At 39.7% G+C, this 111,423-nt stretch overlaps 1 protein-coding gene across 3 annotated transcripts; it reads right to left on the reverse strand.

The window, feature by feature from the left end:
* Positions 1 to 4,444: 4,444 nt before the first annotated feature.
* Positions 4,445 to 68,103, reverse strand: LOC148392304 (nuclear factor of activated T-cells, cytoplasmic 1-like). Of its 3 annotated transcripts, XM_088387893.1 has the most exons (13): positions 67,773 to 68,103; positions 67,581 to 67,687; positions 52,407 to 52,559; positions 48,711 to 49,815; positions 46,844 to 47,003; positions 38,520 to 38,722; positions 37,542 to 37,714; positions 36,921 to 37,061; positions 29,484 to 29,539; positions 27,664 to 27,796; positions 22,107 to 22,763; positions 17,437 to 17,526; positions 17,239 to 17,323 (listed from the first exon to the last, which is right to left on the reverse strand). In XM_088387893.1, the coding sequence occupies exons 3-12, from the start codon at positions 52,423 to 52,425 to the stop codon at positions 17,483 to 17,485; spliced, it is 2,691 nt and encodes an 896-aa protein (XP_088244019.1). In that variant the 5' UTR covers positions 52,426 to 52,559; positions 67,581 to 67,687; positions 67,773 to 68,103; the 3' UTR covers positions 17,239 to 17,323; positions 17,437 to 17,482. The 3 variants fall into 3 exon arrangements, with proteins under 3 accessions (XP_088244017.1, XP_088244018.1, XP_088244019.1); XM_088387891.1 differs by lacking the exons at positions 17,239 to 17,323; positions 17,437 to 17,526 and adding an exon at positions 4,445 to 5,496 and having other exon boundaries at positions 67,773 to 68,101; XM_088387892.1 differs by lacking the exons at positions 17,239 to 17,323; positions 17,437 to 17,526; positions 67,581 to 67,687; positions 67,773 to 68,103 and adding exons at positions 4,445 to 5,496; positions 52,659 to 52,918.
* Between the last annotated feature and the right edge of the window lie 43,320 nt (positions 68,104 to 111,423).

Here is a 111,423-nt window from a genome sequence, read left to right on the forward strand (position 1 = left end):
GGGCCAGACAAAGTATGGCTCACACAAGCCCCTTATGACGAATAACACATGGATTTCGTTTTCCTTCGCCCGGACGCGGGTCACCGGGGCCCTCCTCTGGAGCCAGGCCTGGAGGCCCGGCCGGGCACAGCCCGAAAAGGAAACGTGGGTCCCCCTTCCCATGGGCTCACCACCTGTGGGAGGGGCCAAAGGGGTCGGGTGCAGTGTAAGCTGGGTGGCGGCCAAAGGCAGGGACCTTGGCAGTCTGATCCCCGGCTGCAGAAGCTGGCTCTTGGGACATGGAATGTCACCTCTCTGGCTGGAAAGGAGCCCGAGCTGGTGTGCGAGGCAGAAAAGTTCCGACTAGACATAGTCCGACTTGCCTTCACGCACAGTTTGGGTTCCGGTATAAGCCCTCTTGGGAGGGGCTGGACTCTCTTCCACTCTGGAGTTGCCCACGGTGAGAGGCGTCTAGCAGGTGTGGGTATACTTATCGCCCCCCGGCTGGGCGCCTGCACATTGGGGTTCACCCCGGTGAACGAGAGGGTAGCCTCCCTCCGCCTTCGGGTGGGGGGACGGGTCCTGACTGTTGTTTGTTTCTATGCACCAAACGGCAGCTCAGAGTACCCACCCTTCTTGGAGTCCCTGGAGGAAGTGCTGGAGAGCGCTCCTTCTGGGGACTCCATCGTTCTACTGGGTGACTTCAATGCTCACATGGGCAATGACATTGAGACCTGGAAGCGCGTGATTGGGAGGAACAGCCCCCTCGATCTGAACCTGAGCGGTGTTCTATTATTGGACTTCTGTGCTCGACACGGATTTTCTATAATGAACACCATGTTCAAACATAAGGGTGTCCATGTGTGCACTTGGCACCAGGACACCCTAGGCCGCAGTTCGATGATCGACTTTGTAGTCGTGTCATCGGATTTGCGGCCACATGTTTTGGACACTCGGGCGAAGAGAGGGGCGGAGCTGTCAACTGATCACCACCTGGTGGTGGGTTGGCTCCGATGGTGGGGGAAGATGCCGGTCCGACCTGGCAGACCCAAACGCTCTGTGAGGGTCTGCTGGGAACGTCTGGCAGAATCCCCTGTCAGGAAGAGCTTCAACTCCCACCTCCGGCAGAGCTTTTCCCACGTCCCGGGGGAGGCAGGGGACATTGAGTCCGAGTGGACCATGTTCCACCCCTCCATTGTTGAGGCGGCCGACCGGAGCTGTGGCCATAAGGTCGTTGGTGCCTGTCGTGGCGGCAATCCCCGAACCCGCTGGTGGACACCAGCAGTAAGGGATGCCGTCAAGCTGAAGAAGGAGTCCTATCGGGCCGTTTTGGCCTGCGGGACTCCGGAGGCAGCTAACAGGTACCGGATGGCCATGGAGAATGACTGCCGGATGGCTTCGAAGAAATTCTGGTCCACCATCCGGCGTCTCAGGAGGGGGAAGCAGTGCAACGTCAACACTGTTTACAGTGGGGATGGCGTGCTGCTGACCTCGACTCGGGACGTCGTGAGTCGGTGGGGAGAATACTTCGAAGACCTCCTCAATTCCACCTACACGCCTTCCATTGTGGAAGCAGGGCCTGGGGAGACTGAGGCGGACTCTCCAATCTCTGGGGTAGAAGTCACTGAGGTAGTTAAAAACACTCCTCGGTGGCAAGGCCCCGGGGGTGGATGAGATCCGCCCGGAGTTCTTAAGGGCTCTGGATGTTGTGGGGCTGTCATGGCTGACACGCCTCTACAACATTGCATGGACATCGGGGACAGTACCTCTGGATTGGTAGACTGGGGTGGAGGTTCCCCTTTTTAAGAAGGGGGACCGGAGGGTGTGTTCCAATTACAGGGGAACCACACTCCTCAGCCTCCCTGGTAAGGTCTATTCAGGGGTGCTGGAGAGGAGGAGCAGTGTGGCTTTCGTCCTGGCCGTGGAACAGTGGACCAGCTCTACAGACTCAGCAGGATCCTCGAGGGTGCATGGGAGTTTGCCCAACCAATCCACATGTGTTTTGTGGACTTTGAGAAGCCGTTCGACCATGTCCCTCGGGGGGTTCTGTGGAGGGTGCTTTGGGAGTATGAGGTGCCGAGCCAACTGATAAGGGCAGTTCGGCCCCTGTATCACCGATGCCAGAGTTTGGTCCGCGTTTCCGGCAGTAAGTCGGAGTCGTTGCCAGTGAGGGTTGGACTCCGCCAAGGCTGCCCTTTGTCACCGATTCTGTTCATAATTTTTATGGACAGAATTTCTAGGGGCAGCCAAGGCGTTGAGGGGGTTCGGTTTGGGGACCTCAGCATCGCATCTCTGCTTTTTGCAGACGACGTGGTGCTGTTGGCTTCTTCAGGCCGTGATCTCCAGCTCTCACTGGAGCGGTTCGCAGCAGAGTGTGAAGCGGTCGGGATGAGGGTCAGCACCTCCAAATCCGAGTCCATGGTCCTCGATCGGAAAAGGGTGGAATGCCCTCTCCGGATCGGGGATGAGATCCTGCTCCAAGTGGAGGAGTTTAAGTATCTTGGGGTCTTGTTCACGAGTGAGGGGAGGATGGAGCGCGAGATCGACAGGCGGATTGTTGCAGCGTCGGCAGTAATGCGGACTCTGTACCGGTCCGTCGTGGTAAAGAGAGAGCTGAGCCAAAAGGCAAAGCTCTCAATTTACCGGTCGATTTACGCTCCTACCCTCACCTATGGTCACGAGCTATGGGTCGTGACCAAAAGAACGAGATCCCGAATACAAGCGGCTGAAATGAGTTTTCTCCGCAGGATGTCCGGGCTCTCCCTTAGAGAAAGGGTGAGAAGCTTGGTCATCCGGGAGAGACTCCGAGTAGAGTCGCTACTCCTCCACGTTGAGAGGCGCCAGATGATGTGGCTCGGGCATCTCATCAGGATGCCTCCTGGACGCCTCCCTGGGGAGGTGTTACCGGCATGTCCCACCGGTAGGAGACCCCGGGGACGACCCAGGACGTGCTGGAGAGACTATGTCTCTCAGCTAGCCTGGGAACGCCTTGGGATCCCCCAGGATGAGCTGGATGAAGTGGCTGGGGAGAGGGAAGTCTGGGAGTCCCTCCTGAAGCCCCCGTGACCCGACCCCGGATAAGCGGAATAAGATGGATGGATAATTCTTTTTCTTTCTGTCTTTCTGAAAGTGTTTCAGTTGAGAGGATGCTCCTGTCTCATGCAAGTCAGCCACTTCTTACATACCAATGGCAAGTATGGATTTTGTAGTCACGATAACCAACACACAGCTAGGCGACTCAACTACTATGGGTGAGCAGAGCTGGAACGCTCGTAGAAACAATTTTCTCTTGTGGAGGCAGCGGTTCATACATTACAAAATGTGAATGTGGCAGAAGCATATAGCATCACCAAATACAATTATGTCCCCACCACAAAGGTTTAAAAAGTCATTCGATACTAAATGGTTCCAATATTTTATTTAAACAAAACATGAAACAACCAAGAATATTTTAATATAACCACAATAATAAAAAACGGGAAATAAAACATTGAATTATTCCACCTTTAGAGTAAACACCAACACAGAACATGTTACTTTATTGACAGCTCAAAAAATAATTGGGGTCTTAAGTTATGCATGGTTACTACAGCATTTATGAATTCACACTTAAATGCACTTAAAACACATTTCATTTTTCATAAATATATCATATTAATGAGACGTATGGCTCACCTTATGCCTACACAAAAAGCAATAGTCTATGATCTTGAATCCCAGAAGGATATTAAGGCACATAATAGAAACCTTGCTCATATAGTTTAGTCATGCTTTTATACTATAGTTCCCCAAATGTATGCAAGAGCTACATTAAAATCCATTATCAGCTAAATAAGACATATTAGGCCAATGTGCATGCGCCATAAGACAGCTAACATAAAAAAGAAAGGTTAATATGAGAGGAAGAAAGAGCACAACATTTGGTCAGGGAGCACTATCACCTGCCTCTATTTCTATGGTAAAGTGCATGATATTTTTGTATTGGGCGGAATCACTGGAAGTCTGAAAAAAGAAACCTGGACAATAATATCACCAAAGATAAAATCCTTTGGTTTACTCAAATCAATTATTGCCAGTTAGAAGTAAGAGTCCTGCCAGGTCTTCATGTAAATGACCAAAATGAATAAAACTGAGGCGGTAGCATATTTAAATTATCCTTCTGCTCATTAAATCTACAGTGCAAGAAGGTAAAGCGTTAATTGCTTAGGAGTACTTTATTTTAGTTTAAATTCAGCAGGTAAGCATACCGTTGTTTAACTCAAAATGTGAAATTGTATCTGCACCATACAATGACACTAAAGTCTTCTATCCTATCCTGCCCTATCCTGCCCTGCCCTGCCCTACCCTACCCTACCCTACCCTACCCTACCCTACCCTACCCTACCCTACCCTACCCTACCCTACCCTACCCTACCCTACCCTACCCTACCCTACCCTACCCTACCCTATCCTACCCTACCCTACCCTATCCTACCCTACCCTACCCTACCCTACCCTACCCTACCCTACCCTATCCTATCCTATCCTAAATATGTTCATGCCACGAAGAAGCCTTGGTCCTGGGTTGTGTGATGTTGAATGATTGTCTGTGCATTACTCTGTCATGGCGTGAGCATGACAAAACAGGCACTAGGGTGACAACTGTAATGAAGCGTAGTATAAATAGCAGAAATAAAAATTACAAAAAAGAACATTATACTGGAATGGGAAAGACAATTTGAAAGTCTAACAAAATGTAAGGCATATTGTCAAATTTGTGATTATACAAAAGAATATAATGCATAACATTCAGTATAAATGAACAATGAGAATAAAGAACAAGAAAAAAGTCTATTTGTTCACATACCCCCTACGTCATTTCCAAACTGTCAGTTTTCCCCATAAACAAATCATCAAAATGATACAAAAGTGTCATAGAAAAAAAACGCTGCACTTTGGGTTATATTCGTCCATTTTTGCATTTCTGTGTCTGCTGCTGTCTGTCATCTTCACTACAAGTAAGGCACCAATTCAATGTATTTCCGTGGTCTGACAACACAAACAAGTCATGACGCATGACAGTTACTTTTGTCGCATTAATTTGTCCATGCATGAATATAACATCAATATCACACTCCAAATGAAGATTGTCATTGTCAATTAAGGCAAGTGTTGCCCTTGATGTCACTTTCCATTTGTACAAATATTACATATATACTGCACTTACATAATCATAATAGATATTCAAACTTTTCCAGGCAGTCAATGTGAATCTGCAGCAAGTCTTTAAGGAAGAAGGAACTGATAGCAACACTGGACGGATGGGGGATCCTGGTCATGGTGGCTCTTCTTCATCTTCATCTTCTCTCATTTCGATTGTTTTTTAGTTGATAATTGTGCGTGAGTTTGTTTGTGTGTGTGTATGTGTGTGTGTGTGTGTGTGTGTGTGTTTTCTGCTGCTACACAATCCTTGATCAATGGTCTATGCATGAGTGTGAACGGAAATGCTGGAAAGGTCATTCCTGATGATCTCGTTAACTGTGGAAACAAAAGAGTACCAGGTCATTTATCTAAAATCACACCTGAGTGAATACAATTCAGTCTAATGTGTTATGGCAGGAGGTTGAGAAGTCGCATAACTGTTGTACATAACAAAATATAAAATAAATGATTCTTTTACTAATGACATTCTTCTACTAATGACATTATACTTCATCTATCGGTGTACTTCAATTCAGCTAAAGAAGAAATTTGGGATAAATTCTTACCTTTTTTTTTTAAAGCCAAACACTTTTTTGCACTGGATTATCAGACTCAGAAGGGAAATCAGGCGATATCAAAGACAATAATGTCATTTAATGTAACAATGAAATTACCGCTTGGACTCGGGACCCTTTCCAAATTTAAACGACTGCTGACAGTTTGATAGCTGCAAACTATATATTAAAAAAATATATATAATAATGTCAAGTTTTAAGGATTTCTAATATTTCATAGGGAAAAATATAATTTTAATGGGAATTAATCATCACCAAGTACAAAAATAGGTCATGATTCAAGAATAAAGTTGCAGTAATCCATTAACGTGTAAATGCATGTAAATGAGATGATCGTGTCAAGTTACACAAACTGTGTGACACAAACAATTAGATTCTAATCATTAGAATCTATGACCACATTGTATAAGCAGCATTATGGCCCTACATATTGAACAGATATTATCCAACCAAAATAATCAAAGTACCTTTTCATTGAAATGATTCAAATAACAAGATGACATCCAATCAAAAGACCAAGTTAAAGAACACAACTCAACAGGCTTGTACATTCACGATGGGTGACATCACTTTGGGCAAAACGACACCAAATAGTGGCATTCGGAAATACCAGTAACCTGGAATCCAAACAATCTATTGTCCTTGAAAAGTCATATCGGCTGCATACACACATCTCTTTACACAAGTCATCCTCGTGTCTTTCCTGTGCCTGCTCCTTTCCCACAGTCGGGCAGGCGCAGATCAGCCTGCTGCTTTTATCTGCTTTGTATTCTTTGGCAAAACATGGGGAAGTGACCAAGAAGATGGCGAGGACCTGGAGTCCTGCAGCTCAACGCAAACAAGAAGCTCCCTACTTATAAAGCTGATTGCGATAAAGCTTACTGATGCAGACTGAGAGAGACGGGGTCGAACAGTGAGGAGTCAAGACAGGAAGTCCACCCACCTTAGGGCAGTGTGTTGTTACAAGATACTGTTTGGTGACACACTGATTTAGTCAAGGGCGTCATCTGAATAAGTAAATTGAGGTGATCCACTTACTGGACAATTCAAGAGGCACTTTTGTCAGATCAATAAATGGGGTGAAATTAAAAATAGAGTATCGACAGATTATAACTGGGTTGAATATATGTTAAGTTGTAGTTTGCCACACTGACAAGTGTTTCTAATATTACGTTTTTATCACAAATCAAATGACAATTGAAAGATTGCACCACTTGAAACAGGCCACACAAACACGCGAAAGCGCACACACACACGCACACACACACACACACACCCACGCACACACACGCACACACAGACACACACATATGTATGGGACTCACCTCCCGAAACAGGAGGAACTCCCATTGGAAAAACATAACCTGTGCCAACACTGCAGGCTGTTTTGAACTCTATTTGGCTCAACAGGCATTTACACGCTCAAGGTTATTTTTAGCTCTGCCACTGCAGGGTATGAAGGAAGTGCGCACACGTTTAACAATAAAACCAATGAAACTTTTATATTATGCCTCATCTCTGGAGCCAAGGTGAGTAACAGCATCAGGTAGTTCTCAAGAGTGCAGGGGAAAACCTAAAAGCTGAACAATAAAGAAAGCCACAAATATCTTTTATATTGCTGTTGAATTTAAGAAAATCACATCCGTTCTTCATTCTAATAATACTGAAACTGCAGTGATGTATATCTTCCTTTTACTGCTATTATCAACTCATACTTTCCATTGGCATAGTTGATCATGTTCCATTCTGAGAAACCTGGTGCTTAAGTGACACAAAATGTAAAAGTTTCGCATTTGTTTTTGTTTTGCATACACAGTGTCAGAGTGAGGACTACAGAAGCAGGATGTGGTCAGATGTCACCCCAAACGACGACACCAAAGACACTATGTGAAAGGTTGTCATAAAAATATGACAAGTTCTTGCAAAGGCTCTCACAAATTTTAACATCCCCTAACCAACATTTTCTTGGCATCGGGAAAACAAAACAAGAAGACACATTCCGGTATGTGTCATGGTAGACATATGAGAGCATTTCGTTTTTGGAATCAAACTCAACTTCTCTAAAATGACTAGATAACCTCAAATATGCAGCATTAAGAAACGTAGTCAGACGTGCTTCGGAACATTTTGTTCAATGTGAAGTCTGGCAGCAAAATATTATTCCATTTCTTAAAGAGCATGGACAGGTGAACTGCTTTAAAATTTGTACTATTTAACACATTTGCTTCTAACTAATTGATTGTGTCATCTCAGTGGACAGCTGGACAAACATTTGGTTTCGTTGTTTTTTCTGACTTGGTTCAGTAGCTCAGTCTAATCATGGAAAGCTGTAACTGAGAGGCTACACTCTCATGAATAAACAAAAACAGTGGAAAATGAATGGCATTATTCCCCTGGTGAAATAAGAAAAACATGTCACATTAGACTGGCTCAAACATTAGTGACATTGTTCATTAGTAGCAGAGCCTTTGCAGTCAGTGGACCATAAAGCCGACCTGCCATGACCTATATTGACTACCTTGGGCAAGAAGAGATCTATTTAATAATATGAAACACAAAACTAAAAACTTTACAGACATGTAATGTCTATGGAATGATTGTCTTGAATGCCTAAATGAACCTGACACATTTAAATAAATGTAAAACGCTTTGTAACTTCAGCTCAGTAATATTAGCAAATTTTAGATTGAGGCATGCTGAATAAAAATAGCCCTCTCAAAAAGAAAAAAAACAACAACACGAGGCTGCGTAGGCGGGACCTTGTTTGTTCAGGTTATAGATAATAAAGATAATAAGATAATAAAATCTCGGAGGGTCAATAAGTTAAAACATCTATCAGACACCACCACTTGACAAATGTTCATGCTCGTCATATGGCCACTTCAGTTTGTGTCTCTGCCCAGAGAAACACAACAAGAAAAGGTGAGCAGGTTATTTTTTTTGGCCTTGTGTTTAAGAGAAACTCAAAGCGCTCACTGGCTAAAGGCTTTATTTCTTTTAAGTTATCATTGAACCGCATCGTAGTTTATCTGACGTATTGATGCAAGGTGCCATCATTTTCATTGAACGCAGATGTATTAGTAGCTGTAATTTTAATAAATGCCGTATGCTCATTGTTTAAGTTGCCACTTCCATTCATCCATCCCTCCATCCAACCTAGATCAGCCAAGAACACAGAACCTCTCCATTGTGAAGATTAAGTATGAGCTGGGCTGCTGTTCTGTGATTCGGCCTACAATCAAATAAAGTAGAAATATTTCTTGGGCACTGATTCTGTCAGAATGATGACAACATGACTTTTATATTTTTGTTCTAAGCTAGCAGCAGATGGACCCAAGGCAGTGAGCCAAAACTGGAATCAGGCAAGTACATTTTAGATTCAAACTATCACCCATTAATATATTACACTATAACTAATCCAACTTTGAGCATGATGGATTCATCTTAAAGCTGGCTTGTTACAGCGTGTTTGTCAAGACTGTCAGTGAGGCGTATTGTGCACTTGGGTTCAATATCATCAGGGCTTCTTTAGAAATCAGTGGCTACCCTGTGGTCTAGAGGCCCCATAACCACTCGGAGTTTTCAGCAGGTGAAACCTGATCTTAAGCTAAATCAGTTGTGACTGGCAATGAGCTGACGGAGAGTGACGCCGCCTTCCATCAGCCTCTGAGCTGACTTTAGAAAGCAGGACCTCTAACCTTAAGGCTGTAACAGAGGTTTCCTGCCAGGGACTTCTGTTCTCACATTTAGTCCCAGGACACCAAAGGAGAGCAGGGAACCTTCCTGACCTTTAATCACTTTCACTACACGAATAAAGCTTCAGCTGTTGGGGTCACGGACCTTCATACTTTATAGTGAGGGGTGATGTTTCCTATGCTTTCTCAACACTCGTGTATTAGGACAACAGCCTTGGGAGAAAGAGGAGGCAGCTTCCTTCGATTGTGACATCCAGCTCGCGCTGCATGTGAGGAAGTGTGCCTGTGTCATAGAATCTGGGTAATACAGTATAAACACTACTCACAAGAGTCGAAAGGACTGTTAAGACCAAGTTAAACCTCATTTGAACTTCATGTGGAATTGATTTGGTGGGAAGCCAAACTAAAGGTCCAACTTGCTGGAGAGAGACAATTGAATTTCCTGCTACATATTACTTTTGTTTCCCCACTATATCAAATCTTCTCTTGGCCTCAGCAGAAACACTTAATGGACAATTTGCTGCCTCCCACACACACACGCACACACACGCACGACTCAAATGGCTGGGCGGAGAGACTCCCAAAACGTCACATATCCTATGCCGATAACGACATGAAAAATGAAAAGGGGTCATGTGTCAGAAGACAAAAATAAAGTAAAAAAAAAGACAAAAAAACAAGATATTAAAAAAGACCTCAGACAGACCAGAGAGATACCGTAAGTAAACACACACACCCATAAAAACCTAATTTGAAAGAGACAAAGTCTTTCTTTAATGTACTTCATCATGATAAAAAGCCTCATGAATCAACTAAGGTTTTGCAGGTAGACATCCTCTAATCTATCACTCTAATCCTTTTGGGCCTAGTGACGTGATGATGTACAGAGAAAGGGAGTTCCCTTTCAGAGCTTCTGAACACAGAGAAATGCAAAGTGTCCATAGCTGTGATTGTGAGTATGAATGGGTGTTTGTCTAAATGTGCACTGTGATTGATTTGTGACAAGATCAGGGTGGAGCCAAGCCTAATAAAATATGAACTTGGAAAATGTGTGTAGAGCTTCACTTGAAAATTGCAGAAATAACAAACAAAAAAAAAACATGCAATCCAAGTTTAGCAACATCCCAAATTAGATTATCCAAAGAGCTATTGAAATTTCCTCCCTGGTGTGTTTGTTTTGGCTGGAGTGGTGCGTAACCTTTGTCTTTGATCATGCACTCAACTGATATGCTGATGTGATCCTCCCTGTCACACCTTCCTCTGTGTCTCAGAGCATCACTTCCCTCTCCTCCTCCCCCTCATCTTCTCATTTCCTCCAAGACCCAGGAGGCTGCGGGTGTGCCCGTGAGAGAGTGGGCCCAAGGGAGGATAAGGATGAGGTGTTTACATGGTGGATGCTGCTTAGCATGCTCATCATATTTAGCATAGTTAGAGCAAGAGTACATGGTTGAATAATGTTTATTTAACTGCAATACTAAAAACTGTATAAATACTATAATAAATTCTAGTCGTGGAGTGAAGTTTACTTAACACGCTAAGATAGCTGGCATCTTTTACAAAAGATAATGGTGGATAGTAAAGTGAGATTCATCATTGATGTATTAATTTGCTACAATTTGGAATTTTCTTAGGACAATATCTTAAAATTCATCATCCAACTTCATGTCTACATGAGTTTAAATGAAAACAACCCCAAGGAATGTAAATGCAGTGGATTTCAAAAGTCTACACACCCCTGTTTAAATGAGAGGTTTGTTTAGCAATACAAACAAAATAGACCATGACAAATTATTGTAGTAGTTTTTTTTTTTTTTTTTTTGCCATAAATGTAACCTATAACCTGTACATCTCAATTGAGAAAAAGGGAAATGTTTTAGAGGGGAAGTAAAAATAAACAAGTCCCTTCGGACTTCGAACAGTCATCGATGCTAGTTAGAAACGAGTCAAATGTCAGCAAAAGCCTACGAGAACATTTTCACTTTATTAAGTGTTAGAGAAACTTTAAATAATGGCAGTTGTGGCATTTAAAATACATTTAATAGATTACAAGTTTGCAGTAATTTAATAAATAAATCATATAGTTAAATAAAAACAGCTTTTGTTATACTATATGTTAAAACTGTATGATGTGACAGCCGAACATCATTAAAATGATCTTTTGAAAAATATTCTCATTCTAGTCTCATCATCTGCATCCAACTAAATATGTAATTGTTATTCCTAAACCTGTCATGGCGGATCGAAGCTGGTCAACCTGAGGCTTTTGAGACAGAAGCCGTGACCAAATAGTGTGTCAGTCATATTTCCGTGCATGTCACGCACACGCGTTCTCACAACCATATCTCCGTCACGCTGATAGTTTTCTTGAGAGGATTTACTGAACTCGGGTTAACACAGAATGTGAATCTTCTATTTTTGATTGATTTTACGTTGTAAAAACATGAATGGGTAACATTTTATTTTTGGGCAACTTTGCAGCATGGATAAGCCATGCTACTAACTTACATAACAGCCTTGGATGATGTTGGCTAGTACACAGTGCACTTTGGAAATGTTGCGTGCATGTTAATGGCAGGCGTAGCTTTGTTAAGGAAGCAAGGGTGCGGTGGGGGGGGGGGGGGGGGGGTCATTTATCAGACTACATTTAAATCTTGCTAGCTTCTTGAACATTGCGAACTGCACTTTTAATTCTAAACAAAACCACATCCTCATTAGAGGGTGTTCACACATCATCAATAACATTATCTCAGTTGTTTATTTTTACCACCCCTGCAAAACATTACTTTTTTATTTAGACTTGTGGAAGTTATTGGTTACATTAATGGTGGAAAAAAGTTTTGAAATTGTTTATTCTGGTCTCATTTTGTTTTATATCACAAAAAACTGGCATTTGAAATTTGTTATATTCACTGTACAGAGGGAAAGACATGACTTTAGGTTTGAGGAATGAAAAGAGACAGATTAAAAGTTTTTGAGGCCTCATTATGAAAAGGTTTATGATGAAATCACTTAAGCGTCTTATAAACTCAGTATGGCAGATTCAGAATTAGAAACGTATGCTCTCGTGGAGGCTGACGCGGAATATGAGCATACTGAAACAATCTTCAGCCAGTTTCCCTAGTCTGAGTGAGAACTGGGCTGTGCGAGGGAAAAGATGATGATTTGTAGCTGCATTTGTACATTTGCTTGAGCTTCTTTAAATCACCTGTCGCATGTTAGTTGTAAGGTGGGATTCTAAAGTTGTTTTCTTTTACTTATACACAGAGAAACACTGTTCTCCTTGTCCAACAGGGTTAACCTCAGTGCATGCTTTATTGTTTACTATCAATCATAGACAGGAGGCTTGGACTGACTCCCTCCTGTAACTTATTTGAGGGTCTGTGTTTAACAAAAGTGTGGAATTTGGTGAGCATTTCTTAAAAATATAAAGCCCCTCTGTGACAAGTGTAATTTTTTTTCTCGTACTTGCCTTGGTTGTTTTTTGGTCAAGACTGCTCTGATTTGTGTCACCACCTTTCACGAGGATTCTGTATGATTTGGGCAAACTAGAATATTCTCCTCCACACCCAAGTAGTGAAAAGTCATGAAAAAGGCCCTCATTATTACTCTGACGGTAACTAAATCTTACAAAGCCCCTGTTGGGCGCCCAAACATGGCTTCAATTTTTAAACTGCTCTTGGGATGCGGCTAGATATGCTGAACTGTTGTTTGATTAATGCTCTGAGCATTGAACTCGAAAGCTGCCTTCCAAGCTTAAAGCCTAAATTGCAGAAGACACACACAGGGGAGATTCCTTGGGCACATTCTAACCTTTTTCAAGACTGAACTTTTTTTTGTATATTCTAGTCAAAACCCCATCCACAAGCCATTGCTCTACTTTGAATCTTGACAAAATCTAATCCATCTGGAGTTTATTCATTCAATCATTCATCATCCGAACCGCTTATTCTCACAAGAGTCCATTGTTAAAGTTTTGTATCTGGATGAAAGGTACTGTACATTATTTTGTTTTAAACCAACAGGGTAGCGTCTTCAAGAAAGATAATATAGATTTTATACATTTTGTTATCAATCATAGACAGGAAGCTTGGATTGACTCCCTCCTGTAATTTATTTGAGGGTCTACTTTTAACAAAAATGTGGAATTTGGTTAGCATTTCCTAAAAATATAAAGCCCCTCTGTGGCAAGTGCATTTCTCCTGCTTTCCCTGGGTTTGCAATGCTAACATAAATCACCCTACACGGATGATATGATGCAATGCCAGTTAATCATAATGCATAATTATTTATAATGTTAAAGAACACAATTGTGTGGTTTCTAATCTACCATGGATGGATGGATGGATGGATGGATGGATGGATGGATGGATGGATGGATGGATGGATGGATGGATGGATGGATGGATGGATGGATGGATGGATGGATGGATGGATGGATGGATGGATGGATGGATGGATGGATGGATGGATGGATGGACGGAAACTCATTCCTGTCCTTGTGTTAAATAGTTTGTGCATTTGAGAAGTGAATCTTTTCTTCAAAGTAAAAAAGGTTAGCGAGCATGTAATGATTTCCCTATTTGTTGGAAGGTTGCTGTGAAAGCAGCTGAGCTTGGTCAAATGCAATCAGGAGAGTCCAGGGACCTTTTGAGATTAATAGCTGCAGTGGGTCACATGCCAACAATTGCATTTCAGTGGTTATGATCATTCCCTCTTCAAAAATAAATATTTTCACCCACTGCTTTGTAGCTCCCTAAGCTGCAAAGAAATTAGTTGTGATCTTTAACTTTGCAATTGTTTATCGCGCTTAGATTTCTCCAGGTACAAAGGGGGCACTTTGAGTTTGTGTGAGCTTGCATGTCTACGTGTCAGGCAGTGGAAGAAGTTGCCAGGGAAATATCACCAAGATCTCAAACAACTTTCTTCCACTTCAATTTTTCCCTTTTTCCTCTCCGTCTACTTGTCTGTGTCTACAGTATGTCTAAGGTCTTCATATGGCTGACCTGCTTCTTTTCATGCTTTTGATTATTCCTGGATGTGAGGATGTGATGAAATTTGTCTGACCCCAAATTTTCCAGATTCCCATCTCTAATTTAGGCCCATCAGTACATAACTCATTTTTTGGCAAGTAAATATTTTCACGGTTGCACTTTCTGTTTACCTGTCAACATGAATGTCGTGGAGTCCTTAATGGACTGTTACAGTGAAGCTGCGCTCGTAAATTTGTTTCACACTACTGCAAAGTATTTCAGACAAATCAATCATATGACTTTTTATATTTGAAGTCATTAAGACTACCTCCCCATGTGTCTTTTTTTTTTTTTTGCTGGCTTTCTGACTACCTCTGCCAAATTTCCGCCTGCTTCTTTCAGAGTGTTAGTGACTAACTAAGCCAAGTGGTGCGAACCCAAGAGCATTCCCGATCTCCCACAGTTGGATCAAAACTTTCTCCTGACATCCGCATAGCAGGACACTTTTTCACTGAACGAACACATTTCAGACAGAGAGGAACCGTTATCAAGTGGTTTGAAAGGGAAACCTGTTTCTATTTACTGATGCTGTCACGTATTTCCATATTAAAAAACAATTCAAAACATCCAGCAATCCTTTTCCGTTTGTTTTTCCTGCGGCAAACTGTATGTGATAATTTCAGAAATTATACATGAAATAAATAGATTTAAAAGTGGTCAGTTTTCACTTCTAAACTTTGTGCTCCTTGTGTTGCTATAAGATAACTGACTTTCTTGTGGATCTGTGAATCCACCCAAATGTGCTGAGATATGCCATGATTTTTCCATTCCATATTTCTATTGCCAACTGGAGATATCCTCCATTAAAGGCTAATGTATGGTTCATGTTACTCTACAGCATTTGTGGCATTTTGAGCAAGCTCTCCAAAGAGGAACAGTGGTTAAACAGTAGTGGCAGAATGTGCTTTTAATAACAAATAAAACAGCTTAGTTTCTGTCAGTCAGTCGTTACTCAAAGAAGCATAGCAGTGAACCTACCATAAAAAAAAAATTCAGTCTATGCGTGTGAAATCCTAACTTAGGCACAGATAAGGATTATAAAGTTTTCTGGGAAAAGTAGACTCCCTCCGCTATCATCCTGTCATTGCAATCAACCACACTGACATTTGTCATATTCCGAGGTGGTAGCTGCATGATCACAGATACTGTGTACACGGATACATATCCCAGCCAAGCCGCAGACCCTGTCTGAGTCCTGACCCGTTACGATCTGTGTGTCTCTGTGGCTTTTCAACTTGTGTTCCCTTAACCTCAGAATGTGAGCCACGTAAACCGACCCTCTAAACAGCTGTGTCAGGAGAAAGTGTATGAGATACGTCATGCATGATTTAACTTAAGAAACAGAGCTTCAAATATTTTGTGCAGCTTGAATCAACAGCGTTCTTGAGTACAGTCCAATTGTACTTTTCAAGCAATATTTCATTCTGTATCCAGTGTGTTGTTTCTTTTCTAAACAGCTTGGGTGAATTATAGAAAATAAGTTACACCTTCCTCCAGTAGCAAATCCGACAAAGTGATGATGTTTTTACAGAATAAACTCTAGTAATTGAAAATCAGAACCTAAGAATCACATCTACAATTTATGAGTGTCATTTCCCAGACTAATGGGAAAATCAATTTATTTGGATAATTTAGGTGGAGTTTTTAGCAGACACATTCTTTGTTAGTGACTGTGGATAATATGACCGAGCCATTGAAACTGGACCAGATCCTCTGGTTCTTCTGCCAGGGCTGTGGTGCACACGCAGGCAAAAGCAAGCCAACACAACTGGGCAACAAACGGATTGATTTTACACATTAATCTTTAAGCATCTGATCGGGGCTAATTATGTTCCAGATAGTTTTAAAAATATGTAATACTTGCAATGTGACCCTTTCATATGTAACCACTTAGATCCAGTTATTTGTTCAACGCACACACAATCCTGACAATCGTGTCAAATATGTCTTACAAAAAAAAAAGCACACTGATCACTACCAGGAATCTAACGGCTCTTATGTTGGGCCAGCGGTGATAAATGATGTAAGGGGAGACAGAGGGTAATCCAAAGATCTTCCACTGAACTGAACTGACATGGTGCTCAACTCTTCAGCAAATTGGTTCACAATTTTACTTTTAAAAATGATAAAGCACACAACTATTCCACTGTAAACAGGACCTCTTGTTTCCGTTACCTAGGCATTAGGTTAGAGTTAACCTGGCGTTAGGTCACGAAAACTAACAAACTGATTAAAACAAATTAAAAGAAACATTTTAATAATGCTTTTTGAAAACAAAAACTAACTGAAGGTACATACAAAACTATAATTAGGTCCAAAATGTATTAATTTTTTATCTTTCAGACAAGTCGCTGATGGTGGTGGCCTGACTTGTGTGTATGCTGCATGGGATGAATTCCTGCTCAGTGGCGGTGTGCAAGTGGGTGTGAATAGTTGTTTGTCTCTGTGTGTGTCACCTGCGGAATGGCGACCAGTTCAGGGTGTAGTCTGCCTTTCGCATATTGTTGACATGAGCATTCTGTGTTCATTGAAATGTATTTATTTCAAAATTATAGTAATCTGTGAATTGTTTGAAAATTGTAGTTTAATTATATTATATATGTCTTATAATAATAATAATAATAATAATAATAATAATAATAATAAATAATGATAATAATAGTAATTATCATTATTATTATTGAAAATGCCTCCTGCTGCTGCAGTTACAAAAATAATGCATATGAGGAAATATAGTCTATAGTCTGCATCAGTTATGAGACATTAAACACCATTAAATCTGTTGAAAATAAATATTACGTTTATTTGTTTGGGGTTTAGAGCTTCTCCCAAGTCTTCTACTTATGGCTTGTCATGTCTAAGTCTGCCAGGAAAAGAGTATTCTCATGAGAAGGCATCAATAACAACAATAGTGAAATACTTACATCCTGTTTGTGGTCATTAATAATAAAAAAGCCATCATGATTTCTCTGGTACCTGTCAATATCACTTTGTCCAGAGGGCTGTTTTCTTGGCATTGCACTTAACCACAGCATTTTTTTCGACAGACATTTATCCAGTCTTGACCTTCATAAAAGGGGACATAGGTTAAAAAGGTTGGGGGGGTCACTTGCCAGACAAATACTTAGAAGTCTTGCTGACTCCACCACTAAAAGACAGGAAGTATACATTTAAAAAAAAAAACACTATTTAAGCAAATCTGCTTTAGTTAGTCCCATTAGACACTTCAAACCTTGAATTAAATATACACCCTTCCCCCTAACTCTGTCTCTTCAGACCTCCCCTCTGATCCCAAAGCCAGCCTTGCGGCACACTCCAATGTTATCGACTCAGCATGTTTTCAGCGTGGTGTGGACGCACTCTCAATCATCATTAAGGGTTTTGGAGAGTCCTGGGGTCTGGGAAATGTTCCAGAATGTGTAAAAGTTTCCATGAGGAAAGCCTCAGTTGCTTTCAGAATCATCTGTGTTAGACGGAGATCCTCTACAAGAATAGAATGCCCCTTTTTGTTCCCGAAGAGAAGGGGATTTGACAACATTTTGATTTTCAAGTTGAGAAAACAAGCCTCGTCAAGTTTCAAATACAGAAACCCTGTACTGAAGAGGAAACAATCACAAGTAAAACTACCCTGAAACGCAAAGCAATCAGAGCACATATGTTAACTGTCAGAAATTGACTGAGGCCCCTATGTTTTGTTTTGTTTTGTTTTGGAGAATAAAGGTCCTCTGTGTCCCAGAGAGGCAGCTGGTACAAATCTGACCTTCTTATTAGCACTACTGTGCTGCATTCAGCTGTATTTCATGATATCACCAATCACAACAGCAGCTAATAAGACAGGACACACTGCAGTAGCCTCACAGGACCAAATGCCTGGCCCAGTCACCATCCTTCTCTTGCTACGCAAACATGTGCAAACATACATACGCACATTAATGTACTGTATACGTGTAGCAAAATCATATAGAACAGAAATATTCCTTGAAATAAATCCAATTCATCATTAAATGTGAGGTCCCTTAAAACTGCTTGGCAAAAAAAATAAACCCTATGGTTTGAAATGTATTCTTTACTTGGCAGTTTAAATGGTCTAATATGATGCAAAACAAATGTGTGCATTTTGGTCTAATTAACAAACTGAAAGGACACTAAACAAGGACAGAGTTTTTTTGGGTGTATTTGAAACTTGTTCTAAGTTTACACTGTACATTATGCTTTGTAAAACGTGCATCATCCACAGTAGGGTGACCAGATTTGGGTTTCTGAAAAAGAGGACAACTTATTTTGGATGGGGATTTGGATGGATTTTTAAGGGGCGGGGTCTTTTTTTTTGGGGGGGGGGGGGGATTTGTGTCATATGTTGTGACACAAATGGCATGGTGTCTGTATAGCAATTGCATTTATTGGCCCAAATAACAGAAAACAACATATATACAATAACAAAAACATATTTACACTAACGCTAACTAGTTTTATAGTGGTACACTAAGTAAATAAAGACAAGACATACACGGCCATCAGTGCAGCGTTTGAAGAAGAAAAAAAGGGCTTCTCTTCAGTCCTCTTGCGGGCTGCGTTGGCACCTTTATTTGCCACAGACACATAAGTGCCTGCTTTGCATGTCAAGCACTCAGCTTCATAAGGATCACGACCCTGGTGAAAGCACGGGAATTTGAACGTGCATTTTCGTTTCGGCATTGCTTGTTAACACTCGGTGTACACTGGCCAGTCCATCCTACTTCATCGCAATGTGACTAGATTTGAGGATAAGTATTTGCAAATGATACAGAAAAACCTGGAATTGAGTAAAATGGAATGGAGTGGTAATTCTATTGACAATGTACCGTACATGTTTGAGGCAGTCAAACAAAATCCCGGACGATTTTTGAAATTCCCCCCGAACGTTTTTTTAGGGCTCAAAAGTAGGACATGACCGGAAAAAAGAGGATGTCTGGTCACCCTAATCTACGGTGCACTGTACAATACAGGTAATCTTCAAGCTATATTTGGGATCCTGTTGCGCTGAAGGCCATTCTTCGGTCGGACTAGTGATCCGGAAACTGGCATTGGGGCTATTGCATTCAGCCTTACTCACATCAAGTACAGCAGGTAAACAAAATCTACTTTGGAGATTGTGTATTGCGGTCCAGGGGTTTAAAACTCTGACTCGCGCCATACTAACAGTGCTCCTTGCGGTACAGTAGCTCACTGTTGATAAGTTGAGTGATTTCTCAAGGGCTATATAAAATCCAGCCCTGGCCAGAGAGACACATTTCCTTTGCCTGATGAGAGCTGGAGGCCTAAGCATTGGAGCGTGGGAGGCGCTGTACTCTTGGGGAAGATCAAGTGTGCGCCCATGGACTCCAAATCACCAGCCCCCAATTGCTGAGGAGCAACACAATGCTATATCCCTGGCGTTAAATCACTGCTGCTGAGGTGAGGTCATCCGCTTGTCTTCCTCTCTAATGGAGAGCTCAGCTCACTAACGCACAGCGGTAATGCATGGAGAAGGGAAGCAGGAGGTACTGTGAGCTACCTTCCAATCTTATTTATTTTAACTTAGGACTCATTTCAGGAGTTTGAGAGGGAACTGGGAGCGGCAGATGCCTTTGGAGTATGCTGTTACCACCACATACTTACCGGGCTCCAGAAGCTCACCGCAGAATGCATGAGCAGATGACAGGTGATGCAAAGTGGTAGGACACTGAGGTTTTCATGGGGGCGCTACGCTGTCCTGGGTCAATCAATATACATTCCTGTGCGTCCCTAATGCAACTGTAATCACTGATAGAATACATTTGGCCATTGGGTGAAGAAAGACTGAGCCCATTAAGTGACAATGGATAGAGTAGTGGGGCAGGGAAACTAGGTTACACAATTTTAACCTGGTATTTCAATGGACTTCAGGCACATCTTAATTACTAGACATCTGTGTAAAAGGACACCAATAAAAAAAAAAAAAAAAAAAAAAAAAATCAAAAATAAAGCTGCAGTTACACTTAATTTAATTATTCCAAATGACATGTGAGCTTCAGTCTGTGATGTTGGTAACAATGAGAGCACAATTCACATTACAAGGTTTTAGGTGTGTTGCATGAATGCAAATATGAACATAAAAACACCAACGCTGAAGCCTTCTTTGCCTACAATCAGTGTCCACTTTGCAACATTGGTTTGGCTGAATTTATATCTGCAACAATTAATCAATTAATTGACAACAAAACGATTATTAAATGAATCAATTATTTTGATAATTAATTGAAAATTAATTGCTTAGCTTACTACTGTACAAAGCCTCTGATTTAAGCATCTGAACAATGTTGATATTGTCTGATTTGAGTAGTCCTTCCTGAAAGCAGACTGATTATCTCTTGTGTTTGAATTGGCAAACATCTACTTTTACTTTGGAACACAATAATCATTTCATCCTATTTCATGCATGTTTTTGGAATACGGGAGGAAACTGGAGTACCTGGAGAAACTAATAGCTGATGCAGTATTCAAATTTTGTGGCACTACTGAACTGAAAGAAAACATCCACAACCAAGTGTGTAATAACTTAATATAGCTGATTACAACATCCTTCATTGTCTGCATTGCCTGTTTATGACGACAAATGGGACTCATCAAAACGGGCAGATATGCTGACAACACAATTACAGTTCAGCAGCATCAACTCCCCACTCCCCTGCTCCCCTCATGCACACCTCTTGCCTGGGTGAGTTGTTGACAGGTACACACCCACAAACACGCACGCACTAATGTTAACAGGAAGGGTGACAAGGTAAGCGTTCAATGAGGGTCATTGGTTCTCCTCCTGTATTACGATACAGGGGGTTGTTACAATTTCAAACTGAAAAAATCCACTGAACATCCTATGAATACATATCATAACAACTAACGGTGGTTCTGCTAACATAGATAACAGGTTGATGACCCAAGAGACATGCTGTGGGATGGACACAGGAGGCAATAAACTTGGCCATATTCTCCCTTGGGTGTGTCTGATCTCATTGCCAGAGTACACCCATGACCCTTTAGTCTCCCTTGATGACGACAGCTACATGGCCTGTACTCCAGAGGGAAAAGACGGGAAAAAGAACGACTCTGCCTCAGAGCTCCCAGTATCCCTCCCAAAAAGCCAGGCGGAGATTAGGAAACCCCTACCTATTGTTTTGCTTCCTTCATTAGTCGATATGTCAACAGTTTGGTTCGCCACGCGTGTGCCACTGTTTTGTTATGCTGGACCTCGGCTGACCCCAAATTCTCTGTGATGTTTTGACAGATTGTTTCAAAATCTCATCATCGCAATGTTGTGTTATGAACTTAAGCAACTACTTGGACAATACAAATAGGAAAAGCAAATAAAGTGTCTAAGACTAAAATCTAATTATTTAATGTTTTTTGTTTATTTGGATTTCTGCTTAAGTAAAACAAATGTGACTTAAATTTGTAGCTGCATTATGTGACAAAATTGTAGCGAGAGTTTGGTAAAATAGGTTGTTGGGGTGACGTTTTTGGATTTTAAAAGGAATCAATGTTCTTAGTCAATAATCTATATTGTTCATATCATATTAATGATAAACACTGTTTGAAATGGTATTTTTACTCTCATGTAAGGTTGTACGCAAGTCAGACAGTGAACTCACCATCATCTAGGTACATCTGGTCCAGTTCTTGAGGTTCCTGTTTGACGGTGATGGCAGGTGGACTTGATTCCTCATGAAACAGGCTGGGTGAGTTCCCTCCAGCCTGGGCTGGGGTGGCTGCTACCTGAGCCTGGCTGGGGCTGTAGACCTGGATAAATGGACTCTCTGCTGGCCCACTGGGAGTAGAAGCATGGGACGCTGGGGAAGATGAAGGGCTACTATTGGCATAGGCTGTGTGGAATCCATGGGTTCCTGGGCTGTTGAGTTGACTGGGACTTCCCTGTGTTTGAAGCATACCAAGGGGAGAGCCATGGTCGGGAGATGCTGGATGGGTGAGGATTGGCTTGCTGTTGTCCTGGAAGCTTGTCATCAACTGACCTGAAGGTGCTGCATGAGTGGGACTATTTGGGAGGCACTTGCTGAATGCCACAGGGGAGAGATCATGCAGGGTTGGGCTGGAATTGGGGGACGATGATGGTATGGCAGCATTAAGAGAAGGGCAGGGAGGGTATCCACCAGCCAGACAAGCATCATGATCAGCAACCGGCATGATGGGATTTAGTCTGGGATGATTGAAGTAGGGTTTTGAATGCAGTGGCAGCACTGAAGTCCCCAAAGAATCATATTCATCACTGGGTTCTGTCTTTATTATCGGCACTGAAGAATGGAAAGGAGAAAGAAAGATGAACATATTAAACAAAATTTGCAGAGGCATCAATGTGGCAAAATGCTTGCATGAAGAAGAATGAGTAAATCAATAGGCATGTACACTTGTGGCGACTATGCCACTGATAATCCAAACAAATAACCAGTAGCCATGGTTCAGTGTTTCACTGTGAAGCTCTCAGTAGTCTGTCATGAAAAAAAGCCAAAGAATAGGGGGAAAAGAAAAATGGATGAGTCATCAGAGTGGAAAACCACAGCTGGTTCTAATAAAGAGTAAGACCTATTTTCTTTGGACTCTCCTCCAGCTCTGATATCCAATAAAACTCTACTTTAAGGCAGAAGGTTGCTGCTGCTGTTGCTTCTACATGAGGAGGACCTCCAGGTCCCTTGGCTTTGCCTGCCCTCTAGAAGCATTTTTTTTCTCTTAGGACCAAATGATAGACATGACTGGATTCTCATTGGGATGGGTTTCTTAAGTGGCCAACGAGTTGTGTTTGAGGTTTCAAGAGCTTCAGGCTCGGGCTAATGCAAGAAGAGTGCAATGACCCCACTTGATCATGCTGATCCTGTCTCTGGAACTTCCATTCGAGCACAGGCAGTCTGCAATGTTTCCTGATGCTTTTTGAATGATAGGTATCTTATGCTTCTTCAAATCAAGACATGCGTTGGAGGGTGGATACACAGGATACATTTTGCTTTTATTTCTGTGGAGGGCCTCCTCAGACTTTACCAGTTATGAACATAGCTTCAATGTATAGATTTGGGTTGAGAGAACAAAAGAAAAAGAAAGAGAGAAGGAAAAAGACCTACCAACTAAGAATTCCCATCTACTCACTACTGTTTAAACTACAGTCATAATTATGACTGGTGGGTTTCCATCCACCTTTTATTTTCAAGTTGACATGAATTGTACAAATAAATGTGTATAGAAATGCTACAAATTCAAAAATAATGCCCAACATTCATTGAAAACTTTTTATGATTGAAGGGGATGGATTTTTCCACGTATCGATAAAAGTAAATTGCTAATTTTGAGAATAAATGATAAATGACAGTTTTCAAGAATAAATGATGATATGACTGGAAACCACACTGCACATTTTGACCGGCTATTATGTCATGCATACTGTAGCCACTGAATATTGGCACAATTGTGACAAGAGTTCTTCCGAAAACCAAACCATCACAGCAATTTGTCCATCATTACTTTTGTGATCAGCAGTGCCTTGAGAAGTTCTCATGCAACGTCATCTCAAGGTGCAGTCTCCTCTCCTCTCAATAGTCGCAAAATATTGATATTAACGAATGGAAACAGGGCCAAGTCGCGAGTTTGTTTTGTGCATTTTCACTTAAAAATGTCGAAATAGTTGGTTGAAAACCTATTAGTGATTAGTTGATGCCAATGATTAGGAATATTCTAATTAAATAAATTCAATAAAGCAATTTAAATTTAACTACAATTTAATATCATTGATTTTCTTATTTAAATATAAGAATTGAGTAACAGGAAAACATGCTGAAAAATATCAAGTTAAATGAGACAAATGTTTTTTCGATGTGTTGTTACTTTTGTGGGAGGGGAATTTAAAAGATAATAATCATGCCTGTCCGCCTCTGGGGTCCTGAGCTGTGGTGCAGTGATAACAAAGCAGGGAGACCATTTGCGTCAGTCCTGTCTGCTTTCGGAGCCCAGGGAACAGGTTGTCTGGAGAGCATCGTAAGGCAAGTCCCATGATTCAAGGGCCTTCTCTCTCGTGCAGGGGAACAACATAAACCTCACATGGTCCATTCTACTGTCACACCTTCGTTTTCCTTTTTCCCTCTGCCTCCCTTCTCTCTTATTTCAATGGACGACCAAGGTCCATCAAATCAATTGCTGTTGTTTTGTTGAAATGCAATGGTAAGGTAGTATTACTTCAGTGACACTATATTGTCCTCTCTAAGTTTGGATACTATTCTGTATGACAAGCTATGTGAAATAATAAGGCAAAGGTATGAATGAGAACGGCAACAATCAAATGAAAGGTTGGTTTCGACACTTGTGGAAGTCCCATCTGATATATAAGCCCGACAGATCCCTCTCAAGATTAGACCATGTCTAGGTCTCCTTTTCACTTCATATGAGAGTTCAGAAAACAGATTTCTCAGTAACGTCCAACTTCATCTGGCTTTTATTCCAACCCCCAACCTATGGGTTATGGCCCAAAGACATTCGATGCTTTGCACATGTTTTTCTCTTCTATTTCTAATAGTGTCTATAGGCCAAATTTACGAAGATCATAAATAGCGGGTGCTAAATTATGTGTTTGTTCTAACATAATGCACACGCTGGTGGGTGTGTTGAATGTGATTTACTAAGATTGTGATCTTTTTTAATATGCACATTTGTTAACCAGAGGGGTCAGTGAGCCAGTCTCAGGGGTTCAAGATACCGTGCATGTCTGTCCGTTCCATTCACTTTGTTTGTGTAGTTTGTGACACCACAAAAAGGTCATTGTATTTTTCCATCACAAAAATGTTCACATATGCATAAGCAAGAAAGAACGATGACAGCATGACCAAAATGGAAAATCAAGGTAGTGTCACCCGCATCAGTGGTGCAGAGGTGTTTGCCTCATCCTTCCGCTCTTTCAAACAAGTCTATTTCAAGGGTAGGTTTAGTCTTTTTATAGATGAGCAGAGACCACAGTGTGAAAGAAATGTTCTTCGTTAATAACTTCAGTAACCACAAATGTTCTTCAAGTGGGACAGCGGGCCGGAAGAGTATCTTTCACAAAGGAAAGCAAGAAAGTGTTGACAACGTATGTCTGCGCGAAAGTGTGGGTGTCCTCAGCCTCAACGTGGCCACAGCGTTAGTTGTTCCCTTAATAGCTGACACAAGAACTCTGTACATCAAAACGCTTAAACTTAGACGAAAATGATTTCCTCCTTCTTTGTTGTATTGAAAAAATATTGTATTTGAGCTTAATGCAGCCTTTATTGTGAATGCTTCTCCATTCAGACTTCTGCAACTATAACCTAAAAAAGACACAATTGTATATTTGATATTTTATAATAAGTTGTAATAATCACATCTCAAACTACCACCAAATTGCTTGTTATTCGCGGACTCCATGGCTTTAAGGCCAGAGAACTAATTATACTCTGTTGGCCCTGCCTGTGTGGTCTACACTGCACTTGTGGTTGACTTGGCAGCAAAAACAAGATCTTTTAATTAGACCTGTATTTATGCTCAGTAAAACTATTGGGAATGCATAATGGGGGCCGATAAGATTTACTTTCTTTGAGGCAGTACAGTATATAAAATGAATATACTAAATATGGCCACAGTTTGACGGCCTTGAACTGGCCAAATTACGCACTATGCACTTGTAAATCAAAGCAATCAGGGATCTTCAAATAGGGCTCTCCTCTGCATTTCTCTCAGAGCCTTTTCCAAAATGTGTTTTATCTCCCGTGGGCATAAATACATCTGCTGATAATTCGAGACAACACATCTTATTAACAGCTGTATACTTATAACACAGTTCATCATACCCTAGCAACAGTAGACCCATTAGATGCTGATCAATGAAAACATTGCTGTCCAAGACTGAGCTGCAAATATAATATTGCAAAAAAAATTGTACAACCTACTGGGAAAAACGTGCTCCAGAGCAAATTTACCTCAGATTTTTATGGCATTAATTTAAAAGGTAAAACTCCATCCATTTAGTTATCTATTATAGGTCATGGGGTGAGCTGAAGCCTATCCCAGCAATTTGTTTTAGTTTTGAGTTTGCATCCATGTGTTGCTACCCGGTTGTTTTAATTACAGTTTGCTTACAGCTTCTTCAGTAGCTCATGCTTATGTCTGCTTTAACTAAACTTGGAAAGCAACTGAAAACATAGTTGCTAACCAGTATACTTATCTCAGCACAAATTTGTCCTCACACACAATTCCATCACCAAGTGGCTACTATAAGATAGCAAGTTAGCCTGACTTAGTTTGCAGTTGGTTAAATGTTATTGTTGGGACATTACAGTCGAAGAATCACCACCAAACTTTTGTTGTCAACTTACCATCATGCCTTTGTGGTGGATGTGGCTCTTAGGTTTTTTGTTTATGCTCAGATATCTTGTGACCACATACTTTGCCTTCAACTAAAATCAAGTTGTTTTTTTTCTGCACTTCACTGTAGTGAAAATGTGTCCATATACCATGTTGTCTATTTTTCCTGGGTCCCGCTCAAAGCATAACCATTACTGCATCACTTTTACGCAGTGCCTTGCGTAATTTTGCTGTGAGTTGCAGGTGAACTCACCACCAAGCATTACTTATCAGTGAATTGCGTGAGAACTCACCACATAGCGTTATTTCTCTTGATAAAAGATCAGTAATGCTTTTGAACAATGCAATCACCTGTGTCTTAAGTCCATGTCTGTAATGTAGAAGCAGAACACCTTTTTACACTCCCACCAACCCATTCTTTAAATTCCAACGTGAGGGCCATCTATGAACACCAAGAGAAGCGTCCCTGAGTTTTCAGGTTGCTACACGAATGATATATATAATGCTGCATGTTTGAGTGCATATGTGGACACATATGTACACACCCCTGCACATTGGTGGGTGTGTTGGAGCACCAGGTAGGTATTGTGTGATGTGGGGGTGTGAGAATGAGGTCACAGGGGGATTGACTTGTCTACATCAACACTGCTCAAAGGCGCTGTCACTCAGCAAGTACACCTCATCACTGGGGAACGTGGTCTCACAACAGTATAAACACACTGCAAACACTCAGAGGCTACCAAGCACTGCCAGGTAAAAAAAATATCAAAATATGGACACGATTGTAAAATAATAAGAAAATTGTGTTGACATAAAGTATGTAATATGAAGGATGCTTACCGCTGGGAGGAAGATAGGTAAAGTTCTGGTACTGGCTCCTCTTCCTCTTGCCATTGCACACGTAGAAGTTTACCTGCAGCGGGTTAGATATTCTCTGGTTTCGGTAAGGTGGGATCTCAACAAAAAGTGCATTCTGAAACAAAAACAACATTTTACCCCTTTGAGACAGGTAGCCAGACAGACGGTTTAAATGAGGCCATCTGGAATGCTTAGAAGCAGTGGAGCCCCTGAGGTTGGTCCAGTGTCCAAGTTTGTGTTTGAGGAAACCCCAGAGCTTTAGCGTTATCCCTATACACCAAAAGTCGCTGACTTATTTGTTATTGGGGTTCTTTTTTTTTTTTTGCACAGCTCTCACTCCACCCCTAGTCTGCAAGTCTGGACACATGTCAGTATTTTTCTACTTTCATTGTGACATTGTGAGGGACAAGGAAAAATATGTTCAAGTATTTGCGTCTAATTGTGTCTAATTTCTTGGCTGCCTCTCTGGATGAGATCTAAACAAGACAGAAGAGTCCATTGTGACAAAGAGCAGGTTTACATTGGCTCTAGAAGTGAACAAAAACGGTGGGTGGGAACAGGAATCTGCTGTCCAGATGATTACAAGAAAAATATGCAGGTGGTTGAGTGTGTGTAAAAGAGTATGGCTTTCCCTCACCTTCCCTCACAGTGAAAGTTAGCACACTTCCAACGCCAATAAAAGTAAATGCGGGTCGGCAGCCTGGAGTGCGTTAAGGCAGTGACATAAGAGAAGAATTCCAGTGCCTTCTCGTCCTACTGTGGTATTTGCATTTCATCAGACCCATGTCTCCAAACGACTGCTCCTCATATTTTTTAGTATTTGGGACGTCAGCCATATACTGATATATTTGGTCAAGGGCAAGTCCAATTATCATGGTTTATATCCCATGATGCAACTAATTTAACTGGAAAAACAGCATTAATTTTCAGCGTCTGAGTACAGGCTGTATCTCGGACCCTGTGCAATTTCACAAAATTTCACACTGACGATGACAGGCACTAGAAGGTCAAAACAGTCGTGTATTTCACTCTCAGGACTTGTTAGAGTTCTGTGTTTTGATAATTGACTCAATTAGGCTTTCTTCCGCCCTCCCTGTGTGGCGTTTGCATGTTCTCCTGTGCCCGTGTGGGTTTTCTCCGGGCACTCCTGTTTCCTCCCACATCGCAGAAAACATGCATGGTAGGCCGATTGAGCGGAGTGCTCAGGATGGTTGTTTGTCTCTGTGTGCCCTGCAATGGGCTGGCAACCGATTCAGGGTGTCTCCTGTCTACTGCCTGATGACTGCTGAGATATGCTCCAGCACGCCCGCGACCCCCGTGGGGACAAGCGATATAGAAAATGGATGGATGGATGGATGAATAGGCTTTCTTCCACTTGATCTTCTCTTTTACACTATTATTTGATTAAACAAGAAGTAAATATGTGACCAAGTATCATGATAATACAAACGTTAACATGAAATGCTCCATAGCCACGGTTCAGATAAATTCGGGCTTGAATTCACCTCAATGGAACCTTTCACCGTGAACTAAAAGTCTGGGTATGTTGGGAGGATCATGGTGTGAGCCTGTTTATGTCATCAATGTTGGTGAATCACTGACGCGCAAGCAATATGGTTGCTTGTGTTTACCATGTGTTAGAGCAGGGATTGAAAATTCCATTCAGGATTGCATGGGCTCATCATCAGTGTCTATGTAGCAATATCATAGCAAAGATTACATCAGAAAAGAAGACAGATAAGGAGACAGGTGTCTGTGGAGGATATAGAGAGAATGAACAGTAAAATCATGAGGGCACTTACTGGTTTGACAGAGTCCTTGTCAACTTTGGCTTCTGTCTCCCACAGATGATGACCATCTATGTAACAAACACACACACAAAAAAAAGGTTATCATTAAAGTCATTGAGGACACTGCAAGCAATGTATAGACATGTTTTCAATTAGAAACATAAATCCACAATAAAACGTGTGGTATGAATTTGTGTTATTATGACTTCATATTCATTTTGTTCACTGGAGCTTTTGTAATGAAAGGTTAGGGGAAGAGACACATGAAATTTGACTTTTTAATGGGCAAACTACACATTACATTTTAATCTTGAATAAATCATTTTTCTATCCGCCCGTCCATCCGGCGGAGCCTATCCCTGCTTACTTTCTTAGTTTTTTTTTTTTTTATAGGTGTAGTGTTCATTGAACATTTTGTTCATTATTTTCTCTACCTCAAGCTTCCTCTATAAGTACTGATGAGGAATAAAAGACACAGGAGCTGCAAAATACAGGATGTTGGGAGTCTCCTGAAGCCCTGCACAAAGTCTGTAGACTTTCCACTGTAATTTCATGCCACACCTTAAACAACAATTGCTAAAGACATATATGCAAGTAGCACTGATCCCAGCGCCATTTGTTTTTCTTTTTTCTCTGCATAATGATGCAATGACTAAAGGAAGAGAGAGAGAAAGGACTGGAGGTCCCATCAGTTAGAAAGCAAAGACCACCAGGAACCAAAAGGGTATCTGACCAACCTCAGAGAGACAGAGTGAAATCTTATACGTCACGTTAACTCCAAATTCCTTTAAATACATCTTTTCCTCTGTACTTGCCTATAAATATGATCTTACATGTTTTATGAGTCATAATTATTCTTGCTAATAACTTAAAGACTGACCTTGCATGCAGCCCGAAATGACATTGCTTTGCAAATCAAGAGTGCTGTTCAACTGATAACCACAAACATTTCCATTCACCTCTTTTTCCCCGCGACATCTGCAAAATACTTTTGTTACTGACAAAGCTTCCCCTTGCATGCTGCCTTCACCCACGCAAGATGCAGCCACATCATCATCATCAGCTTGTACTGTTTAATTGCAAATACGTACGTGAGACAAGCGCACACACAAACCCTTGTCGTGTCACGTCTGCAAACCTTTTGGCTAGAATCCAGGCCTGCTTAAGATGAGAAATGGATGGACACATGCTTCAATGACAACTTGTAAACTTGCCCATGTCTCGTTTAAAGGTGTATACAAGCTTGCGAATAGTAACACAGACAGAAAGTCATCACATAATTAGACCACATGTAGGGATTGGCTTCTTCTCTCCAGGACGTCCTCAATATTTAGTATTATCTTCTTATTTCATATTCCTGACTATACAGGTGATGACATGTTAAATAGTGGAAACTGGCCAGAGCAAAATCTCAGCAGATGTTTAGTAGCATAAGTGGACCAGTTTGAAACGCCAGTGGTGCACAAACGTTTTCTGAAAATGTGCATTTTTTGGACTGCACTAGACAACTAATTCGCCGAGAAATATCGTCAAAGCTAACAAGAACTATATATTCACCCTTGGTGTTGTCCTAAGAAAAGTGGAAGTAATGAATTTGTCGTGAGTAAAAAGAAAATCACTGAAAATGAAAGAGAGGAGGACAAAGCAGTCTGTGGAATGATAGCAATAAGCCAAGATTTATAAAGGCAACATGATGAGAAATGCTGTTTATTAAACCCAGAGACAGACAGACTGATTAATTGATTGATTGATTGATTGTATACCTGTTGTACAATGACAATAAAGGCATTCTTCTTCTTACACCAATTCTCTCAAACCTGACAAGTTACACATTTCCATTGGTATTCAATGAAATGCATATTTACAGTACACAAACTAACTAATCACAGACACACATCTGCTATTTTCTCTGTAACACCTGCTGTATGCCACTTAGACAAATGGTGAAAAGAGAAACGATGCATCAATTTCAGATGGTGAGTTCTAAATTATGACTTGACAGATGAAATGTGACAAGGATTGAGTCATGAACAAATGCTTAAACTTCTTTTCATCTGTGTACTGGAGCAAGGGTGGTGGCTCAAATTGTTCTGACTCAAAACTGGTTGCCAACTGTATTCGAGGCAACATTGAAGACAAATAGCAGTCTAGACACTTCTAAAAGTACAATATGTGGAGCAATCTGTTTGATGTTTAGACTTGCCCCAGGTAGCCAGACTCAACAAAGTTGAGTTTGAATGAAATCTAACAGTGCCAATCACAGTCTGGATTCTATTAAAAGGTGTGGGAAACAGTGAATTGCAGTTTTGGACATGACAAATAGCATTTGACAGCTTTTGTTATAGACTTTAGTCACTTGTAGAAAATACTGCAATTCAGAATTCAGCCTCACCAGACGTGGATAGGACCAGACTTTTGTCTGCTGTGGTCCGGCCTGTGTGAAGCTGCTGAACTACGGGCAATGATCCAGTCCAACCAGATGTAAAAACTATCCAGCTCACAAGGGAATTCCCTTACACTGCTCCACCCCCCTCCGAGTCAGAGTGTAGGATTACCCCATCTCTCTATCTCGCCTGTTGTCTGTCAGTCTATCTGTTTTACCTGCTGCTAATAATCATTCTATCCAGGAAAAGCCAGAACACACAATGCATGAGGTGTGTCAGATATTCCTTCATACATCATTTAATGTAATCTCAGTGTTTAAATTGCATGTGCGCATATTTTTCAGGACTGGAAATGGATTACTTTGTATCATTTGAAAAATATTTTACATAAAATAAATGTGTGGTGATAAAAGAAAATCGAGGGCTGACATCCATCCCTGTTGATTTAATTCATTCATTCATTCATCTTATGAACCGCTTATTCTCACGAGGGTTGCGGGCGTGCTGGAGCCTTGGCCAGCAATCTTAGGGTGGTAGGCAGGGTACACTGTTTTTCTGAAGACACAACAAAGTCCTTAGCATAGTGACATCAAATATATGTACTATGCTATGTGGATATTGGATATGTCTTCTGGAGTGACAGAAAGAAATCAAAACACCTCATGAAATGGTGAATTGATTTCAAAAGGACAGTTAAATACCATTATGTACTGTAATGCACCTTAATGCAAAGTTGAGTTTGAATGCACCTGATGTTTATTATAATATAGTGAAGATGGTACTTACTGACACTGAAATGAATTGGTTTGAATCTTAATTGTAAGATAAGGACTAATTTATCTCAATAAGTAGTCATGAGTCTGAGTGAGCAAAGATCATGGGGTTGCACAAGGGTCCATTCTTGGACCACTTCTATTTAATATCTTTATGGTACCCTTTGCTCAGATTATGGTGCATCTCTTTTCATACATACTAGATGATCATGACACACAACATTAAAGTTCAGTGTTATCCCATGGCAATAGTGAATTACTTTCAAGTGTATTCATCAAATCTATGGCAATCCAGAAAATACAGAAGTGATTATTTCTAGCCGCAAATATGAAAAGTCCAAAGCAATAAAGTCAAGCCAGAAATTTTATTGACTCAGACCTGGATTTTAATATCCACTTAAACGCTATTACTAAAGCTGCATATTACCATCTGAAAAACATCGCTCAAACTAAGAGTTTTGTGTCTCAACAAGACACGGAAAATAACTTGCTCAGTCTTTTATTTTTAAGATTAGATTATTCTAATGGTGTCTTTACAGGTCTTGATAAAAAAATCAATCAGAAAGCCGCAGCTGCTGCCGGAGTCCTTTCAAACACCAGGAAATACGACCCACACCACACCGGTCCTCAAATCATTACACTGTCTTCCAGTAAGTCAAAGAATAGTTAACATTTTGCTGCTGGTCTATAAATCTCTAAATCATCTTGGACCAAAATACATGCAAGATTTATTAGTACCCTACAAAGCATCCAGACCCCTTAGGTCATCTGGCACTGGCCTATTATGTGTTCCCAGAACAAAACCAAACAAAGTGAAGCAACATTTATGCTCCTCACCTGTTAAACAAATTCCACGAATATCTGTGGTATCTCAAACTGTCGATTCGTTTAAATCAACAAAACATTGTTTACTGTTATTCATTCATTTGCAAAATATCTTATCTATACTGATTCTTGATTTTAATCATTTTACTTAAATTATTTTAGATTATTTTTTTATGATTTTTGCATTATTTAAGATTTTGTTCCTCTTTCTGCGATGCTCTTAATGCTTGATGTAATGTACTTTGAATGATTATGTCGTACATAAAATGTTTGAATAAACTTGCCTTGTCTTGTGTAACACCTCCGGCTTAACTTGGATAATATGTGGATATTGTTTACTTAAGTGGGGCCACTCAACTACGTGCTATTGTACTGAATTTGTGGAATTCCTCAGAAATTCAGTAGCTGTCTCGATCATAAATGGCAGCAAAAGCAATGACTTTCACCACAATAGTGAAGGTGTTGATTAGTGAGCAGTACAAAGAGCCTGACTGTACATGCACACCAATATTAAATTTCAGTGTGTTGAAGGACATCCTTTAGTAGTACTTAGTTAGGCCTTGTAAAGCAACAACCAGCACCATTTGAGTAACAGTATGTGACAATTATTGAAATAGTAGGACTCACTTAAGTTTGTGTGTGTGGCAGCCGTGGCTCAGATGGTAGAGGGGTAGTTCAGTAATTTGATGGTCAGGGTTTCAAATCACCTTCTGTACGAGTCATGTGTTGTTGTGTCCTTGGGCAAGACAATTCACACAACTTGCCTCCAGTGCCACTTCCACTGATGTATGCCTGGATGCAAATGTTTGGTGGTGGTTGGAGGGTCTGTAGGCGCACACTATCAGCCACACCTCCATCAGCCTGCTCCAAGGCAGCTGTGGCTACTTATGTAGTTTACTACCACCAGAGTGTGAATGTGTGAGCGCATGAATAATCTTTGAGTGTTTTTGAGTGTTAGAAAAGTCAAAGCCACAGTGGTGACCAAAATACCTTGAAATAATGAGACTGGAATTGGGTCAAATTCATATTGCCAAGCCAAAAATCGTGGAAAAAAAAATATTTGGACAGATGAGGTATAACTGGAGCTTTTGGCAAGTCACTTTAGCTCTGAACATATAGAAAAGGCACTGCTCCTATGCTTTAAAATCCGCAGTTCTGTCCCGGGCTTGCTTTTCTGTATTTGGCACAAGGTATTGTGAATCTCTCAGTACAATAAAGGCATTCTGAAGCAGAATCACAAAGTTTGGTCTAAGTCACAAGCCATTGTTCCTCCAAGAGAATAGCTACCGTATTTTCTGCACTATAAGGCGCACCTAAAAACCTCAAATTTTCTCAAAAGCCGACAGTGCACTTTATAATCCGGTGCGCCTTATATATGGACAAAGTTGTAAAATGGGCCATTCATTGAAGGTGCGCTTTATAATCCAGTGCGCCTTATAGTGCGGAAAATACGGTACCCAAAACACAAGGGTAAAATCAAAATAAACAGAATGGCGAAGAACACAATTTATAATTGTCTTTCTATGAGCACTTATCTGAATTGTATTTAACATCTGTGGAAGGGACCGAAGCAAGCACTGTGGAGACAATTGGAGTAGTTTGCCCACAAGGGATTGGCAAAGATATCAGAAGCGTTTGTGCATTAAAAAACAAATGGTGCCATCATTTTTGTTCTGGCCAAAGTTTGTGCTGAATCATCCAATGCAAAATTATTCTGTTGGATCACAAACAGTGCAATTCTAGATTTGCGTACATTTTCAGCAATTCCAGCAGTTTTTTTGTGTATATTATTACTTTTGACAGTTAAAATAATACTTTCTTTAAAGGAAGGATGCCAAAAATGTTGTCTGTGCGTTCATGTGAAAATGTGTTTGTAATGGACTTTTGACTTGGGGGACCCTGGAAGTGGTGGGTCATAAAAGTTGACATAAACGCAGACTAAGTACAAGTCAGGCACCCTCACTCACCCTCCTGCTGCACACCGCAATGACGGAAGGCAATTTAAGTGAAATCTTGATGGCAACCTAGAGTGCAAGGATCTCAGCACTGCAGAGCTCCAAACTTGTTAATGTCTTTACCCGATATTAAGGACAGGGGTAAGAAAAATATGAGGATAAAGTGCAGGGTTGTTTGTGAAAAAAAAGACAGAAAGGAAACAGTGCAGCAAGAGAGGAAGAGAATTTGTGGTTGAAGGAAGGAAAATACATCCTACACGAGGTCATACATCTCATATGGCATGAGAGGTTGGACAAAGGTGCTCTAGGGGAACCCCCTCCGTGACTAAGTTAAAGGCAGAAAAAGGAAGAGCCCCATTTGACTAAGTTCATCCACTTCCCCTTCCTGCACCTTTGTTTCACCTTTTCAGTTGCTTCACAATTTAAAAAAAAAGTATTTTTAAAGTGGATGCAGTTAACCAAGGAGGTGAGACTGCTAACGAAGTTATTGGTTCCTTTAATGAAACGATGAGTCTGCGAAACAAAATGTGTGTTTTTCAGCATGGCCCTAATTGTGTTTAAATTTTAAAGACACTTTGAAAGAGCACAGAAACATTTTAACTTGACAAGACCCTTCAGATGCAGTGGCTCAGGTGGTCCATGAAGCATAAAAACAAAACTGGAATATTCAAATTACATTCCTGCTCTCTAGAACATACTCCATAATGATATCAGAATGATGATTTTCTATTGCTATTTGACACTTTTCTAACTAAATGATAATTGCAATTTTGAGGGGTTTACAATACATACTCTTCATATTTATTTGTATAGCGCTTTCACAGCACTTATCTTTAATTATCAAGATTAAATATTTTGTTAGTTAATATATAAACTTCAGCCTTACAAATCATGAACTCCTTAAAAGATCTGGTGTATGATATGCAAGTAAAGCAAAACACACGCAATATGGAATCTGGGGTTTGATTATAATTGTATAATTAAACAAACAATAAAGACTTTCTTTTGCTTTTATGTCAACATTAAATCTCAGATGTTGCTAAAAAGGAGTGCCTAATCAAGAAAATGTATGGTCAATATTGATTTATATTTCTGCCTCACACACTATTTGGAAAAATTAATGAACTGCATTGTTGGCAGGAGTCACTGCCACACAGAGGTAAATGTATTAGGTGAAAAATGTGAACAGATTCAAATGTCACAAGATGTGGCATTAGACATAGTGAGACCAATGAACATGCCGTGGTTGTGATTCATTCATCGTGGCAAGCACCAGTGAACCGGCTATGGAAACTTCAGCAAATGTAAATATGCTTTGGTTAAAAATATAGTGGCATAATGCACAACACATGTGGCTTGATGGCAAGTCTAGCTGTATTTTGATGGAGGGAACTGAATGAAGAAGCATTATGAGGGGAGAGGGGAAGGAACACATTTAACAGAGATATGAAGAGCGTGAGAGTGTATACTTGCTGTAGATGTGGTAAACATGGACTGCTTACTGCGACTCACCCTGGGCCTTCTCCACGAACACCACCTTTGAGTCAGGGAGGAAATTGAGACCACTGAGGACCATCATTTTGCCTCCAGTTGCAGGGTAGCTGTCCATACTCTGCTTCTCCACCAAGGGAAGCTCCTGTGCTGAGCGTTGGGCTATTGGTGGGAAACACGCACATACAGTATTAAAATGTGGAAAACTCAGATCAAAGCAGAAAAAATAGTCCAATGTTTGGGGTTCTATTTTTGGGTCTAAAGAAAATCTGGGATGAGGCTACACCAAGTTTGGGGATGTTTTGGCTTGGGAGATCACAGCAATAATCCTAAATTTTGTTTCCATTCTCATTGTCTAAATTTAAATGTCCCCAGTATGTGTGTGTATGTTCTTAATCATTAAATACAAATTGAGATCAATAACACATGTCTGGCATCATGCACAATAGTATAATAGTATATCTTTTACCTTGGGAAATTGTTTTGATGATTGAAAACAAGTTATTGGGAGCAGATGCTTTCGAAAATGGACACTTATTTCATTGAAACCATTCAATGCCACTTTTCAAAATGAGTGCAAAGCCAAGAAGAGCAAGGCCTGTCATTGCGTGTCTGAGAGAGACTTATTAAAGTAATACTTACAACACTCAATGGGGTTGGAGGAAGCTTGTAAGGACACGGTCCTGCCATTGGGCTGGTTGATATGTACTCTGAACACCAACCTCACTCGGGTGTTTTTCCGTCCAATGTCCGTTTCCCCTTTGCGAAGTTCAATATCTGAGTTGCGCAGCTTTAGGATGCCAGCACAATCAATTCTAGGGCGAATAAAAAACACATGATGGTCAGCACCATTTAAAAGACCAAAAACTAGAGTTATTAGTTAAAATTAGAGTTATCATGCTTATTGCAACTAAAAAAACAATGTATATTTTTATACTAGAAAAATACAAAAAAGCTGAGATTTTATACCTATACACGATTTAAAAGTACTTTCCTTAAAAGTAACAGTTGGTCTAATTGAGTCACCATGAAGTCAATTAGAGAAAGAAACCTGTCACGTCTCACACTGAATGTATTTTTTCTTATATCCTTTACTTAAGTAGGACTTACACCTACTACTCAGTCACATCAATAACATGGAAAATTGTTACTTTATGCAATATACTGTAAATACAGTATATAGAGCTAATTGTTCCTTCAAAAGTGCTGGCTATTTCCTTCTGCAAAGATGACGTCTACTCATGTCACAATAATAGAAAACCATCGCCTTCTTAGTAACATATCCCAATTCATGTTGTATGGCTCACATGTCTACAAAAATACTTGCCCGCAGTTTTTTGTGTCAACATAAAAGTGTGTCAACAATGTGTGTACTTATTTCATACAATATAGTACCTCCCAGGATAAAAGTAAATACTATAGGTATATGAACATTCATCAACTTAGGCGCTGCATATGTACACTGTCTCTCATCAAGAATTCTGCTTTTGGAGCTAAAGCAAAATTTAAGAAGGTACAGAGAGAGAGAGAATTGTGACCTGTTTATCTCAAAGTAGAGCAGGTCAAAATGTGGAAAATGAAATATTAATCATGGACCAGTGAAGCTCGAAGGTAACTCACATAGCCCTCATGTTGTTTTCTGGAAGCAAAGGGATCTCCAGAATTTTTGTGTTAGATTGCAGGACTTCGTGACTGGCAGTGGAAACAGTTTTGCCAGTGATGCGATGGACCTGGTAGAAGGCATGTGGTCGCAGGAGGCGATCGTCTGCCGTCCCGATAAACAGCTGGAGGGTGAGCGGTTCGCTTTCCATGTAGCCATAGAGCTGGCGGGACAACAAACGAGTCAGGTAAGAGCCAACAGCGGGTTTTAAAATCTTGTGTATCACATACATATGAATACGAGAGAGAGAGAGAGAGAGAGAGAGAGAGAGAGAGAGAGAGAGAGAGAGAGAGAGAGAGAGAGAGAGAGATTTTGAGAGAGAGAGAGAGAGATTTTAAGAAAGATTTTGAGAGAGAGAGGGAGAGGGAGAGGAGGGTAAGGGGGAGAGGGAGAGATGGATGGATGGATGGATGGATGGATGGATGGATGGATGGATGGATGGATGGATGGATGGATGGATGGATGGATGGATAGATAGATAGATAGATAGATAGATAGATAGATAGATAGATAGATAGATAGATAGATAGATAGATAGATAGATAGATAGATAGATAGATAGATAGATAGATAGATAGATAGATAGATAGATAGATAGATAGATAGATAGATAGATAGATAGATAGATAGATAGATAGATAGATAGATAGATAGATAGATAGATAGATAGATAAATAGAAACACATTGTATTGACAGCGCTTATTAAGCACATCTTATTGAGCCATTTTAAAAGGACTGTTGACGTTTTGGTCAATGGCAGATGAATAACTGCTGCCAATTTAATTTCAACAGCAAGGATCATTTTCTGACTGTCTAAGGTAACCCAATCATATAATTTAGCCAAGTGGGTAATGGCACAGAAATCTGAACAGACATGCTGGGCTGCAAATTCTAGAAGACAACTGATACTTTATGAGGGATTTCTGACCAGACCAAATCTGGATTTGTGCTGGAATCCAGCTGTCTTCTGCAGACCTCCCAGGATAGGCTCAGACTTTACACTTCAGTGTTTATGCAGCGTTATAAGCAGATGTTGGGCGCTTGGGGGGGGGGAAATAAACAATATATGTTGACTTAAGAATCCAGAAAAGTCTGTTTGATCTATCAAAGAGGTGTTGGATGTATTTAGTTGGCTACTTGACTGTACGGCTTCTACTGTGAATGATCACATATTCAAAACCAAGGCTCAGTAAGCCATGGCCATCTGACAAAATCACAGTAATTGGTCAATTACCCCGGCAAACACCAGCACATCACCTCAGACCAATTTTCTTTGAGCTCAGTCCGAGTGAAAACAGCAGTACTGTCGAAAGGAATAAAAGACCCTGGCTGTTTGTCTAATGGACTGAGTCACCTAACAAAATAAATACCACATGTAACCTATGACAGGATCAGATTAATAGGGTTATAATTAGTTTTGAAAGGATATGGATAAGGAAAGCGGGCAGAGGACCAAAGAGGTACAGTATGTCACTTGACCTTTGTAGAAATTAGTGTTTCATTGGCACCCTACTGTATGTCTTTGACTGAGAACAGATTTTGAGCGCAGGTTTGAAGGTTTTTTTTCAGACTAGGAAATTTTGAACCGACATTAAGAAAAGAAGACAGGATAAACACCATGGCGTAACATTTGCATTCTGGCCTTTACTTGAGTAGCAATGACAAATGCTCACATTTTCAATTCTACCTATGAAAAATAAATATCAGTCACTCAGTTTGAGGTTGACTGGATTTGGTCAGTAATTTAGAATAATAGACTTAATTGGTACAAAATGTGACAAGGCAGCTTTCAAGGCATTTTTTTTTTAGTACACAATTATGATTTATCTACAGTATGTTAAAAACGAGTGGTTGAAAAATTATTCAACAGGTTGAAGAGTACTTTTAAATAAAACCAATTTTACTGTATTTTTCTCCCCTCACTGCACTGAGGACCTCAAGCAGCTGCCTCAACCTGTGAGCAAGTCACACATGAAAGTCATCAGTGAGTTAGGCCGAGGTCAGGAGCTTCTTGAAGTCTTGCCATCCCAAGGGACCACTTCATTTAGGAGGTGATCTCACCACCAGACCCCTTTTTCTTGTTATACTTTACTTACTGTGCCACCAGTAGTAATTATCCATAGCCGCACATGCTACTAGTTACTTCTATTGACTCTTTAGAGCACAATGGCTGATGGTAAAATCTGACAGATGACAGCATAGTCTTTAATATAAGCCAGACATTCATGGCACAAAGCTGTTTTTTCAATTTATTTTGGTGACCTCCAATCATTACCTCAACTGCCACGTCGAAAGGCAGTAGAGGGGGACGGGGTATTAGGTTGGAGGGTGGTTATCCCTTCACTCAGATTGTGGTGGCACAAAAAGATGGTGGCATCCCCACTTGAATCCTTGTGACATCATGGAGTGGAGGAAATGATTCGTGAGGTCAGGGAAGTCCTTCTTGTGACATTTTTTTTCACCAGCCCCCTCAATTGGATTTCTAACTATTTCTTTAACATATGTGCACCTATGACCTTCTCCCCGTGGCACCAAGCTGCCCCTTCTTGCTACATCTCAATGATGCTCATTCAAATTCTGGAGAAGAGCGCACAACTTCTCCATGTTTCAGAATTACCAAAGGGGGGAGTCCAAGATGGTGCTTCAAACTTTGATTGTGGTTTATCACTGTGGCTTCCTTCAAAATGTGGTTGGACCAGATGAGTGGTCCAGTTTTGTTTTGTTTATTTTACTGCTTATTATTCATATTTATTTTTTAACCAGAATAGAGACGTGATTTGCAGAATTCAAACCTCTGCCTCTGTGTCAGCTAGTACAACCCCCACTGCAAGCAAATGTGGCAAAGAAATCTGTCAACTAGAAACATTGGGGATATGGCAGTTGATGCATTAATTGTGTAATTGGATGCAGATGTATTGTCTGGGTCAGTTTTGATGACGTGGAGAAGTGTCGAGCTGAAAATGAAGAGGAAGGTGCACCTCGAGTAATTTCTCATCATTCATCGGCTTGTGAGCCACTACTGTGTCTTTAGACTTTTTGAAAATACTTCATAAAAGATCCATAAATCATCTCTTTCAGTTGTTCAATATTTGTGTAGCTTTAAAATGACTTTCTAGAGGATTGGACATTTCCCTCCTGATTGAGTGTCAATACACTGTGCAGGCCTGCAGAGGCGGACTTATTTTCCTGATTTCATCACCGCCTGGAGAACAGTCATGACTTGAAGACGTACACGTGGCGCAAAGATTTGGAAAAGAGAAAAGAAGATCAGTAGCAGCAGTGAAATACCCCTCCTTTGGCAGGGAAAGGGGAGGAGAAACGAGAAAGGATTTAGTCTTTTCGGCAACACATCTATCTGCCTTTCTGCCGTAAGCTGACAGTCATGCAACAAGCGTTAGCTGGATCCAATTTAATCCACGCTCATCACGGCTCTACATTCTTTCAAAAATGATTCCACCATCTACTAATTTTGTATTGAATAACAACGGAATTCACAATGCACATGCAGTCATTGTTCATGAAGCCATGCAGAAAATGTGTTGTGATATTGTAACAACAGTTACAGTATTTGCAAAAAATGTTCCTGTTAGATCAAATTTGCCTCAGGGCTAAAGGAAGACTCCAATACGATTAGAAATTTACAAGAATTGAGTTGATGATGTTAACAACTACACTACCAGTAAACCTTGTGTTCATTCCTTTTTCAACCGAACCTGCAAATTCATTGAGGCAATAAGGCTGGGTGGTTCATCAAGTTTTACTTAAAGAGACGGTCAGTTGAGCTTTTATTTCCAGTGACAGTTTACATCCTTATTTGCCAAGAGTATATTCTAGGTTTGTACCTTGCAACTGGCTGGAGACCAGTTCAGGGTGTTGTCTACCTTTCACCTGATGTCAGCTGAGATAGCATCCCCCGTGACACTGGATAGGATATGTGGTGTTGAAAAAGGATGGATGGATACATTCCAGGGTCACAGGTGAGCAAGAGCATTTGGGTGAAAATCCCAACAAGAGTATCGCTAGCAGTTTTTTGTTTCTTCTGTGACCCTTTATTTACAGACAAATTAAAATAAAATGTCATGTATTGGCATGTGATTCAACTCTTACTTTTTTTTCTGGGCAATGTCAGCCAGCCCAAACTGATAAATAATATTTCAATGAAGAACTTAAAAACAACCTGTATCAAAGTTCACAACAACCTGTTTTCCAAATAGAACCAACATTTGTCACTGGCATAAATATGTATATGAATTAAATGGTTGTGATGACTCTAACATCACTACCTTGCTGATATCACATAAGCGGTGGCATTACAGCTAATAAGAAATTAGAGATGGTACACTGTGTACAGTACTTCGTTGGGAAATTACAAAGTAAATACCGGATCCAAAGTATGATTACATGCACAAAGGACCTAACACATGATTCCCTGAGGTCTTTCATGTAGCAGTGGTGGAAAACATAATGCAAATGTGATGTGTATTACATATACGATCAGAAGAAGGGAGATGGGTATTAAGTCACGCACATGTTAACAGGGATGATGGCCACATCCTGTTGAAATTACACCGTGTCTGTTGCTGCTTTAGCCCTAATGAGAGAGAGAGTGAGGTTGTGTGTATGTGTGACTGAGGAAGGCAGAAAGCCCTATAGGCCTGTCATTATCCTGTATGAAGCAGGCATGTGCAGGATTGTCCTGTATGTTAGGGTTAATACTCCACAGGTGTTATTGTCTTTTGTTACTAAGGGCCTGTTGAACGTCTGTGCGTTTGCTGATGGAATCGGAGCCTGAAAGCTGTTGCATCATTTCCATCAGAAGCCACATTTTAGATCAGAGTCAGTCCACAATAATCACAATGAAAACAATTCATATTGCATTACTTCCCCTCATTGTTTCCCTCTGGACAAAAATACATTATTCAATGTCAGGCAGATATAGGTACACCAGGTTGTTGGTTTTCCAAAGCACAGCTTTGAAAATCATTTTGTGGACTTTTGACATATTTGTGGTAAATGAACAGATTGGTTGGAAAACTATGAGAGGAGCCAGTAGATTACTTAGACCCTCTCAATGCCTCAATGGTCGGCTCCTGTAAATAAAGTGAAAAAGCAGCCGTCCGTGTCACAAAGAGTCCCAATCATGAGGTTATGAGTTTGAAGTTGGAGTCAGAAGCAAATCCAGAATAAATTTCAACATTTTGGAATGTAATCAAATTGAGTTGCATTGAGACTCATAAAAAGCAGCGATTCTGCAGTGAGTTCAAACGATCAAACATGGCCACCTTAGATGAAAGTGTTAAACATGCTCTCAAAAGAGATTGTAGGAAATTACACATATTTTTAATATGAACTGGACGGTGCAAAACAAATAATTGCCTCCAGCTCCGTCTTTTTTTTTAAATGCCGTGTTTCCTCTCACATGCCTCCCTGAATGTTAGATATTAGAGCAAAGCAAAATATGGCTGCTTGTTTTAGGAGGTGTCAACAACAATAAATGAGCATTTCAGCATTTCCACTTGATCATATATCGCTGTCTGGGGGGGCTGTTTAAACCCCGTACCCCTCAACGTTTTTAATCTATCTCTTTTGTTACTTTCTAACACATGTCACCTGACACTCACTGTTTGTGCCCATGAGCATGACTAAGTTTCAGTGCAGGGTGTCCTGCTTGTGTAGGTTTGGGAAAAGGTTGAAGGATGAGCAGTGCAAAAGGAGGGACATTCTCAACTCCCTCTGAGAGGGGGGCACTGAAGCGTGGCAAGGGGAGGGGCAGTCCGAAGGGCGCAGTGATTGTGACTCTTTACCACAAACATCCCCCCCTGCCTCTACGACTACCACCAAGCTCAGCCAACCTCAGGGGCACCAAAGCCCTAATCAGCAGGATACAGAGCATCTCCAGAGGCTGCCCAACCAAGCCCCAGCTGCGCTGATTCCCTCTTCCCCTTCTCATTCTTTCTACTCTGTCTTTCGCACACACACTTCCTTGGCTGCTTCCTACACCCGTGTCCCTGTGTCATTATTGACTTATTCTCCTTGACTGCACCTCACCCATCCACCGCCTGCCACTCATTACTACTGGGCGCTGGGGAATATGACATGTCCTATTCTTCATGAGTACAACAACACAATTGAAGACATATTAAATAAAAAATGGAAGAATGAAGAAGAGGGACCTCATTTTTGTAATCAGGCTCTCGTGTGCTCGGAATGATAAACGAGCATATCTTCATTTTGTTGCCGGTGCAAGTCTAGTCTAGCGTGATTGGGGCCTCTTTGGACGTTAAGGTGCACAGACCTGATGTATGCTGAATAGGATTACGAAATTGACACTGAGGACATCAGGATGCACTGATATATCGAGGTCAACAAAGTCCTGGGTTACTATCAAAATCTTAGACTAAACAGATGAAGGGGTTAGACCAGCAACACTGAAATGCTCTAGTAATAAGAAAGAAACAAAACGATAATCCCCTGGATTAATGTTTTTTGGTCCTCTTTTTTCTTAATAAATATATTAAAGATGACTATTCTAAAGTTTTAAATCCCCAATTTAGTCAAAGTGGTCTTCTTTGAATAGTTGCTCTGCGAAATCATCACCTTGTGTAAACCAAAATGAGCTCTGCTGTTGGCTCCTCTATAAATCCTCTATAAGTGTTTGCCAAGCAATTGTGTTGGTCCTGATCATTGCTAATTGAGTCAGTAGGAGCCGCCTGATGCTAAGAATAAAATTTTCTGCAATAGAATCTAATTCAAATTGATATCTAAACACAATACAATACTGTAGATCAGAAATTGTCAACCGGTGGTTCGCCGCTTTCTAGTGGTCCGTGACGGTATTGTAGGTGGTCCTCGAAAGTAATAACGCAAAATAAAATGCAAAATAAAATTGATTTATTGTTTAGACTTGATTTATTTTCCAACTAATTTTGTGAACAATCAACCGACCTTTTCTGTGTCTTCCTGGGGGTGTTTTCACCAAGTGTAGCAAGTTTTAACAGGTTTCCCCCTCCCCAAGCAAAGTTACAGGGGGGTACTAATTCTAACAGAAACCCTATTAGAGTAAATTAACCCGTGATAATAAGAACCCACCCCCTCCCATTTTAAAACCGTGAACCCTAGACATCAACTGACTCGTGTGTCTGCTTGTGGGTGCTTTCTTCAAGTGTAGAAAATTTGAATAGGTTCCCCCCTCCCCAAGCAAAGTTACAGGGGGTACTAATTCTAACAGCAGCCCTATACACCAAGTCAACCCGGGAGAATAAGTACACCCTCCCATTTTCAGATTCCAAGCCATCAACCTTTTCTAGCCAACGGTGATTCCTGACTGCATAATGATTTTTTCACGTGGCTCAGTCGTAGTCTCCAAACTTGTAGGTGCTGGCTTAAATCCTCAAGCCCGGTGATCATGTCAAAGTGACCTTGAGCGAGGCATTTTATATTGTTATTTTGCTCCCAGTAGGGCCTGGCATTCATGGCAGCATCAATTTATTTTTTCAGTCTTCTTGGGTTTTCACCAAGTGTAGCATATTTGAACAGGCTCCCCCCTCCCCAAGCAAAGTTACAAGGGGTGTGGCTTGGCTATAGAGTGATAGACTTCTATCTTGAAGGTGGTTGGTTCAATCCTCAAGTCAATGGTGACTTGATTTATTTTCCAGCTAATTTTGTGAAACATCCACGTTATGTAAAATGTGTCTGAGATTCCCAAAATAGACATATAAATGCAAATAAATAGCCTGTATAGGTTTATCCTCCTTTGGTGCAAAATGCAATAATATTCCGCCAAAGCAGTGGTCCCCTTCTTGGTTATAATGGTGGTCCCTTGGACAAAACCAGTTGAAAACCCCTGCTGACATGTTTTTATCTGTTCTTGTCGGGGTTTTTTTCAACCCAGGAAAATTTTCACAAATGTTTTCCATATAGAGGGTTATGCCCTCCAAATATTTAAAACTACAGAAAATATTGATAAAAATCCACAAACAGTTGAATCTGTGGGTACCAAATCACAAGTATGCGAGGGTCTCCTGTAAATAGACGCTTCAAATATTTAAAAAAAAAACATTTGCCATACTCATTGGACACTCAATTGGTCAGTAGGTATCAAATTAGACTGATTCCAAGAACTACAGAAAATATTCTGCCTTGCATCGTCCTGAGCCTTGATGGTTTGTGGCCCTATGGTCAATTAATAAGTGGTCAGTTTTTCTCTGCTAATGCAGCCATTTTGCAGCATTACATTTAGAGTACAACTAGTTCAACGATTAGAATGCAGTGTAGTCAACATACCTGGACAACTGGGTGTCCTCCAGAAAGAGCCTTAACTGCCCCACGACTGCCTTCAGTCTCATAGTGGGCCCTGTGGTGGGACTTTGGCTGTAACTCGATCTGTAAACTGTATGGACCGGAGCAGGATGGAAGCTGCCAGTCAAGAGCTGGCAGGGATGGGCTGCAAAAACATTGCACATTATGGATTAATATTGACGTCATTTCTGAAACACTCATGATGAAAAATTATTCAAGAAAATCCAACATCGGAACAACGCTGATCTGTTTAACGTTTCCAGCCTAATTTGAACACATGTATGTGACACATGGCTGCAGGACTTTGACTTTTCATTACCCTCTATTAAAATTCAATGAAACTCAAGGTTGATTTTTATCTACAGTCCCAATTCTGTCAAAGAAGTCTAAATCAAAATTCTCTGACCTTGCTTTAAATTGGCCATCATTTTGGACACTTTGTGGAATTCAAACTGTCTTAATTCTTCTTCATTTCATCATAGTCTGTAATGCATTTATATGTGATCCCATGGGCCTGGGTAATGATGTGTGTCTCCTTTTTTTCATGAAAAAGAAAAAAGGGAGTCCAATCTGCTTTGGCTACAGGTTCAGTGTGTTAATACCAGATTGTCACAAGTGAGAACAAGCACCGTGAGCTTGCAAAGTGGGATGGACGGCATTTCTGGGCTACAAAAACAAATCTCACACTGTCAGTCAGTAGCATTGATAGAGTGTTGATTGATTTAAATTTGAAGACAAGAAAAAGAATGGGACCAACATCATACCCTGCATTGGACCATAATATGTTACTCTTGAAGCGACAACTGACCCCCGTGAACATAAGTCATTGTTCTCTTCTTGGAGAATAAAGCGCTTCTCATGTGATCACCACAGCGATATCTTAACCAAAACAAACATGTACAAGACAATGGCAAATGCGGAATCCCTGACCTGAAGGGTGGCTCAGATGAAACCAATCTCTGGCATATATGCAGAACTTGCACGCTGTTTGTTGACTCAAAACGAACTGATTTCCCACCACAAGACTTTATCTGTCCGGTTGAAGCATGACATCACCGTGGCTACAAAACGAGATGGTCTGATGGCGCGACAGACCACAGCCGAAAAACGGCTGATTAACCCACAGACTGTTTCCACTTCAGCCAGGCCTGTCACTGTTACTTCCTGTTGCTCACTATCTTAATCAAACACTTTATTTCCGGCAGGAAGGTGCGCTATTGACATGGAAAACGATGTCTTGAGGGACACAATTTGAATTTCTAAAACATGCATAATGCTGAATGCATGTAATGTACAGCAATTTGGGAATTGAATTGCATTTTTTGTTCATATTCGATCCGGTAAACATTAGGGGTGTTGTGATCCAATATTGATGCCAAAAAACTGTATTGGATTATAGTGGTCTATATCTAAAAATCTCCGATATTAGCACTCATATATAATCCACTCCACATGTTGACTATTGTTTGGATATAGACAGTATCACTTGATGAAGTTTCTTTAAAAATTCCACATTTAAAAAAAATAAAATAAAAGCATGGACAGATATAGATATCGGACAGTAATCTAGGCTGCAATATCGGTACCGTATCAAAAGTGAAAACCTTTTATCGAGACACCCCTAGTAAATATTGTATCTCAAAACAGATTTAAGTGGTGGATGTGCTCGTCTGTTTTTAAAATGTGTAACAAAAGAACGCAGATACACAATTTTGAGTGATTCTAGAATACTACACATATATCCTAGAATAGATTTTTTTAAAGCCAAATCCATTTGAATCATTTTATATTTCGGATTATTTGAGTTTGTCTGATTTTGATTTCTGATGATAAGAATCATAAGGTACCTTACCTGAGGTAATGCTTGGGTTTAGACCAAGAATAAGGATGTTGGGGCACTTCCAGGAACCCTCCGCAGTAGTTCTCCTTCTTTAAAACCATGCGAGAAGGATAGTCTTCGGGACTAATCTCTCCCTCATGAGTGAGCTCCTCTCCACTAGGCTCCACCTTGAGGCTCATGGAAGGTGAATGGTCAACCATCTTACGTGTCTTGACCGGGATCCCTTCTCCCATATCTACCAGGCCATCGGTAGTCAGAGCATTGATAGCAGCCACAATTGCAGAGTTGGTGTACTGGTTGGCATTGGCAAGCCAGTTTTCATCTGTGACGCTGATTCTTGGAGAGCCATGTGGAGAAGGGGTAGCAGATTGGTGGGGTGAACAGGATGTTTGCTGGTAGGTGGTGTTGTTGAAACTGTACTTTCTCTTCCCCACTCCAGTAATGCTGATATTGTTACATCCACCACCTCCACTGAGGGACGGAGAGTTGGGCCTGGAATCACGTGGCTGAGCTGGCCAGCCTTCTTCAGCCATTGCTCCAATCTGAGGGGATGTGGAGGGCGAATTATGAGGGGAGGCTGCAGGGCCGCTGGCATGCGGGCAGGACAAAAGTGAAGATGACCCTCTGGGAGAGACGCAGGGAGACTGCCAGGGAGAATTCTGTAGGGAGTTGTCATAGTTGTAAAAACCGGATTCGAAGGAGGATGCTTCAGAGTTACAGCTGCGTGAAGAAATGCTGCTCGCAGGACTGAGGCAGCTGGGATCACGGTAGCCATCTGCATTGGGCAGTGTTAGTGTCACAATGGAGTTGACACCCCTTTTGATGATGTGCTCATCACAATGTTTTTCTTCGACTTGATCCTCAGGACACTGGCTGTATGCAGTGATTTCAATTCGAGGGCTTTCCAGGGCTGGAGCCCCATTTGGTCTCATGCCATGGGGTAGGTAATAACCTGCTGCTACATGGTTGTCATTTTGGTAGTTATAGCCGGTCTGATGGCAAGACGTAACAGAGATAACTGGGCTGGACTGTAAGGTGTGGTATTGGGTGGCCAGACATGGGTTGCCCATCCCAAGTGGAAGGGAAAGGGTGACATTTGGTGTGTAGCTGAATGCATCTGAAAATAAACAAGCACATTTTCAACATAAAACTATATGTACCCAACAGATTAAGGTACCCAGTCATTCTCCTGTAGCAATAATTAACTGTGATTACATGTGCAAACAATACCCCTATACAAATCTTACCAGCGGCAGACTGACTCCGTTCTTTATTCTAAGAACATCTGGAGAAGCTTAGCAATCATTTCAAAGCAGTTACTGTATATGTGGTTCATCCGTAGTCCCAAGTTGCACTGCCAGCCTGTTTGCTGGATAAGTTCATTTAAGACTCTGTTTGGCACTCCTTGCTGTCGAATGTACACTACAGGAATCCATCCAGCAGCAGACTGATGGATGCTTTATTTGATTGATTGCATCACTCACTGAGTGAATTAGGCCGTCCCCTGTGGAAATCTGACAGCACTCTCGCTTCGCTCTGAGCTCGTGATTAAGTCAAAGAGAGCCTGAGCAGTATAACACGCTCGTACTCTGAGGTGCAAGCACGAGAGAGCATGCAAGATAAACAACAACACACCTCGTAGGTTTGCCTTCGCTCCAAACCATCTGCTGATGTATCAACAGTTATAAATCTACCTTCTACCTTCTGTCTACCTTTTATTAACATTGTCAATGCTCAAAGAGTAAACACTGTTCAGTCAGTGTGCCAATCAAGGGCATTCCCCTTTGTCATATTTGTTCACCGCAATGATGTGCTTTATATGAAATCTGTCGTACGCCACATCCTATACGGGTTGGTCTAAAAAAAGACGGAGCTCTGTGTTAGAGTTGATAATGTGCTGTGCATTGCACAAGGTCACTATGCCATGAGTGTAATGGGATGTGTAAGTGTGTGTATTGTTGATAATTTCAGTTTATTAGAAAATGTGCACTCTTTCTTTTTTTAAGCAGTGATAAAGATGACTTATAAAAGTGCAAATGCTGTATACTATGTTGCATGTTGACTTATTGTCATTTTACAGATAAAGTGCAAAAACTACTTTTTGTTACATTTCATGAAGAAAGAAATCTACTTTCCTTACTCATCTGTCAGTGCTAAAACATATAATTAAAATCAAATTCTTGCTCTTGTTGAAAACTCATCTCTACTTCCCTAAAAGTGTATCCCAACTAAATCTGCTCTGATGCTTTTCTACTGTTTTATGCTTTTCTCGAGCCCAGCAGATGACATACAGAGTCTGCCCTCTCCACCCAGTGTGACACACCTCCTTACTTCAAGCCTGACTTACTTTGTTGAGAATTGCAGATGTTTTTTTTTTTTTAATCTTATTTTTTTTGTCTTCTCTTTTTGTACACTGCATTTGTCACACCGTACTTCACCTAACGGGGGTTTTTGTTCTTCCTGTCTTATTTGATTATGCATCATTTTAAGGTATCATCTTCCAGACTGACAAAAATAATTCAGCATTTGTCCCACTATGTGTCTATGATACATTAAAGTTTCATTAAAAAAAAAAAAATCACACAAATCTAACCTTATTTATATCTATCGTCCCTTCACAAGTGTTACAAATTATGCCATTGGTTTTAAAGCACACTAAGCACATGCCTAAAGAATGAATATATTTATCCACAGGGATTGTGGTCTACAGTGGGGTAAGACTGACGGGACCTCAGGGACAGATAGGTGGTTGCCCGCAGAAGCCATCTGTATCTTCTGGGGTCAGAGTCCTGAGCCAACATGCATTACACAAGCTGGGTGCAGTCTATGGCAATACCCCAATAGGATGTGTGTTTTTAGCTCTGTGTGTCCAACTTGCAAAGTTGTGTGATGATAAAGCAGGCTTCGCTATACTGCAGAGCCTGTGAGTGGTTAAGAATGACTCCCTGCCAAGCAAGCTACTCGGCATCCCGAAACGGACACATCACAATTCTATGCCTCTCTTGCTCACACACACGCACACACACATCTGTTACCAATTATAAGACTCTAGGCCAAAATGAATAATAATAAAACCCGCACCCGTTCATCTGAAATATCAAAGACAAAATGAAATCCCAAATCCACAAAGCCAGTGACATCAGCACTGGAAATCACGCAAGACAGACTATCAACAACTTTTGGTCAACCCAATGAAATTTTGCAACATTAATCATGAATAAATGAGACAATTTTACTTGCATTTTAAAGCCAGGCTGAAACATCATACAAGTTTGTGGACACTTAATGAGCTCTGACCTCAGGCCGTGCAAATAATCAACAAACATTCTCCTCTGTATTTTTATTAGGATAATCTGAGGTCAAGTGAGGATAGGTACCATGTAAACTGTTTAATAATAATAATAAAAAAATGTACAGGAAGCTGTCAAACACCTGCTGGATTCGTATAATGAAACTGATGACACCCATGCTGCTTAATGCATTGAACTAAATTCAGTGTTACACTTGCATGAAGAATGTCATGGCAAATTCATATTTAACATTAACACAATGCATTGCATACTTATGACTTAATGGTGTATTTGGTCCCACTTTGAATTCATTTGATTGTCGCTCAGACATTTGTACAAATTATTTGGCCAGAATAATAAAGAAGAATAAAGTGCAACGCCTGTTATTATCAGCTGAGGTAGTGAAAAAAGTTGTTACCTTCTTCTGCAGATTTCATCGTGGCGAGAAAGGTGATTGAGTGGAGTCCCCACTTGGTTGCTGGCTCGAGCTTCAAGGCTGAACTTGGAAGAGACGCTCTAGGTGAGTATCCCGCATGCAACAAGCCGTGCGCAACTTTCTCCAGCTGGGAGTCTGCATGAGCAACGAAGAATAAATAAAAAAAATAGTGCACGGATAAAATACCGGAGTAAAGTTAATAAACGGATTATTAACGTGGTGAGTATTGCACACCGTATGAGTGCTGGCCGAGTGAATGAGGTGAGCGCTGCTCAAGAAACTAGTGTGGCTGAGGTGTTATTCTGCCGTGTGCCCATTGAGGTCTCCAAGAGTCTCCCCAGGTCGATGACGCAAAGGGGCAGTCTCCGGTTCTTTTAAAGCTGGAAAACACCCTCCGTTCTCCGTCAGCGCGCCGCCCATTCATGACGCCAGCGACCCAGCTCCTGCAAGCTCCTGGTCGGAGCGAGGATGTTTTCCACCGTGAAGATCCCAAGGTGTTTGCGTGTGTGTGCGCGCACGCGCATACGCGCCTCCACTGGAGCGCAAACACGCACACGGTATTTTTATTCGCGCACTAAATTAGTACAGCGTGTCATCGGGTATTTCGCTACTACCCTACTGAATTGCTTTACCTCCATTCCTTTCAATATATTGCACAGAGAATGCCTGCCCAGCATACAGTTGGTATAGTACATTTATTTTCCTCACGTGGTAACGTCACGATTCGGAAATACAAAACCAAGTTACAAAAACACAAAATTATTTGATAGTAAATGGAAAGACAATAGAATGTTTTTTTTTTTTTTTTGCAAAATCATATGTAATACCACTAAAGACAAATTGTGAAGAATGCAATGTTCTCGTCTTTTCCCACAAAATAATGTTCCTGGTGTTATGTTCTGTTAATGTAAATATGTTGTACTTTTTACCACACAATTGTCTGCAATTATATAAAAAAATAATGTGATCAGTGGATATTGGTTTGGTAATGTTTTCCCCGTGGCTCAAGATGTCCATCCATCCATTTTCTATACCGCTTGTCCCCACGGGGGTCGCAGGTGTGTTGGAGCCTATCCCAGCAGTCATCGGGCAGTAAGCGGGGGAAACCCTGAACCGGTTGCCAGCCAATCACAGAGACGAACAACTATCCGCACTCACACTCACACCTAGGGGCAATTTGGAGTGCTCAATTGGCCTACCAAACATGTTTTTGAAATGACAGAGGAAAGCTGAGTACCTGGAGAAAACCCACGCGGCCACGGGGAGAACATACAAACTCCACACAGAGAGGGTCGACGGTGGAATCGAACAGGCACCCTCCTAACTGTGAGGCCGACATGCTAACCAGTGCGCAGCCGAGCTGCTTGGCTCAAGATGGGATTATGTTAAATTATTAGATATACAGTGGATACAGAGGGTATTAATGACCTAGTCTTACTCACTTCTAATTTACCAGTCAACAGTTAAATAAGGCCAGTACAGGCATTTCTTTTTTTTTCACTTAAAGCACCGTCTTAATGCTTCACTGTTGGTATTGTATCTGACATACTACTTAGAATGAAGGCCAAAAGGTTTTACACGGTCTCACCGCAGACCAGTGAATTGTATTTCCGATAGTCTGAGTCCTCCATGTGTTTTTCTGCCTCACTCTATGGTATGTGGGCTTTCATGTGTCTTGTACTGAGGAGAAGCTTCCATCTGGCCACTCTGCCATAAAGCCGCAACTTGCACAGGATTGCACTGATGGTGGACTTTCTCAACATTTCTCTCATATCGCCACTGCATCTCTGGAGCTCAGCCACAATGATCTTTGGGGTTTTCTTCACGGCTCTCACAGAGACTCTTTCCCCCCGTTTGCTCAATTTGGCCTGACGGCCAGCTCTAGAAAGAGTCAAATGTCTTCCATTTAAGAATTATATAGGCCTCTGCGCTCTTCGGAACATTCAGTCCAGCAGAAATTCATTTGCAACCTTGGTCAAAGCCGAGCCTTGCCACACTTTTGTCTCTGAGGTCTTTGTTCAGCTCCTTCAACCTCATGATTTGTTCTGACATGCAAAGAGCTGTCACATTTTAAATAGGGAGGTGTATGCAATCAAATTCAATATCAATATAATTAAACACAACTGGACACCAGCACATAAAATAAATATCTGATGGTCAGAGGAAAGAATATTCATGGCCATGTCCCCCACGTGATATTTCTTTTTTTGTTTTTGTAATAAACCAGCAAAAAACATCACCAATTATGTTTTTTTAACCTCAATACGGGGTGCTGTGTCCTTATGTATGAGGGGTAATACACATACGTAATTTTAACAAATTGCTGAAATTTGAGAAATTAACACCAAGGGGGTATGAAGACTGAATATGAATACTGTATGCCCTGCAACCGACTTAGAACCAATCCATGGTGTACACTCCTCTCACTTAAAGTCTGGGATAGGCCTCATCTAACGTGAAATCCTAGTGAGGACATAAATGTCCAAAGTATTAGGAGTGTATATATGGTAACTTTATTGTTGAAACCCAATGAACAACTTGAAGTTGTCTTTATTGCATAATAAAAAGTTTGAGGTGTTTGATGGTATACATTGTTAGACATTGGAAATGCCTATATGCATGTTTTGATGTGTGTGTTTGGAGGCTGAAGGAAGGTATAGAAGGCCTGAAATATATATCTAATGATAATGGACACATTGCTGCTTAAGCAATAACATATAAAAACATTATAAAAAACATTATAAAAAAACACTGCAGAATGAATATATTCCCATCCACCTGTCTATTTTCTATTGGTCACTACTCTGTCAGAGAGACACAAACATTCCCTCTCACATTCATACTGTCGCTGAGTAGGGCCTGCACCCACCCTGCCTTAAGTGAATTTACCATTATACACAATTAAAATTCAGTTAACAGTTACAGTATGCCATGATGTTCACAATAACATATACACAAAAATCCAATGCTTGTGTGGGCTATACTGGAAATCGTTTCACAAAATAAAACTGAACAAATGATCACATGAGACAAACACATCATGCTGTATGTCAAGCTACATGAAGTTCACGTATATCGCATATTGCTAAAGTACAACCACGCAAACACATTAATAGATTCCATCAGGCAGCGCTGATATGTTTTGTAATTGGTAGGTATTACAGATAGTAAGTAAAACCACATGTAGTACTTGTTTACTGAAAATGTAATTCTATTAATTCCCGGAGGACATTGGTATATTGCAGGGATTATCAGAGTTGAGTATTCAGCAAAATAGCTGTCAGCTCACATGAATAATTCAAATGTGAAAATTTTAATGATGTGAAACATAATGATACTTGGAGCGTAGATTCTAATGACTGGCACTGTGAATGTATATGGCAGAATACAGTCACCATTATGTGGGTTACAAATATTATGGAAATATTTATAAAATTAAAGAAGAAGTCATAGATCAAAATGAGTTGGACTATCACTGGCCACAAGGCCAATTAAGCACGGCTTAGACAAGCTCCTATGTAATGCATTTTGGTTGGGGGCCAGAGTTCTACCTAAAAAAAAAACTGCTGCGGGTTTGAAAAGCTGATGGCAAACGCAAAGGATGATCACATAATCAGAAGCAGACTCAAGTTTGGAGGTAGGCACAAGCAGACAGCACAGGAAGAAAGTGAGTGTGTTCTGTTTTCTTTGCCTGCAGTAGCTCCATCTCTGGCGTCAGCTGTGGCTTGGCTGATGTGCACGTGTGAGCTCAAAGATGAAAAAGCAGCATCATATAGTCGACGTGAATTATGATACAAACCTGCGGTAGGAAAAAAAAATAAAGCTACGCAACTGATTGGCACCGTCAGCAGGATGGGCTTTCACTAGTTGGCAAGCGGTTTTAAAACCTTGTGGTGTGGCACGGTTCAGTAGCAGTCTCTTGTCTTATCTTGATGGATTCCCTGCTACTGAGCAAAGCATCATCAGCTTCAGTGTCTGTCAACAATAAAGCACTTCGGACCTTCTCTGAAGCAACAACTCATCAAGCTATTCAGCAGCCTATATTTCAGAAAAAAATGTGCATATTCTCAAAACCTGATGATGTAACCCTTGTCCTAATATATTCAGCCATGTGTTAAACGAACAGCCTTAAAAAAATATTAATTGATTCAGCAACTGCAAAAAAAAAAAAGGCTGATGCACAAGGCAGACATTTTTTCTTAACCATACTCAATTCTTCCTTGGCATGTGTCATCACTTCAGGGGATCTAAAAGATCCTTTTTGTTTTGTCTATTCATAGTTTTAAAGCCCAAAAGACATATTTCCATGTGAAATCAGTGGTGCTCCTTGATAATAAATGTAGTTTGTTTGATAAGCCTTTTTATATGTATTGTGTCAAAAGCTTGGCGATGCCGTTGTGGAATTTGGACTCTGTTTATGTTCGAATCCCTAATACTAAAATTTAATTCTACATAAGTCAACGTTTTTAAATGAAAGAATATCCATACCGAGACTGTTATTGTGCCAATACAAACTTGGACTATGTGCTCTTTGGAAGAACTCAAGTCTACTGATTATAAAATGTGCTTTTAACAGTTGTGACATGACACTTTTGATTGTCATGAACTCACTGCCAAAATTGAAATCTAATTTATACTATTTGAGTCACATTTCAAAGATATTATTTTCGAGTATTCTGAATGTATTTTGACTACAACTTTCCCTCAACATATTAGGCTGTAAAACCTTTCTCTTGAACAATATCACACTCGCCCACCTTCAAGGTACCAGGGGTTGAATTTATTGATCAAGGATACATGGTCATTATTGATTTTTTTTTTTCTTCATTTCGGGGGGTATATTCCTACAGTAGTTTTAAAGACCAAAGAATTCATGTAAGATTGGTGTTGTTCCCGTTTCAATGAATGTAATGTTTGTTTTGTCAAATCACAACAGAAATTGTCGCACAACACTTAAGACATGAAGGAGGTCAAAAGAATACACTCACATAGCTATTAAAAGACTTACGGAGCTGCAAATTTAGCAAACTTCACAAAAATAGAACATATAACTTTTGGCTTTTGAATTGAATTGGTTTTTTTCTGAATATTCAAACAATTCATTAAACTTTAAAACACAAATATAGGTTTGTATCAAAGCGAGGATAATTGACTGTTTGGATTTCCTCAGCCAACGAGTGGCTAAGGATTTAATTTCATGATGATTTTATTACTTAAAAAATGGTTAATGTCATTTGTCAAGCTAGTCTCCAGCCCTTTAAAAATGAGACCCTCTACATTAAATTGCAGTTATTCTGGAATGCTGTTATTATTACTTCTGTTTTTCTTAGAACTTTGTTGTGGTTATGTGTAAAGGCAAAATCGTAAATTCTCTGCTCAAATACTTATGGACCTAAGTATTTTTCATTTGTTTTTACTCCATTAGACTTAACAAGGCAAACATATCAGATGCAGGGTTTGGAAACTCATGACATATTCTCTGGAAATGAAAGATTTTAATTTACAGTGCTGCTGCATCTGGCCTTGTGACAACACACGTAGAGAGAAGCCACAACATGTCTGTGGAAGAGCATGAGTGACACACTAAGATTTATGAGCAGCCTGGTCCTTGCTCTTGTTTCACACACAATGATTGCTGATCACGCGACCTTTATCTTTCTATTGAGATGTGGGACTGACATTTTCTCTTCTTTCTTTTTGTTGCATGTAGAAATTGTCTATTGCCAAGCAGTTCAAAATTAAATATGTTCGGGCTGAGTTGATGGCCTTAAGTTGGTCTACATTGTTTCATTCTAGTACATAAGGGACTAGGAACCAGAACCAGCTCTCACAATATAATAAATAACAAAAGTGGATTTGGCTTTAGTAGTAGTATAGTTGTCAGCCTCTCTAATGTTTACTACCGTTGGTTTGGCCGAGGAAGCAGGATACAACTTGACCTCAACAGGGAATGTTTGCACCCATTAGCACGGACCAGTGATATTAATATTCAGAATTTAGGCTAATATGTTCATGTAAACATGGATGCAAAAATGTATAGCCAATGTGCGAGACATCCTACTAAAATTAATGTGGTAAATCCTACCACTCTTCTCCCCTGTTGAGTCTCTCCTTTTTGTTCAACAGATCCGGAAATATGTGCTCATTGGCAGTTCTCTACACTATTATTATCATCTTTTTTTTAAAAACCACAACCTGAATCAGGCTGATTTTAATGCTCTATTGTGTTCATCATGTTGATATAAGATTATTACTCATCCATTCCGGTTGTTTATCCTCAGCGTCAATGGCAACTGTGACCACAGACATTATTAGTCATCTTTTTATTTATTTTTTATTTCTAAGACATGAATGGCGATACGGTTAAAAAAGGATCTTAGGCAAGTGTTTTTTGTTAGTTTTATTCACTTCCTTTTTTTTCTTTCTTCAGAATTTACCGACAGGATCTATCTTAAGCGTGTCTGGACTCTGCTGTATGTTTAGCTCCTGGGTTTTTCAGAGATTCCTCTTATGAACAGGAAGTAACATACATGTCTAGCTTGTAAACCAAAGAAGCAGGGCCATCATCGTCACATGGCCACTGATCGGAGAATAGGGAGGAAATAGGATGTTACGATTCTTGACATGACATCCTTAAGAAATATTAACTACCATTAATACAAAGTGTATTGATGCGACACTTAATAGTTCAGCTTCAAGTTTTTAATTATGTTACAGTCTACTTATCATTCATTCTAAGCAAAAATACATAAAATAAAATAAATAAAAAATACACAATGTTCATAAAATGTTGTGATCGTCAAAAAGTGTCGACATTTCGGCAAGAGAAGTTGATTTGTAGACTGTCATAGTTGCATTTGCATTTTGAAACTATTTGGACGCTGTTCTCCACTTTGCTTGAAACTAATTAGTGAAGCTGGTAAAGTGTACCTTAATGTGTTATCTTTTCAGCATCACATTAAAGAAAACAAAATCATAAAGGTCTGTTGAGGCAACTCATTATTTGTTGATGTCTAGACAAAGAATTGTTCTGTGGGGTCGGAATGTTTGTACATTGTTAACTAATGACCTATAACTGCACTTGGTGTATCTTTTTTTTCTTCTACTACTGGTTTTGCTGACAATGTGAGTTGTGATAAGAGCTCCATCATGACTACTCTTATCTTACCCACATGTGCAGCTAACTCAAAGCCTGTGGCCAATAACACTTTCTATAGGTCAAAGATATGTGACCTGTGAGAGAGTTTTCCTACTTCGACACAGATAATTACTCAAACAAGATCTCTAAAAAGGTCTGCATTGCCACTCTGATAATATGCTAATACAATGCTAATGAAACATGTCAGTCTGATTTATTTTCCACTTAAGAGGTTAGATATTCTTTCCATGCATTCAGTATTCTACATTCACTCACCACTCATCACTCAAATGCGTTGTAAAAAAAAGTCAAAACCTCCAAAACTCCAAAAACAGGCAGTGAGTATTTCCTTCTCACAGACAACAGTTTTTTTTTAAAGTGCAAGTGAAATTGGAGTTACTAAAAATGTGTGTTTTCCAAAAAAACGGATTTATTTAACATCGTTTAAAGTGTTCTAACGGGTATGATGGCTTGACCAAGATACTGTTATAGATGGTGAGTGAGTCACCTACTACTCACCTCAACCGTCAGATCACAAATACATTTTTAATGTAAATGACAAAATGTGTTTCTTATAAACTGCAAACTCTTCCACTAAGGCAAATCTGTTTGGTTGTTTTATAAACACAACATTAAATGTCTTTGTTCATTGTTTGCTTAACTGGTGCTTATTGTATAGTGATTCGGGTTGAACTCACAGTAAAACATAATAACAAAAGAACTCTGTTTGGACTTCAATAGGGAGTGAAACACATTCTATCAATCAACTTCGCCCCTGAGGATTAATTGTTTACAAGCTGACTAGTGTCAGGACATTTTGGCTTGAGCTATTCTTTTTTGATCCAATTTGAATTCAATTCAAAATCGTACAATTTCAAAGATTTAACTTTACATGCATTTTACGGATAGACAGATGAACATCACCATTTCTGCAAAAAGGTGACATAAAGGACGTGAATTGCTTTCCAAGTGTGTTTACCCTTCTCAAAGTAGCCATTAAGGTTTCGTCACTCATTACCTTGTTGTATTGTAGTAGGACACTCAAACACCTCAATATTTTACAAGACGTGTTGAAACATGATTTATTGGGGTTTCCAGCTGCATTCTTTACTTTGCTCTCTGCAATTCAAAGTTGAACATGGCCACTGTAAGCATATCTGGGTGACAAGTGACTGACAGCAGGGGAAAACGAAACAATAGAAACAAGAATACGTATTTCCTCTGAAATTTTTCAAAGCCTTTCTCAGGTGAGTTTGAGGCCAGCCTATTGTCCTTTCTTTTGTGCTGGTATTCACACGGATGAAGAGATTAAATTATCCATTTTACGGAGTAACACAGGACCACCCTTGTATGATTGTTTTTCTAATGGGACAGTAAAGGAAAAACACCTTTATTGCAGGACATTTTTTTCTGGAGGTGGGGGTGGTGAGAGGGGTCAGCAGGGATCAACTCATGTCTGCTTCCTCTTTTTTTCACTAATTTCTCTATTCAGTACCTTCCTTTTTTATGCACACTGTGATGTGACCCCTCATGTGTTTCCTGCTGTTTGTGTGAGTTGCTTGGAAACCATGGCAGCTCTCCAGCTAGCAGTTTTTTTTTTTTTACTGGTGGGGGTCAGGGAGTTATGAGGTCTCTGTATGTTTGGAAGTGTATCCTTTATATGTGGGGATTTTGCTCAATGTGTCCCCACCCTAGATGAAAGGTAGTCATCCATCGGCATTTACTAGTTAGAAATCTGTAAATCCAGGCCGGCCGATGATGCATGAGGCAACTGCGTCGGTCAGGTATGGTTGAACATTGAGTCTCGAGAATAAATTGGAAATGGAACTAAAATTCCTATACTCTAGGAATCATTCGTATTTTTCTGGTGCCTCATCCACAGACGCGAACTTGCTGAGACCAACAAAGAAAGTCGCGTGGTTGCACCTTGTATCGATAAAGGTGTGGCTTCACTTTGTTAAACTAAATGACTTCGTTAATAAAAAGAGTCAAATCGGTCAAACACTAACAATAAGACTAGACTAGACTGTGCAAAGGAGGCTGCATGACATGTAGATGTTAACGGAGTGTCGAGTCTGACGACCTCGGTGCTCAGCCAACAGTGCGCTGAACTTTACTGTCATAATTGGTTGAGTCAGATAATGAAATATATCTTTTGTCAACAGCAATAGAACGACACAAACACAAATGATAGTGGTGGAAGATGGTCTCCAAGTGCCACCTTCACAGATCTGCGATCTGCTAGGTCAATGTTTCATCATCCACTCGTGGGGGGTCTGCCTGCACGCTTTGACCTCCTGAATGAACTGGAGCAAATCAGTTTCTGTTTTCCGAGCTGTCCAAGACTGCATCTCTCAGGTATTAATTTTGAAGGGAATGAGAGAACCCGTTCTGTGAATCAAGTTGGCTGTTCACGCTCACAACAACTAAAAACATCCATTTTAACTGCTCCAAAATCCAGCATAGCCCACCCCAGATTTACACAGCGCTTCGTGCTCGACTTGTACAGGGCACAAAAATAGAGTCCACGGAGTAAATTCATATTCTGTGCCCTTACACTTGTCAATACACTTTTGATGGTTGTTACAAAAGCTATGATTACAAAAGTTACCTAGAACGGCAATGGTGGTTTTGTCCCATTGAGCTGGAGAGTATCCCAATTTGATCAGTCCAGCTTTCACCCAGTCCGCTGGAATATCCAGGAAACCGGCCACCATGGACCAGCATTGAAGACCCCTGGTGTAAATACTTAACGCGTAGCATTTGCACAATAAGGCCACAGACCTGTTAAATTGTGAAAATTGCAGTTGCATTTTTTAGTTCCTAAACCGGTGTCAAAGGCAAAGTACAACTAAATTCCATGAGAAATATACATTATGTTAATTTATTATAATTGTATTACGCTACAATATACAACTCAATTAACCAAACTCAATTAACTAAATTCCATGAAAAATAGACATTATGTTCATTTGTTATTATTATATTACTCTACAATATACAACTTAATTACACTCACAGCAGTCGAACAAAGCGTTATTAAAAGCAATGTGATTCACACATTGTTGTTAGTCAGCCCCCTGTTTTGATTCACCGCTATCTGGCACAGATACAAGTGGTGTGAGAATGTATCACATGAGGAATAATCCTTATAGCGTGACGCTCAAGGTTTGGGTGACATCTGAGGCTGAGGCTTGACCTTCACATCCTCAAAACAACTTTTGGAGCAATAGCATAGATGTCGGGCTTGCATCAGATTGCGTTCTGCTAATTAAGGCCTTTAACAACCACTCATACTCTCAGGCATGTGCTTGACAGAGGCACAGGGTCCAGAATGAGTGTCCACATTAAAAAAAAACAAAAAAACATCTGGTCTGAATGAGTTGCTGGATTCAAATATTCCTTCACAATTTGAAATACCCATTAACACCAGATGAGATAAAGTTTTCTTTTCTCTCTTTTACTTTTTATGCCAGTGGATTTGTGCTGAAATGAAACCTGACACAATTAAGTGGTGCTCCGCAGAGAGAGATTGAGCTGCCATGCCATGTGGTTCAATCTGACGCCCTTTGCTTTTACCATGCATCCTTTAGCAAATCCCTAGTTTCTGGAAAGCCGATCCAGTGGTATATGTCGCATTTGAATCCTACAGTGGTGCTTCTGACAGTAATACTAATATGAAGGAATACCCTGATGCTGCAGTTTGGACCCTCTGCATTGAAACCAAATAGCATAATCATGTAATAAGGCATCCCTCATCATAAAACATAGGAAAACTGGCTTCTTCTCCTGCTGATCACTCGCATGGTTTATTATAAAAGCACATTTGGGTGCAAGAAAGTAAGTAAACAGTCTGAATTGTCAAATTACCATTTCTTTTCAACAACGGTTAAGATCTGGGATTTTCATCTTTTTTCATTGTTTCACAGTAGTTGCTGCCAATGTCACCGTCGTAATGGTTATGCAGAGTATAAATCTGTTTTTTTTAAAGAATATTTTCATTTTTTTTAACATTGTTTATTGAACATGTTTAAAGGAGACAAGTATTAAAAAAGAAACAAAAGAATAAATAACAGAAGTGAAATGTGAATGGTATGATTAAGAAATGGTAAATTGTTAGAAGATAAAATGTAGTTCATGTTCTAAAGGGGTAGGAAGAAGCGAGAAGCGTTTCAAGTCATCCCTTCATACTAACATAGTCTGAATGAGTCTGACACGCACACACACAATCAATGACTAATACAAGAAAGTATTATTAAACAGAGAGACAAACAGACAGAGAGACGGACAGACAGACAGATTGACAGACAGTTGCTCCTGTGATTGACTGAACATCAGTCCGGGGTGTACCCTGCCTAGCCACCCCTAATTCAGCTTTTGGCTGACTCCAACTTCCTCATGACACTTGATCGGAAAAGCGAAATAGAACATAGCTGGTGCTTGTGTCATCACTTCGTATGATATATTGTCTCGATGAACTCTCTCTATTGACCCTACATACAACATGAGTATGACACACTCCCACCATGAAAGATGCCTCCGTGGCTTGTTGGCTCGTCAGCTACAACAGCAGGAGGCAGCGTTACTCAGCAGCTCCCATGTGTCACAAATATAACTGTGATGGCTTCTGGGAAACTGTCTGGGCCCCCTAATCATTCTCCAGTAAAAGGAGATCAGTAGCAATGACACTGCCAAAAAAATAAAGAAAAATACACAAGCTCACCAAGAAATGCACATATGTTCCAATAAATGTATGAACATACAGAAAGCTATGCTTGCAACACACATCTGTGCACAGAGATTTGTTGCCAAATAGAAAGGTTCTCTATTCTCAAGTGATTAAGGTTATGCATGTAAATACATCTGGACAATATAATTTCACACATTGTCACCTCCTCACCCCCACCCTCCAACATTCCCCCTGCCCACTCACCCCCTCTTTTCTCCGTAAGAAAATAAAGCGTGGGTCTTGTCAAAGGGAATCCCTGCTTGCCCTTATGAGAATACACACTCCATACTGGCCCCTCCAAGATAATTCTTTTCCAACAGTCTAAAACCACCCTGACCCAAGAACCAGTGTGACTCAATACCTCGGCTTTCCTCACTTCCCAGAAAGCCTGGCCAGGCCAGGATTGAGGAGACCTCCAGATGAAGGAGATTTCCCATGTTGGCATTGGTCAGGGTCTGCCTCCAGTCGGAACACATTACTGTTGTGTCTCCCCGTGTCTCCTTTGTGGGTTTTTACAGAAATCCAGGATTGCTAAACTGGAAAATTGTCTTGAAACTATTCATACGTATGTCATTGCGTGCACGTGTCAGAGTGCCACATTAGCACGATTTGTCAGGCTGCCATGCCGCTTTGAATAAATATCCAGAGGCTTTGAAAAAAATATCCAGAGGCTTTGAAAGACTCAATTTTCAAATAGTATTTACCTACTATTACAACTATACAACTTGAGTCTACTGCTTAATTAGGCTAAATGACCATCTATCATCTACCAAAAGCACACTTTGTCAAAATTTTAACTTTGTTTACAAAATTTGTGGTAGCACTTCTAAATATAAGACAGTCCTCAACAATGGCAAATTAAACACAAATGAATCCCATGAATGAATCAGATGGGGGTCACTGCAGTGCTGCACCCGTGTCAGTATGCTGCCGACAAGGTGCAATGACTGGGTCAGATTTAGGAGAAGATGCATGGGCAGGACCAGGTTGAGGTTCTGGGCAAGGTCCACATTCTCTTCTTCTTCTCGCATGGTTTCTTGCCCCTCTAACATCCATAATAAATAGCTGATACTGTTTTGCAGCAGGTTTCATAATATGCAGTTCATTTGCAAGTTTTTCGAGCTGTGACGTGTGTCTTAATTGTAACAGCTATGTGGGAACAGTGTCTCAATTTTGCCTGTCTTCACTTTTTGATTGAAAAGTGAGTTAAAATAAACATGATGTCTTTTGCAAAATGAGTGCAAGCGATTTGGCAACTGTAAGAAATTCATGAATAGTGTTCATGGTTTTGACAGAAGAGTCTGTTTTTGAGAAATGAGTACAGTCCGTGGCTGTGTGCAGTGAATGCAATTTATTGTCTTATCAATTAAGAAAAACTGTAATTGCATGATGAATTGTAATTATCAGTCATATAGGTTATAAAATCTTTTGGGAGTTTTCCATGACCAAAATTATGAATCAGAATACTATCAAAGAAACAATTTTCCTTTGGGTTGCTTCAATAACTAAGGCCTTAATAAAACTAGATGACAGTGTAAAATAATGTTGTTTTCTTATGTTTTTATTGCAAATAAAACAGTATAGGGCTTAAGAGTTTAACCATGCAAAGAACTACTTTACTTTTTGTAATAATACACACGTTGACAGGTAGCTGCTGGTAAATGTAATAATGCTGCCATCTGCTGTATTACAGATAAATTGCATTAATTGTATATATTTTCTGCTCAACTTTTAGGGAACTCAAATCACCGAGGCAACATTATTTTGCCCAAATATAAATGAAATTGAATCATTTTTCTTATCTTTGTTTTCAATCAATATAATGCGATCTTATATTTCCAACAGTAGTTTGAGGGAAACGGGTCTCACCATTTTTATTTGCAATGAAAATGTACCACACGTTTTGCATCACAGTCGAGGGGGGGTGGGGGCGGGGGGTCAAAGTTAACGAGAATAGGCCTAATGTAGAGAAACTCTGCAGAAAGCGGATGAATGGAGGACGGATGACTTTTCTGTCTAACTTATTAAGTCTGGCACCATCTGGTGGAGAGTGGAGCCAACATTTAAACATACATCACAAGGTCAAGTATTCATAGGGCTCCAGTTTCTTCTGGCTCTAATTAAAGTTATTTTCCATGATTTGCTGTTTTTTTTTCTCTCAGTATAATATTGTCCAACTGGTTTAAATGACATCATCTCTGCACACATTAAGCCATTTTACAAAGAGCACCTGCTACCACAGTGTGTATTCGTTCAGTAAGTCCCTGCACCTTTCCAGACCAACGTGCAATGTCACATTCCGTGGTTGCAGCTGTTTTGAAATAAAAGGGCTGCAAGAATGAGTAAATTTAGCTATTTTCTTTCGTTTATGTCAATAAAGCAGAAACCATCATCAACAACATCGATCTACACAATTGAATGAAATGCAATTTTTCAAGATTTTGCTTTATAAAGAATAATGTTTACTTTGTCACCAGAAACGTATTATTTGACCAGTTAATTGACTTACTTATGAATGTAACTAAATTGCAATTATTATCATTTAGTTTGATGTTGCAGGCATACCTAATATTGTGGCTTGTAAGTTTAAGTTGCAAAACCTATAGATCTGAAAAACAAATGGTAATGTCACATTAAATCACCTTAAGGTCGAGAAAAACATGTTCAAGTTCAAACTAATTACATTTTCCACTTATTCACTTATTTGTGATTCCACCGCCGCCCCCTTTTTTTTCTTCTCTCAATCTTCTTTTTAATTAGATAAATTTGAATTATAGTTCCTGAAGTTCTAGTGGTGCTTTGCATGACAACCCTCAAAGGGCACAGATTAGTCTCTTCTGAAGCAACACTAACTGATAATGAGCATCTATGTCTATCAGCTGCTGCTTTTGATATCTAACTAATAAACATGAGGCAATCTGTGTTTGGGCTATTTAAGGACTCTTAAATGGAAGCGTAGGAGAAATGGGGGGTCTTTTTCTTGTCCAATCAGCCACGGCTGCAAGTGTCATTGGCATGGGTTTAATCTGGGCTGTCAAATGTGATAGCACCCATGTAGGGATGGCATTTGATGAGATTTTTACGATTTCTATTAAATTTTTAGTTCCGTATAATTAATAAATTCTTTATCGATTCTCTTATCGATGCTTATTGTGTGTGTGGGGGGGGGGGGGGGGCACAAAACTATTATGATCATTTAGTTTTATATATTGCAACTTTGTGTAAATATGACATTCCAAACATAAAAGAAGAATGCAAACATTCTCCTAAAATAGAAATAATAACCTACCCAAAATCAGGGGCTTCTACAGTGGCAAATGGGTGCAAGCCTTTAACTACAAACTTTGTCACTGCACGATGACATTCCTCAGTCCAGACAGTGTCTCTCGTCGTCATCTAAAGTAAAACACGAGACGTGATTTGCATGATATATTTTACGATTATAGAAATAGAGCTTGCACGAAAAGCAGTGTTAGTTTACCTGCAGTAAAACTGCACGTTGGGCTCGGGCTAATGCTGCTGCCAGTGTTGTAGGTTGTTGACTGTTCCTCTGCAGCAGACCAAATAGGCGACATTTCGTTAAACCAAAGCATACTGTGTGTACAAATGCTTTTGCATATTAGAGGTATTTCCTCCCTTTGTTGAAATTTCAACATGGCAAGTATTGCACGTCGCACTATTTTCGTCCTTCTTGGCGAAGTGTAACCAAAATTTGGAGCGCTTCTACCTGACAGGTACCATCGTTGTTTACGTCATTGTGCATTTGACGTCGCGTGCGTAACCTGCGTAGTGACGTAGTTCCTGCCGACTGGAATCGCTAAGGGAATTGTTAGTAAAATAGTAAACGATTGCAACGTTCTTACACCCCTACACATGTAGATATGTCATGAAACACATTAGGAGCAAATTCACACATGTGCAATACTTTGCTGCCACCACGTGGAAACATGTTGCATTTAAAGTAACCTTGAATTGGAAGGTGATGCAAAAGAGGGTTTGCTGGCCTTGCTCAAAATGGTCTGTTTTAGTGACATGGTGAAGTTCAAAAGTGGTGAAGCAATGACTCTAAAATGAAAAGATGAATACAAGCTAGAAGATAAACATGTATTTAAAGTTTTATCTGAATTGAAACACATGTACTCAAAGCTTTAAGTCACGATTCAATCAATTCCACACTGTTTACCAACGTGATTGCTCGAAAAACAAAATAATATATGAAATAAGGTTCATAAGTGCTGTTTTACTGATCTTTATCTCACTCTTTAATCAGAAAAACACATTTGTACTTAACATATTACGCAAGGGCGGCATGTTGTGGCACGGGTACGAGGCATGACATTTGCCTCACAGTTCAGAGGTGCAGGGTTCAATTCCAGCTCTAGAGTTTGCATGTTGTCCCTGTGCCTGTGTAGGTTTCCTTATGGTAATCCAATTTCCTTCCACATGCATGGTAGGCCATTGACCATTCCTAATTGTCTGTAGCTGTGAGTGTGAATGGTTGTGTATGCGTGCCCTGCAACTGACACCATTCAGGGTGTCCCCTGCCAACTGCCCTAAAACAGCTGGGATTGACTCCAGCATGCCCGTGACCCTCGTAATAATAAGCAATTCAGATAATGGATGTATGGATGTCATGAAAGCCCTAATTAAAAAATGACAAATGATAAAAAACGCATGTCTGATGTTCCTGACAAACCAATCTGTTTAGTGAGTCAATCAGTTCTACTACTACTAATAATAATAATAATGCATGCAGATATTCATCGGAGCACACTTCATGTCGGAACACACGCTCTCAGAGCAAAGAATTTCCGAAGAGTAAATTTCCGAATGCACCCAAAGTCTAAGGAAAGAGTGCTATGCTTCTTCTACATCTCTGCCTCCTGTCGGCAGCAAGTTTGGCACTTTCTTGGCCCCACGGTTGCTTTTCTGGCTCATCAGAAGGACAAAATATGTCACACACATTCATCAAATATATTAGACTGTTGAATGTCAGCATGTGCAGTACATGTGCAATAAAGCACATATTGACGACATAAAGACAAAGAGCAATGTCTCTTGTGTGAAGGCTTCTGCCAATAGCCACCTTTGTCAATTATTGTAAAATGGAAAAATGTAATGTACATTTTTACTTTTCTTTTTAACTCATCATAGGTGAGGGTACAGTGGGGCAAGGTCTCCAATGCCTGTGCTGACCGCAAGACCCTGTAGTATGAATGATGTTTCATCCAGTCAAACGTGATATAAACAAATTAACAAAAAAATGTTTGAGTTAGTAAAGGCCAAAATAAAGAAATTGCATGGAAATAACCATTTTTCACTGAAAAACAATTGGAAAGAAAATTGAGCCCTTTAGGGTGTCATTCATCCAATTTTGTTTTATTGTTTTTTTTAATTGAATAGAGCACATATTTATATGTAAATTATATTTGAATAAAATTCCTAAATTAATTATATTGCTTGTGCAAATAGTTTTAGGCTGTAATCCTTAATTTACAAAAAGGCAACTCTCACATACACAGGCACACTCACTCATTTATATCGTTTGCTTTAGTGTGGATACATGTTTGTGAACATAACAAAAAGAACATATCTCATTTGACATGTTTCTGAGTAAGCCTTCACAGGAAACGGGAATATTTAAGCTCCAGGGTATCATCAGGATTCCAATTTTTCCCGCGCGCATGTTCTTTGTATGGTGCATTTATTTGTTTTGGTTTATTTGCAGTTTGTCAAATCATCACTGCAGGCACAACACGAATCCACATCACGCGGCAATAATTTACCAGGGTGATTACCGGTGACAAACCACAAAGGGATATTACTTTGACCTGTTCATTATTTGCACCATTGTTATGATTATGAGATATAGTCTATACTTACTCCGGGGAAAGCATTCTAATCAGTCTCCTACTGTAATTAAATAAACCTGCCTCGAGCTCTTATTGACTCGCTAATATGGCCGATTCAATATGACTGTTATGACCTGACGCTCCCAGACATCCATCCATTCATGTTAGCGGGCAGCTAACGATTGACTCAGTTGAATTAGAGAACACTGTATGGAGCAGCCTGTCGATAATGAAGCAACAGATGAAATTCAGTTATTCACACATGTTGTCATCTAAATAGCAATCAAGTCAAAAGTTAAAATATCACTAATAAATGAAATTGTAGTATGTCCAAACGACTGTGATTGGCGAGCCACCAGTCAGGGTGTACCCCGCCTCTCAACCGAAGTCAGCACGATAGGCCTCACCGCACCTACGATTGTTGAAAGGAAGTAATTTCAATTGAGGATCAGGTGAAATTCTTGAAATAGAAATATGTATGAAATATAAGTGACGTATTTAAATATGAAATGTATTCTAAGAAAATTCTGAAAAGTAGAGGGCTTTGTTTGAAGCTCAGTTTGGACCTTTCTACGTCATGAACCCCACCTGCAAAGAGAAACGGCATGTAAAATCAATCTGATCAGGCAGAGCTGTGACCTCACATGTATAGACAACAAACCTTAATTGGAGCTAAGCACAACATGTTAGAAATGCTACATAAGAGGAACAGATGGATTAAGTTGATCTCAACAGAAAACAAAGTGGATGACGTGAGTAGCCTAGTTAGAAAGAACATCATATTCAGACAAAATTTTGATCAACTGTCACAGACACTTGTTCTTAAATAGGCAGAGTAAAAATATACATATACAATATATACATATATATACATTTGATGTTTGATGGGTCTGCAGGTACTCCAGACAACTATTTGTATAAAATTAAATAAGTATTTTTTCATAAAACATCTTGAATTATATTTGACCTGGATTATTATCATTAATACATATATAGCTAGTATTCACCATTGATTGTGCAAGTTTACCTTGCATACTACGTGGCTTGTACATGAGCACATTAGTAATAAAACGAGTTTGAAGCTAATCACAAAATGATGAACAATGGAACATTTAAAAAAATAACAAGTCAGCATTCAGAAACATTCTTAATCTTCCCTGTTCTCTTGAGCCTTTCACTGACGTAATTCTCTGGTACTTACTTTATAAAATTTGGAGCGCATTGTGACATTTATGGGGCTAAACCTCTGAGAGGCCATGCCAAGGGTCGAATGTCAAACTGCAATGGATGTCACAATGCCTGCATGGCTATTGCTGATGCATGATTCGTTAGATATGTACGTACATTTAGATAATGATCTTGTCCGCTAATCTATTAGAAGCAGCTCTGCGCTTCTCTCTCGACCCCTAATGCACTCCAATGTATTTATGGTCAATAATTAAAACGGAAAAGCATGCATTAAAACTGATCTCTACTTAACAGATCTTAACTAATGAGATTAGGATAATGAATAGGCCACTTTAGCAGGGTGGCCCGGTACAGTGGTCATTTTGCTGACAGCTGCTGAATATGACAAGGTTAGCATCATAAGCCTTTTCTTGCTGCGGGGTTTAGAGCATGGATTAATGTTTTAGGAACCGTAAAAGAGGCCAGCCTATTTGTATAAATACATTAATCCGAGGGGGAAATACGCTGGACCTTGATTCATTTGTTTTAGGATTTCATAATTCTAAGAAAAATGAGAGGCATTTTGTTTTGCAAACACTCATATGCGGCTCCTTGCCTCAGACACACAGGGGAAAATCTGGATTTGGCAACAAAACGTAAACTAAATTTACCAGGTGTTCCAAAGCTTCAAGTCATTCCTCATCCTGGACTACTTTTGGACAGAAAGAGGAAAGCAGCAGTCCCCAAGACTGCATCGTCACCATTACCCCCACCACAATAAAATGTCTCGCCACGCCTTTAATTGGAATATTGTTACATTTGAACTATAAATCGAATCTTCCCTTTTCTGCTCCTTCTCATTTTTTTGGTAGACCAAAGGGAGACTACTTTTGGCCAGAGAGGGGCAGCATGACACACAGCTTTGCTTGCACCGAAGGTTCCTTACCAGCAGTGGCAGTTCCATACTGAACTACTCCCTGGGCAAGACTACTTCAGAGCACCCCCCTTCCCTGTATAAAAAAAAAAAAAAAAACATTTTATTTCACACATATGTTTTTTATTAGAACAGTATATGCGGCAAAATATTTTAGAGGAGCCGCTGTAATTGCAATTGAGCTTGATATACCACGATATTATTCTTTTACAAAACATCCCTCCATGAATTATACATTTAAATAATCATGCCTTTACAAACTATCCATTCATCCATCCATTTTCTGAACCGCTTAGTCCCCACGGGGGTCGTGGGTGTGCTGGAGCCTATCCCAGCCGTCATCGGGCAGTAGGCGGGGGACACCCCGAACCGGTTGCCAGCCAATCGCAGGGCGCACAGAGACAAACAACCATTTGCACTCACACTCACACCTAGGGACAATTTGGAGTCGTCAATCGGTCTACCAAGCATGTTTTTGGGATGTGGGAGGAAACCGGAGTGCCTGGAAAAAACCCACGCGGGCCCGGGGAGAACATGCAAACTCCACACAGGTAGGGCCAGAGGTGGAATTGAACCCGCACCCTCCTAACTGTGAGGCAGACATGCTACCCAGTACTCCACCGAGCCGCCCCCTTTACAAACTAAATATCATTAATGTAAATATTATAATAATGTAAGAAATAATGTAATTAATAATAATAATAATAATGTCATAAATGACTATAATCTAACTTTCATAGACGGTTGAATGATTAGCTCCTTGGTAACATCCCCGAATTCTATGCCTGGCACACTTTCAGTTATGACACAAAATACAGTTGTCACGAAATATAGTCGCACTATCAAATGGCAAATGATCGTCTATGAATCTAGCTTCAGATATGAACATTCTATTAGCTAATTACAGGTCAATGTTGACCTAAGGGAAATACTAAGTATGCCTAATATCTGAACTTGTAACCGTCTTGTTGCAAAGCACAATCTTATAATCTTGAAATGATATTTTGTGTTTCTCGAGTTAAGACTAAACGTAACTAAACAGAATACTAACAAACGTAAAGAGTAGGCTATACCAGAAAGTGTTACTCGCCCTCAATTTACAGTGTTGGGAACTCACTACTTGTTCAAAAAAGTAACGGTGTTATTAACTGAATTACTCAATAAAAGTAACTCGTTACCAGGGAAAATAAACCAAGGAAACCACATGACATAAAAAAAAGCCGCCCCGGGCGGCTTCCCGTGTCACCCGTGCCAAAAAACCGCTACTGTTTACCAGTCTCCATGGAGCCATTAAAATCCTGTTAACTTTGATAATCCCTGGCAAGTACCTGACCTCTGTGGTCCACTGTGAAAGGGAAGCGCCACTATTGAGGTCCCACAACATTTTGTATGATCTGCATTCTGGGAATTGTGTATTAATATGCGAAATAAATGACCAGTTGCCCATGATTTATTATGCTCATTTGCGCAAGGACTATGAAATTGACTCGACTGTGCTGGATTGGAACTGTAACTCTGTTCCCAATTCCAACTAAGTCCTGATAGAATTTGTTTAATTTTTCTTTATTTCTCATTTATTTTCCATTTTATTTTCCATTTTCCATAGTCCATATACATAGGGTATTCACATGTTTTTTTTTATCTTTTATTGTTGTGTGTGCATTTAGCATTCGTAAACATTCAATTCTACGTTTGCATTTATTTTTGACACAAACATCACACTGTTTCAACGCCAATCAAATAAAATAATTCTTATTTTTAATTTATTCATTCATTAACATGTTGCCAAATGAGGTCAAATCAAATATGTAGCCAGATTAAACAGAAGTAGTTGCACTTGGCAGCGCAGTTTTTTTTTATAAAGGTTACGAAAGAGTCAAGTGGGCAAAGTACTGCGGCCATAACAGATGTGTTTATGGACGTTGAAGCTGGCCAGGTCACCACAAACACCTGGCTTGAAGCCTCGGAAACCACATGCATCTTTTAATGCTTTTATATGCAAATAATGCAGAGAAATACCAAAAACTGTCCTGTAGAGGAAAGTAAAATAAAACAAACTGTATCTATTTTTTTTGTTTCTTTCTTTTTTTGTTCTTGCCACATAAACTGAGTGAGGAACAACTTTATGGCCCGGTAATTTCTCCTCCTCATGAATAGAAAATGTAAATTCCTCACTGCTCAATAAGAAGCAGAAGTTAAAAGGAGCAAGAAACCACCACCATGTGCATGGAAATTCCTGAACCCTTCTGGTGGCAATTATCAAGCATGGCAAAGGAACAGCAAACATAATGAGAGCCAGGGTGGCACTGCCCTCTATGCTAAGATGGCCTGCGGTCAAAATGATCAACTCCCTTTTTCTCATTATCGACTGTAAAGCAACAGAGACAGTGTGAGTCGCAAAATAAAGATGGTCAACTGCGTGAACATTAGAGAAACTGAATGGAGGCCATCACTTAAATGGAATTTGAATGGGGGGGGGACTTGTTCAATGAGTTGATGCAAAAAGTAAATAAAAATAAAGCCTGACTTACTGTGCATATCCATTAAATGATTTGGGATTTTTAGACTAACATTTATGCAAAAAGATCACACAAACCGCCCTATTGGGTCAATGGAAAGGCTACACGTAGGGTCGAAATAATAACAGCTCGTAATGTGTATGACAATTTGCTTGTTTCAAATTCATTGACCAAAAGATTTGATTCATTGACGCTGACTAAGTAACTGTAACAAGGTTTTATTATCATTGTCCCTTTCTTTCCTCGGAACTACAAAGATGCGATAACTGTGTTCTCCTAATCCTTTATTTTGAGGGATTCAACCGCTGGGTTTTGCAAATGGAATTTGCTTGAGCACCATCAAAATGTCAAAAACTTCCAAATATCAGTAAAAAGAGAAAATGGCTCTATTGATTTGCTTTATTTTTATATTTATCTCTTGTATAGTGTGGACTTCCATGTTGCTTATGGCAAAAAAAAAAACCAGACCTTCCATCATTCAAAGTGAAAAACGCTCCATTGATTTGACTGCTTAGTCATTACAGAGCATATCCAAGTACCGGGCAATGATAATATGAGGTCAGAGGTCATCAGAGTGCCCTGTTTCTCAATACGACTTCTTGCAAGAGGTCACAGCAGGTGCCTTTAAGGTCTTTCATTGAATTACTGTAGAGGTTACTGCCTTTTGTATGTTCTTTGAGGGCAAACCCAACAAAAGCCAGTTCAGTAAGAAAGGTGAAACAGACTAACAATCTTGGCTAGAATTAGGAAAATTCTGACATGAGAAAGAACAGCGCAGAAGGTGACCTGAAGGTATGCAAAAGAAAATTTCCCGAATGTCACTGCAGTCCTGATTTCTCTCCACTTCTCCTCCCAGAAAATTAAATATTGATCAATCTCCCAGGCCAAATAACAACAAAGGAGATAAAGAAGAGTATTAAAGGAAATAAATAAATATAGTACACTTGTATCAGCTGTCCAAACTACAGATGTGCGGCAGGAGGAAGGGTGTGAGTGTGTATGTTTATGGGGTGATTTCGAGGCTTGGGAAATGCAGACCCATCCATCAGCCACACCCTGAGCATGGGGAAGGACTTGGTTGGCTTTTATAGAAAAAAAGGCAAGGGTCTTCTTTATCACATTTTTTCCCTGGAAGAACGAAAACCTCCCCTCATCTGTGATTGGCTTTATTGGTAAAGCTTCTATGCTTACGCAACCGTTTAAATAATTAATAAGACGTACATTCTTATAGGTTCCCTGATGAGATATCTCCACTAAGGAGACAACCTTTGTTACTCTGGCATGAACAACAGCTTTAATTTGAAGACACCTTTAGGCAGACAATGCAGGAAATCCAAGAGAACATTCTGTTGAAAACAATTAGGAATTGTGTTTACAACATTAGCCACTGAAAATGCCAAACAACTAATTTGGATGTCCCTGCTATATGTACAGTAGAGTACAAATCACATTTTTCATGCCTGTCTGAGGGGTTTCGGAGCTGACTATTTATTCAAATTTAGCTGAATTTGCATGAAGCAAACCCTTGTCCATACAAACTTGAGCAAAACATGGCATAGAAAATAGATGAAGACAAACATTTAGGGGAAATTAAATCAAAATGTTTTTATCGATAATGGCATATGTTCTATGCACCCCCACGAGTCTAAACACGACAATAATCACGACTCACGTTTTCTGAGTTTGATCATGTGACGTTATCAAGTTCAACCGTGATTTGTGATTACCTGATCCCTGAGCATCAATGATGTCTATCTATATATCCATTATCCGAGCTGCTTTTCCTCACGAGGGTCCCTGTTGTGTTGGAGCCTATCTCAGCTGTCTTAGGGTGGTATTATTATTATATTACTCTGAATTACATATATTATCTATTAAGCCTATCCCAAATGACTCCGTGAAATGGTTGCCAGCCAGGGCACATATAGACAAACAATCACATCGATGGGCAATTTGGAGTGTACAATCAGACTACCATACATGTTTTGGGAATGTGGGAGGAAACCGGAGTTCCCAGAGGAAACCCACGCAGGCATGGGGAGAACATGCAAACTCCATACAAGAAGTCTAGAGCTAGATTCAAACCCACAACCTTTGGCTTGTTAGGTCTATGTGTTTTTATCATGTATTTTATTATTATCTAGTTTTGTTTACAAATCAAAGGTAACAATGTTACCAACGTCCTTAGTAGCATCAATTTGATCAGTGTGCCTGTTAAAATGTAAAATTAAATCCAGGAAAGATTTTTGGAGAGACACATATTTAGCATACATTTCCAGTATACATCAGGTGACTGTATTAGATCCCAACTAATGTAGTAGGTGTTGTATAATCCTAAATTGGATTCTTAATATGCACTCTGGTTGATACAAAAATGAAGTTTTGCCTGTAGCATGTTTTATCCATCAGGATTTTTATATTGTTTTCATTTTAATGAAGTATTTTTGAGTCGCATATTTGGAAAAAAAGTCCCTCCCAAACACACATATTGTGAAGACATCTATTAGCTGCAGGTCCTTAAACAAATTATGACAGCAGATCTTTTGAAGCAGTTGACCTTTTTTGACCTCCTATAATTACTGATATTTACTACCATCCAGTGTTCCGATAACGCTGCAGCCGCATTGTGAGGGGATTGCGTTCTGGTGTGTGTTAGTAGTGAGTAAAGTAGAGTGGTAGCAGAGGGGCAACTGTTCATAAATGACACCGCTATAGTATTTCCACATAAAGAAAACAGCCTTTTTTATTCTTCCTACCTCCCCCGTTACTCTCGCTCATGCACCCCTCCTGACCCCTTGTCATTGTCCTTGTGATGCAGAGAGATGTTATCATTCCATTTAAGAAGGGAACAAACAAGATTATACTGTAAGTTATCTTCGATTATGGCCACAAATCTGGTGGCGGAGTAGGTAAAGAGGGAGTGCAGAGGGTGGGAGGGTGAAAGATGATAAAGCAAACAGAGTTGCTTTTCTTTTCCTCTCAGTCCATCTCCTTTTATCCGCCACACTGACAGATTTATGGGATAAAGAAGAAGAGGCTTTTGTGGACAGTATATCTTTCAAAAACAGTCAGTCCTTCTGGGAGGAGGAGGAGGAAAAAAATGTGACAATGACAGACAGTGCTAAACAAATTTATTAAGCCACCATCCAATCTAAGTTTGAAACCACAACCATCCTTATTAAATAGCAGTGGTTATTACTACTAATAATTTGTTTGTGTTTTTTGATTGGTTACTTTCAGCAATGTCTATAACGTCTTTCATCTGATGATAATAAGTTTACATAATTGCGAATACAGTATCTTTATATTATCCATCCATCCATCTTCTGATTTGCTTATCCAAACAAGGGTCGTTGGTGTGCTGGAGCCTAACCCAGCTGTATTAGAGTGGTATCATTCATTTATTATTCTGAATTACATATATTATCTATCAATTTTCTAATTTGTTCCACAAACAAAAACTCTTAAAAAAATATGTAAAATTGTCATTGCATTCCTGAAATGAAACACAAGTAATGGTTAGATATTGAAATTAATTGTAGTTATCTGGGTAATTTTGAGTTAAATTTTAAGCTCACTGAATTTGAAAGAATACCGTATTTTCCGGACCATATGCCGCTACTTTTTGCACAAGCGTTGAACCCTGCTGCTTATCGATGGATTTTTTCTTGATTTTTATAATATTGGAGAATTTGTGCAATCTCCAAGAACCAGGTCTGAAAACAAAACCGGTCTGTCAAATTGGCAAACGCACAGTTAGCCTTGCACTCATACTAAAATCAGGATTTGCCACATTTTTGTCACAGTGGCACATGCGCAGTCTACAAAAATAAGATCCAAGTATATCTCAAATGGCATCCAACATGTCATCTTTTTTGTGTCCTGTCTGTGTGTTTCTGAATCTGACATAACTGTTCAGCCGGGGTCAAAATATAAATGCACCCTGGATGCGTCTTTAAGACGCTGTTCTCGTGCCCATTTTCTGACTGCATCTCGTCATCACAGACCCTAATGTCATACTAAAGAGCCGTCGAGCTTTTCCGCATCTCCTCTGCAGCAACCATCAATTTAGCTCTGCGGTGGCCAGTCAGCCCCTCTCTGTCTCAGCTGTGTTTGACACTATTTATCTGCTCTAGTGAAGCACATCATTTTTGATTATTGGCCTCACAACACTCCTCGATCAACACAAAAGTGAAAAGAAAAGCGTCCAGAAAGAGTTAAAATAAGAAATAACGTTACAATATTCCCAGCCGATTGTAGCTGGTTCAATCAAATACCCAATCAATCAAATATTCTCCTTGAAACAACACACAATTTCTTCCTCAATACATTTTCTAGCCCCCCCACCCCAAAACCTCTGCCCTCAAGCCCCCGATCTTATAGCTTACTCTCCTCAGCTGTCTTGCTATCTTTGCATCTGTCGCTCAATATGATCTTTGTCTTCCTCTCCGTGGTTCCTCACTCACCACCCTATGTCTTCTCTTGCTTGGGTTTCTCCGCCCATGTGTGACACCCAGCCCATTAAATTACAGCCTTCTCTAATAAAAGGTTCAACTTTCTTTACCCACTCATGTGGATAGGAAATCTGCCAATTTCCTGCTGTTCCTAATTCTTGCCCCAGAATATTGAATACACACACACACACGCACGCACGCACGCACGCACACACACACAGTGACATAACTGTATACACACAAAAGATGTATTTTCAACTCCTTTGCGCTCAACTGTTTCAAACCTGTCCGCTTGACATCTTCATTATGCACAAACCGGCACCCATCCAATAAATTAAACCCATTTACTCTTCTGAATTATGTTATGTTTATTGATGCCTGTATAATGTAATTTTGCACAAATTCCATTAAAGATTATGCTCTCTGTCACAGAGCAGCACTTTCAGTAGAAAGGAATCTAATTAGGTTATAATGGATCAGAGACATGCATTACAGTGGGGGGACACACAGCGTGCACAATTGTCATCTTAATAATGCAGAGTCAAGCAAACAGATCAATGGTCACAGTGATGATGCCGTCAAACTGCACTAAGTGGCAGGAAGCTCTCAGGGCCAGCTATCAAAAGGAAGTCATCTCTGGGGGTGATGTAGCGTCCTCTGGGCCTGTAGGGGATTAAATATGTCGCCTCAGTTGTGCAGCTGTGACAGATGTAGCGCAGCACTTTCATTCATTCATTTTCCGAACCGCTTATGCTTGCTGCCGTACTGCAGCCTATCCCAGCAGTCTTAGTAGGCGGGGTACTAACTAACTAGCCTCTAACAATACAGGACTGTCTAAGTGGCCATGTGTCATGTCAGTGCATATTTTCAATCAGCAGTGACTGTTCTTAAATGTTGTTGGTTGATTGTAACGTACATTGCAAAATCTGTCTCTCTTTCTTCCCTTTTAAAGGGTTAACAATCATTACTATCAATCAGTTGTTCTATTTGGGGAACTTGTTTGTTTTCTGTCAATTTCAAAATTGTAGGAAGAACAACAGGAAAAATAGGAAACACTATATTTCTTAGTTTTGTCCTTACTGAATCAGCTTTGAGCTTTTCTGCATACATTAATAAGGAATTTGACATACTTGGGTTCCCTTGATTGGCACTATACTCTATAACACTCTACATTCTACTATAAATACAAGATATTTTTATTATTACAAATAGTAGCAATGGTATTTGTGCTGGATAAGAAAAAACAAAAAACAACAACCAACCACAATGCTTACATCTGTTATCCTAAGACCAGTCTCTCCCGACTTCTGACTCCAAGCCATAATCTTCCACAGTACTTAATGGTACACGTTACTTTGTCGTGAGAGTGAGTAGAACCTTAATCACATTGAGAAAAGTACCAAATAATGAATGGTGTTGTGTATATTGTTCAGAGGGATGAGAGGAAAATAATTGAAGCATGGATAATTTTACTGGCTTTGCTTCCTTCTTATATTCAAAGGCAAACATAAAGCACTTTTGAGGCAGTGCTTTGTACAAACCGATTTTCAACTCCATTTTTTCCCGCTTGTGTCTGTAAAGTGACAGCCTTATTAAGAATAAGTTACTCTCATACCTCCCACTGAGCCATTTGTGCGGCTTGAGGTGGAATTTATCAAGGGCCTACAGTAAAGGGCAGGTAGCCTAGGTCCACAGTGGTTTTGTCTTCATTTACCTGCTTGCACATAGGCTCTATTCAAGATTAATTTGCCGCTTTGATGAATTAAAAAGAGCCACAGGATTTCCATTGGTGGACAGCTTTTAAAGGGGGCTTTTTCTTCATTCAAGCACTTAGGTGTATTGCAGATCCCCGGACAGTCCTATTTGGGCTAAATATACATCCAAAATGCCCGAATAATTGCTTTATTACTTTCACAAGCAATTAATGAAAATTACACATGGTATCCCCAATTTGGAGTTTTAGATAACGGAGCAGCTAGTTTATGGGGCGACAAAATAATAACAAGACCCTTTTGCTTTCTGCAATTTTTTTTTTAATGGTTTCCAATCACAGGCTATATTACCAAGCTCAAATTCCATTCAAGTGTCTGTGTTCATTAAATCCATGTCGTCCCACCATGACACTCTTTGCAATTATTGCATGTCTTCAAATTTGTAATAACAAACGCTAGGATGACTAAACAAACATTAATCAAGCCAAACATTTACTTCGAAGAGGTTTACACTATTTCAAAACAAAATCACAAGTAGAAACATTCAGAAACTGAATTTGATGAAATACCAAACACATCTCTTAGTCATGAACTTCCTGTTGTTTTATTTGCCTCATTTTATATTTGTGCCCATTGCAAATCAAATGTGAGGTGCAGACTAAACCTGTGTAGTGGCAGGCTAGACAAAGTTTTATTGTTTGGCAAATGCATGCAGCTTAACACTGTTAAAAAACAGGCATTTGACAAATGTGAGAGTCAACGCAATCAACATGAATTGCGACCAACCAAAGCAGCTCCACCACTAAAATCTGCTTGTGAGAAGCACAGACCTTGACATTGTGGAAGAAGAAATTGATTTTCTGGAGACCATGCAAGAAGATGAAGCACGCAAAGTACATACATTAGCAGACCAGCCAATGAAAAGTAAAGTTGGGCAAGCTAAGGGGATCACTGATCTGTGGTGTGTACATGGAGACCACTCCGATAGTACGTATCTGCAGAGGTGTCAAACCATAGCCTGGCAAGCCACAGTCACTATGAAAGCACACTGTTCTCCGCGTCTGGGCCTCGGTTCAAAACGAGGCGACCAATCAAATTTGTATACTAGCTTTAGAGTATCGTCCGTGTGCAATGTCACTTTTCGTCCATCCTCATTCCAAAAGGCGCACAGGAGGGATAGTTTGTGAACAACATTCAGCATTGAGTCCCTGCTAAATAACTGGAAACAGTGTCACTAAAACCCCAAAATCTGATGGCACCGGGAGCAATTATTTCAAAAGGAGGCAAGAATTGTTTTTTAAATCACATCCATTCTTCGCTGATTGGTTCATTTCACTGTCTGTTTGTTCAGGTTTTCCCCGCCTCAGAACTGCGGCGTAAAAATGTGTTGTGTTTAAGTCACCAAATTGTCACATTGGCACATGTTCAAGGAAATGCCATTGGTATGCCAGAATACAATAGACAACATAAAAAAAAATAAAAAAAAAATCTTCATGTTTTAGTAAACTGTAACTGATATAATACTGTCTCACGTCTCCTTTAGATAGCCATTGATCAATTTGACATGAAACAGAAAAGGTGATTAGTCCTTGCAATATATCAATAATTGGTCCACTAGTAGTGGTCCTCCAGCATGAGCATGGTTATGTGTAATTTGCTTCATCTTCATCTGATCTTATGTGACTCATTTATTATCAGTCTGTAATGTTCAGTGCAGGGGTTACATCTTGAAAACTTATAATTTATTATAATGAATAGTATTCTCTTCACCCTGCTGTGTTAGCATGTCGCGTTCAGCTGTGCATGTCTTGTGTGGGTGCAAGCAGCGATTATGCTGATAAAGATGGTGGAGCAACAGTGAGATACTGTTACAATTTAGTCTGTTAAAATCTACAATCCTGATCTGTCCATCAATAATATACATTGTCACTGTATGTAGTATAACAAATAATCTGAAAGATATGCTTTATAGTCAGTGACAAGAAACCCGTTTTCAATTGTATTGAAAAGGATAGAATACAATGGCATAAGTCTGGCATCTCAACAACAAATGGAAACATTTTTCACATGCTATACAGTAAGTCTCATGTGTCTTATTTACCAGTAGATAAGTCACTATGGTAACTTATTTCACCTACGGACATATCTAAACCCGTGTTTCCTATCACCACTACCACTACATCTCATTCAAACCTAATTATACCATATTGCTTTTTGTGTCCAACAATGGTGGCGGGCCTGGCGGTTGCTGGGGGTGGTGAGAGGCAGAGGTTTAATGTAATTATTAAGACTCTTTCTTTGCCCGGCATAACAAGAGTGAGATGCACTGTGATGGACGCAGCTTGTCAAAATGCCTATTGATGAGGCGCAAACCCCCAATTTGCAGTCATAAGGCAGCTCTCTTCCAATTATGTTGGTCCTAGAGCATTCTTTAAGCCCAGCAACTCCAATCCTTCTCTCTTTTCTGAGTGGTTAGACCATTGCCCTTGGCAGACAGGTACCGAATGGGCCGCTCTCTGCATGCTACCATTAATGTTTTATTGATTTGCTTAGCATATGCTGCGATTCAAGTCACAAAGTCCAACGCTATTGCCCTTTGTGCTCAGAGGCTGACCTGCCTCACATGAAAATTACGTTATTGAAATATGTTAAATGTGTCACCCCACCTCTCTGCGAGAGAATATCTCACCTATTGATGGCTCTTTCAGACCCTTGCAGATTGGTAATATTAGATCCCCTAATTGGGTTGATGACTTCCATTACTATGATTCCATCGCCGGTCACAACAAATCAATCATTTGAACTGGGTGACACGCCAAAGTATCAAACAAAATCCAAAAGAGGGGATTAGAAGATATATTTTAAAATGTTCATGTTGAATACAAATAAAGCGTTCATCTTGAGAAACAAACAGAAGAGAAAGAGAAGTTGAGAAATTACTGAGTAGAGAGAATCCTGAACAAAGAACATGTAACCACAAAGTCTCCAATTTCCTTGTCTCACTTAATAAGAGAACTCACAATCATCATTCAGTTGACTATAGGGGTTCCAATTACCCCTATCTGATGATTGTATCAGTTGGCAATAGAAGCACACAAATATTTCTTTCTAAACCCCATTATAAGTAAGAACAATGATTACATCTAACTTTTCTTTTGACCAGAGAAAGCCACCTGTGAAAATACAAGTGTATCTCTCTCTCTCCTTGTGTGCATGTATGTGTGCGTTTGTGTGAGTGTGTGTGTGTGTTTTGTGCACGCTAACATGTTAATGATGAATACGTATGTTTCTGCCATGTCCTCGGACTCCCCAAGCAGATGGAGGGACCCACAGACTACACATCAGGGATGCACACAGCTTTTTCCCAGACAATGTCAATAGTGCAAGGGTAAAATCATTTATCACTGCTGTGAAATTCTTTCTAAATGTATACATTTATTTTTGTCGCACTTAAATTGATCACATGGCACCAAGAGAAATACCAAGTCTGTAATACCTGCCTATCTAATTTACAAATTACACTTTGCTAGCTTCAAGGACACACAAACTCCTCTGAGAGAATGAATTTTTTTTTTTTTCTTAACTTTTTAGAACCCAGTTACTCTTGCTGTGTGTGTTGAAAGGAAAGATAAACTTTGAAGTGACATATTTGTGTTCATTTATATTTGGAGATTATAGAAAGTCTAAAGATAATTAATGTGACAGTAGTGGATATAACTCACCGGACGGTTTCTAAAATAATTCTGCTGTTAACAAAATATAAATGTAGTTAAAACCATAACCCCATTTGACTATGGGAGGTGCAGTAACATACAACAAATGCATGTCCTAATTAAGTAGGGGGAGGGGAAAAAAGTCAATCAATTCAATCAAGTCGATCATAAAAACAAAAAAAGGTCAATGTAAAATTTTTGGGCCCCAGCATTGCTACATAGACTTTTCCGCATTAGTCCCTTGTACTCAATCTCCCTCTCTCATGACTCAAAACTTTAAGTATTTCAGTAGTATATTCTCGATCATTTTTTTTTGTGTATTTATTTCGTTACTATTGTTAGAGAGTTAGTTAGTTTTAACAAATGTCTTATAAATTATCCATCCATTTTCTATACCGCTTCTCCCCACGGGGGTCGTGGACGTGCTGGTGCCTATCCCAGCAGTCATCGGGCAGTAGGTGGGGGACACCCTGAACCAGTTGCCAGCCGATTGCAGGGCACACAGGGACAAACAACCGTCCACACTCGCACCTAGGGGCAATTTGGAGTGTTCATTTGGCCTACCAAGCATGTTTTTGAGATGTGCGAGGAGAAAACCCACGCGGGCACGGGGAGTCTTATAAACTAATAACAGAAAACAATATTATCAAAATATTTTCTGACTATTTGTGTGAAATTGCAGAAAACCACGAGTATTTGAATGTGAGTTGCGAGTTCACTGTTAACTGGATCATGAATGGAATATTCTGTAAACCCTGTTAATGCCATACTTAAATTATGGTCATTTGCTTGGAGTATTGCAATCTATGTTGTAAACCAAGCCAGCGTCATGCAATTATCAGCCACATTTGGCTGCACTAGTAATGTCCCTCTATAGTCTTTCACATGTGTATGCTGACATCTGTTCACGGCCCATGTAGTATCCCCTCCCTGTTGTAATCATTTTCAATTGATTTTTTATGAATCATTTCAAAGCTAATGGTTTGTGAGTTGTGCGTTGACAAGAGGACCATTGGGAGAAGACAGACTGACAGAAGGATCAGAGATAAGCTGCACAGGGAAACTAAGGGGGGCAGTGGGGTATTGAAGGCAGAACCAAATGATACTGAAATTTGAGCATTAAAGACTACAATCACACAGCTCCCATCCATGATTATATTCTGAAGTGCTAATTATGTTGTGTCACAAAACTACAGTGCGAGGCTGACACTCCGCAATAAAGCAAATAATTTCCAGTCGAAGGAGTAGAATAACGTTAATATGAGGGGTGGAAGATGGGGTGAGGAGGAGCTCAGTTCGAGGAAGTAGCTAATAAGGTTTAATGGTGCGTGTCAGGAAGCCACAGTATGCATGGGAAACACAGCTGGCTTCATTTTGTAAACTATTTGATATACACATTTATCCTGCTCACAATTATCAGCTGCTCACAAGCCACTAGGGACAGTTTAGAAACTCCTATCAGGAACATGTTCTCCTCAGTATTCAATTGTGGTTTGCACTGCTGCCTCACAGTACAAAGATCCCTGATTCAATTCCTGCCAGTCTCATCACCTGACTAGACTCCGTCTGACATTTGCATGTTCCCCCCACTAGAGGTGGACGACTTCAGATTTTATTTGTAGTTGACGCTAAAGTGAGGATAGTTGAGTCTAAGTTGATTCATTAATCATTTCATTTGTATTTTCTTCAGTTGTGAGCTCACTGTGTGTGTTGTCACGTCCAAACACAAGGTCGCTCATTCACTTTCTTCATCATCTACAGTTGCGCTGGCGCCATAATCATCACAATGTGCCAAGGTGAGTCTCAAAACAGCCTGCCATCAAAAGTCTGCTGGAATCGTTAACCCTATCAGCAAAAAGGACCACCACCAATGCACTATTAACAACAATGGGTGTTACAATCTAACAAATGCCAACGTTACAGCTGAATTGAGACTTAAAGCAAGTCAGGCCAGGTATTGAAAACCTCAAAAATGAAAAACATTTATTTAAAAACTCTCATGAATCTGCTATAAGTGTTCAACTTCCTCATAAGTGTCAAATAATTGTCTGTGTGACTTGCAGATTTAGAGAGCAAAGCGTTGAAGAATAAACCACCAGAGGGGACAGCGCTATATTCTGCGGCTTGTAAGATTTACACTGTACTGCAGCAAGGATAAGCCCATCCGTAAATCATTCTAATAACAGTCCTTCACTCCTGAAGGTTTTGCTCTTTTCCTTCTCATACCCACCACAGTGTGTGAAAAAAGAAGTCCAAAAATGGATAATGCCTTACAAGCCACTTGCATTTAATGGGCTTAATTTAAACTATTATGATCTTGTGGCTTCCTGGTTCTATTATAAATATTTAAAATCTAGTATTTATCAGGGAAATGCTGTATATCAGTGCAGATTTCCCGTGCAAGTAAAGGTCATCAAATTAGAACTATAAACATGCAAGTGGGGGAAACCCTCAGTGCTTTGACCTAATCTTCGTGACAGTGATGACAAACAAGAGATGTGGTTGACTCAACTTTTAAACTTTTTTTTTTTGGGTGGACATTTTACAAAAACGTCATAATCCTGCATTTATAGATATATTAGATTTAACATAATGCAGCTATACCCCCCCCCCCCCCCCACACCTGCTTTAAGGCAGTTTAAATACTGGTAATGCCAAGTGGTTATTGCACCACGCAATGTGCAGGTGACAGTTATTATCAGCAGATGACAGTGGCAGTCCCCAATGTGTACCAGATGGTGATATAAGGGTCATAAGGGGAAGAGTTTGGAGATGATAGGGAAAGAAAAACATAATTAAAGCATTGAAAGGAGAAACTTGAGAGAACTGTTGTTGTTGGCCACCACAACCATGGTAAAACAACAAAATGTGAACGAAGTGGATTAAAAAAAAAAAAAGAAACTACATAGTTACATAACACATTTGGAACACTGTGTGAAGTGCCGTAGATCCTTAACTAAGCTTGTTGAGGATGTATATCCTGCCCGCTCCATTAGTTTTCAAAGAGAGTGCACACCGGATATAAGATTTTGAAGTAAACACTTTTGTATACAAGCTCAAAATGAACATACTGCCCTGACTCTTACGGTCACTCAGCCAGATAAGTAACCCAGTCAATGAAGGAGTAAAACAATTGTAGCTTTACCAGTTGTTATGTGAAATCCTACTGTGTACTGTAACTTGTATGTGGTGTGTTTGAGTGAACTCTGAATCGTGTTCTTCCGCACAAGATCTATTTGTGCATGAAAAACAACTTGAATGTATTTTCTGTGTAAATTGTAGCATTAGATGTCACACCCCACATTTGGTAAAAGCAAACAGGACAGTATAAGATGGTGACACAGTGAGATAATGGTTCACAAGTCACAGCCTTGTGATCCACCGATAAATATTGGTTTTGTCGATGTTTGCATATTTTTACCTTGCTTGTATGCTTCCTTTCATGCCATCACACACGCCCAAATTATGTATGTTGGGACAATTGACAACCTTAAATTGTCCATCAGTGTCAATGTATAACTTTGTTGTTGTTTTTGTCGACATGTCCCCTGCAATTGTCTGGAACACAAATGAGGGTGTACCTGTCATTTGCCTCACCATGTCCCTATGAGCTTGACTCTGAATGGATGGATGGATGGATGGATGGATGGATGGATGGATGGATGGATGGATGGATGGATGGATGGATGGATGGATGGATGGATGGATGGATGGATGGATGGATGGTATTTAAATTATACAAATAGTCTTCAACTTCAGGACCTTCGCAAATATGAACAAAATGATGTACATAAATGTCAGAAAATGCCATATTGCATATGCAAGTTCATATTTTTAAGTGCTGCCACATTATAAATTATGATACTGTAGTTCTCCTTTCTGGCACAACCCAGCTGAGTGTCATCGCTCCATATGCACATCTCTTCTCGCACTGGCCCTCACACTCTCACACTACAGTAACTGGGTTCCCATTCATTTTCTCACGTAATGAATAGTGATGTTTCTACAATTTTGATAAAGTACATTTGTAGGTGTTTCGATTATGATTATCGTAACGTCCCATTTCATGAGATCTCATAATTCTCCCTAGGTCAGCCTGGAAAGGTTTGGGAAGACAATGGTGCGGAGAAGCCCAGAGACTTTCGGTCTTCGCCATCACCCTGCGCTCTACAGTGCTGGACTTCGCAGGTTCCCCTGTCCCCTGGGGCCGTAGGACTGTGCTCGCTGCACCCCACACTCAGAGCGTTGCTTGGGCTGGTGTCATTGGATCTGCCTTTGTTGAGATTGTCTGCACTCGGCAGGGTCACTTGGGAAACCCTCGTTCCCTCTGCTACCCCTGCTAGTCCTCCTTCAAATCAGCACTCATCGCTTTGGCTGCTGGAAACATTTAATTTAATCAAGATTAGACTACTGCAACTCCTTATTTACCTGTTTATATAAGATATCCTTGAATAAACTGAGAGAAGTCCAAAATTCAGAAGCTCCAATACTCACTAGAAGCGTAAAAGAGCTCACATTAGTCCAATTTTGGTATCGTTACTTAGCTGCTAGTTCAATTCTGAATTGATTTTAACATTTTAATTTACCTGTAAAGCACTCCACTGCATGGCACCTACCTGGATTTTATAAGTGTCCTTGTCACTTGTGTCTGAGTTGAGAAAAAGCATCGGCATGTAAAAATAATGAGTCGAAAATGAAAACACTTTTGGTGCAATATTAGTTTGTGACCATATAGGTCTCGGATGACTAAGTCTGGAAATGTAAACCAAATAAAACAAGTGATAGGCTACTGTGACTCTTGTCTTTCCATGGAATTAGGTGTCACATTAAATGCCACTGGTGAGCCCCATTAGTTCATTTCCCTCTTGGTTAATTAATGTAAGCTTGTGACCTTTCCGACAGATAGGTGCAACTTTATCTTAAAAGTCAAGGTTACAAAACTATGTATCAAAACAGATTGATTACTGATCAGTGACCTAGAGAGTTTTTAGTTAATTGACTGACTTTAGTCTCCAGGGTAAGCACAGAAGGGATTTACAAAAGTATTAATGATATGCAGGTAACATTCTAGGATCAGTTATGTATACTTTACATACGTTATACTATACATACGTACATCGTACTTTGGTATTGAGTGGTAGGAATTAAATTCAATTCAGATTTACTGTCATTACAAAAAGTGGAATGTTCTACATGTCCTGGTTTACGCCATTTACTTAGACCACAACAGCGTACCACAGATATATATTTATGAGTTCCTTTGAAACTCATTCTGTCAATGTGTGGAAGGGACAATATTAACACACGGGATATCCAAATCAGCCATGTTGTTTCAGAGTTTGCTGTGCCCACCCTTGCAGGTTAATTTGTTTATTTACAAAAGGAGCCCTGGCGGCCAGGCGGTGCTTGATTTAATTGTGAGCAGATGTAATATCACAGGTTCTTCACTAAAAGAGAAACAACTCAGCATACATATCCATATTCCACAGAGAATTGAAATAGGGAACGTGATGATGCCAAAGCCCACTTCCAATGAAGTTGGGACATTGTTTAAAACTAATAAAAACAAAATAGTCTAAATCATTTCCAAGTTCCATGGAATCAAATACAGTACAGAGGCAATGTGATATCACACATATAGTATTTTTTAAGAGAATGTTATTCTTAAATTGTTTGACGACAAAGCTCTGAAAGCAGATGTCACACATCCCACAATACACGGCGTCAAACCTTCACAAAGCGGCTTTGGCAGTATAAAAACATGGTGCTCCTTTGGAGGGGAAAAGGGGGGAAAGAAATGTACTACTAGCTAGACTGTTGGTGTGTCTAGGTTTTCACACTCAGATGACATTTAAATTATGTTTACAAAGTAGAAAAGCGTACGTTCAGGTTTTTTTTTAAAGTACAATAAAGGTATACATAATACATGTTTAATTTGCAAAATTCTCCACGAGCTAACAAGAGAATAATACTTGAGTAACCTTAAAAACCCTCATCCTTAATCCTTGGAATTCCAGCTGTTTACAGAACAAACCTGAAATAGAATGATGAAACATGAATAAATATTGTCCCAATGACCTGTGATTCAGTGACTGTGGCTGTTTAGGCACCAACACAAACACGCAGGCACCCCCCCCACACCCACCCACCCGATTCACACACACATACACACGCGCACACACACACTGCACTTTAAGGGGCCTTTTGTCATATCTCCTTGTTGATATTTGAATTCATCACAGTTCCACAATGTTTTCATAATCTGGGTTTATTGTAAGCATCACCGGCCAATGTTGAAAAATGAAGTAAAAAATGCAGTGCCTTCCGCTTAGCAGACCAGAACAAAATGGACCACACACAAAGTATTAGATGAGCTTTACACAAAGAAGATATTAAAATACATGCAAACTGCAAACAAGACTCTCACTGCACCCGACATTTTTAGTAGTTATCTGTAATAGTTTCTTGTAAATACTATGCGAAAAATGACATATCTCCTCACCATTTTTATCCTGTACACATGTAAAAAAAAATTGGATCAATGCATTTGGCCCATCATAACGCACACACACGCCCAAGAAGCAGTGCATGGTCAGAAGTTCATTTGCTTTAACTTCCTTAGAAATATTTTTTTGTTTGTTTGTTTCAGATGATGCGAACAAAAGAGTATTGTTTTAAAAATAAATGGCCTATTTGGATAAAGCATAATCTTATTGATCTTATTTCTTGCCGTACCAAAAAAGAATTTGATCAAGCAAACTCGCATGTCACTTTAAACAAAGCTTGAGCTAAGGTGGAAAATACCCTTTACAACAGCTCTGTGAAACTAACAAAACTTAGGGTGTATTCAGACCAGAAAAGGCCTTTAGTCCACTTGTTTGGTCTGTACCAAAAGCCGACTTAATTTTTTTTGTTTGGTGTGATTCTTATTTAGACTGTACGTTTTGCAAGCGAAGTATATTTTGTAAACACACCCACGCTTGTAACGATCTGTGCTCTCATTGGACAGCAATGGGCGGCACACAGAACACAGATGGAGGAAAACATGTGAGTCCTACACGCTCTGCATATTTGTGCTGTTGGTTTGGATCTACGCTGCTTGTATTCACACCTGAAGCGAACTGCACCAGAGTACGAACTTTAAAAAGTGGGTCTCGGTCCGTTTCTTTAGTCTGCACCAGGATTCGTTTGCGTGTATTTACACCGGACCAGCGTTACAATCGAACCCTGGTTTAAAGTGGACCAAACAGTCAGGTCTGAATACACTCTCTGTCTCGTCTGCCCCTATGCAGAGTTACACCACGCTTAACGCTAGACTTGCACTGGCAGGAAAAGAGAGCCCTTTCAGTTCAGGTCAAATCTTTCTACTACTCAAGTATGATTATTTACTGTGTATTTAAACACTAATGCCTTGCTTCTGGCACTGATCAAGGTCAGAAATAAAGAAGTTGTAGTTGTAGGAAAGTACTGCATGTGTTTATGTGTCCCAAAGCTGAGCTAGACAGTTAGAGGGATTCCTTAGCACCCTGCCGGCTCCAGTTCCCTGCACCGTGACCGTCGGGATGGAGGAGGCTAGCCACAGATCGATGGTCGCAGAGCTCGATCCCTGCGATAGGGGGGCGATTGAATGCAGCGCACTGGGACTGAATGACATAAGCCCAGACGTCTAAGTGTCCCATTAGCAAGACAGCCGCACATGTTCAATGCTGGCATCATATGGAAACAGCTCAGGTGTTCCCCACAACTGCATGAGGACAAATATAAGACAGAGGGCAGCAACTTCATTCATCCATTCTCATCCATCCAGCCATCCATCCATCTTTTTAACATCCTTTGTTTCATTAGGGTCACTGTTGAGCCGGAGCCTGTCAAAGCTAACTTTGGTCGAGAGGCGGCGAGCAGCAACGTCAACTTTCACTTTATGGCCTTCATAAATCATTAGAGGAAGGAAGATCTTTCTAGTGAGAGTGTGCTTATGTGTGTGTGTGTGTGCGTGTGTGTGTACGCTTGTGTGTATATGTGTGTATTTATGTAAATCTACATTTTTGTACATATACTTTTGTTTAATGTTAAACAGAGCTGGACGTACCCAGGCCATGTCTGCATTTTCCCCACATTCATACCTAATATGACAGACTGCGGTCAGATTGTTGTGAACAAGTCCTAAACACATTAGAAATGATGACAAAACAAGGAGGCCACACACAGAGAAACTCCTGGGTTTCAAATTGAGACAGAACTAAGTGTTAACTAAGTTGTGTTGAATGTTTTGTTGCATTATATGTACATATTAGAATGCATCCAATGTCTTTAAATTAGAAATATACTGAATTTCAGACAGAATTTACACTATTTAAAAAGTTTGTTTTTATCTTTAGCACTTACTAGAGACCCCCACCACCAAGTACACATTTGACGTGACACAATTATTGGAGGGCAGCATGAATCAGTTACAGGAAACACTCTTTAAACTCTCCTTGAGGCCATAAGAAATGGCTGTAAACAAAGCTCCTCTTTCTGACTTCTCATCGTCTGAATTGTCCCAACAAATCATTACAAAAAACAACACCATAAAAAAATGAAATAAAATAAAAATTACTCAAGCACCACAAAATATTCACACTGAGGGACCTCCACAGGCCTGGGACATTCAAAAGAACAAAGTAAAATAAATTATGTCAGCATCTAAATAATTGAAACGATAAATATGTCGCTGAGCATGAACTCTAAGCCCCAGAGCAACTGCAAATACCAACAGTCACAGGCAGTTCTGATCTTGGGAGCAGATGTTCCGGAAGTTAGTCTTCCATTCTTCTGCTCCTTGTTCACAGATCACTTTGAAGAGGAATATAACTTTAACAGCTGCCAAATATAATTTTGTGCTGACACTATTAAAAGCATTCATGTCGTGTTGTCTTTCACAATTACATCCAACATACTGTATTGTATATCCCACTTTTATACGTACAAATGTACAATTGCACTTTTGCTCATTAAGTTTTAGCGATATTCTAAGTAGCTGGATTGTGGATTTCAGACAGCATGGTAGGCCTAATCTAATAGTGCTGTCATACTATAAAGATGAATAAACCAACTAAAACAAATCTTCAAACCCAGTCTCTATACATATCACAAAATGCCCAAGGTTCATTGACATGCGTGGGTTTTAAAACGTTATTCTCTTGTCCTCATTTAAGTCATGAGTGGGCTGAATCTCATTCTAGTTGACTTTGGACGAGAGGCAGGGTACACACTGGAATGGTTGACAGCCAATCAAACGTCACATATGGACAAACTGCCATTCACGTGCACATTCTCATCATCTGCTGAAAATGACTGGATGAGGTTAAGTTATTAAGTCATGTTGTGTGCCTTCATTGTTGAGACAGCCAACTGGAACCATGGTTGTTGTAAAATGGTTAGTCTCTCTCTCTCTCTCTCTCTCTCTCTCTCTCTCTCTCTCTCTCTCTCTCCTCTCTCTCTCTCTCTCTCTCTCTCTACTGTAATGCAATGATGTCAGCATAACAGGTGAGAGCTGAATGTGAGACGTGAATAAGGTGCTGCCACAGTATCAAGACCCCAAGACGGATGTGAGACACTCTGTGGGGTGTCAATTTAATCATGCTTCAACCAGGTATCAGCTTGCTCAATGTGTCTGCCATTGACAGTCTTGGAAATTCATTTGAATAGACAATGTCTTTAAGATTACTCACTAACTTGGAATAATTTATTTTAGACCTTTTTTATTTTTACAGACAGACATACAGGTATTTGTATGTTAAAAATGTATCTCAGGAAGAGCTGAACAAAAATGTATTGAGTTGTCGAAGTGACTCATTAAAAGCAATGAATCCACATTGTCATCCCCAAACTGGGTCATAGCATTGCATTGAATCCATTCATAACCTGGCCCATACCCGTCATTGACAGTGTGTGGAGAAACAAGAAATAATTCATACGGCTTCCCACACAAGGAGTGGGTATCCTATGTCGCTCTGCTGTCTGCTCCACTGCCTGTCTGTTATCACCTGCAATTGAGGTAATCCTCAGGACGATTATACTGCAGCTTGAGTAGAATATAGCTGTCTACTCTCCCAAAAAGCCCCTTTAACACAACACCCCCCACCTTCTCCTTACAAGACAGAATTATACCTTTGGAGAATTGACACCTGCAGGCCAATCTACTCTTTGCACACATTCAAAAATACACTCCTACATAGTGGCTGTGCACTGCATATACAGTGTAAAATGGGTGAATAGCTGAATTCCTACATTTTTGCACATTTCAGACACAATATTTTTACAGAAGTTAACGTACTACCAAACTTAAAAGTACACTGTACTTTTTAAATTGTCTTAACATCAGTATGTACATTGTGCTGACTCCCCAGCCACATGAGTTTATCTTAATTCTAATTCTTTTTCATCCTTCTTCTTTGTATAACTAACAAGTAGTAAATGAGCAAAGAATTTTATTGCTCAGTGTTACCATTGTGTCTTTACTGTGCACATCACAATTTGACAAATAAAAATCTTAAATACGTACAGTGCAAGTCTGAGTCTATGATTTGATTAGTTATTTTATCATGTCAAAACTGAGGGTAGAGGGTTTTCTCCGATGAGTCTGTCTTCCCAGATTCTATTTTTGTTTTTACATTAAATGAAGAAATGGTAACTGTGAATTGTTGTTTATCTATAAAGTATAATGTACCCGATTGACCGGCGACCACTCCAAAGCGTTCCATGCATCTCTAAAATCATCTAGGCTAATTAGGACAAGTATATTTTGTGCATGGAAAAATAACCAAATACAATAAATGGTATACAAATTTGCAATAACGTAAAAAATTAAAAATGCATAATGCTAAGTTGGAAAATCAGAAATATGCAGTGCTCTCATAGTGTCTCATGTTGCTGAAGTGCCAGCAAGTGCATTGTACAGGGAATTGTCAACATTCCCATGATGAGTCTGCAGACACCCTTATAGCCCAGGGAGGTGTCCCAATGAGGTAGAGGTTGAAATTGATTGGAAATGCTGAATTATTCAGCCAAGACCTCTGCCTTTTTAGTGAGTTTCTACAGTTACGTTCGGAAGAGCTTTCATTGCAGAATAGGTCGAGATTATCTTGCACAGGCCTCTGCGGACGATCCGGACGCCTCTCATTAACGAGCCCAAGCAAAGCATGGACAAACGGATTCAGACATACTGACTGAATTCACATGTACATGCAGACAACCTTTCTGGTAGTGCTGACAATGATATCTCAAAACTGTAAACCATGGCTGGCATTCAAAGTTTTACAACCCACTGCAAAGGATTACAATTATGTCTCAAATTTAACATGCTTTGTGCTGACAAATTATTTTTTTTCCCCTTTTCAGCATCATTAACCTCTTCACGCTGATCCTTCTGTTATTAAAGTGCTCTGTTGATTCAAGTGAAAATCAAAATCCCATCTAGAATAAAAACTAAATTCATTTGAGTACAAATCATGTGGGAGGTCCTGACCTGTTAAACTGTCCTGAAATGTGTACATCTCCATATTACTAATATTATTTATGGTGTTTTAATGATCACTGATCAAGAGATATTACATCGCATCCATTCTCCTGCTTCATCACAGCACCAACTTCATTACAAATAAAATGAGAAGGGCTCAATAAAAGTAATTAAATGTAAATGCCCTTCTTTACAGTGTTATGGACCTGTTAATACAATTCAAATGACTCCAATTACTGAAAATCTCGCTGACCTCATGGCCCAACATAAATCTATCTGATCACATTAAAACAAGACAAGAAGCTAGATGGCTATTGGACCTGTAATGTACTCAATATGAAACAAAATAAGAGGGCTGAAGTGCCAATATGGTATGACTGCACACAAGAAATACAAGCAACTCCGGCTTGATATTGTTATTTTACTTTGCCAGTCTGTCATCAAACAATTTGTTAAAAAAAAAAAATGATGACCTGATCACATTAAGTGATTTGGGAAGAGGACAAAGCAATAATGTGATTTCTGCATGAAGAGAACTATATAAAGAGCCGTCAACAAGAGGATGGTACTGTTTTTTTATCCCGGTATCCCGCAATGGCTCAGGTTACTCCTTTATATAAGATGATGGGTATTTGTGACAGCTCATTTCACCACCCGGACATAGTCATTGTCTCACACGTCTCTTAGCAGCACGAAATGAAGCAAGTGACAGGTCATACCAAAGAGAGACAAATAGACAAGTGCCATTATACTTCAGAAGATCTTATTGATTCTCTCTTTAACCCTGAACCTTTCTGCTTTAATTTTGTTTTGACATGGGCCTCCAAGCCATCTAAAACACATGGACCAAGTATGCCATACAAGTTTATTTTACATAAGTAGCTTGTTTTCAATGGGAGATATTTTCTTGAATATTTATCATGAATGCAAATACGCAAAATGCAAATATGTATATACTATTATACACAAATAGGATGTTTGGTGGTATGGAAAGTAAAAATTAAGATCAAGAGTAAAAGTGAAGACATTATTGTTAACTCATAACAACGTGTTCTCACAAACAGCAGATAAAATAGGAAAGGTGGTGGCCTTCAATTAAAGGTTTGATGCAATGGAACTCCAACCTTTAAATGTCTTTCATAACATCATAGCATGCATTACAATTCTGTATTTGCCGATTATCTGTGCTGTAAAATAAAACAAAACAATAAGCAGTTACTTTTATTGTTCACACTGACCTTCATTCATTCAGAAAAGCGTTTGAAGTGTATCTATTTTGGATCTTGAGTTGAGAGGCTGTAGGTAGTGGAACTAACTCAATAGCTCTTCAATTTCCTTGTTTATTTCTCTTTTATTGTGTGTTTTTGGCAAGCAACATCATGAACGCTGCACTTGCGAGATTCCAATTTTCACAACCTCGTAGTGGTCGGTTCACTCTTTTCCTTTTACTCATCTACTAACGTCACACAAAATGAACACTGTTCAACGAGAACAAATGAAACTGAGCTACTTATGGGGTATTGATTAATGCAAAGGACTAAAAAGGTGATACACACTATTGAAAGAAATAATTTGCTTAAGTTATCTTTCATTCATTCATTAAACTAATTATCCTCATGAGGGTCACTGGCATGCCTATCACAGCAATCTTTGGGCGTTCGCCAGCCAATCACAGAGCAAATACAGACGAACAAACATTATAATATTATGAATTAATCATATTAATCTAAATGATCATGCTAATGACTTTTAACAATAATGAATAGTAATGATTTACTGTAATAAGGCAGAAAACAGAGGAATGTCATAATGCAAAATTTCGATAAATCACTACAAGTGCTTTGGCTATATTATCAAATGATCACTTCTGCAAAATTCCAAGGAAATCACAGTGTTCCAACACTGTTGAGCTACTTTTACAACTAGCCCGTGAGCTACTAATGTAGTTTTGGCGCACCACTGGTGCCACCATGTTTTTGAGCTCTGCTACTTTGAGTCAGTTAGTTCAGGTCAGGAAAGTTGTTCCTGTTCTGTTTAAGCTGTAGAGACAGAAATGCATACTAAAATGGTGCAGCAATTAGCCAGCTACAGATGTAAAAACAGAGCTACACTGATGTCAGTGAAACACACACCATCTATCCTTTATTATCCCAGCACATGATCTAATTACACATGTACATATTCTAATGTAAATATGCAGCCAAGAACCCATTGACTTCCCATCAACATCTAGCATTAATTTGCTCTTGCCTCTGCATTTTCATAAATGGTTTGGTTAGTATTTAAGCAGAGGGATGAACTGCAGGCTGATTCCGTGTGCTTTCTTTGTGCTGAGTATTTGGTCATGAGGAGGTTCACCGCGACAACAAAGTGCAGACAAGAGGCAGGTGGACCCAAATGCACGGAAGCAGGAGAGTTAGAGTGCAAGGGTAAATTTTGAAAAATTAAACAAATTAAAAATGGCAAGCAGAGTTATTAAACAGGATGCAAAAGTCATAATATTATATTTTAGAAAAAACGAGGCCAAAACAGACAAACGAAAAATGCAGGACAGCAAAAACACAAAGGCCAACAGACACAGCACTACAAATGACAACATGACATACATATGACAGTGATCAGACAGAAATAACAGAAACCACAAAATAAATATAAACAAATTGGCTTAACAACGAGGCACATGTGCAAAACACACAAGTGACTGAAGATTGAGAAAAGAGGAGCAGAACTGCCCTGACCAGTTGGTGACAGACATGACAAGGAAACTCAGGAACGCAAAACTCCCAAAAGCAAAACCAAAAGAAGACCAAAACACAAAAGCCACCCCCATACCAACTCATAACAAAAACAGATCGTGACAAATCCATCTCTAGTGTCCCCACAAAGTTGGCACCTGAGTTGAAGTGATGACTTTGAGGAGACCACAATGACATTTGATTGGTCAGAAGTGAAGTGAGTTGAGAGGATCAGTGTGGAATGTCTTTCTCCTGTGGCAGTGGGGAACGAACATAAATCTTCTTCAACAATCTATTTTCCATCATACTTATTCACAAGGGACATCTCAAAGTGGTCCTTACCCTTTCTGTCAATGGTTGCCCTCATCCATCAATTTCATCGAGAATTATACCCCAGATCGATGTAGTTCACGACCGGTAAGCATTTGTTGAAGAACAGAAAAGGTGGTTGGGAGGATGTGTGTTGCTTCTGCTTGTTAAGATCTGCTTACATTGTGTTGCTGCTTGCCTTAAAAAAAAAAATCATCTATTCATTTTATTTTTGCATGTGAGACTAAAGAATGAATGCACATAAACTATATAATTGATGTTCTGATTCTGACATTCATTGTCAAATAGAATAAATCTTAAAATCCCCAAGTGAAATGTATCAATGAGCCTTGAACAAACATGCGGGCCATGCTTAGAAAACAGAAACACATGGCTTTCATTTAGTCAACTTTGTACTACTAATACTAATGATGCACATTTACAGGAATGGGAAAAACACATAGGTCAGTAGACCTTATGCTTCCACTGCCCTTGTGCTCTGCTGCTGTCAGCAGTGATTATTCAAATAAAAAGATGTTTAACCTGCATAGAAGCACAACCAATAATGAGTGTGAGGGACAAGTCCTTGTCTAGGCATTATAGAATATTTAGCAATGCCATTACACACCCTGTGACAAAGATATTCAGGTTGAATAATGGAGCTCCAAAGAGCTTTAGCACAATGCATAATTGCCCCTGCTGAAATATTGATGAATTAAATTAGGGGGTGGGATCAAATTCATAAATCAAATTACAGTACCCTTTGCTGCTGTACTCTTAGCTGATCACTCTTGAAGTCTCTTTATAAATTACAGAAGGCAGCTAAAGTAAATGAAGTAGGCATGATTATGTGTATCTTCTCACTCCTGCATTGTCTTTGATTAATTTTTTACAACGGCAACCATTATCTACAAACTAATACCAGTTAAGTCTCAGTAAAACTGAATTATTAAATCTGTCAGGCAGTATCCTATTACAGGCTCCCTATGAATAGTTGATTTGATTTTGCACAATTGACAAGGCTTATCGTCTGCTCACATCACGACCATTTAATGCAGTTGCTTTTCAGTGGGATCTAATCGCCTGTCATAAGTGCCTAGTGCAAAGACCAGTCCAAGAAAGGGCTTAGTCATATTAACTCTTAGGAAACACTTACGCAGTTACATTTGCAGCTTTCTAATAACTTCTACTACTAAAAAATGGTATGAACAATTCTGACTTTGCAACTATAATAATTAGGGAGCTGGGATAAGATCCACTTCCCCGTGACACTGTAGGAGGGAAACGATCGAGCAAATTATCAATTGTCTTCTCATCATAATAATGTTAACTCTTAACCAATAGTGTCAAAGATGTATTAAAGCTGTGAATTGTGAATAATACCTTATTCTTTTGCCTAATAAAAGTGTTCAATGGATATAAGGTTTGCAATTTCTTTTCTCTTCTCTCTCATGCCTACTTACAGTGCATACAGTAATTGCATCATGTTGAAAAAAATTAATATTGTTATGTGTTATAGTGCTGTTTTTTTTTTTTTTTTTTACGTTAGCAATTTGGAACGGAATGACAGAATTAACACTATAGTGATCATTGTGGTTGTAGCTTGCCGGGATGTAGTGCTGCATCACAACATTAGAGGTGTTTCTACAGTTGGACAATAATTCAAAACAAATAGAATTATGAATGGAAATGATTAGAAATCCACAAATGTTTATTGCTTCTACTGGTATATGACACAATGATGACACATATCTTGTGCAGGTGTATCTAAAATTGTAATGGATGAATGTAGTGAAAACAGAAAACAAAGGAAGCATGTGTGACACAAGATTAGAAACATCTGCCGTGTGGTCATCCAACCTTCATTTTAGTTGTAAGTAGCAAAGGAATAGATTAACATAACTAACACTTTTTTCCCTTTACACAGCACAAATGTATTCCGATGCTCATATTAGTCCTGAATATACAAATCACTCTCCGAGTCACACAAACACACACTTAAGACATTAAGTCTGCTTTGTGGACCGGGCCCGTGAGGGATATTGGCATGTACATGAGATTGATGAAAATTACTTAGAGAGCATTTATTTCCTCTAATACCACTGAAAGAAGAGTGTGCACTCAGGAGATATTTGATCTGAATTAGGGAAACTGATGAAGCAATTGATTAATTGGAATCCAACCCATCAGTCACCGGAGCCATCAGCACCATCATTTACATTGCAAACAATCAGCTGATGGCCCAATAGGACACTGAGTATTAATACGCAGAAGTCAATGTGATACTGCCATGTCACCACCAACTCTTATTGACAATCACAATGACATCTTTAAGCCCTATCGGATCAGATTCCACATATTTCGGGATTCCCACACTTATTCAATATATCTTATGCATTTTTAATCGGATGTGTGTGTGTGTTGGGGGGGGGGGGGGGGGGGGGGACGGAAGGGTTGAGCTGTGGAGATTTATCCTTTTTCTTTCTTTGTGGCCAAACACAGGAGAAAGACACAATCAATTTTCTTTTTTAAATAATTGCTATCCTCCATCTTGTGCTTTGCTGATGTCAGGTATATGATGCCATGCCTCACTAATCTAATCAATGACTTGACAACTAACAAATTATCTTTCAAATGAAGAAAATGTCAGAATCATGCTGAAGTATACAGTGTTCAAGTCAAGTGGGGTTCATATACAGTAGAATCTTACAATACTGTTGTTATTTACAGGGAATGAATAGATCAAATGAATTAGGGGTTATATTGTAATAAAAAAAATGACACTACAGAGAGACATGCTTGTTTATTACTGTACTTTGCATTGGTAGACAACTGTACTGTGTCATGTAGCTCAATAATGAACAAAACCCATTACAAACACCTGAACGTACTAGATGAAGCCTTTTACACGACTTGGAACACAGCCACAATAATAACCACGTTGTTAAATTATTACTCAGGTTAATTAGCCACTACTAGCCATTACCCAATCCACTACCTCCCACCCTGACAGTGTCAAAAACACAGCAATAGTCTCCCATAATGGCAAAAGCAGAACATATACAGCTTGCACAGTTCCTGTATGGATGGCATTGTATTGGGATACCTCATATATTGAACAGGAGAATACAATCATTGATGAATGTGATTACTATTTTGAGATGGAGCTAGATTGTGACATGATCAGGAAGAAACTTATCATGACGAGCTTCTTACATGACCACTATAACGCAGGCAATGTCTGATTACAGGAAAATAAATAAGGATGTCTTTCACTGATAGAGTTGCCACATGCCCAATCTTTATTTCTACAGACTACAAATGGTTATCTCATGCTTTGGCACAAACCCACAGTTGCAAACATGAATCACACGTCAGGTTATATGATTCACTGAAGCCACTTCTCCAGTAGTCATTACAGAGGCCTATCATTGCACCATCAAGCCCTCCTTCCAATGACAGTGCTGACGTTTTCCCACTTGGACCGAGCCTCCTTCTGACAGCAAAGCCAGGAATGCACCGACACCCACCCTCCCCACCCCTGATCGTCCTTCCTTCCCTTCCTCGCTTCTCTCTCTCTAACATTTTGCTGAAGTTTGTCATTAGATGAAATAGCACAGTGTTGTAATGAAATCTACAGGCCGCATCGATAGTGTTTTACTGGTGCCAGTTTGTTTTGCTCAATTTAGCTGTATGGCGTTCAGCACAGCAGTACTAATAATGTTTGTCCTTGACTGCTGTGTGAGGATGATCTTACTAGTAACATACACAACTCTCAGATTATATCTTTACATTGAATAAGCACCTTAATTGTCACCATTCAGCATATCAACTGTTCACTGATGACTTAACTGATTAAAATTTGTGACCAATATATTTAGTTGTTTAGTTTTACAATTAGGAACAAGCACATTTGGACTTATATATTAATTCTATGCATTTCCCCGTGCTGTCAACAAGTCAAATTTAAAAAACAATGAAGAGTTGTGTTGTTGTTTTTTTGGGCAATTTGCCCTATAACTCATTTTGTTGTGGTAATGTTTACCCATTGTTTTACGTGAATTAGTAATAGCAATTTATGGCAAACGTTCTTCTTCCACTGCAAAGTTTATTGTAGCGTAATTGCTTTGTCTGTTTTGTGTGAAAATTAAAATGGCAAATCCCAAACCCGGTAACTAGTTGGGCTTGTTGGATTTTCGAATTAGATGGGCTTTTTTTTTTTTTTTTTTTTTCTAATTGTTGTTGTTCTGTTTTAATCCTGAGAAGCATGACACTTATTTTACTATGTAAGTAAAGTGATTTATAAAAAAAAATCTTTTTTGGGTTTGATGAAAACTGGTGAAAACTCTCCTCTTCTTTCCGTGTGCTGTAGAAGATGAAATAATCCATTGCATGAAAAGGGAGAGGTCGCATCAAGACTTTTTATGTGGTTTTACTGGTGTTCATTTAGACTACGCAAAAGAATAATCGTCAATTTATTGTAAACATATGAAGCTTTCGCACTTTAAAGGCATTGATTCATCCACCAAAGAATCCATTTGGCTTTCACTCAATGACCAAGCAATGTTTCTTTTTTCTTTTTTTCAGTCTGGGACAGTGAAAAATCTCCCACACTTGACCAGCCTCTTGATCATAAAGCAGCATCTTACCAGCTTCCTCCAACAACCCATGTGGAAGATTCATTCCTGCACAATCTATTCCATTAGAGCAATAGGCCGGCCTATGCAAAGCCTCTTTGCTCCATTCTGATAGTGGTGCTTGTTTACCTCTGGTTTGCTGTCAGCTGTGGCAGAGTGTAGCGCATTTTATGCTCCGGGCAGGAACACTGATTGAAAACTACTTCACCCCACTATGCTTTCCTTTTTAATTAAACTTTTATATTTAGTTTAATTCACATCTTTCTCCTTCCCCACAACTTCATTAATCAGTTTTTATGAATTGTTTGAGCATCCCTGGAAATCCTTTTCTATATCCACAGGTTTGCCTAGTTGTAGGCCCACCTAGAAAGTAGCTGTATGGCAAGTTAACTAGGTCCTCTGTCACCTTTGCATAATCCTCTAATTAGGTAGCAGAGGCTGAAGAAACAGCCAACAGGAACCGCAGTAGACAGCCTTCGTAGCAAAAGAACCATTCACTCAGTGTGATCATTTCCTCCAACGGGTGTCAAAAACACCCCTGGTCTGCTTCTCATCAAGCTGCCTGTGCAGAAATAGGAAGTGAAATTCTGAGCACAAAGATTAAAGTTTTTTGCTACCACTGTTGGCAGCTGCAAATGCCCTAAAGATAAAGTTTATCCGGCCTCATGTGCAAAACTGTGCTGGGGTCATTTATCATTTATACATACAAATAGAAAAATGAACTTGTTAATATTATACGAACAACGCAAGAAAGAACATTACCATGCACTATTAGAACAGAACAGGTGCAATACACATGGGCAATTGGAAACAGCCTTGCACCCTCAATTGTTCGTCTGTCTGACAGAGATGCTGATAAAATATTTGATATGATTTTAATGTGTTTAATGGGTAATTATGTTTCATGATTTCTACCATGATTCAGAGGGCTTGTCATACCTGTGAATGCAGGCCGATATTATCCACCACGCATGACCCCAGAGCATGTCTGGCTTTGACCAAATGCACCATAATCACATTCATTAACCTGTGCCGTGAGTTAGACCTACTTTTTTTGCAACCAGATTTGCAGATGCGCCGGAGGGTGAGACAGAAATGCCCAGTGAGGCGTAGGGCCTCTAGTAGATTCACAAACATGGCAAACTAAACCATTGCCCTGCATGAAAATGACAACGTGCTGCTTTTTGTCACCAAATCATCAAGAACATCGGGGGCAGGGCTGCTTCGTGCTCTGGCATGTCCAGATGAGCGCAGTACGGCCCCAAACTAGACTTGCGCTGGTACCAAAATGGAGTTTTGCCTGTTTTTACGCCAGTCGACCAAAATAGGGCCCTTACTGTGTAATTTATCAAAATGTGCTTTTTCTTCACTCTTCTTACCCCTTTAACCACCCCCTAGTAGATACATACAGTATGCATACATCACATGAGTCCACAAATGTGCATTTAAACATATGTAACACACCCAATCAATCTAAGCTCTGGTGCCAAGTTGCCATCTGGTCAGAACATGATCATCATATGCAATCTGCCCATTCCGGCTGGCACTGATTCACTAGAGCAACATTCCAATTACCATCATCATGCCAATAGTAGAGCACAAATCCAAACAAGCAACACCCCACAATGAGATCCACCGGTACAGTGCACGGGTGAAGCAATCACAAGATAAATGTGTCAATGTAATAGAGCTCTATAGTTAGATGCATTTATAAACCTAGCCCATGGCTTGGCATAACAATTGCTTTTATGTTGCTCCAGGCTGAACACAAATCATATAGTGAAAGGTTTCCCTCACGTTACCACAAATCATCTATAAACATTATCATATTGATTAAGGTTGTAAATTCCTGACCTTTTAAATGATCAATAGGCAAAAATAGCCAATGGCCTCCTACAATGCGCCCATAGCTGCTATACATGAAAGGAAACTTACGAATACATAAATGATTCATGTTTTCCGAAATTGAGCCAAAGTTTCCAAATCCTGTCCCATGATTGTGACATTTACTTCATCAGTGAATCTCTGACCATTGCTCCTGTGGCCCCTATTAGGTATAATCTCACTGGCTCAGCATTCATCCATCTCCCTGCTCATTTGCCGTCTCTTCATTTTAATTGTGCCATTTCTAACTCATGCAAATTTGGCCTCTCTGCTATATGATCCAAGGACCACAGGCCTCAGCACACTTGGGTGCCAGGAAGGGTCACTGTCAATTATATCCATTTAATACCTACTTATGTCTGAAACGACATCATCCTACTGAGGTCACACGGACTTCGCCCTGCACTTTATCCAATAATCTCACAGAATATAGGCTTGGATATTCCTAAAGATCAATGTCATTAACAAGGGGGCACAAAATGCATTTGATTATAGATGTAATTAGTACAGGCTTGGGGGGACTTACTCCTTTGCTCAGAGGCAAAATCCACTTAGGATCAAAAATACCTCCACTTTTAAGATCCTTTTTGCAACTGATGACCACCATAATCTAATTAGTATCAGTAACGACAACAAATTAGGGCTCACATACATAATATCATGCTTAAATTTGACAGATCCAGAAGAGCATTACCTCTTTCTGACTGCCAAGAGAGGGTTAATTTCTACCATCACAACTCACAGTGACTCATGGTGGATTGGTTTATTCACGAACGATATACCTTGGGAAAAAAAATAACCCAGTTGCTTGAATGTCTCTGAGTGAAAGAGGATACCGTGAATGCATTAAGAGGATGAGCTTTTAATAATTCTGCCGGAGAGTTTGAGAATATCAGACATGGATCATATTACAACCCAGCTGATCATCTGGCCATGACTCATTAAGGGACTCATTAAAATTTCCCATGATGACGTTGCATTTCCTAACTTAAGTCATTTTTCTACAGTATATCCGGGCCTAACTCAAACATAAATCTAAATGAAAAGGTTTAAATGATGACATATACTATGTTACTAAATCTTTCAAATGTTTGCTTTGAACATTGAGTTCAATGTTTGAGAAAAACTACAATGAACTTGGTGTCTGTAAAGTTAATCTTATTGCACATACGTACCTGTTGGCTGAGAACAGTCTTGTTCTCCTTTGGAAACCGGTTGCAAGAGATTTGAAAAGGGAAGAGACAAAATGATAGGACTGATGAGAGTTTCTGTTGCCTGTATTGAATTGCATTGTCCTGAAACTCAAGCCTGTATGGTATCAGGGTACAGCCACTTAAGATGGCAAGATAACCATGACGATTGACAGTTAAATTTTTTATATAATATCCACATGTCATACTTTACAACCCACGGATGGAGCATATTACTGCTCACACTCATAAACTTTCTTGAAGTGTTTAATATGACAGTTATTTATGGGATTCACCCCAGTTTAAATTATTTCATATGGATTCATCAGCCACTCCAGAACAGAAGATGTGGCTGAGAAAGCACGCATTTATGGGCACCAGTAATAATTTAAGAAAAGCGGGCTTGTGTACATGTGTACAGTACTTTCATATTTACACAACCTTCAAATGCCATCTGACAATTATAGGTTTGAGGATCTAAGAGTGCCAAGGAAAAACTAAAACAGAGGGTGCAAAGGGTCTATCTGAAACTTATTTTTGTACGTCACTAAACCACAGTAAATGCACACTTGCAGAAGTCTTCTGTTTCTCATCAAGCTGCTGTGGAGTGGCTATGTAAAACTTAGGGGGTAAGGTCATAGTCAAGCTCCAAATTATTCATACCCCCGTGCTATATGTACTGTATATGTAATTATACAAAAGCCAACAAAGTGCTGTTAATGAAATAGAAGAGTATTGACTGAAAACTTTGAAACTGGGGATACATAATGATAAACTGGAGTCTATTGACTTTAGGCAAGTGGTGGGGTACACCCTGAAGTGATTGCCACCTAATAACATAGCACTTATAGACAACCAACCATTCACACCCAAAGACAATTTTGAGTCTTCAGGTAATTAAAGAAGCATTATGTTTGCTAACCCCACACAAATAGGCCTGAGCCCAGCGTCAAACCCACAACCTCAGATCTATGACTTGGATGTGCTAACCACTTGGCCACCATACTGCACATATAATATTGAGTCATTTCAACCAAAATTAAAGTTGCATTAATTAAAAATTAATTGCATTGTGTCTGTATCCTTGAAATGAGAAAAAAAAAAAAACATGACTGGTCAAAGTCATACTACTATTCATTTTCTATGTATTCCTGTGAATGCCAACATTAGGTGAACAAATAAACAAGCTGAGAAATAAAACCATGATGTCTTGGACTGCAGAAGTAAAGCTGCCAAGACACAAAAAGCCTAGCAAGAATGGTTTGTCAGCCATGGTAATAATGTTTGTCACAACTACCCTCTTTCTTGCCTGAGCTCAAATGAACAAAGTCCAAAAATATGGGATCACTGTGACTTATATTTGACGCTGTAACCCAAGAGCCCTCTTCATGAAATCATCTCCGTTGATTAGCTGTTTCTGCACTGTGCAGCATCTGATATGATTTCAAATGGTTACACATGAAAGCCATTTGTGTGAAGTAAGGGTAGTTTGCACACATTTAATTAAAACACAGATGTTTATCAGCATCTTGCTGATTGACATGAGCAGACTGTTGTGAAAAAGATACTGTGGCTGTCATAGTCATTGGGGATTTTTGTGCCTAAAGAACAGCTGGGAGAAAGGAGAAGTGTATAAAGGTTGACATGGTATTTGCTATAAAATGCTCTTAGGCCAGCAGACCTAGAAAAACAGGTATTGGTTACATTTGCTGTACTTTATCTGATGTTGGTGAACAAACGATGTTAATTTCCATTGTAATTCCGATGGATGGGCGCTTTTAGTTTATATGGTAGTTAATTAACTTTTTGACCTTTAGGAACATGCACACTGCTAAACAAGTCTTTAATAATTCAGTTAATGTGTAGGAGACAAGATGGACGTTACACATCTAATAGAGAGGGAATATTGTTTCATCCAGATAAAATATTTTCACGACATTGTCTGATGTGTAAGATTAAAAATTGACAAAGGCATTCTTGAGACTTGAGATGAATGGCAGGATCCCAGATAAAATCTACAGACATTGGTAAGTAAAATATGACGATATCACAGAGGTAGATTTTTCATAGGATTCATTTCACTAGGAGACCATTATTTAAGAGTATTTTGCAGCTTCAGATAATGATCTACCTTAAGTGTTTTACAATTATAAGAGTATAAACTCTAAAGCAACTGAGTATATACCTCTGCTTAAGTTCCAGTCAATACAATTTTTTTGCAGTTTTATGTTACACCACATAAACCTATGGGTGACAGGACAGACCCAAGTAAGGAAAGAAGACGATAAAAAAAACACTACCAAGCACCTAACGTGATCCCAAGTGCACATGAACAAAACCCAATTCCAATGAAGTTAGGACATTGTGTAAAGTGTATATAAAAACATAATTATTCTGATTTTAAAATAATTTTTTACCCAAAGTACATTTGATTGAATAATGTACAACAACAAAATTGTCTTTTTTCTTTTTAAATGTTTTTTTTTTTAATACTTGAATTTCATGTCCGCAACACGTTCCCAAAAACCTGTGACACGGGCATCATTACCACTTTGTGTTACATCACCTTTCCTTATAACAACACTCCATAAGGATTAGGGAACTGTGGACACTAATTATTGAAGCTGCGTAGGTCGAATTCTTTCCGATTTTTAATTGATGTACAACTTCAGTTGCTGAACAGTCTGAGGTCTCAGTTGTCGTAATTTGCATTTCAAAACTTGCCACACATTTTCAACAGGAGACAGGTCTGGGCTGCTGGCAGGCAAATATAATACTCTGTATTATTTTACTGTTAATTAAACATGGCTTGGTAGTGTCTTGCTAACATGAAAAATAAATATGAGATAAATAAAAATATGCTGATTTAGTTCAAAAACTTGCATATACCTTTTAGCATTAATGATGCCTTCATGTAGATGTGCAAGTTAAACATGTCATGGGTACTAACACACTCCCATAACATTACAGATGTTGGCCTTTGAACCATGCGTTGATAACAATCCAGATAGTCCTTTTCCTCTTTAGCCATGATATCAGAAAACAATGTCAAACGTGGACTCATAAGACCACAGTACACTTTTCCACTTGACCTCACGCCATCTAAGACAAGCTATGGCCCAGAGAAGCCGGTGGAATTTCTTAGTGAGGCTGATAGGCCTACATGGATTTCGTTTTGCATGGTACAGTTTGAACTTGCATTTGTAGATCTAATGACAATAGTTATCTGAAGTGTGCCCGAGCCCAATTGGCAATAGCTTTCACTCAATGTTGTCGGTTTTTAATGCAGTGCCACCTGAGGAATGGAAGGTCACAAGTATTCTGTGTTGATTTTTGGCCTCTCCGCTTACTTACATAAATATTTCTTAATTCTCTGAATGTTTTGATAGTTTTATGGACCGTACATTTTGATATCCCTAGATACTGTGCGATTGGAGTATTTGTTCACGCAATTATTCATTGAACTTCGCCCCATCTTTGTTTTTGCTAAAAACAACATAATTGGGAAATAAAAAACAAGTCTACTGAAGCAGCTTGATTGTGATTGCAAAACTGGTTGCGACCTCTTCTGGCTCAGCACAGGTGATCAATACCCTTGGGTAATTTTAAGCGTGATCAGTTTGGATGGATTATTGCTTGGCAGGAAGGCTTTTGCATTGATGTTTCATCATGTCAATCACCTACTGTGGCAATCTAAGTCTTCCATACATCAGAACAAATTGCATACGTTTGGATATCTTCAAAATATGTAATGACTCAAAAGACTTTTATTTTGAATGTCATTGATCCCAATTTTGTCTGTAAGGTTTATTTGTATGTGTAACTGAAGAATGGTAAGCATAACATTTAAATTTTTAACTTGCTCATGAGAATAAGGCGATATTTATATTTATATTATTCCGGTGGAAAACATGATTTCCTCATAATGGTCTGTGATAATGAGGAAGCTCTCCAAGCGAGTGAAGTAGGTCCTAATCACTGGACTGTACAGAAAGTCATGACTTCTTATCGGCATGGAATTTCATAATCACTCGATCAATACCAGCCAGCCAGGAGGCTATTGTCGGAGAGATTTGACACTTTTGAATTAGTACCTCGGAGTGGGAGTGAGCATGTGTTAAGAGGATTCAATTCCACTGTGGGCAATAACATGTTAACGAGACTGTAGGCATGACTGGCAAATAACAGACGAAGAGCCCGGTGAAACACTGAAAATTCCTTGCTTAGGGAAAAAGTTCATCAACAAAATTGAAGAGAACGGTTTGAACATTTAATGCCCATATGATGTGACAATAAATCAGTCCTTCAAGCTCTCCCCCATCCTTTGAGGTCTCTTTGCTGGGAATGATATAGGAGCAGGTTGTGAGATAAAAGGCCACATCACAACGATGATCTCTATCGATTTGCAACCTTGGGCACACAGAGGAGGTCCAGCATTTGTCACGTCGAGCTGAACCCAATAGCTGACCTATGCCGCACTTTGATGAATTGGCCCTGTTTGCCAAGTTTGTTTAATTGATGACTTG

Source organism: Syngnathus floridae, chromosome 10, assembly GCF_059516105.1.
Source record: "Syngnathus floridae isolate MCC-2025c chromosome 10, RoL_Sflo_1.0, whole genome shotgun sequence".
Classification (NCBI taxonomy): Eukaryota; Metazoa; Chordata; class Actinopteri; order Syngnathiformes; family Syngnathidae; genus Syngnathus; species Syngnathus floridae.

What these genes read in the sequence shown, in the direction of transcription:
- LOC148392304 (XM_088387891.1), bottom strand. An exon ending in GAAAACAACATGAGGGCTAT is followed by an intron (nt 37,715 to 38,519) that starts GTGAGTTACCTT and finishes TATTCGCCCTAG; the next exon opens with AATTGATTGTGCTGGCATCC. An exon ending in GTTCGTGGAGAAGGCCCAGG is followed by an intron (nt 29,540 to 36,920) that starts GTGAGTCGCAGT and finishes TTTGTTACATAG; the next exon opens with ATGGTCATCATCTGTGGGAG.